Source organism: Dipodomys merriami, unplaced genomic scaffold, assembly GCF_024711535.1.
Source record: "Dipodomys merriami isolate MVZ:Mamm:240054 unplaced genomic scaffold, mDipMer1.0.p SCAF_101, whole genome shotgun sequence".
NCBI lineage: Eukaryota > Metazoa > Chordata > Mammalia > Rodentia > Heteromyidae > Dipodomys > Dipodomys merriami.
In genome coordinates, this window is record NW_027202283.1 from 4,798,697 (window position 1) to 4,942,875 (window position 144,179).

A 144,179-nucleotide genomic window follows, 5' to 3' on the forward strand; every position below is an offset into this window, starting at 1 on the left:
AAAAAATGTGTTCAGAGGGAGAGTGGGGGAGAAACTAGAGCTAAACAAGCTCTCACATAGCAGTTTTACTGTTCCAGTGAACAGTCCTAGGTTAGAGAATCACACCAAGTGTCCCATTACAGTACAGAGAGTTTGTCCAGAGAGGGAAAATCCAGGCAAGGAGATAGATCAGAGCACTTGCTGGTAGCCATGGCTGTGCCAGCTGTGGCAGCAGTGGCAGTGGCCATAGGCGCCATACCTATAACAAAGAGTCCAGGACAAAGATGCCAGACACAGCAGGACAGCAGATTCTACTCAACATCAGTAAGAACTGACAGAAAAGGAACCAAGATTCTGACGTGAGTGGAACACTGACATCCTCACTCCTTCTCAGCAAACAGAGTAGGTAAGGCCACCCCACCCTGCCACCACCACCAGAGATCTCCATCTTTGATACTGACAAAGGCCCATTTGAACAGCTATTTCTAACTCAGGCCTTGGAAGAAAGCAAGATCCATTTAGGAGATCACAGGAACCTGACCTGACTTGCCACGCTCAGTTCCACCCAAGAGAAGTCACCCAGCCCAGGCAAAGAAGCCCTGCCCTTGGAGGAGTGAATTTCTTCACTCTGTAAACAGAGCCAGAGGCTGCCCCTCCCTACAGCAACCTTGACAATCAATTGAAATTCAGTAAACATAAATGCTGAGAATGGATCCAGACTGGGCTGTGTATCTCAGGAGCTAGCGCCTCAGGGAAAAGCAACTGTTTGCTGAGAGGCCTCAACCCTACCCAGAACCTAGCCTCATCACAGTATCTCAAAACTAGAAGAAACAGCCATCTCCCTCTTTTGTGATACTCAAAGCAGATCTCCTTCCCACTGAACTAGCCTGGGAGGAGGATCACAAAATTATGGGTAATGCCGAACATTTTTCTGCCTGCTCAAACAAACTGACTTAAGCAACTAATCAAGCCACAGGAAAAACAAACACCACAAGCAGACCAGAGACGCCACCAAGAGACTGGTTATGGACACAGGGGAGATAGAATATCTTCACATTCTACCCCCACAAAAATAATCAAAGAAGTCTTTTTGTACCTTTCTTTAATTTTAATTTTTTTTTAAAATAATGTTTTCAATTAATCTTTTTCTTCTCATCATTATTATTTTAGGTGTAAATGTGTGTGTGTGTGTGCTTTTTTTATAAAATCTCTTCTGACCTTTTGGTCCTTATTATTTTATTCTTTTCTTTTTTTTCTCTTTCTTTTTTGTGAGACTTAATTGTTATTCGGATCATCCCCAGATATTTACCCATCGTCGAATATTAGACATTATGCCCCGTTGTGTACAACTTAATCCAGAAATTTATTACTCAGTTCACAAACTCTTACGCTAAAATTCTTTAAGAGCAGTATTATCTCTCTTTATACCTATATAATTTTCAAGTAACTAATTTAAAGAATTTTTAGTTTTTCATGTCTCCTTTTTTTCCCTCCCATCATCTCATCCTGTCCTTTTCGTCTCTCAATATCATCATTAAACACATAATTTTAAGTGTTTCACTTTTTAAATTTAAATTTTTGTATTTCCATTTTTTTTCTTAATCTTGCTTCTAGCATTCTGCCTAATCCATTTCCCTCTCTAAGATTAGGACTTGGTTAAATTCACTCTCCTTTTAACTCTCCACATCCCTCTAATCCTATTTTTGCCCACATTTCCACCTAAAATTAATAATTTGTGATTTGCCAAATTCTTCTTTGCTGTTCTTAGCCCATTAAGCCATAGTTGTTTGATGTTGAATAAATTGTATCTGTTGAAAAATATTGTATCTGCAGACTTTTGTCTGTGCAACTACAGAACTTTGATGATACTTGCCTTAAAATTTTGTTCTAACAAAAAATTGGTGTGACTTTCATACCAACTGGGCAGAACAAACCGGAAAAACACAAGGAAAATTGCAAGTCCAGTTATCTGAACTCCCACTCAGGAAAATCATTTGACAGCATAGTTAATGTATAATCCAAAAGAGAGTTCCCAAAAATCTCTACAAACACTACTGATAAACATGGTGAATGAAAAGATTGAAAACCTGCAAAGGATTCAATGTGAGCGTGATAGGGAGAGAGAGGCAAACCAAAGATTAATACTGGAATCTCATGAGAGTGAGGAAGCTCCTCAAAGATTGATATAGGAATTGCATGAGCAGGATCAGAACAGTCAAAGAGAAATACATGAATTGCATGAGCAGGCTGAAAACAGTCAAAGAGAACTACAGGAAATGCATGAACATGAGGAAGTTAATCAAAGAGTAATACAGGACTTGGGAGAGCGGTATGACAAGAGACAAATATCAATAGAGGCATTCATGGAATCCATAAACAGAAAGCTGAAAGAATTCAGGGAGACCACAAAGGGAATGCTGAATGGAGCCCAACAGAAGGAATGGGAGTACAAGGAAACCATAACCAATCAAGTACGTGATTTGAGAATAAACACAACACCAAATTAAGGAGGTAAAGAAGTTCTTACAAGATCTAAAACAAAGCTCCAACAAAGAATTTGAAGCCATCAAAGCTGACCAATTAGAAGGAAAAGAAATTTAAAAAAACAAAGTAGAAAGTCTCGACAGTAGCTTATACCATGCAGAGGAGCAAATTTGAGGGATTGAGGACAGCCAGCTTATTACAGAGAAAGAACATACAACTATCCAAGACAAATCCAAGAAATATGATAGATCTATTCAACATTTTGAAGACACTCACAGAAGACTTAATCTGAGGATAATGGGGGTAGAGCAGCACCTAGAGACAGAATTTAGTGGCCTAGGAAATTTAGTTAACATGATCCTAGCAGAGAACTTCCCAAACATGCAAAAAGATAGGCCTATTCAGATACAAGAAACTTTAGAACCCCAAATAGACCAGGCTAGAGAAGGATATCTCACCATTACATTATAATCCATACAGGATCAATTCCAAGGAAAAAATCCTTAAAGCTGTCAAGTAGAAAAGATCAACTATTTACAAAGGGAAACCAATTAGAATCAGCTCAGAATTCTCAATCGAGACAATTAAATCAAGAAGAGCCTGGAATGATGTAGGCCATGTCCTAAGGAAAAACAACTATTAATCAATCATACTGTGCCCAGCTAAGCTCTCCTTCATAACTGAAGGTAAAATAAAAACGTTCCATAGCAAAGAAAAACTGAAACAATGGATCTCCAACAAACTGGCCCAATAAAAAATAGTTAACGATGTGCTACACATAGAAAACCAACAAGACCACAATAAAGACCAAGAAACCGCACCCAAACTGAGAATCCAAGAACTATAGGAAGAATCCAATTGCTCCAGCCCCCAAGAAGTTGGATAGCATTGCAGGAACTCCCAAACACTTCTCAGTCCTAACTCTCAACATTAATGGACTTAACTCTTCAATTAAGTGACAGACTGTTTAGTTGGATTAAAAAGCAAGATCCTTCTATCTGCTGCCTTCAGGAGTCACACCTTGCTCATACAAACAAACACATTTTGAAAGTGAAAGTCTGGAACAAATTCTACCAAGCAAATGGTCCCCATAAAGAGGCTTGAATGGCAATCCTGATATCAGATAAAATAGACTTGAAATTACAATTAGTGAGAAGACATAAAGAAGATCTCAACATACTAATTAAGGGATCTCCCCTTCAGGACGATATTACAATTCTAAATCTCTATTTGGCAAAAAACGGATCACCCAGATTTATCCAAGAAACACTACTTTCCCTCAAATCTCACATAGATCCAAAGACATAAATTGTTGAAAGTGTTTAAGTCACCACTATACCCACGAGATAGATCAAATCGGCAAAAACTCAACAGAGAAACTGCAGATCTAAACAACTGCATGGATCAACTAGATATAACAGACATCTACCAAATATTTCATCCAGCAGCATCAGAATACACGTTTTTCTCAGCATCACACGGAACAGTTTCCAAAATAGACCCCATTTTAGGTCATGAAGCAAACTTGTCCAAATTCAGAAGCATTGAAGTTTTGCCATGCATTCTCTCACACCACAAGGGAATAAAATTAGAACTCAACACCAAAAGGCACCAATGAAAGTCCTGTAACACATGGAGGCAGAACAACATACTGTTGAATCACCAGTGTGTCATGGAAGAGATTAGTAAGTAAATTCAAATATTCATGATATTCAACAAAAATGAACACTCAAATTACCAGCTCTTCTGGGATAGAGCAAAGGCAGTACTCAGATGGAAGTTGATAGCTCTGAGTTCCTACATCAACAAATTGGAGAGACCTTAAACCAACAATTTTATGAGATATCTGAACCTCCTTGAGAAAGAACAACAAGATAAACCCCAACCCAGTAGATGGAAAGAAATACTTAAAATTAAGTAGGAATTAAATGAATTAGAATTTTTAAAAAATCCATAGAAAGAATCCACAAAACAAAGAGTTGGTTCTTCGAAAAATTAACTAAATTGAAAGACTGTTAGCAAATCTTATCAGAAAAAGAAAACACACCCAAATAAATGAATTCAGAGATGAGAATGGAAACATCACCACTGAAACAAGATTCAGAACATTATAAGGGAATGCTTCTCAAACCTTTATATTAATAAGTGTGAGAACGTGGCATAAATGGACCTTTTCCTAGCAAATATGGACATGCCAAAAATGAACCAAGATGAGATAAACCATCTTAACAGCCCATATCAAGGATTGAAATAAAATCAGCAATAAGAGACCTTCTAAGAAAATGCCAGCAACAGATGGATTTACAGCAGAATTCTACAAGTCCTTCAAAGCAGAGCTCAAACCAATAATCCTCCAACTCTTCAATGAAATTGAAAGGGAAAATTCACTACCGAACTCATTCTATGAAGCCATAATAACCCTTATTCCAAAAACAGGCAGGGACTCATCAAATAACAAGAACTATAGACTCATTTCTTTGATGAATATTAAGCAAAACTTCTCCACAAAATTTTGGCCAATTTACTTCAAAAATTCATTCAAAAAATTACGCATCACGATCTAACATGTTTCATTTCAGGGATGCAAATCTGGTTCAATATACACAAATCAATTAATATAACTCATCACATCAAAAAACAGCAAGGATAAGAACCACATAGTTATCTCAACAGATGCAGAAAAAGCATTTGACAAGATCCATCAAACCCTTTATGATGATGGCTCTGAAAAAATTAGGAATCTAGGAAACATTACTCAATACAATAAAGGCTGTATATGACAAACCTACAGCCAGCATTATACTTAATGGTGGAAAAATAAAGCCATTTCCTCTTAACTTAGGAATGAGACAAGGATGTCCACTCTCTACTTCTCATCAACTTAGTATTAGAATGCTTAGCTACCGCAATAAGACAAGATGCAAACATAAAGGGGTTCCAAATTGGGAAAGATGAAATGAAACCCTTTGCAGCTGACATGATTTTAAAGAATCACACGGACTCCACTTCCAAATTACTGAAGCTGATTCAAAACTTTGGCAAAGAAGCAGGGTATAAAATTCACCCTCAATAATCAATGGATTATCTGTATGAAAACAATGAGTAAAGCGTGGGTGAAATCAGGAAGGCAATTCATAATAGTGCACAAAAAATAAAATATGTAGAAATTTACATAATCGAAGAAGTTTAGGACCTTTATGATGAAAACTTTAAAAACCTGAAAAAGGAAATCAAAACATAACTTAGGAAATGGAAAAATCTCCCAAGCTCCTGGATTGGAAGGATCAACATCGTGAAAATGGCACTACCTGACAAGGCTATCTACAAATTCAATGCAATACCTATCAATATTCCAACCTCATTCTTCAACGAAATAGAAAAGGCAAACCAAAAATTCATATGGAACAATAAAAGAACCCGAATAGCTAAAACGATCCTCAACAGAAAGATCACTGCTGGAGGAATATCAATACCAAATTTCAAACACTACTACAAAGCTATAGTTATCAAAAGAGCTTGGTACTGACACAAGAACAGACCTCAGGACCAACGGAAGAGAATTGAAAACTCAGAAATGAACGAACAGACCTATAGCCACTTAATCCTCAATAAGGGAGCTAAAAAACTAGAATGGAAGAAAGACAGCCTCTTCAGTAAATGGTGCTGAAAAAATTGGTTAACTACTTGTAGAAAACTAAAGCTAGATCCTTATATATCACCCTGCAGCAGAATCAACTCCAAATGGATCAAAGACCTCGGGGTCAAAGCAGAAACTCTGAAAACATTACAGGAGAGAATATGAGCTACCCTAGGTCTCCTTGGCACAAGCCGAAATTTTCTTAATAGACACCGAGAAACACAACAATTCACATAAATGTTGGACAAATGGGATTGCATGAAATTGCAGAACTTCTGCATTGGCAAAGGACATAGATATCAAGATCAATTGAAATCTCACGGATTGGGAGAAATACTTCACTAGCCATACAATGGACAAGGGTCTCATATCTAAAATATACCGGAGACAAAAAATTGAATCCCCCAACAACAAATCTTCAAAGAAACAACTGCCCAATAAATAAGTGAGCAAAAGTCTTTTTTTAAAATTAAGTTTTTTATTGTAAAAATACTGTACAGAGGGGTTACAGTTACATGAACAAGGTAATGAGTACATTTCTTATTTTGTTATTATTTTCTTTCTTTTTTTAATTGTGAGAATACCATACAGAGGAGTTACAATTACATGGGCAAGATAATGGTACATTTCTTATCAAGCATTGTTGCCTCCTCTTTTTTTCCCTTCCCATCCATTCCCATAATCCTCCTACCTCCCCCAATCCGATTTTTACCTCCCCCACCCCGCCAAAGTTGTAAAGTTCGTTTTTCGACATAACCATTAATGCCTCTCCCCCACAGTATAACCCCTGCTTTCACTGTATTTGATGTTGGTATAATTTGTGGAGGGGAAGGACAAAAACAAATCGAGCTAAAGTCTTAAAGAGAAACTTCTCTGAAGAGGAAAGAAGGATTGCCAATAGACACATGAAGAAATACTCAACCTCCCTAGCCATAAAAGAAATGCAAACCAACACAACATTTAGATACCACCTCACCCAGTTAGAATGGCTATAATCAAGAACTCTAATTTAAAGAACAGATGTTCCAGGGGATGTGGAGAGAAGGGAACCATACTGCATTGTTGGTGGGAGTGTAAACTGATTCAACCACTTTGGAAAGTAGTATGGAGGTTCCTCAAAAGACTCCACATAGAGCTCCCCTATGACCCAACAATCCCACTTTTGGGCATTTATGCAAATGTTCACAAACAAAGCTATAAGCACAACCATGTTTATTGCAGATTTATTTACCAAAGGTAATATATAGAACCAACCCAGATGCCCCTCAGTAGATGAATGGATCAAGAAAATGTGGCATATTTACAAAATGGAATTCTATGCCTCCATGAGAAAGAATGAAATTGCCCCATTTGTTAAGAAGTGGAAAGACTTGGAAAAAATAAATTAAGTGAAGTAAGCCAGGCCCAAAGAAATGTAGCTCCCATGGTATCCCTTATTTGCAGTAACTAATTTATGTCTGAGACCAAGATAAGGATTCAATTTTTCTTTCTTGCGATTGTTCCTAACATACCTATAAGATGATTTCTTTATTGCTTTGTATGTCCATTCCCCCCTGTATATCCCCTGCTTTAACTGTATTTGATGTTGGTATAATTTGTGGAGGTGAGGGAAAAAAGAGATTGTTTAAATAGGGATACAGGTGGACCCATTGCAACAATGAGATATACAAGATTTTATTTCAAAAATACAATGTACAACTTTCGCTGGGGGGGATGAGGGGGAGATGGGAAGTGTTGGGAAGGGTAAACAAAGGAGTAGGTAACAATGTTTGATAAGAAATGTACTTATTACCTTGCCCATGTAATTGTAATCCCTATGTAATGTACTTTCCCAATTGATAAAAAAAAGGCAAAAGAATTTCCTGTATGGTTTCTTATGAAAAGAAAGAAGAATACAATCTGCTCCTCAAGGAAATTGACCCATAACTGGCAGTACTGTCACATTCATAAATGATGTAAGAAGACTGAAGAACAAATTTCAACTTAAGCTTCCTGATATAAAATTTACTTTGTCCCCTGTAAACAACCTTTCAATTCTATCTATGTCTTGCTCCCAAAATGATTCGTATTTTATTCTTATCATATTTTTTAATTAACTTTAAGTAGTTGAATGGAAATTGCAGTTTGACAAAGCAGTTTATGAACAGTATTTAGTGAGTTTTTTTTTTCTTTTTTTTCTCCTGAGGTTTGAACTCTGGGTCTGAGCGCTGTCCCTGAGCTCCTTTGGATGAACACTAGAACTCTATCATTTGAGGCACAGCAACAATTTCAGATTTTTCTGAGATTTAATTGGAGATAAGAATCTCACAGACTTTCCTGCCAGGGTTGGCTTCAAAGCTCAATCATCAGCCTCTTGACTATCTAGAAAAACAAGTGTGAGCCTCTAGTGCCTGGCTTAAAACAATGCATCTTTTATTTTTTGGTTTATCCTGGGGCTTGAACTCAAGGCCTTGCCAATGTCCTTGAGATTCTTTTCCTCATGCTAGCACTCTACGACTTGTGTCATAGTACCAATTCCAGCTTTTTTTGTTTATGTAGTACTGAGGAATCAAACTCAGGGCTTCATACTTGCAAGGCAAACCGTCTACCAGTAAGAAACATTTCATGGCCAATACAATGCAACTTGAGGTTCATTATCCCTCATCCCTCTCAATCCTATTTCATCCCTCAATTTACATAATTATGTAGAATATTTACTGGCTCTCAATGTCATACATAGTCACTCAGAGGCTATGTCACTGTGCCAATTTTAAAAAGCTCATATAATTAGTAGATTTCTTATCAAGCATTGTAGCCTCCTCCTTTGTTTCCCCTCTCCATCCCTTCCCATCTCCCCCCCGACCTCCCACTCAATCCTCCCCGCCCCCCTCGCACGAAAGTTGTAAAGTTTGTTTTCGACATAACGACTTGTACATCTCATTGTAAGTAGAAAATGTAGTATAGGGCTGCGGAGATGGCTCAGTGGTAGAGCGCTTGCCTTGCATGCAGGAGGCCCTGGGGTCGATTCCTCAGCACCACATAAGCAAAAAGAAAAAAGCCGTAAGTTGAGCTGTGGTTCAAGTGATAGAGCACTAGCCTTGAGCTGAAGAGCTGAGGGAGAGCGCCCAGGCCCGGAGTTCATGCCCCACTACGGGACCCCCCTGACCAAAAAAAAAGAAAATATAGTCTGTTTTATCCATTTTTCATATGCAATATTAATGTTTCCTAAGTAAGTCCATGTAAATTTATTTCATGTTGTTTTGCATACATGTGTATAATTGTATTACATCCTCAATGAGCATCTGAACAATTTATTATATTGTATCATAAAAGGTTTTGCAATATCTATTCTTGTACATGTGTCTCATTTGACATAAGTTGAAATATATTTTGTATATAAAATTATGATTGAAAATGCTGGATCATAGAGGCAACTCTATGTATAATATCTAAAAGATTGCCAGTATGTTTAACAAACTGACTATCTCACTTTAAGTGCCAAGCACCAATGTATAAGGATTCCAATTTCTATATAGTGGTTGTGCAGGGCTATCTTATTGATGTTTCTATTTCCACTAATCTCTATGTATGCAGTGTCTAGGCATGATATGACCTTTTCATGTTCTTTGGATGTTGGTATATTATAACAGACAGTTTTTTGATAACTTATTCAGGAAGGTTAAAGTTTTTCATTGGCATTAATATTTATAAGTTTTTGACACTTTCCAAAAACACCTGACCAGCACTCTTTGACTCATTGACAAAGGAATATAAACTTAAATATATTTCTCTGTCCAATATTAAAGCTGTTAGTGTAAAATTGTTAGGTTTGTAAAGGAAAGATTACACAGCTCAATGGGTTTATAAGGCACCAGATTGGATCCACATAATTATTGTCAAGGAATATTTAATAAGGAGTAAAACAAAATATTTGTGGAATGATATTCTCTTTAATAAGTGGTGATAGGTTAGCAAGTATTGGGGGAGAATTAAAAAATAAACATTGACTTAAACATAACAATTTATTCAAATATTAACTTCAAGCAGGATTAAAACATGGCATATAAAACAAAAAGAGTGATGTAAATGTAAATCAAAGAAAGATGTCTTGACAATTTTGGAGATGAAGTATTCTTAACTTAGGCATTAAACTTATAGGAAAGGAAACTTGATATAGTAGAACTCAATAAAAGTGTAAAATAAAATTTGGTCTGTGAAAGCTCATATACAAGTAGTGAATACAAATTGGGAGCAGAGGGCTTATGTATCTCATCCTAGCTACTTGGGAGGCTGTGATTTGAGTATTGCTATTCGAAGCCAGCCCACAAAATAAAGTCCCTGAGAATCTTATCTCTGATTAATTTACAAAAATCAGTAGTGAGGCATGACTCAAAGGGTAAATTGTTAACAAAATGCAACAATTCTCAGGGACCCTGAGTTCAAACCCCAGGACCATACATACATGTACAAAAGTGATAGTAGTAATACTAATAGTGATGATGATGATGATGATGATGATGATGATGATGATGATGATGATGATGATGATGATGATGATGATGGTAATGATGATGATGATGAAGGGTACCCAGACTCAAGGATAAAATATTTGCAAATCCTATACCTGAAAAATACCTCAAATCAAGACTCTACTTAGAACTCTCAAAACCTAATGTTAAAAAAAAATTGAAACCAGCAAAATACATCTTGTGAAAAATAAGCACAAGAAAATCATCATTAGTCATCAAATAATTGCACATTAAAAGTAAAATGACATCATAAAATATAGATGAGAATTACTTCATGTAATACAATAATGACCATACTAAATGCTATCAAGAAACAGAGAAACTATGGATCATGGCAGGAATGTCAAATGGGAAAGCCACTTCTGAAAACATTGTGACAGGTTCCTAGAATATGAAATATGTAACCCATAGCATAGCACAGGAATTGAGCTCTTCAGGCTTTGTCTCACAGAAATAAAATGTAACATTCACCCCAAAGCCAAAACACAGAGGATTATAGCAGCATTATTTCCTCTAAAAAATAGAAATCAATTCAGGCTTTCTTCAGGTGAATGGGAAAAGGATTGTGCTACATTCTCTAATAACAGAACCAAAAGGCAACTCTCATAAATGCAATACAATATTAAGGCATACAATAATTGGGAATAATCTATCATATATTTGAAGACAATCTTAAAAACTTATTTATTGCATGATCTAGAAGTCAGAGAAAAAATGTGTTACCAGGATGAAACAGGTTTGGGATGGGACAAAGAGAAGAAGTGGGTTTAATTATAAAAGAATAGCATGAGACAGACTCATTTTTGGTAAAGAAACGTATCTGTAAATATAGTATATTCATATAGAGTTGATAACATTGTATTGGACTTAATATGTGAACAAAATAATTAAAACAACTGAATGCTGCTTAAGGTACTTGTGAAATATTAATGTCTACTTGTGATGTCTTACAATAAATATTTAAAGAAACTGGGGAAAGTATTCAAGGGATATAACTGTGTTCTTATAACATCATAAAGATCCATACTAACCTCAATAGAATTTAATGATATCAAGAAAACAGAAGTCAATATTGAATGTTTACATTGGGAACTAGTCTGGGTCCAAGCTTGAGATGAAATATACCTTGCTAATTAGAAAGCAGAGACTTTGAAGATTGATATCAGGGCCAATTTTTACAAAAAAGTGAGAAATTACCAAACCAAAGTAAGCTAGATATAGTGTAATTTCCCTGTTACTCACGTTTGTGGAAGCCATAGGTAAGAGATGATTGCTCAAGGGAGGCTTGGCCTGAAAAATAATATAAAGTGGTTAGAGCTTTGGCAACTTCAAGCACCAGTATTATCAAAGGAAAAAAAAGAAAACAGAAAAAGGAAAGGACAGAAAAGGCAACTATTTGCTCTTCATTTTTGTAGTTTCATGTCATTGGTACAAGAATTGAGAATATTTTGTTTACTGTTTGAGGATTCAGGCCTCTCAAATATGAAAGCATTTATTTAAAATAATTATTGTATTACTATTATTTATTAACTTATTTTTAGGCCTTCTTGGAGATTGAACCCATAGCTTTGTATATATTAGTCTAGTTCTACAACTGAGCTGTACCCCAGCTCTCTTATATAGTTTTGGAAATTGTTTATGAGTTCTTCAGTAGTTAACTATTCTACTTTCCATCTTATCTTTTCTCTCCCTTTTCCTCTATGCATTTTAGTTTATGTGTTGAAAACTTTCCTCAATTTTATCTTCTAAACTTACAATGTTGCTGTTGAGTTTACAGGGAAGTCGGTTGTTATATGACATCTTTTAAAATTATATGCATATATATGTATTTCACATGTATGATTGATTCTTAGAGTTCATTTCAATAAGCATCACTTTATCTGGTCATATGCACATAGCTATTGAGCTATTGTGATCCTCTCCTAAGAATAGCTTCCATTGCTCTTGCCATGTGAATGTTTAGAGTGCTGTTAATCATATCCAAGTGCAATTATATGTCATTTATTATCTGTTGCATTACCTTGTAGATTTATGGATATATCTAGTTATTAGAAATGAGGAAAGCCATGCAGCATATACTTAATTGGATGTGGCTTATTTCACTTAATATTATTGTTTCCCAGTCTTTCCATTTCTTCAGGAATGGGGTAATGGCATTTTTTCCAATGGAAGCGCAGAATTCCATCAATACAACAGAATTGAAGATCCAGAAATTAATCCACACCTATAGGTACATAATCTTTGATAAGGAAGGCAGAAACACAGGATGGAAGAAAAACAGCCTCTTAAAAAAGATGTGCTTGTAGAATTGGCTGTACACAGGCAACTGAAGTTATATCCTTATATATCCCCCTATACCAGAATCGATTCCAAATGGATCAAAGACCTCAATGTATGTCCAGATACCTTGAAAATATTACAGGAAGAGTTAGGGGGAAACATGGGGGCTCCTTGGCACAGGTCGAAACTTCCAAAGTAAGTCTGGATAAATGGGATTACATCAAACCAAATCAATCATTTGTCAGACTCAAAAGCCATGAAAAACAAAGATAGTGTAGCACAGATTTATTAGGGAACAAACCTACAAATGAGTGTCTCAGCCAATGCCTTTCTTCCTTTTCTAACTAGGTTATTTATAGTGGGTTTACATGAATATAAGAGTTTTCTGGTGAGGATTATTAAGAAAATAACTAATGCTAAAAGAGTGATAATATGTGAACTGAGTTGTAGCTGGAGAAAGGGAGGGACTAAGGCGGGGGGGGGGTCTAGTTCAAAGCCTTGGCTTGGTGCCAGTTTAGTAAGGGATAGCTGCAACAGGGAAGAGGGGTAAAAGAGGAGTGGTTATTAAAAAAAGCACTGGTCTGAAACCTCAAAATAAGGACCCCAGTCTGTGTGGACCAAACAGTCTCTAACATGAGGTTCTTTTTAAATTAACAAGCACGATTTTAGATTTTTGCAGAGTGGGATGATACATAGTTACAGACGAAGTCTGATATCTCAGGTAATCCAGTCTGCTCTTTCACATGTTACCCAATAGCCAGGTTTCAACACAAATGACTACAATGAGATTGTCCAAATTATACTGTGACTTTTACCTGTCATGAATCAAAATTCTGTCTAATAATTTGTTTTCCAGATGTTTTCACAACATTTCTCATGATCTTTTCTACAATTTTGTCTTCATTATTGATGTTCATACTAAGTTTTTTTTGTTGTCTTGTGTGTATATGCCATTTTGGGGCTTGAACTCAATGTTTAATGATCTCCCTTGTGTTTTTGCTCATAGCTGAGGACAGGCTATTCCTTGAGCCACATCCACACCTTCTGCCTCCTGCTGGATAATTGGAGATAAGTTTTCACATTTTGTCTGTTTGGACTGATATTGAGCTAAAATTTTCAGGTGTTAGCTTCCTGAGCTTCTAGGATTCTACACATGAACAACTAACACCAAGCGTTGCTATACCATTATTTTTATTATGTCTTAGAAGAATGTGGAAGTATATTTGTGTTAAGTGTGCAATTTTAAAATACAAGTTTGAATCTACTTGATATAATGTAACTGTTATCAATTTTAACAGTTAAATCAATGAATACTACACATTCCCAAAGAAATAAAATTGAAAAAAATGCATAATTATTTTTTAAACAAGTAATGGAGCTATGAACTTCTTTCACTTTACAATTCATGTTTTAATTAGCAGACTTCCATGACTAAAAGTAACTATATTAATTTTATCCTACAAGAAGCAAAGTGATTATAGTTAAGAATAGATATTTCATCACAGCCAGAAGATAAGTTTTTGAGCATTCTCCCTATAAAGAAATGTTACATGCAGAAATTAATGGATATGGTGTGGCTTGATCATTAAACAATATATAAATGAATGGGATTATCACTCCATACTTCATAAATGTGTAAAAAATAATTATGTTGCAAGGCGCCAATGGCTCATGCTCGTAACCCTAGCTACTAAGGTGGCTGAGAGGTGAGAATCATTGTTCAAAGCCAGCCTAGGCAGGAAAGACCGTGAGACTCTTACTTCCAAATACTCACCAGAAAACTGGCTGTGGCTCAAGTGGAAGAGCACTAGTCTTGAGCTGAAGACCTGACGGATATCGTCCAGGTGAAGATTGCAAGCTCCATGACCGACAAAAATTAAAAATAAACAGTTACAAATAAACAAATATTTTGGCATAAATGTTAAAATATGTATAATAAAACTTTTAAATCCTCACTAGATATACTAGTTGTTATTGAATCAATTGTGTAAATCACATATTTCTCACTCAATTCATAACTGTATGTTTATATACTTATATGCCATAAGTATAATTAACTGATACGTGATAGGCAGTGTTGTTTTAGGAACCTCCCTTGGCTTTCTAACATTAATCCTTCTACCGTAAAATAAATATGCCCTCCAAACATGTAAGAGGTTTCATCTCATTGAAGCATAAATGTATAAACCATAATAATTTTTTGGAACAACTGTAATATTTTGCATGCATTTCACTTAGTTTAAGAACCAAAACATTAGCTGGGCGCTGGTTGCTCACGCCTGTAATCCTAGCTACTCAGGAGACTGAGATCTTAGGATCGTGGTTCAAAGCCAGCCCAGGCAGGAAAGACCGTGAGACTCCTATCTCCAATAAACCACTAGAAAACCGGAAGTGGCGCTGTAGCTCAAGTGGTAGAGTGTTTGCCTTGAGCTGAGCTCTGCTCCCAGGCCCAGAGTTCAAGCCCCACCACCGACAAAAAAAAAAAAAAAAGAACCAAAACATTCAAGTCATCTTAACCGTACAAGTTATAACAAAATGTCTTTTGATCTTTTCAGTCTCTTAAGAGATGAAAACTTTCAATTATATATCTATTTTTTTTCTGCCTAACATCCTATTCCTTAGGAAGATATTTTGTGTAACCTTGTGTTCCTGATTAGAAGACAGGAACAAAGGCAATAATGAAAATAGCCAAGAAAAATATTTGAAAACAATTATATAACAATCGCAGACACTCCTGTTTTCACTGGTTTCAATGAGAATATACGTTAAAGTATCACGTTTTTGTTATCATTTAAAGAGCAATAATTAAACTTTAATTAGCAGTGAAGAAGGGAACAGAAAACTGAAGGCAGCTTGACTTTGAACAATCCAAAATAAGCAAAAGGGATTTATCTTGTTATTCTATGTAGTTGCCAAAATAATAGCAACACCCAAAGTCAAGAAAACACCTAAGTCAAAGCAGTAAATGTTTGTCTATAAAATAATGGTGAGGGTCTGACTCTTTCAAAGTCAGGTTTGGAAAAAAGAAAAGTGTATTTGCTTTAGTGTGAACGAAAAAAAATTAAAAAATCCTTTATTAATGTTTTACATATCTAGACTAGGACTTCTAATGTTGCAGAAGAGGAAAGGTATGACTATGCCCCAAGATCATTCTTCTTTATCAGCTATAGCAATGCCTTGGTTACTCATAGTATCCTGCTTGTTTACATTTAGAAGCATTATTTGTTACTGGGTCATACGCTGCAAACCCTTGAGTATTAATAAAGTAATTTCCTAAGAGATGAAAGTAGCTGTGTAAACAAATCTAAAATGTCAAAGACTTAGCATAGTGGAAACTATTTTCTAGCTATATCACAATCTGTAGGTGTAGATTTTGTTTCCCATTGTTCCATGGGACCCATTTTTGTTAACTTCTTTTTCACGATCTGGTGATCCTATAACATCCTATACCATCCTGGGATTGCTTATCTTTACGGGATTCTCTAATTTCTGTTGGAAAGTTAAGAAGGAGAGAAGATTGAGTTACTGTTTCGGTTTTACCTTATTTTTTTTATTACCTTAGAAACTGTAAATCAAAATGACATAAATTATCTTTATAATAATAGGAGACAGATTTCGTTTCTATATTCTTACCCTAGCCTTCTACATAAATTTGGTACTTAGTGATCTCCAAATGTGAAAATGAAGATAGGGAGCTTCTTGTTTAAATATTATTTAGGAATTCAAGACTTCATTAATGCAAGGCCCTTAGTAGTATGTATATCATACATGTGTACAAAGCTGGTGGCAACTTTTTCTTATTCTCAGAAACTAGGACGTGTGGTATCCTTGTAGTTGCATCAGGAAAAGGTTGTAGTTGAGTTAGCTTACCACAACAAATCTGATGTAAAATATTTCTATAAGATAATTGGCTTGAATAATCCATATTTATCATTTACATTTCTAAAGGACAGAAATCTAAAATAAGTCTCACTGGATTAAAATTGAGCCCCCTACAGAGCTAAAATATTTTTCAAGTGATTCTAGTGGAAAAAGCATTTATTTCCTGTTCTGCTTTCCAGAAACTTCAGAATCTGTGTTCTTGTCTTTTCCTTTATCTTGTAATGTAGCATCTTTACATCATTCTGATGATTCTTACCTAATGATGTCCCTTTCGAACTACAGCTTGGACTTTTGAGTATACTTTGCCCATCTGATAATTATTCAAATTTGTGTTCCTTGGGTAATGAAAGGTGATTATTTTACAACCTTATATATAAAATGTAAATCAACATTTTATGGATTAGATATTTCGGGACTATAGATATTTTGGGAAGGTATTTTACTGCCTACCACAATGAGTGTGTAAGCATTCTTTCTACAGGTTATAACCTGTTACCCTTTCATTAATTTTGAACAACATATTTCTTTAGTAAAATATAACTAGAAAAAATTGGGTTCCTGAAAGCATTTAATCCTTATTGTCATGTACTAGCAATCTTAAATGTCAGACAGCAGCTCCTGAAGCAGTTCTAGCACTATCACTTTTTGAATATTCTGCTTACAATCTTCTCTTTTCAAGAGCATTTGATTGTTGTTATTTTGGAATTATGGTTAATAGTTATGTGACTGCTATTTTTAAAGAATGCACTACCAATACTGGTTCTCGTCTTTTAACTTGTTCATGTGTAATCTATTTCTGAAAGAAACACAGCTATTTGAATTACATGAACTGCTTATTGAAATGTGGAGAGGAAAAGAAGAAAAAAGATGTCCCTGTGTATATGTCATATTGAAAATGTACCTAAAAGCTATTTATCTTAACATCATATATTTTTCATTTTGTTTGGATTCTTATAAAATTTAGCCTCTCAACTCACACAATGTTAATGCAGTCTTATTTTATGCCTACCAAAAGCAAACAACAAATTACTATATATTTAAAATTTTTTAATTGTTAAAATTATTATTTATTAAAAAACAATATTTTAAAAAAATTAGCCAAGGCAAATTGTTTATTAGATGTTTAGAGTCGTGTTCAGACTCTATTGTTGAAGCCAGAAAGGGGAAAAATCATGCTTTGCTTCTTCCTTGAGCCACTCTGATTTATTTCATCTATTTCTGAAAGAATGAAATTCTGGCTTTGAAGCCTTTTGCTTGATATCCACATGTGTCATTCTTTCTTTATTAAAAGGAGAATTTGGAGAAAGGATAAAAATTCTCAGTAGAAAAAGGAGAAGAGGAAAAGAGAAGTGAGAACTCTAGATATTTTGTTCTTCCTCATCTCAATCACAAGTTCTTGATAATGATTGTGGATGTTATATACAGTGCTCTAGAGTGATTAAATACATTTATAGAAAAAGTTAACCCCTCAAGTGATCACATAGAGAATGCTTATTTGTTTAAAAAATGTAATAGTATCAAACAGGAAGTGTTATCTTTTTTTAGTACTTGTTTAGTATTTCTTAAATTCTGATGTGCTGTAGTCATACAAGAATGGTAAGAAATTAACATTAGTATCACATTCTAATATTCGCTTAATTCTTTCTGTGTTTGAGTTTTGCCTCATTTTACATGCTATATTCTTCCAGTATATAAGTTGAAAAAAGATTCCCTCTGGAAATATGCTATTTTTATAGCTAAGGGAAAAAAAGTTAGCTCTTAGACACAAACAATGGGATAGAAATCTTCCCCTAGAAATAGCCTTTCACCACTTCTGGTTCATTTTTGTAAGCCGAAGTAAGTCACATGACCAATCTTGACATTGCAGAGTAGAGGTAAATCTCACCTACAGGAAGCTGATGCAGGACAGTCTAATATGCCAAGATATGCAACACTTGAGATAAAGAGGAAAAAGAAGAGAACTATAATACAATCAGTCATACTTGCCATCACATGTCTCTGCAGGAAGGAAAGTATTAAGTACCTTTGTTCCTAAAATTACTGAGATCTTCAAATCATGTCTTTTATGCTCCATGTTACTGGAATTAGAGAACATCTTAGTACTGAAGCAGCATAAAATCTCAAAGAATTCAATACTACATTTTGTTCTGCTAGGAGATGAAACCATTTTATAGACAATAATTTATACTGGTAACTTTTTCGAGAACTGGATTTCGTTAATATATGTGACTATCCACCAGAATAAATGTATTCATTTATCTGCATTTGTGCAGACAGCATATTCAAGTAGATGTGAGAGTTCGTCAGTAGCACGTTTTAAAATTGCAAAAAATGTGGACTGGGAGCCAATATACATATTTTTCCAACATCATCTTCCACATCCTCCTTCTTCCTTCCTAGGAAATACACCCAATCAATTAAAAAGGCTTCGATTTTTGACTCTTGAACTTGAAAGTGGAAGCAGAATGTTATGGATGTCGGGGATGACTTTTTATGTTTTTTTTATATAATAATATAACATGCAACATCCCTATGAGTCCTGCAGGTCTTCACACTGTACTTCTGTAGGGATGTGATAGGAATGTCAGCCTTACTGGACTTAGTATTGTTTTCCACTTCCTTTTCTACCACCAAGCCTAAATTATAGTACATAGTAATTGAATGAAAAAGTAATGCCATATTAATAAATTCATTTAGAGCTCTGGGAATGTGGCTTCATGGTACAGTGATTGCTTAGAATGCATGAAACCCTGGCTTCAATTCCTCAGTACCACAAAAACAGAAAAGGAAGTGGTGCTGTGCTTCAAGTGGTAGAGTGCAAGCGTTAAGCAAAATAAAAAGAGAAAAATCTCAGGAAGAGTTCCCTGGCCCTGAGTTCAAGCCCCAGGACTGGCAAAAAATGCATTTACCTAGTAAATGCCAAATAAAGAACCTATATTTGAATATATAATTGCTCCTTCCAATTATGACTTAACAATCGTTCTTAATTCATGTATTTTACCTATATTAGAAGGCTGTGTTGATTTAAAAAAAAGGTTTTGTTAGTAAGTCACAGCAATTAATGTCAGGAATGTGCTTAGATATCAGGTGAATATTAATCCTGGAAATTCAAAGATTCCAGGCTTTTGAGTGCTCACTGCTAATCACAATGTGTAGGGTAGTCTAAGTGAGAATTATAAATCTTTTTGGTCAGTTATTGCACCAAAAAGGCTCCAGCTAATTAATAGTTGTGATAGAAGTGAAGGAATAATCCAGATCAAAGAAATAAATGACAATTGTTACATTTTTTTTAAAAAGAGGTAGCTGAGTAAGAACAGCACCATGAACATGGTATTCAGGTAAGGAGTAAGTTTATTCTTCGTTCTGGCTGGCACCAGGCTATCTTGGTCTTCCACGCGGTGGGGAAAGGCCTGGGAAAGAGAGCTGGGAGATCTGGGAAAGAGAAAGAGCTGGGAAAGAGAGAGAGCTGGGAAAGAAAAAAGAGCTACAAAAGAGAAAAAAAGAGCTAGAAAAGAGAGCATCTCGGAAAGAGATGGGAAAGAGAGAGCTAGGAAAGAGAAGAGAAGGAAAGAGCTGAGAAAGAGCTACAAAAGAGCAGAGAGAGGACGTCTGGGCCTGTGGTAGGCCTTATCTAGCATATGGGCGCAGAAAGGTGTGGCCACATCAAATTCAGGTATGACCTCAGCGGATGCAGATGTGACCACTTCCAGGTGTCCCAGTTGCCTAGGTAACGCAGGTACTGGGTGGAGATTTTGCTGAGAGAAGGGTGGAGTCTGTTAGCCATCCAGGAGTGGACCTTACAATAATAATAACTAAATTATACCAGAAACTGTTCTAGGGAACCATAATTTGTTATTGAAGAACTAGTTATCAACCAAGCTTATTCTTCATTACCTTTAGCATTCTATATCACTTAGGCTAATTCTTAATCTCTGTGTGATAAATTATATGTCATTCTATGTTGTTCTTTCCTATCTGATCTCCATTGCTTTCTAAAAATATCAGGCTTTCTATATTTCTTTACTAACAATTATTTATACTAAGTCCACCATCGCAGACATCAGAGGATGCTAAAGTAAGAGTCCAATAGCTCATGACTCATTAATTTAACAGCATGGGAAAGGAAGACATATTAATTGCTACCTCAAATTTTCTGAAAAGCTGAAATGTCATCATTTGATTCAAATTTTCATTTTTTGTCCACAGTGTCATTAAGTGCACATAAATGCAAATATGAGCCGGGTGCTGGTAGCTTACGCCTGTCATCCTAGCTACTCAAGAGGTTGAGACCAGAGGATTGTGGTTCAAAGCTAACCTGGTCAGGAAAGTACATGAGACACTTATCTCCAATTAGCCACCAGAAACCAGGAAGTGGTGCTATATCTAAAGTGGTAGAGCACACAATTTAAGCTCAAGAGCTGAGGAACAGTGCCCAGGATCAGAGTTCAAGCCCCACGACCAACAAAAAAAGTCAAATATAATTTTAGTTTCCCCAAAAGGAACTACGAAGTCAATAGTAATCTTCCCAAGCTGAAGAAAAGTTTCCAATATGATTCACCTACTTTTGCTGAATTATTTAAGTTATGGCTTCTTTGCTGGATGTATTCTCTTCTTTTAAAAATTGTCAAATATTACCTTTATAATAAACTTCATCTAATATTTCTTTGTTCAAAAGAGAAGTCCATACAGTTGGTGTCACTTAGCTTTCTTACTATCTCAGTTCAAAGCCAACCCAGGCAGGAGAATCTGTCAAATTCTTATCTCTAATTAAACCCCCAAAATCTGGAAGTGGACTTTTGTCTCAAGCAGTTGTGTACTAGCTTTGGGGGCAGGTGGGCAGGAAAGACAAATGTTCAGGGACAGGGTCTAGCCTCTGAGTTCAAGCCCCAGAAGCAGCTCAAACGAAACAAACAAACATGAAACAAAAAAAGCCAAATATTTTTTTGGACCATCCTTAAAGCACTGGTTTGAAAAGAGGCTCCTTTTGCTGATCATACTCACTGGATCCTTATTGGAATCCTTATTGATATGGTGAACTGAGGACCAGAATAATGGAATAGATATCTGACTTTTAAAAGAGAATCATCTCAAGAGTTAAATATCCATGCATAAGACATTTTTAAAACCTCCGTGTCTTTATTTCTTTGCAGAAGATTGTACAACAATGTTATTTCCATTTTTTCTATGCTTGCCTTCAAATGGCATATTGTTTCCTTTTGTAATACTCTCAACTAGAAGTTTACAGAAAGTTTTATGAGTAAAGAACACACTCGAAAAAGTCAGGGACAGTGATTCCTTCAAGCCTTGGATTATTTTCTTGTACAGTAAAAGGATCACACAAATTAAGTTGAACTTTGTCAATTCTCTATGTTCAATTTCTTTCCTGGATTCAGTTTCTACTTCCTGTAACAGTTCCTTCCAATTAGTTCCAGTAACAATCTACGGTGCTGCTCCAGGAAAAATGAATGTTTTCTGGCTTAATTGAAATAGCACAAAGACATCTTTGGGCATGAGGTAACACGTGTGTCAGAGACAACTTAGTAACGAGAAAATATGGAATTTAAATGATTTATAAAACATTATCCAGCCGGGCGCTGGTGGCTCACGCCTGTAATCCTAGCTACTCAGGAGGCTGAGATCTGAGGATCGCGGTTCAAAGCCAGCCCGGGCAGGAGAGACCGTGAGACTCCTATCTCCAATAAACCACCAGAAAACCGGAAGTGGCGCTGTAGCTCAAGTGGTAGAGTGCTCGCCTTGAGCTGACGAGCTGAGGGACAGCGCCCAGGCCCAGAGTTCAAGCCCCACGACCGACAAAAAAAAAAAAAAAAAAAAAAAAAAAAAAAAACATTATCCATGTTCATATGGCCATATAAGACTATGTTAAGTGAAATGAGCCCCAAAATAGGGACACAACTTGTTTTTTTTTTCTTTTTTACTATTGTTTTTAACTGTATTTATTTTATTTTATTTGAGAACATACTGTACAGAGGGGTTAAATTACATGGGCAGGATAATGCATACATTTCTTACCAAGCATTGCAGCCTCCTCCTTTGCTTAACCTTCACCTCCCTTCCCAGCCTCCCCCTTCCCCCCCACCCAATCATACCACCCTCCCCCCACACACCGACATTGTAAAGCTGGTTTTGACATGACATTTTGTACTTCTCATTGTTGCAACAGGTCCACCTGAATCCTTAAACGACTTGTTTGTCCCCATCTCCTCCACATGTTATACTGACATCAAATATACTGAAAGCGGGGGTTACACTGTGGGGGAGGGACATACAAAGCAACAAAGAAATAATCTTATAAATGCGTTAGAAACACATGCATGAAAGAAACGAAAACATTAAAATACATATTTAAGGGTTCATTTTCCTAACATTACATTATCTGACCTTTATGGCAATACTTCCCAAGGCTATCTACAAATTCAACGCGATACCTATCAAAATTCCACCCTCATTCTTCAAGGAAATAGCAGAGGCAATCCAAAAATTCATATGGAACAATAAAAGACCCCGAATAGCAAAAACGCTCCTCAACGGAAAGAACACTGCTGGAGGAATATCAATACCAAATTTCAAACTCTATTATAAAGCCATAGTAATCAAAACAGCTTGGTATTGGCATGAGAACAGACCTCAGGACAAATGGAATAGAATTGAAAACCCAGAAATGAACCTACAGACCTATAGCCATCTAATCTTCGATAAGGAAGCTAAAACAATAGAATGGAAGAAAGACAGCCTCTTCAGTAAATGGTGCTGGCAAAATTGGTTAACTACATATAGAAAACTAAAGCTAGATCCTTATATATCACCCTACACCAGAATCAACTCCAAATGGATCAAAGACCTTGAACTCAAAGCAGACACTCTAAAAACATTACAGGATGGAATAGGAGAAACCCTAGGTCTCCTTGTTTCAGGCTGAAATTTTCTGAATAGAGACCCGGAAACACAACAAATCAAAGAAAGGTTGGACAAATGGGATTGCATAAGGTTGCAGAGCTTCTGCAGGGCAAATGACATAGCTAGCAAGATCAATAGAAAGCCCAAGGATTGGGAGAAGATCTTTACTAGCCATACAACGGACAAGGGTCTCATATCTAAAATATACTTGGAACTCAAAAAATTAAACCACCCAACAACAAATCGGCAAAGAAACAACTGCCCAATAAATAAGTGGGTGAAAGACGTAAAGAGAAGCTTCTTTGAAGAAGAAAGAAGGATGGCCAATAGACACATGAAGAAATGTTCAACATCCCTAGCCATAAAAGAAATGCAAATCAAAACAACATTGAGATATCACCTCACTCCAGTTAGAACAGCAAAAATCAAGAACTCTAACAACAACAGATGCTGGAGGGGATGTGGACAGAAAGGAACCTTACTTCATTGTTGGTGGGAATGTAAACTTGTTCAACCACTTTGGAAAGCAGTATGGAGGTTCCTCAAAAGACTTCACATAGATCTCCCCTATGATCCAGCAATCCCACTTTTGGGCATTTACCCAAATGTTTACAAACAAGACCACACTAAAGCTACCAGCACAACTATGTTTATTGCAGCATTATTTACCATAGCTAAAATATGGAACCAACCCAGATTCCCCTCAGTAGATGAATGGATCAAGAAAATGTGGTATATATACACAATGGAATTCTATGCCTCCATCAGAAAGAATGACATTTCCCCGTTTGTTAGGAAATGGAAAGGTTTGGAAAAAATTATATTAAGTGAAGTACGCCAGGCCCAAAGAAACATAGGTCCCATGGTTAACTGTATTTTTTTTTTGTCTTTTCTTTTTTGGTACTGGGGATCGAACCCAGGACGTTGCACTTGCTAGGCAAGCGCTTTGCCACTGAGCTACATCCCAGCCCTTTTACTTTTGTTTTTAATGTATCTAACATGTATTATGTGATTTTTTTGTTTCTCTTCTATTTTCTTCCTCCATGGTATAACCCGTTTCCACTGTTTGATATCGGTTAACTGCATCGTGCATACGCATTTTTCTAATGTGGGGAGGGGAAGGGAAATAAAATGGTAAATCAAGGATACAGTATGACCTGTTGTAACAATGAGATGAACAAGACACTATGTTGAAAGGAACTTTACAACTTGGGGATAGGAGGGGAGAGTTGGTGTGGTGGGGAGAAAAGGGATGGCAGGGGAAAGACAAAAGAGGCGGTTACAATGCTCCTTAGATAATGTAGTCATTAACTTATGTAACTCTAACCCCTTTGTCCACCCTTTTCACAATAAAAAAACATGAAAAAAAACATTATCCTGGAGCACATTAAGTTCAAATTTCCTAAGTGCTCTGTAAATTAAGACAAATTTTAAGTGGGAAGAAGGTTCTCGGAAACGTTTTTTTTGGTCAGTGTTTGTGTTGTGCATTATTACCCAAGTGTACATAAGTTAACAGAAGGAGAAACAATAGGTATAGGAGGAAGAGAAGTTCTGTATTTAAGTATAATGGTTCAATACTCGATAGAAGACTCTGAAAATAAGACAACGTTGAAATAATAAAGCCAAGGCCAGTATGTAGATCTATGGGAGTGACATAGAGAAAGCATTACTACTAAGTGGAACATGAAGGGTGAGACCACTCTCTTTCTTCTACTAGCTCTAAATCATGATAGCTAATCATGCAGATTTGTAAAAAGTAGAATGGAAGAATAATTCTGGTTCCAATCAAGTCAGAGATAAGACCATGGACTTAACTGGAAAAAAGTCCATGTCGAGAAAGCAGGAATTATACTAGCAATAAACTAGTGGCTAAGATCACATTTCTTTTTTTCTTCTCTTTCTTTCTTTTTTTTTGATGGTAGTGGGGCCTGAACTCCGGGCCTGGGCACTATCCCTCTATTCTTCAGCTCAAAACTTTTTCTATACCTTTGAGACTCACACCACTTCCAGTTTTCTTGTGGTTAATTAGAGATAAATGCCTCAGAAACTTTCCTACTCATGCTGGATTTGAACTGCAATCCTCAGATCTCAGCCTGCTAATTAGCTAGGATTACAGGTGTGAGCCACTTGAACCCTTCTTAGGATCACATAGAAATGTGAAAACAGTGTACACTCAGCATACGTAATGTGTATGTTCATTTATCTTTATATGAACTTGAGTTAAAAATCTGGGCTACAGCTGAGATTTTACACTCACAAAAATGGTTGTAGTTCAAAAGTTGATACCCCTGGAGAAATAAAACTTAAGAATGCAAAGGAGTCTGGGAAGTTCATTTTGCATCCAGCTTGGGCAAAACAGTCTTTGAGACACTATAATTAACCAGCCAAAAGATGCATTAGAAGAATGGCTCAAGTGATGGAGTACTAGTTATGAGCAAGATTGCTGAAGAAGAGCATGAGGTTTTTGCATACATACATACATACAAATACGCACATATACACAGAGGCACTTATATGATAAAACACACATTTGGAACAACTCTCAGATTCTGTAGAAAAGTTAGAAAATATGTCCTAAGTAAGACTAAAATCAAGTGATAATTTTTAATACTAGACAGTCTTCAAGTGAAATTTCCCCAAAAAGCTTGAGAATATTACGTAGGTGGGAACAAAAATAGTAAGAAAATCAAGTCATCATTAATAAAGGGATCGGATCCAGGAAGAAATGAATCACAGACCCCTTCAGGTGTATCTGAAAATGTTCATATCCTGTGTCAAATGTTAGAACATCTTTGAAAATAGTACATGAACAGTCTGAGCCATCAGTCTAGCGGAAAATATTATTGGAGCAGTTCAGAATTTCTAGTCTGTATCTAGATTAAATAAACCAACAAACTATGGTAAGACAATGTGATACAAGCCAGGAATTCTATCACTCAGACTTAAACAGGTAATTAGAGAATGGAATGACATAGTGATACTTTCACTGGACTAGGTAGTATAATTTTATCTCAATAAAACAAACCAAGAAAGGAATAAAAATTAAGTCAGAAAGAAACACACAGTTGGAAGTTTGGGCTAATTTTGTCATTACGTTTTGAGAAGTCAAGTTTCCTATTGAACTGCAACTCATATATTTAAACTCAGTTGTGTTTAAATATCGTTTTCATTACAGAACATTACTAGATGCAAAAGAGCACATGATTCCCAACCAAGAATTTGAAAGAGCAATAATCATTCTGTTAGATTCCAAAGAAATGATGAAGGATTACAGAAGTTTAAGCCTAGAGAAACAGGAAAGTTCATTTAATGTAGGACTTTGTAGACCTGACTAAATAAGAATTGAGATTTGAAATAAATATTTTTGTTTGTAATTTAATATTCTATTAGATACTATAAAATTGTTTTTAAGTAGAAGGTTTAATTTACAAATTCACAAATGATTCTGGCATTCTATTTGCCTAAAATATTCGTCAAGTGAGGTATAATTAGAATTTAGTTAATAGTTAATTTCAACAGTTCATAAGTAACATGATAATGTGAATAATCTAGATAAAGTTGCCAACAATTTGATGCTATTAATTTATGAATTTAGCAAAAGAGCAATTTTTTGAGACTTTGCTGTAACATGATATGAAGAGAGTAATTGTGTGACATCTTTTTTTTCTACATCTTTTTTTTCTATACATAACACAGGAAGAAATTTCCTTAATTATGTACCTCTGTATACAATGAGAAAAATGTTAGGGTTAGGGTTTGTTTTTGTTTTGTTGTTTGCTTTGTCCTAGGGCTTAACTTCTAGGCCTGGGCACTGTCTCTGAGCCTGCTTTTGCTCAAGGCTACTGCTCTACCACTTGAACCTCAGTGCCACTTTTCGTGAGCAGTTTATTGGAGGTAAGAATCTAAGGAACCTTCCTTCCTGGGTGGAATTTGAACCAGGGTCTTCATATCTTAATATTCAGACATTCAGATCTCCTGAATGTCTATGATAGATAAAATATATAACTGTAAATAATATTTGCAAGTGTTCTGATCTCAAGAATAACACTGGAGCCGGGCGCTTGTGGCTCATGCCTGTAATCCTAGCTGATCAGGAGGCTAAGATCTGAGGATCGTGGTTCAAAGCCAGCCTGAGCAGGAGTGACCATAAGACTCCTATCTCCAGTAAACCACCAGAAAACCGGAAGTGGCGCTGTGGCTCAAGTGATAGAGCGCTCGCCTTGAGCTGAAGAGCTGAGGGACAGTGCCCAGGCCCAGAGTTCAAGCCCCAAGACCGAAAAAAAAAAAAAGAATAACACTGGTGGAAAATGATGCAGCAAAGTTTAGTGTAGTGTTCTTTCTACAATACGAAGGGCATCATATTAGCAGAAGTGTAGTATTTTTTCACAATAATTATATGCTTGTCCTGTTGTGAAATTAAGGAATTTTAAGGTGCACATTACAAGTTGGAAATTGTTGAGCTAGGATGACTTTATGGCAGAAAACTTGGGATTGATGGTCATAGAAATAATGGCTTACTTTGATGAACAAATGTTTACTCTAGAGGAATTAATATAGATACTTCTTAGTTTTACCTTCTACCAGACTGTGGCTATTTTTTCTGTTGAATTTAAATATGTAATGCCACATTGAAAACTGCACCTATTGCAGAATTAAATAAAATGCAAACAGGTACTCTTTTGAATGTCTCTAGTATGGCATGTTCAGAATTTGAAAATGAGTAGTTAGTAATAATAGGAATCTTGAAGAACACATATACTCTGCCCTCTTAACAATTATTCAGTTTGAAAAGTTAAGAGTTTCCATAGAATGGAACTATTTCTGTTTTAGTATGAGACAATACTAAAATAATGTTTTTTTCAAAATAATGGCAAGTAAATTCTGAAAATATTGTATAGTTTCATAATATTTAAGATGATGACCCTCTGATAAAGGGGTAATTAATTCAAATTGTTCATTTCTTAAAAAGGTAATACACATGGAATAATATTTACTATACCAATACAGTGAAATTATATTTTATGCAGCTCATTTTTAATATAATTTTATTATCAAGGTGTTATATAGAAGGGGTTGCAGTAATTGTAAGGTTTGAATACATAACATGTTGAACTTTTTACCTGCTCCCTCATTTTTCTCACAGTTTTCCTTCACCCCTATACAGCTCATAAGTTGTAATGTAAATTTCCAACATGTTGTTTTTGAGTATTGCTATTGCATTGGTTTGGCCTTTGTTCTTTGTCTCGCCATTTCATTGTGCGTCCTCCCTTGCCAAATTAAGATAAATGTATCTACAATACACAGGATACTGAAATCAAATATAACAGGGGATAAACCAAAGAGAAAACACAAAAGAAAAAAGAAATCACATAGTACATTAAAAACAACAACCACAAACAGAAAATTCTGTTCCCATATCCAGGAGGTCATTTTGCTCATCATCATCTTATATGGTCATAAAAACATAGTTATTGAGCAATTTTGCTCAACTGCTAAGACTATCCTAGACATTTCTAACTTATTACAAATGAGGAAACCACGGAATCTGTTTCTTTGTGTCTTGTTTATTTTACTTCATAGGATTTTTCCAAGTCTTTCCAGTGCATACATAAACCACATTTTGTCAATTCGTTCATCTACTGAGTGGCATATTGGTTTAAAACATGACTGCATATAACTATCACTTAGTGTCATTCAAAAATGAGAGAAGCCACTTCCCCAGACATTCTAAAAGCATGATTTCTAATTAAGATAGGATTTTCATGGTGGTACGAGTTTTGAGATATCTGGATGAGTCTCGTGTATATCTTGCACTGAATTAGGCAGGAAGATATCCAATATCATAGAGAATAAAAATGGTAGTGACAAAAATATTTCCCTTGAGAAAGATATAGAAGGCTTCCAGAAGTATAAAGTAGTTCAGATAATTTTGAAGAATTTAGAAATGCAAGCTTAAGTATGTCTCTTTAAATAACAATTATGTAAGTGGAAGGGCAAAAGAAGGGGAAGAGAAGAAAATGACTGACCGCATATCATTGTCCCATGATAGAGTATAAAAAGACATAATGTATAACTTTCAAGTTAGAGACCAATAGAATACATCCTACTTAATTTAGGTTCATGCAAAATAATTACTTGGCTTTTTCCTATTTTAATGCTCCAAAACAATTGAAGAATTATAGAAAAGTTATGTGATTGCCATTGCTTTAACCTGAACACTAACTGTGATGAGCCCTTTTTTTCTCACTTTGCAGTTGGAAAATAGTCCCTGGTTGATGATGTTGTGGCTGATTAAAGTCAGAGTTAAGGGCTTGTACTTGTACAATTATCCCAGAATAGGTTAAAGCAGGTTTTTCCCCAAGATATCCAAGTACATTGTCTGAATTTGTACTTTGAACACACCCTCACACCTGAGCACATTATTTGAAATTATACTTCAGCATTTCTTGGCACATTCTATTTTGTGCCCTTGTCTTCTTTGCACATTCCTTTTGAGCTCATATTTGCTCTATTTCCATTTCATCTGTAAAAACTGATAAGAAAATTGTTCAACTACCACTTCTTCTTTGCACATGCCCTGTCTATGTATGAAGGTACAATGTACATGTTAAGCAATAGTGTAGTACTAACTCTCTGAGGAGAAAAGTTCCACAATATGACCCTATGTCCACATTAGAGTGTGTAGAATTTAAAGCATTGTAAGACAAACCGTGATATTGGAATTAGAAGGCTCCTTATGGACATTTTCTTGGAGCTCATTAGTTTTCCCAAGAGAAATATAAATACCCACAAAATCTGGATTGATATTTTTAATGTTACCACTGTGCACGCATGCATATTAAAAATTTGCACAAATAAAGAAACAAAAATACTAAACCATAACAGGTAGATTGACTACATGCTTATATCAAATTATGGAATAGATTTTGGAAGCATTGCAAATTCCTAACCAGTATGAAATAACTTCCTCTCTCCCCATCACTACACACAAAGATTTAAGAGTGTGAACAGAATTATTTCAAGTAATATAGTATAAATGTTACTGCAATATCATGTGTATATCTAAAATTACCTTGAAAGTAATAGATTCTACATTCTATTGAAATATTAATTATTCTATTCTAGGAAACTTTTGGAACAATAGACTGTATGTCTTTGAAATGAAAACGGTAAAAAAATAGCATAAAAGTTTTAGAGTAAGTCTGTATTCAGCAACATATATATATATATATATATATATTATGTAGAAAGACATACATTTTTAGAGATTATTTGTCATCAGAAATATATACATATATATGAATTTATGTGTAGAACGATGTATATTATAGTGAAACAAAAATCTTAAAACATAATTAAAATTTAAAAAATACATCCAACCAAGCGCCAGGGACTCGTGCCTATAATTTAAGCTGTTCTGGGTAATGAGATCTTAGAATTGTGTTCGAAACTAGTTCAGACAGGAAAGTACTTGTTAGGGGGCTGGGAAGGTGGCTTAGTGGTAGAGCCCTTGCCTTGCATGCATGAAGCCCTGGGTAAGATTCCTCAGCACCACATAAGCAAAAAGAAAAAAAGCTGGAAGTGGCTCTGTATCTCAAGTGGTCGAGCACTAGCCTTGAACTGAAGAGCTGAGGGACAGCCCCCAGGCCCCACTACTGGATCCCCCCACTAAAGAAGTACTTGTTAGATTCTGATCTCCAATTAACCACTAAAAACCGGAATTACCTCTGTGCCTCAAGTTGTAGAATGCTGGCTTTGAGCATAAAAAGGCTTAGGAATAATGCCCAGGCCTTGCAAACAACAACAACAAAATATATCACATTAATTTCACAAAAGCACCATTTAACTGCTGTGAACATTTCTTAGAAACATGAATACATGCCCCTGGAAAATGTTAGGTAAAAAGTATAGAATATTTATGTTTATGTTAAAGACATGACTATTTAGTTTGTTTAAGATATTAAGGTAATAATTAAGAATTAAGAATAATGATAATTTATTGGGACTGGTCTTTTATTCTATTTTACTATAGTAATAAAATGATATTTGTAATGATTGTATAAAAATACTCTTGTTTGGTATTTGAGTTATAATAAGTAATAAACACTTTTAATTGATTTCCAAAAAAATCATTTTCTTAATGGTATCAATCCTTTTGTAATTTCAAAACAATTAAAAAAATTAGTCCAGTGCTGGTTGGCTCCAAGGCTATATTTGTTTTCTTGTTCTAGTTTTAATATGTTGGTAGAAATTAAAATTCCAAAAATTCATTGGATATTGATATTCAGGAACATCTTCATAGGTACTAATATTGGAGTCGCTTAAGTGGAATTGTTTTATTTCATTTGTTATTTTCACAAATAAATAAAGATGATTATGTATTTTGTTTCTTTTCATTGCTATTGGCTCTTACCTTGAGAATAATTTTTTTCCTAGCAAAGTAGAGAAAAGCAATTGAATTGAGTAAGTAACATATGACTTTCATAGAATGCAGATGCATAGATTTGGGTCTTCTGTCATTTGCTAAAAGTTTCTTGCGGAAAAGGTTATCAATTACTTATATGTGATGCATAACTCCTAGATATTACAGTTATCACATACACTTTTTGATTGAGTTATCTCTGTATGAACTCAAAAAAAAAAACGGACCAAAAACACTCAAAATACACAAAATCACATATTTGTTTTAAATGCTGTAGTTTACAAAGAATTTTTAGTCAATATTGAAAACATCTTTTAGGTATTCTGCAATTTATGTGAAGTATTTTAACAATTGTTTTGTTTTTGTTGCCATGAAATTTACATGCAATATTTAATCTCCTTTTATTGTATAGATTTAGTGCTTTGGAAGTAAATTATACAATAATAGGTTTTCCAAGCCTAATTTTCACAAACTTGCATTTCTTCAAATAGAAATGCTGTAAATTTTAGAACAGACATTAAAATAGATATAAAATTCACTTACAGGAATTTATCCAGCATACATCCTCTATAGTGTGTCTTTTCAAATTTGTTTTTGGGGATTATTTCCAGGGTCTCACACATATTACTCAAGTACACTGTCAATGAACTACATTCCCTGTCCAAACAAGATTTTTACTTCTCTTTAATACATACATAGAAGTGTAATGGCTGGATCATATACAATTCTCTTTGACCTTTTGAAGAATTGAAATCTTGCTTGCTAAAATGATCGAACTATTATACAAATCATTCTCCTATGTAGAGCTTATCATTTTCTCCACAAATGCATTACTATATTTTGTGTCATCTTTTTATATTAGGTTCAGACTAGTGAGTTTTCTTTGTCTTTTTTCTTAGATACTAAAGAGGAACTTATTTTATATGCTCCTTCTATTGACTATTAATTTGCATATGTTCTTCAAAGAAATATCTTATTCAGGAAAAAATTTATATAGAATTAGAAGATATAAAAATACTTAAGATTCAGAATCATTGTAGCATTAACATTGGAGCATTAACACATATGTTCCCTGTATCTGTTGGATATGTTTTCACTTCGGTTATAGGGTCCTTTGAATTATGAAATGCTATCAATTGATATAATCCAGTTTATTCTTGCTTATCTTTAGCCACTAATGCTTTCCATGTCCAAGTTTTAGAAACGTTTACTGATGTAATGTCATGAATTTTTATATTTATATTTTATAGGTTTTCACATCTCACATTTAGTTTGATAATCATTTTTTATTTTAAATTTTTGTGTAAGGATGGAGGTAGGACGTGTGCCTGAGGCTCATATCTGTTACCCTAACTACTGAGGAGTCTGAGATCTGAGGATCACAGTTTAAAGCCAGCCGTGGCAGGAACGTCCATGAGACTCTTATATCCAATAAACCACTAGAAAACCAGATCTGGTGCTGTGACTCAAGCGGTAGGGCACGCGCGTTGAGCAGAAGAGCACACAGACAGCGCCTAAGCCCAGAGTTGAAGCCTCATGAATGACAAAAAACAAAACAAAACAAAAAAGTATTGAGGTAGTAGTCTAAGATCATTCTTTAAATCTCAAGAGACAATAGTGCCAATACACCATTTAAGATTTTATTTTTATTTCATAAAGTTATAGGATAGTTTTCAAAATTTATTGACCATAAAACTAAGAATTTATTTTTGACAAATCTGTTACAATCTTCTATGTATCTGCTCTTATAGTAGAACTATTTTGTCTTCACTAGTAAACATGGTAATAAGTTTCAAAGCTAGAATGAAGGCTGAAGCTACATCATTTTACATGATTGTTCTGACTGACCTGTATTCCTTGAATTTACATACAAGTTTATTGAGCAGGTGGACCAATATTCTACAGAGATATCTAGATGTTTGATAGTCACTCATATTTTGTACCTTGTAAAAACACAAGACCCCAGATATTATATATAGAGAAATGTCTTTAGAGAATACTTGAAATAACTAAAATTAATTTAGGAATGAGTTAAGATTTAGATAATGCTGTAGCATAATAAATCTGAATGATAACAACTTGAGCTATACAACAGAGGAGAGTGAGAGGGGAAAGAATGATGGACCATGTAGGAGCTATATGACATTGCTATTGTGTTTCAAAAAACAGAAAGATTTCAGAGAAGAGAAGGAGAAGAGTAATTGTCCTAAGTCAAGTTTCTTTTTAATCCATCTAATAGTTTGGACCAAAAGTCAGTGAAAATGGAAAAATAAAATAAAAAATAGAGGATTGTATATACCTGTAACAATGTAAGGATATTGTAATAAGAATATGATAATTAATTCTCAAAGAAATAAGAGAAAGAGTAGCTAAACTCTAAAGGAAAAAAAATGAAGAGAGAAAAGAAGCAAAGTAAAACCTTTATCAATAACAAACACAAGAGTTTGGAAGTGGAAAGGCAGTGGGAATATTCTAAGTAACTAAATATTGCTAGCGTGGATAGAATATGGATCACGTTTTATCATATATTATTTTGAAAAAACATACTAGGAATGAAAGTTTCAAAGTCATGATTTAAAACACTATTTTGATTATAACTAGGCAGTATAGCTCAGTGGTAAAACATTGGCCTAGCATGTGTAAAGCAATGGTGTGACCTCCCAAACATTACAAAGTACACAGAAAGTGCACACACACAAAAACCATATAAACACACACATACACACCACATACACATATTTGGAATATAGATTTTATCATATTAAACAGAGGAAATTATAATAAATAGTAAAAGTATGTTATATGATATCATAATATTGCTTGTACTATTTAAAAGTTTAGTAGAAATAAAATAATCACAGTATGCTTGGATTTTAATAGCTTAAGTAAATTGAAAATTAATACAAGAAATGAGAACCTTTGCAAATAAGTTTTAAATAATAAACATTTTGAAACGTGTCCTTTTATTTTGAAAAAAGATTGATGTTACTTGTATTTTAACTCAAGATTTAGAATATGATAGCGAGGTGCTGTATATAACACTAGCGATGGCTATATCTCTAATCAGTTCACTATGAATAGTTTTATAATAAGGTCACAGAGTTTCTCAGTATCTCCCGAATTACAAACTCTATTTACACTTCCCACCATAGCTAGAAAATGGATTCCACAAATCAACATGCCGAGCTCAAACATTTTTTTTAATTCAAGTAAAAATATTTCCAAAAAGTGACCAAGTAATGAAGCCTTTCTTAATAAAGTATGTGCTTCTTGAAAATACAGTAAGTATTTGTTACCTGGACAAATATGTTCATAAGTATAAGAAAATAAATTTATTTAACATCATTAACATTATAAAAATTAAGAAAACAATTTTTAAATAGTCACATGTTAAATATTATAAAAGCAAAATACATGTCTGAATAATTTACATGTGTAAAAATCATGCAAAAATAAATAAACTAATTCTACAACTCTGAAAAAAATGAATTATCCTAAAGAAACAAATGAAAACATTTAAGCACAAAATATGAAATTTAGAAAATAAAATGAAGTGTACTCTTTAGTTGACTTAATTAAGTGTAAACCCTCTGTATATCAACCCATTGATCAATAGCAACAGCAAAAGTATCAGTGGTTCTTGTTTTGAGTGTACAAAAATATCGATGGAAGATATAACAATGTTCCTTCCCTAAGAAATGTATTCATTACCTCATTTATGTAACTTTAACTCCTTTGTACATTACCATTACAATAAAATTAATTGAAATTTAAAATAAACCTATATATAGGTATATATATATATATATATATATATATATATATATATATATATATATACCAATTAAGAATTCTTAGAAGCCATTGGTTAAAAACTTTCTAAAAATCTTCCCTAAATATGCAAGGAATATACTTTGATGATACTATTTAAATACTTCAACTTTAGCAGAAAAGCAAAAAGTTTAAAAACTATTACAAAGTAAAGTAATAAATCAGAATATATTACTATTAATAATAATCATAAGACGAATTTATAGTGGTAGTCAAATATGTAAGAAATGAGGCAATTTGCCATTCATTTGCACTTAATAAGTGTGAAAGAATTTTCTAGGATTTTTAAATTATCATAAGTTTAATGAAGAAACTATTCTGTCACATCATATGATAATCAGATAAAGCTGATATTAAAGAACAGATTGTACTAAGTTTTTGATTGTTCATGTATATACTTAATTTGGTTGTGGGAAATTGTGGGTATTTCAAGCTGGAGTATATTTTTCTTTCTAGGCCAGCGTCATATCAGTGGTTAATTTTAGGATAGGGATTTTCTTTCCACAAGAACATGCACCTGATCTGTCCTTTTAGCCTTCCCATCATCAATGGAATCTGACATGAACACCAACTTGTCTAGCCTGCTACCTTGACTGGCCTGGATCCGCAGTCCTTCCAATGTTAGTAACTAGATAGTTAAGGATGTTGGAAATGATCCAATGCACCCAGCTGTAGATTGAGAAGGAATTCCACTAAACTTTTGGCCTGGGTTCTATTCTCAAGCCTCCTAAGTAGGTAAGAGTATAGATGGGAACCCCTGGTACCAAGCAGTAACTATTTTTAAAGCAATTAGACATATATATATATAACTTAGGCTTGTGATTACCTCAGGAAATGAATAAAAGAGCAGTGAAGCATAGAGGACACCCAGAATTTTAACTAGGTACTCAGAGGCTGAATAAGCTTAGCTAGCAACTAGGGAGTCTGAGATCTGATGACCACTGTTCAAAGCCAGTCCAATCATGAAAATACAAGCGATTATCTAAAAATAAAAACAGAAGTGGCTGAAGTGGTAGACCACTATCCTTGGGCACAGAAGCTGAGGAATATATCCCAGCCACTATCAAGCCTCAAGAATGATGAATGCATGCATGAGCACATGCACATATGAGTTTGCATACTCACAATCGCATGAACACACACACACAAATGAGTATTTCAATGTGAAGTTCTTTAATTTTTACCTTGCTGTACTTTATTTCCCTGTATTAGGTCACAAATTAACAAAATCAGCTAAGGACCTATTTACATAAAATTCATCATGTTTCTCTAAAATCTACTCTCATTTTGGAAGCCTGCTTTTATTTGACCCAAAAGTAAATTATTCAGGTAGTCAAGTCATCACTCTCAAGTCTACAGTATTAGATGATTGTTTAGGTTCCTCCTAGCAATATGATTTTGTGAACTCCTGCATCAAGTAATATATTTCTTTCACTAGAAGGGAAGCTTCTGTCAAACAATTAATAATAGGGTTTTCTCCTCTTGGCATGCATCTGTAGTTATATTATCTTCATATATTTCATGATCTGTGTATGACAAAGACTACCGTGAAAGTAAAAACACCCTTCTCAGCATTTAGCATTTGTATACCATTCATAGATATGAAGGTGTTTAAATGTTACTGAAATTGCTTTGGAATAAATAATGTTCACCCTATTTTGAGAAAGAAGAATTGGTTTCACAGCACTTTAGGTAAGAACTTGAGGGAAATAAACAAAAGGAAAAGTAAGGAACAAATCAATACATACATTCAAATGAAACAAAACAACACAAGAAAACACAAATTAATTCAGTACTCAAGAACCTGCAGGAAATGAAAAGATTTAAAAAAAATCAGCTATGACAAACTTTTGAAAATCCTGACTACATGGGAGTGCACTGTTGTGAGAACAGTGGCTAAAGCCCAGACTAGACAGAAAGATCTGTACATAATACCATGCACTTATTATTCTAAATTGCAGGAAGAATAACATAAAGTGGACTGTGGCCAAGATCATACACAAGTAGGAAGCCAGTTTCTATCTGAAAAATAATCTTGATAATTTAGGGCTGGGCACATGACAAAGTGGTAAGAACACCTATTTAGGGAGCACAAGACACTGAATTCAAACTGTAATATTAGGGGTATTAAAGATAAAAGCCATGATTTTAAATAATTGGAATAATTGTAACACTTGAGTATTTGAGTCGAGAAAAATCCATGAGAGAGACAGAATGAACCTATGTTCCAATGCTTTCTACTTAAGTGATAATAATTATTGGTACTTCAGACAAAACAGAGTTACCTTGCAAATGAGCATGGATGTACATTTGGGTGATGGAAATACTCTACTTACACAGGTGTAAATTAAATAATTTTTTTGGGTAGATTGTAGTTCTTGAACTAAGAGCTTGGGTGATGTCCCTGAGCTTTTTCTCTCAAGGCTACCACTTTATTACTTTGAGCCACAGTTCCAATTCTGATTTTCTGTTGGTTGTTTGGAGATAAGAGGCTCATGTACTTTCCTGCCCAGGATGGTTTTAAACCATGTTCATCAGATCTCAGCCTCCCGAGTAACCAGGATTCCAGGCATGAGCCATCGATGTTTTTAATAATTTAGTAAATTGTATAGTTACAGAAGTTATAATTATCATTGTAACCTGTGTAATATATGTATGTGTGTATTTATCAATACATAAGGATAGAAATAGTTTAACATATTTTTGTATCTACAGTACATATATGAAATCATCCTTCATTATAAAATAAAATGGAAACAAAAGTTAATGAGGAGGAAAACAAAGGGAATTGTTACATGTTTCTTTTTGTTGAATGAAATATGAATCAGTTTGGGAAAACCATCTCTACTTTAACAAAATGGATAATTGCTATTAATTCCAATCCATCTATTTACCCATATTGTACATCCGCGTACATGCGTGTCAAAATCAAACCACACTTTTTGTTTTTATTTAACTCACCTGTTATAATTTAGGGGCTAGATGAAGTAATCAAATAAAGATTAAAAGAATATTAAGTGAGGCTATGAGTTAGAGCTGAAAAAGATTTTAAATATGATAATAGCTAATTAAAATGCATATTTCTTACTTTTACACTGTTTTTATGTCTCTCATTCCCACATTAGGAAAGTACATAGAACGTTCTCACTAAATTTATGTAATTATTAAAAATGTATTGAAATAATATGGGCACAGTGTGGTTTTAGCTTATTGAGACCTGTATGGGGTAGTTTGTTTTTGAGGATTTGCAATACGTTGTGATGGAGATGAAGGGAAGGATGTGCTTATTCTAGAAAACTGGCTATAGGATTGCTCCCAGAAAGATAATGATGAATTCTTCTAAAAGGTTACAGTAAAATCACTTTCACAATCATCTTCATTACTGCACTATTCACCATAGCCAAGATGCCCTTTGGCAGAAGGATGATTGGAGAAAGTGTGTCATATATACACAATTGTATTGCACCTATCCATTATGAGGACTGTTACATTATTTGCAAAGAAATGGATAGATCTAAAAATATGTTAAGTAAATGAAGTCAGATCCAGACACACAAAGGACCCATGTTCTGTCTCGTATTTGGAAGCCAGAATTATATGCAAATTAAACAACAATATTAACCAAAGCTTTCATTTTTCAGAGCAATATTTAAAAGGTGTAATTTCTTATAAAATTGAATTTTAATCCAAAAAATTGAATACCAAGAAACAATCACTTGGAAGATGTGAGGGGAAGTCAAATGGAAGGAATAAAAAGAGTTATGGAGTAACAGTGAAGACATTATATTCAATGGAAATAATATGAAACTAGAAAAAATTAAAGTGGGGTGAGGTTTGGAAGGGTAGGAAAAGTTATATAAAGATCCATTATACTTAAAAAACTCATTTATTGAATGGAAATTCCCGTGTACAACTAGTTAAGATAATAAAAACATGATTAAAAACAATGGATACATTTGATCTTAAACTGAATTCTCTTAAGCCATGAGTCATTATAATAGTTTCCTCCTCAGAAATTTTCTTTGCAGGTATTTTCCTCATAGTGACAGAAAAGTGATCAATGCAATGCATATCAATACATCACATTGCACATATAAAATCACAGTAAAAATGCTTGATTTCATCACATGATAAAATAACAGGTAGAATGTGCCAAATGCTAATTGATTGTTTTTCCAAGTACTTTACCTATGGTATATAATTTAATCCTCACAATAATTGCATGAAGTGGAGCTCCTTACATTTTTAATTCTCAGATGATTATATTGAAATCTTCAGAGTTGGAATTACTAGTACAACATTGCAGACATGGTGTTAGCCTGAGGTTCATCTCCCACTGTATCAATTATCCTCATTCTATTTTATGACTAAAATACCAGCACTTAGTCTACAAATTCTAGGAAAAATTTCCCAGAATTATTGTGTACACTCATAATATTTTACTTTATCTTAGAAAATAGGGAACTGTAATATGAATACTCAAAGTTCATAATCAATGCATACCTCCCTGGTGAAAAGAACTGCTAAAGTATAACATTCTTGATTTCTAGCTCAAAATAGTAGAAATCATATTTTAACCCTTCACTAAACACTGAACTGCCTGGGGACCCTATCTCTATTTAACACTGTCTTACTGAAAGAATGACCTCCATAATTCCTGATGGAAACAGACTGCAGGTCTTATGGACCAATCATTTCCACATTGTATCTCAACTAAGTTGTTTACCATTAGAAGTATTTTGATTGCTTTTTATACCTAACATTTTGAGAGAAAGGTACTACTTTAAAATGCTATTAAAGCAAGACTGATATAAAAATCACCTTTGACCCTAGATAAATATTTTATCTTTCCTATAACCAAAAATGCACTCTGACCTATCATTAATGTTAGGAATGAGAGGTTTAAAATCATAGACATCAAGGCCTAAGTATGAATTAAAGACTCTCCATTTTGTGAATACTATTGGTTTAAAAAGACATGAAGGGCTGGGAAGGTGGCTTAGTGGTAGAGCGCTTGCCTTTCATGAATGAGGCCCTGGGTTCGATTCCTCAGCACCACAAAAGCAAAAAGAAAAAAGCTGGAAATGACGCTGTGGCTCAAGTGGTAGAGCGCTAGAATTGACCTGAAGAGCTGAGGGATAATGCCCAGAGTTCAGGCCCCACTACCGAACGCCCCCGCAAAAAAGACATCAATACTACCAAATTTTTCAAAATTTCTTATGATGCTGAAGATTCAATTATAAACTATTAACACTTGATCATAACTCATTTTCATGGGAGTAGAATACAAAACACAAGATTAATCCTAATCATTTTAAAAGACCTTTATTTATACTACAAATTCATTCTTATAACTACAAATAATCTAAAAATAACAAGCACAGTGAGACAAAAAATAATTTAACTGCATCATCTACATTCAAAGGACTGTGCTAATAGAAAACAAAATTATACTAATAATTAGGTTACCCAATTCACTTACATTCTTTTATTCTATTTCTTTTAGTTTCATAAAAACTGGCTTTTCATGAAATGATGCATGAAAAGCCTATATACCCACTTACATTTTCAGATCTTAACAATATTTATTTCAGAAATGTCTTTAGCTGTATAGTCAATGAACTAAAATAATAGTAAAATATTTAAATGTTTTTCAGAAATTGCAAAACTCGCTCTGGGATGTTATTTATATTGGAAAAGATATTCGAAAAGCCTTATTTGTTAAAGTTGTGATAGTTACTCCCACAAAAGAACTATTAATGAAGAAACCTTTGTATGTACAAACTTCAAATGCATCCACAATCTGGAGGTGACACATGTTTTTGTTTTTGTTTTTGAAATATATATCTAACACGCATAGCCACAATACTGATTTTCAGTCAATATGATGGGATATTCAAACCTTAAAAATACGGATTTTATTATCTTAGTGTGAATAGATACGATCTTACAAAGAAAGTTATTTTTAACAGAAATCCGGAGTTTACCTACCTTGAGTTTCACAGAAATAACCAGAGAGTAATACTTATTTGTTCAAGTCGGTCAAAATCACTCCATGAGTATTTCTTAAAAATATAATCAATTTAAGAGGTCAAATACATATCTTGAACTGACAGTCATAACTTACTACCCAATTATATGTGTATCTTTTTACCTAACACATACTAAACGCTGAAAATGATCTCTTTTATCTAACTTAATGTTGTAATTGCTTTGATTATGATGATGTTATTAACAAATAAAATGTACAGAAGGGTGTTTCCACTGAAATGACAGGACAGAACACTGATAAATAAAAAAACATTTTAAAAAACATTTTAACACAGCTCTTTTCAGCCTCACCCTGTTCATATTTGCAAGCAACATTGCAACAGCACACACACACACACACACACACACACACACACACACACACACACACACTTAAACACATATTTGTGCACATGTACACATATACACGCATGCCAAATTCAGAGTTTATTGTACAAAAAAGTTCAAATAAAATATTAGTGATTAGGACAAATTATAATTTGTCTTATTACAAAATAATACATATTCCAGTCACCAGGGTTGTTACATTTTACTTGCCCCTCCACATGTGACCACTTATTTTATTTTAGGTAATTAATTAACTAATTCATTCCTTCATTAGTTAAATACTAATACTAGAGCTTGAACTCAAGGCCTAGCTCTGTCCCAGAATTTGTTATTTTTTTGTTTTAGTTTTCTCAAGGCTAGCATTTTACTGCTTGTAAGACAGCTCCATTTCTAGCTTTTGCTGGTTACTTTCAAACCAGAATCTAATGGACTATTTTTCTTGGTCTGGTTTCAAACCACAATCATCAGATTTCATCTTTCTGATTAGCTAGGAATAATGACATGAACCACCAGTGTGGCTCCTACTTTTTCCTATACTTATCTATTGCATATACTTCGATAGCAATTAAATATTGAGAGTATAGAAGCAAGATGTACACTGAGTATACTCTTCTCTCAGAAAATCAAGTTAGTAATGTAAATTTCTTCTTAAGATCATACACAAAAATACTTAAGAAGAAATCTGATGATGATGATGATGATGATGATGATGTGTGTGTGTGTGTGTGTGTGTGTGTGTGTGTGTGTGTGTGCTGCAATATGTTTCACATATAAGCACTGTGCAGGGGTGTCCAGCCATTCAGATTTATCGCATAAATATCTGCCTTGAGCTACTAACTCATGGACAATGTCTAAGTGTCCGCTCTAGGCTTCCTGATGAAGAGGGGTATACTCATCCTCATCCCTAGTATTCATGAGTGGCCTTTTTGGAAAGTAGTGTCCGCACTGTAGTAAGCTACAAGAAAAACACTCTACCACTTATCACCTTCCCAGCCCAAGGATTAAGATTCTTGTCTGTAATTTAGTCAAAGCTATGTCTCTTTATGTAGGTGACTAAAAATGTATGTGCTAATTTCAAGTAAATACATAAATTCTATTTCCATCTCTTTTAACAAATAAAACAATAAAACTGCTTTATAAATAGATCAGAAGCATTGATTTTGTGGATAGTTAGGTCATTGCACATCTGTATCTCTCTTCCTCTCTCTCATGATTTTCATAGACAATATGGTTGCTCCATAATTGTCCTAATTTATTTTGCTTTTATATTTTTGGTTGCATCATTTCACTTTCTGCTCTATCATTTCCCATATCAGCACCACATAAACAGAACCACAGAAGTGATTCTGTGGTTCAACTAGTAGAGTGCTTGCTTTGATTTGAAGAGCTCAAGGACAGTGCCAAAGCCCAGAGTTCAGGCCCCACAAGTAATGTTTTTTTTTTAAAAAAGAATCTAAATCCTTGATAACTCTAGGAACAAATATGACTGAAATCAGTTGAATCACACTTTTCCTGCACAATGAAAGAAAAGGTCCAGGCTAGGAAAGCTGCTAGAGAAGGCAGGCAGATTGTATCTGTGAAAAAAAACTTTCAGGAAAATGGTATCGAGGATTACTTACTGGTGATCCACTTGCATTGGAAACATGATGCTGAACTATTACTTGCTGATTCTGAAATATTGCTTCGATCATTATATTCTCCAAGAAGAAAAAATGAAATTTAATTGATATCAAAGGAATACTAATACATTTTGACTTCTCATTAAGCATCTTCAATCATCAAAATCACTTGAAAACAGTAGATAGGCCAACTTTTTTAGATGAAAACAAGTGTCTTTAAAAAAACAAGGAATTTAAATAGTCATGCAAAGGACTTCTATTTTACTACTGTATTATACATTTTTTTTCTAATGTTGGGTACCAATAAATAATGGATCTATTAGAAAGCTCTTAAAGCTCATATATTGAAAAGTAAGTTCTCTTACACTATATCATAGTATTTCCCAAGTCATATACATAGAAGGCATTGTTTCCTATTTTCTCCTTCCTAGAATAAGCTGCACATGTAGACACCACTGGTCCTCATTTTCAGTCTGTGCATTTGAATACGGAGGAAATCTTTCCTCTGCTCTTTATCAATTCACTACTATCCAGTTAGAATAATTTAGAATAGTAAAAATGGAAAAAGAGAAAATAAATCATGGTGAAAAAACATATGCAGAAAATTCACCGGATTTTCTGACCATGTCAACCAACGTGAGCTACTGGGGAAATACATGGACACCTCATTCCCACTATTACTCAAAGTCTCTGGTTAGGCAATTCTGATGAAGACAAGGAACAAGATGAAAACGTGAAGAATGGTATCAATTGCAAGAAAATAATGGAGAAGAATCCATGCAAATTTCTTCTTTGGGATGCCGAAATTAATCGACTTACTAGAGTTCCGAGACTACTTTCCCAAAAGGCCACTCATATGTATACTAGGGATGAGGTAAGTATACCCCTTTTCATCGGGAAGCCTAGAGTGGACATTTAGACATTGTCCATGAGTTGGTACCTCAAGGCAGATATTCATGCAATAACTCTGAATGGCTTGGCACCCCTGCACAGTGCTTATACGTGGAATAACACCAGAATGGATTCTTTCTTACTTCATTATGATGAAGATACCAATCCCCAAACTAAAGGTCTCTTGACACCCTTGCATTTTGCTGCTGGGAATAGAAATAGCAAAGATATGCTGTATCTCCTTCTGTTGAAACATTATATCAAACCGGGTCTGAAGAACAACTTGGAAGAAACTTCATTTGATATTGCCAAAAGGATAAGTATGTATCACTACCTCTTTGAAATTGTGGATGGCTCTACAAATTGTTCTCCTACGTAGGAGTTTGGTTAAGTTTCTTAAATTTCAAAAGTGCCAGTCCATCCTTTGTGTCCCTACAACATATTTTCATATACAAAGCAACAGCAATATCTTAATTTAAAAATTCATGGATTCCATTGTATTCTTCCACGTGAATTGCCAGATTTGATATCAAAATGTATTCAAGAGTTGTTTGTATGCATCTATAATGATTGCTGCAGAGGTTGAGATTTTTTTAAATTTTAACTTATGGTTGAAATGAATAGTATAGAAACTAAAGATATTCCTGGTGCTTGTCTAAAAAAAGTATCTATGTTTGTATAAAGTCCATAATATATTTCATTGTCTTCTATATATAATACGTTGAAGTCTACATTGATTTACAATATATAGGTTCATTCATAAATGTGTCCTTTCAGATTACATTCCATAAAGTAAAACTTTAAGATTCCTTTTTCCTAGGTCCTTATATTATTTGTTTTTTATTTTTTTATTTTATTTATTTTTTAACAATTACGATTTTTTTATTGTGAAAATACCATACAAAGGAGTTACAGTTACTTGGGCAAGATAATGAGTACATTTTTTAGCAAGAATTGTTGCCTCCTCTTTGTTTCCTTCCCATCTCTTCCCATCTCGCACCGCCAACCCCTCACCTCCGCCTACTCTCCCCCTACTCCTTACCCCGGCCTCCCCTCCACCAGGCCAAAGTTGTAAAGTTCATGTTTCAACATAATGACTTGTACATATCGTTGTTGCAAGGGTCCACCTGTATCCCTATTTAAATTATTTGTTTTTTTCCCTTCCCCTCCACAACTTATCCCAACATCAAATACAGTGAAACCAGGGGTTATACTCTGGGGAAGGGACATAGAAAGCAACAAACAAATCATGATATAAATGTGTTAGAAACAACAACATGAAAAAAAACACTTTTATTCCACCTTCCCATCCCTTCCCATCCTTCCCCCTCCTTCCCATCCAGCCCTCCCTGCCCCCCTACCAAAGTTGTAAAGTTCATTTTCGACATAACAACTTGTACTTGTCATTGTTGCAACGGGTCCACCTGTATTCTTATTTAAAGGACTTGTTTTTCCCCTTCCCCTCTACAAATTATACCGACATCAAATACAGTGAAAGCAGGGGTTATACTGTGGGGGAGGGACATACAAAGCAACAAAGAAATAATCTTATAAATGCATTAGAAACAATCACATGAAAGAAAAAGAACATTTGAATACATATCTTAGGGTTCATTTCCCTAACATCACCTTATTTGACCTTTTCTGCTTGACTCAGACATATACTAGATATGGCAAGTAAGGAACACCATGGGACCTATGTTTCTTTGGGCTTGGCTTACTTAATATAATTTTTTCCAAGTCTTTCCATTTCCTAACAAATGGGGCAATGTCATTCTTTCTGATGGAGACAGAGAATTCTATTGTGTATATATACCACATTTTCTTGATCCATTCTTCTAGTGAGGGGCATCTGGGTTGGTTCCATAAGGTAGTTATAGTAAATAATGCTTCAATAAACATAGTTGTGCTGGCAGCTTTAGTGTGGTCTTGTTTGTAAACATTTGGGTAAATGCCCAAAAGTGGGATTGCTCGGTAAGAGGGGAGCTCTATGTGGAGTCTTTTCAGGAACTTCCATACTACTTTCCAAAGTGGGTGAACAAGTTTACACTCCCATCAACATCCCCTCCAGCATCTGTTGTTGTTAGAGTTCTTGATTTTTGCCATTCTAACTGGGATGATGTGGTATCTCAATGTTGTTTTGATTTGCATTTCTTTTATGGCTCGGGAGGTTGTGCATTCCCTCATGTGTCTATTGGCCATCCTTCTTTCTTCTTCAGAGAAGTTTCTCTTTAAGTCTTTAGCCCACTTATTTATTGGGCAGTTGTTTCTTTGAGGATTTGTTGTTGGGGGGTTTGATTTTTTGAGCTCCAAGTATATTTTAGATATGAGACCCTTGTCCATTGTATGGTTAGTGAAGATCTTCCCCCAATCTGTGGGATTTCTATTGATCTTGCTAGCTATGTCCTTTGCCATAGAGAAGCTCTGCAGCTTCATGCAATCCCATTTGTCCAAACCTTCTTTGATTTGTTGTGTTTCTGGATCTCTATTAAGAAAATTTTGGCCTGCGCCAAGGAGACCTAGGGTTTCTCCTATTCCATCCTGTAATGTTTTCAGAGTGTCTGCTTTGACTCCAAGGTCTTTGATCCATTTGGAGTTGCTTCTGGTGCACGGTGATATATAAGAATCTAGCTTTGGTTTTATACAAGTAGTTAACCAATTTTGCAAGCACCATTTACTGAAAAGACTATCTTGCATTCTATCTTTTTAGCTCCCTTATCATTAGATGGCTATAGGTCCTGAGGTCTGTTCTTGTGCTACTATCATGCTGTTTTGATTACTATGGCTTTATAATAGAGTTTGAAATTTGGTATTGATATTCACTAGCAGTGTTCTTTCCGTTGAGGAGCGTTTTTGCTATTTGGGGTCTTTTATTGTTCCATATGAATTTTTGGATTGCCTCTTCTATTTCCTTGAAGAATGAGGTTGGATTTTGATTGGCATCGCTTTGAATTTGTAGATAGCCTTGGGAAGTATTGCCATTTTCACGATGTTAATCTTGCCAATCCAGGATCATGGGCATTTTCGCCATTTTCTTAGTTCTGTTTTTATATCCTTTTTCAAGTTTTTACAGTTTTGATCATAAATGACCTTCACTTCTTTGGTTAAGTTAATTCCTAGGTATTTTATTTTTTGTGGGGCTATTACAAATGGAGTTGCTTTCCTAATTTCAGCAACACTTTACTCATTATTGCCATACAGAAAAGCCATTGATTTGGGGGTTTAATTTTATACCCCAGTACTTTGCCAAAGTTTGGAATCAACTTCAGTAATTTGGGAGTCGAGTCTATCGTATTCTTTAAATACAAGATCATGTCATCTGCAAAGAGGGAGAGTTTTATTTCTTTTTTCCCTATTTGGATCACTTTTATGTTTGCATCTTGTCTTAGTGCTGTAGATAGGAATTCTATTACTAGATTGAAGAGAAGTGGTGATAGTGGACATCCTTGTCTTGTTCCAGAGTTAAGAGGAATGACTTTAGATTTTCACCATTAAGTATAATGGTGCCTGTAGTTTTGTCATATATAGACTTTATTCTATTGAGGAATGTTCCATGGATTCCTAATTTTTCCAGAACCTTCATCAGAAAGGGGTTTTGGATCTAGTCGAATGCTCTTTCTGCATCTATTGAGATAACCATGTGGTTCTTATCCATGCTCCTGTTGATGTGATGAATTATATTAATTGATTTGCGAATATTGACCCAGCTTTGCATCCCTGAAATGAATCCTGTTAGATTGTGGTGTAGGATTTTCTGAAGACGATTGGCCAAAATTTTGAGAAGTTTTGCATCAATGTTCATGAAAGAAATGGGCCTATAGTTCTCTTTCTTTGATGAGTCCTTTCCTGATTTTGGGATGAGAGTTATGATGGCTTCATAGAATGTGTTGGGTAGTGAACTTTCTCTTTCAATTTCATTGAAGAGTTGGAGTAGTATTTGTGTGAGTTCTTCTTTTAAAGGCCTTGTAGAACTCTGCTCTAAACCAACTGGACCTGGACTTTTCTTAGCTGAGAGGTCTCTATTGCAGTTTCTATTTCAATGCTTGAAATGGGCCTCTCAAGATGGTTTAACTAATCTTGGTTTAGTTTTGGCATGTCAATATTTGCTAGGAAAAGGTCCATTTCTGCCACGTTCTCAAACTTATTAGCATAACGTTTTGCGAAATATTCCCTTATAATGTTCTGAATCTTGGTTGTTTCTGTGGTGATGTTTCTATTCTCATCTCTGAGTTTTATTTGGGTGTGTTCTCTTCATTTTCTGATAAGATTTGCGAAGGGCCTGTCAATTTTGTTAATTTTTTCGAACAACCAAGTCTTTCTTTTGTTGATGTTTTCTATAGATTTTTTGTATTCTAATTCATTTATTTCTGATTTAATTTTAATTAAAATGAATTAATTGAAATAATTATTTCTTTCCATCTATTACATTGGGGTATATCTTGCTGCTCTTTTTCAAGGAGGTTCAGATGTCTCATTAAATTGTTACTTTCAGATCTCTCCAATTTGTTGATGTAAGATCTCAGAGCTATAAACTTGCCTCTAAGTACTGCCTTTGCTTTGTCCCAGAGGAGCTGGTAATTTGTGTGCTCATTTTTGTTGGATAGCATGAACATTTGAATTTCCTGTCTAATCTCTTCCATGACCCACTCATGATTCAGCAGTGTGTTGTTCAGCCTCCATGTGTTACAGGACTTTCTTTGGTGGCTTTTGGTGTTGAGTTCTAATTTTAATCCCTTGTGGTCAGAGAGAATGCACGGTATCACTTCAATGTTTCTGAATTTGGACAAGTTTGCATTGTGGCCTAAAACGTGGTCTATTTTAGAAACTGTTCATGTGTTGCTGAGAAAAATGTGTATTCTGATGCTGATGGGTGAAATATTCGGTAGATATCTGTTAAATCTAGTTGATCTATGAAGTTGTTTAGATCTGGGTTTCTCTGTTGAGTTTTTGCCGAGTTGATCTATCTAGTGGGGAGAATAGTGTGTTAAATCCACAACAATTAATGTCTTTGGACTCTATGGGATTTGAGGGAAACTAGTGTTTCTTGGATAAATTTGGATGCTCCCTTGTTTGGCGAGTAGATATTTAAAATTGTAATATCCTCCTGAAGGAGAGATTCCTTAATTAGTATGTAGCAACCTTCTTTATGTCTTCTCATGAATTTTCATTGGAAGTCTATTTTATCTGATATTAGGATTGCAACTCCCGCCTGTTTATGGGGGCCGTTTGCTTGGTAGATTTTTTTTCCAACCTTTAACATTGAAAATGTGTTTGTTTTTACTGGCAGGATGTGACTCCTGAAGGCAGCATATAGAAGGATCTTGCTTTTTAGTCCTTCTAGACAGTCTATGTCGCTTAATTGGAGAATTAAGACCGTTAATGTTGAGAGATAGGACTGAGAGGTATTTGGGAGTTCCTGCCGTGTTATCCACCTTGTTGGGGTCTACAAAAACTGGGTTCTTCCTAAGGTTCTTGGATTCTCAGTTTGGGTGCAGTTTCTAGGCCTTTATTGTGGTCTTGTTGGTTTTCTATGTGTAGGACATCTTTAAGAATCTTTTGTAGGGCTGTTTTGGTAGAGATGTACTGTTTCAATTTTTCTTTGCTATGGAAGGATTTTTTTTGGCCTTCAGTTATGAAGGAGAGTTTAGGTGGATACAGTATTCTTGGGTGGTAGTTGTTTGTCTTTAGGGCATGGCATACATCATTCCAGTCTCTTCTTGCTTTGATTGTCTCTGCTGAGAAATCTGAGGTGATTCTAATTTGTTTCCTTTTATAGGTGATTGATCTTTTCTCCTTGACATGTTTAAGGACCTTTCCCTTGTTCTCAATTCATCCTATGTGGATTATAATGTGACGGTGGGATGTCCTATTCTTGTCTGGTCTATTTGTAGTTCTAAAAGCTTCTTGTATCTGAATAGGCCTATCCTTTTGCATGTTGGGAAGTTCTCTTGTAGGAGCCTGTTAAACAAATTTCCTATACCATTAACTTCTGTTTCTAGGTGTTCCGCTACACCCATAATCCTCAGATTAGGCCTTCTGATTGTGTCTTCCAAGTGTTGGATAGATCTATCATATTTCTTGGACTTGACTTGGATGGCTGTATGTTCTTTCTCTATAATATCTAGGCTGTCTTCAATCCCCGAGTTTCGATCTTCTGCATGGTCTAAACTGCTGTCAAGACTTTCTATTTTAAAATTTCTTTTCCTTCTAATTGGTCAGCTTTGATGGCTTCAAATTCTTTGTTGAAGCTTTGTTTTTGATGTTGTATGAACTTTTTTACTTCCTTAATTTGGTGTTCAGTGTTCATTTTCAAATCACTTAGTTGAATGTTCATGGTTTGCTTAAATTCCCTTTTCTTCGGTTGGGTTCCATTCAGTATTCCCTTTGTGGTCTCCCTGACTTTCTTCAGCTGTTTATTAATGGATTCCATGTATACCTTTAGTGATCATTGTGTATACTCTCAATTCCTGTATTACTCTTTGCTTAGCTTCCTCATGTTCACGCCATTCCTGTAGTTCTCTTTGAGTGTTCTCAGCCTGCTCATGCCATTCCTGCCTTTTTCTTTAAGTATTCTCAAGCTCTACACCCAAATCCTGTATCAGTTTTTGAGTAGCTTCCTAAGCTCAGAATATTCCTGTATAAACCTTTGGTTTGCCTCCTCTCTCTCCCTATCACACTCATACAGAGTCCTTTGTAGGTTTTCAATCTTTTCCTGTATTGACCTTTTGTTTGCCTCCATTGAACTTTTGTTTGTATCCTCTCTCTCTCTCTCTCTCTCTCTCTCTCTCTCTCTCTCTCTCTCTCTCTCTCTCTCTCTCTCTCTCTCTCTCTCTCTCTCTCTCTATCATGCTCATACAGACTCCTTTGTATATTTTCAATCTTTTCATTTATCATGTTTGCCAGCACTGTTTGTAGAGCTAATTGGGAACTCTCCTCTGGATTATTCATTATCTGTTCTGTCCCCTGATTATCATGAGTGGGAGTTGAGATACCCAGGACTTGCCATTTTTCTTGTCTTTTTCTGGCTTACTCGGCCCATTTGGGATGAAAATAACACCAGTTTAGTGCTAGAACACTAACTTAAGACAAGCATCAACCAAAGTCTGTATTTGCACAGTCAATAGTCTGCAGATACAATTTCGTTCAATAGGTACATCTATTCAACGTCAAATGGGCTAACAACCACAAATATGAATTTGACAAACCAGAAATTATTAGGGTTAGGGAGAGATATGGGTAAAAAATAGGAAGGCACAGGGAGAGTTAACTTAACTAAGTCCTAATCTCAAAGCAGGAAATAGGTGGGATAGGTTGAAAGTAGAGATAAAAGAAGAAGAAGAAAGAGCAAGGGGAAAAATAAGAGACCAGAAAAAATAGAAAAGTAAAAATTAAAAATATTATGCAGATTCAAAACGAAATATTCAGAGAAGCACATGCATATAATGCAGAAGGGGAGGGATATAAAGGAGATGTGAAAAATTGCTTACTGCTAATTACTGCAAGGAATTGGAGCCCTGAAATATTATAGGAAATGAGAAATTGAGATGGGACTTCAATTACTTTCTGTTAGCATGTTGCATGGGCCAAGGTGAGAAGACTTGCCATTGTTATCTGATGATGCAGATAACTGGGATCTGGTATCCTCAGACCCGTGGGTACTGCAGAAGAATAATAGCTACACTTCCGGCTTTTTTCTTTTTGCTTATGTGGATCTGAGGTATCTAACCCCCATTCTGTGAGTATTCTTTGTCTGAACTGTTTACTCCAGTCCTGAGCTGTGGCTTTATAGCTTATGAAGATAGAATGGAAGAATCAAGATCAAGAACCCATTACACCACTGGAGAGAAAACAGTACCCTATGGTTTCTCTCATCTGTCTTCACTAATCTTTTCTCATACTTTTAATAAAGTCAAGTGATTTTGAATTATATTTCCTTCTTTTTCAGAGAATTATTGTTTGGTAATTAAATGTCAATTCACAAATTTTGATGACTTTTTTTTTAAAGAACTTTGAATTTAAATGCCACTACAACTTTGTTTCACACAGTGAGAGTATATTTCCTGGGTAAGGACAATTCTCAAGGGAACCTACAGGATTTACAGCAAGGTTTGTGAGGTTTGTTTGTTTAGTGTGAAAATGAGCCATATTCACCCACATTGTTCCCTCTCAGCTAAGTCTCCATGGATTTCTTTGCATTAAAGCCTATTTTCTCAGACAATTTTAAATTTTCTTAATAGGCTAAGTTGTTAAAATGTTTGAACAATTAAAATTTACCTGTCAAAAATTTTTAACTCTTTTTAAATTCCTTTATCAGAATCATGAATTCACCAATCTTAATCCCACCTTTACCATCAAAAACAGTTAACATGTTGTTTTAATGATATAGTGTCCATGAAACTACTATTTTCCAGTGGGTTTGTATTGCGTATATTTGACCACATAAGCTGATGCTGAACAAAATGAATTCCAAGATATGGAAACAGATATTTATTTGCAGTTGTTTTTTTATGTACTATGTGATTTCTAGTTTCTTTGAGATTTTCCCCTATGGTTTATCCCCTGCTGTGTTTGATTTTGGTACCCTGTATATTGTGTATACATTTACCTTAATAAGGAAGGGAACAGGAACAAAAACAATGGCGAGTCAAAGGACAAACAGCAAACCAATGCAATAGCAATTCTCACAAGACAATAAGTTGCAAATGTACATTACAACTTGGGAGGGTTATTAGGGTGAAAGAAAAACTTAGAAAATTGAGTGAAGGGATAACAAATTTGAAAAGTTATGTACTCACTACCTTACAATGGCTGTAACCACAGTGCACATCATTTTCACATTAAAATAAAAAAAAATAAGCTGATGAAATAAAATTTCACTGTTTTGGTATAGTAAATATTATGCTTTATGTAGTAACTTTTAAAAAATCAGTCTTATTGGCATCTAATTTGAATTAATTACCTCTTCTTTATCAAAGGGTCATCAACTTGAACGATATCCAACTACAAAATTTTTTCACGGAGTTCCGGGAAGATGGCGGAGGAGAAGCTGGAATCTGAACAAGCTCTAGCATAGAAAGGAGTTTTAGAGTTCCAGTGAACAATCCTAAGCCAGAGAATCACACCAAGTGTGTCATCACAGGACAGAGAGTTAGACAAGAGAGGGGAAGCCAAGGAAACGCAGCAGCTGCTGCTCCGGTGGCAGGGCCGCGGCGGCGGCGACCACCGCCGCGGAGACATACCTGAGACACAGAGAGTCGGGGATGAAGGAGCCAGACGCAGCGGACGAGCGGATTCTACTCAACACCAACAAGAACCGACAAGGAGCGAACATCTTCATCCTGCTGTTTGCAGACCAGAGACGACCCAGGATCCAAGACTCGGCCTGAGTACAAGCCCGACATCCTCACTCCTTTTCAGGGAGCAGAGGAGGGAAGGCCACCCCTCCCCCACCAGCACCGGTGATCTCCATCTTGGATACCGACAAAGTTCGGAGGAGCTGCTAGCTCCAGCTCAGGCCTTGGAATAAAATGAGTCATTTAGCAGGTCACAAGAACTTAACGGCGAAGTGACCTGCCAGACTCAGCTCCATCCAGGGAAAAGCCACCCAAGCTCAGGCGCCAGCCATCGGAGTGCCTTACTTCACTGGGTAAGCAGAGCCAGAGGCTGCCCCTCCCTCTAGCAGCCTCGACAATCAATTGAAAAACAGAAAGCCTGAGAATGGCTCCAGGCTGGGCACTGTGAGCTTTATCACAAAATAGCCCCAGGGAAAAGCTACTGTTTGCTGAAAGGCCTCAACTCTACCCAGAACCTAGCCTCATCACCACATCCCCCTCTTTTGTGACTCTCAAAGCAGACCACCCTCCCAGAAAACTAACCTGGGAGGGGGATCTCAAAATCTTGGGTAAAGCAGAGCATTTTTCTGCCTCTTCCAACCAACTGACTTAAGAAACCAATCAAGCCATAGGACATCAAGCTGACCAGAGACTCCAACAAGAGACTGGTTGCAGACAAAAGGGAGATACAGGATTCTTCCTACTCCTCCCCCCCCCAAAAAAAAAAATCAAAAGACTTTTTTTTCTTTTTTTCTTTTTTTTTCTTTTTCTTTTTTTTCTTTTTTTCTTCTTCTTCTTCTTTTCTTTTTTTTTGCTTGTTTTTTGTTTTTTGTTACCTTATATATATATATATATATAAATTTTTTCCCTTCTAAAACTTTTATTAATCTTTAATTTTTGCCTCTTCTGAAAAAATAATTGTTTTCCAGTAACCTTTTTTTTTTTCTCATCTTATAATTTTTATTTTAGGAATATGTGAATAAGAGTTTTCCTTTCTTTTCTTGTCTTCTTTCTCTTTTTCTTTCTTTCTTAATTATCTTTTTGTTTTTTATCTAGCTCTACTGAACTTCTGATCATTTCTTCTCCCGTTCCCATCCTTAAAGCTTTTCACATCTCCTCTATGTCCCTCCCCTTCTCTGAACACATTCACATTCCACTCTAAATAGACGGTCTTTTAACCTCTATAATAACATTAATTTTTACGTTTCTATTCTTTTTCTGGTCTCTCTTTATTCCCCTTTCCGTCTCTTCTTTCTCTCTCTCTCTCTACTTGCATCCTACCCAACTCATTTCCTGCACTGTGATTAGGACATAGTTAACTCTCCCTGTGCCTCCCCACACCAATCTACTCCTATTTTTTACCCACATCTCTCCCTAATCCTAATAATTTCTGGTTTTCCAAATTCTTTTCTGCGGTTCGAAGTCCTTTAACATATAGTCGTTTGATGTTGAATAGATGTATCTGTTGAACTAGATTGTATCTGTAGACTATTGACTGTACAAATGCAAACTTTGGTTGATGGTTGCCTTAAGATAGTGTTCTAGCACAAAACTGGTGCAATCTTTATCTCAAATGGGCCGAGTAAGCCGGAAAAACACAAGAAAAATGGCAAATTCGGGTATCTCAATTCCCAACCTTGATAATCAGGGATTAGAACAGATAAAGAATAATCCAAAGGAGATTTCCCAAATAGCTCTACAAACACTAATAGCAAACATGATAAATGAGAAGTTTGACAATGTACAAAGGACTCTGTATGAGCGTGATAGGGAGAGAGAGGAGGCATCCCAGAAGTTTATACAGGAATATCATAAGCGTGAGGAAGCTTCTCAAAAACTGATACAGGATTTGCGTGAACAACTTGAGAATACTCAAAGAGAAAGGGAGGAATGGCGTGAGCAGGCAGAGAACACTCAAAGAGAACTGCAGGAATCCCACAGAAGGGAGGAAACTAATCAAAGAGTAATTCACGAATTAAGAGACCAGGTAGAGAATACACAAAGATCACTAAAGACATTCATGGAATCCATTAACAAAGAGCTGAAGGAAGTCAGGGAGACCACAAAGGGAATGCTGAATGGAACCCAACAGAAGGAATGGGAGTCCAAAGAAACCATAACCAATCACCTAAGTGATTTGAGAACAAACACTGAACACCAAATTAAGGAAGTAAAGAAAATCATACAAGACCTAAAACAGAGCTTCAACAAAGAACTTGAAACCATCAAAGCTGACCAATTAGAAGGAAAAGAGATAAAAAACAAAGTAGAGAGTCTCGACAGCAGGTTAGACCATGCAGAAGATCGAATCTCAGGGATTGAAGACAGCATAGATATTACAGAGAAAGAACATACAACCATCCAAGACAAGTCCAAGAAATATGATAAGTCTATCCAACACCTGGAAGACACCATCAGAAGGCCCAATCTAAGGATAATGGGTGTAGAGGAGCACCTAGAAACAGAAGTTAATGGTCTAGGAAATTTGTTTAACAGGATCCTAGCAGAGAACTTCCCAAACATACAAAAAGATAGGCCTATTCAGATACAAGAAGCTTTTAGAACCCCAAATAGAACAGACCAGAATAGGACATCCCACCGTCACATTATAATCCAGACAGGATCAACCCACACCAAAGAAAAGATCCTTAAAGCTGTCAAGGAGAAAAGGGTAATCACCTATAAAGGGAAACCAATTAGAATTACCTCAGATTTCTCAGCAGAGACAATCAAAGCACGAAGAGCCTGGAATGACGTATGCCATGCCCTAAAAACAAACAACTATCAAACAAAAATACTGTACCCAGCTAAACTCTCCTTCATAACTGAAGGCCAAATAAAAACCTTCCATAGCAAAGAAAAATTAAAACAATACATCTCCACCAAACCAGCCCTGCAAAAGATTCTTAAAGATGTCCTACACATAGAAAACCAACAAAGGCCAAGAAACTGCACCCAAACTGAGAATCCAAGAACCTTAGGAAGAACCCAGTTTTAACAGCCCCCAAGAAGGTGGATAACATGGCAGGAACCCCCAAATACCTCTCAGTCCTATCTCTTAACGTTAACGGATTGAACTCTCCAATTAAGCGACATAGACTGTCTAATTGGATTAAAAAACAAGACCCTTCTATCTGCTGCCTGCAGGAGTCACATCTTGCCTGTAAAAACAAACATATTTTCAAAGTTAAAGGCTGGAACAAAATCTACCAAGCAAACGGCCCTCATAAACAGGCGGGAGTTGCAATCCTAATATCAGATAAAATAGACTTCAAACTAAAATTCGTGAGAAGAGATAAAGAAGGTCGCTACATACTAATTAAAGGATCTCTCCTTCAGGAGGATATTACAATTCTAAATATCTATTCGCCAAACAATGGAGCACCCAAATTTATCAAAGAAACACTACTTTCCCTCAAATCCCATATAGATCCAAAGACATTAATTTTTGGGGATTTTAACACACCACTCTCCCCACTAGATAGATCAACTCGGCAAAACTCAACAGAGAAACTGCAGATCTAAACAGCTGCATAGATCAACTAGACTTAACAGATATTTACCGAACATTTCACCCAGCAGCAACAGAATACACGTTCTTCTCAGCAGCACATGGAACGTTTTCTAAAATAGACCACATTTTAGGCCACAAAGCAAACTTGTCTAAATTCAGAAACATTGAAGTTATACCTTGCATTCTCTCTGACCACAAGGGAATAAAATTAGATCTCAACACCAAAAGCCACCAAAGAAAGTCCGGTATCACATGGAGGCTGAACAACACACTGCTGAATCATGAGTGGGTCATGGAAGAGATTAGAAAGGAAATTCAAATGTTCATGCTATTCAACAAAAATGAACACACAAATTACCAGCTCCTCTGGGACACAGCAAAGGCAGTACTCAGAGGCAAGTTTATAGCTCTGAGCTCCTACATCAACAAATTGGAGAGATCTGAAACTAACAATTTAATGACACATCTATACCTCCTTGAAAAAGAGCAGCAAGATAAACCACAATCCAGTCGACGGAAAGAAATAGTCAAAATTAAATCAGAATTAAATGAATTAGAATCCAAAAAAACTATAGAAAGAATCAACAAAACAAAGAGTTGGTTCTTCGAAAAACTTAACAAAATTGACAAACCCTTAGCAAACCTTATCAGAAAAAGGAGAGAACACACCCAAATTAATAAACTCAGAGATGAGAATGGAAACATTACCACAGAAACAACCAAGATTCAGAACATTATTAGGGGATACTTCTCAAAACTTTATGCTAATAAGTTTGAGAACTTGACAGAAATGGACCTTTTCCTAGCAAATATTGACATGCGAAAACTAAACCAAGATGAGTTAAACCAGCTTAACAGGCCCATATCAAGCATTGAAATAGAAACAGCAATAAGAGACCTCCCAGCTAAGAAAAGTCCAGGACCAGATGGTTTTACAGCGGAATTTTACAAGGCCTTCAAAGCAGAGCTCACACCAATACTCCTCCAACTCTTCAATGCAATTGAAAGAGAAAGCTCACTACCGAACACATTCTATGAAGCCATCATAACCCTCATCCCAAAACCAGGCAGGGACTCATCAAAGAAAGAGAACTATAGACCCATTTCTTTGATGAACATTGATGCAAAACTTCTCAACAAAATTTTGGCCAATCGACTTCAACAATTCATCCAAAAAATCATACACCATGATCAAACAGGATTCATTTCAGGGATGCAAAGCTGGTTCAATATATGCAAATCAATTAATATTATTCATCACATCAACAGGAGCAAGAATAAGAACCACATGGTTATCTCAATAGATGCAGAAAAAGCATTTGACAAGATCCAACACCCCTTTATGATGAAGGTTCTGGAAAAATTAGGAATCCATGGAACATTCCTCAATACAATAAAGGCTGTATATGACAAACCTACAGCCAGCATTATACTCAATGGTTAAAAACTAAAGCCATTTCCTCTTAACTCAGGAACAAGACAAGGATGCCCACTCTCTCCACTTCTCTTCAATCTAGTATTAGAATGCCTAGCTACAGCAATAAGACAAGATGCAGACATAAAGGGGATCCAAATAGGGAAAGAAGAAATAAAACTCTCCCTCTTTGCAATTGACATGATCTTGTATTTAAAGAATCCCATAGACTCCACTCCCAAATTACTCAAGCTGATTCAAAACTTTGGCAAAGTAGCAGGTTATAAAATTAACCCCCAAAAACCAATGGCTTTTCTATATGCCAACAATGAGAAAAGTGTGGCTGAAATTAGGAAAGCAACCCCATTTGTAATAGCCCCACAAAAAATAAAATACCTAGGAATTAAATTAACCAAAGAAGTGAAGGACCTCTATGATGAAAACTTTAAAATCTTGAAAAAGGAAATCAACACAGAACTTAAAAAATGGCAAAACCTCCCATGCTCCTGGATTGGCAAGATTAACATCGTGAAAATGGCAATACTTCCCAAGGCTATCTACAAATTCAACGCGATACCTATCAAAATTCCACCCTCATTCTTCAAGGAAATAGAGGAGGCAATCCAAAAATTCATATGGAACAATAAAAGACCCCGAATAACAAAAATGCTCCTCAACGGAAAGAACACTGCTGGAGGAATATCAATACCAAATTTCAAACTCTACTATAAAGCCATAGTAATCAAAACAGCTTGGTATTGGCATAAGAACAGACCTCAGGACCAATGGAATAGAATTGAAAACCCAGAAATGAACCTACAGACCTATAGCCATCTAATCTTCGATAAGGAAGCTAACACAATAGAATGGAAGAAAGACAGCCTCTTCAGTAAATGGTGCTGGCAAAATTGGTTAACTACATGTAGAAAACTGTACCAGAATCAACTCCAAATGGATCAAAGACCTTGAACTCAAAGCAGACACTCTGAAAACATTACAGGATGGAATAGGAGAAACCCTAGGTCTCCTTGGTTCAGGTCGAAATTTTCTGAATAGAGACCCGGAAGCACAACAAATCAAAGAAAGGTTGGACAAATGGGATTGCATAAGATTGCAGAGCTTCTGCAGGGCAAATGACATAGCTGGCAAGATCAATAGAAAGCCCACCGATTGGGAGAAGATCTTTACTAGCCATACAACGGACAAGGGTCTCATATCTAAAATTAAACCACCCAACAACAAATCCTCAAAGAATCAACTGCCCAATAAATAAGTGGGCGAAAGACTTAAAAATAAGCTTCTCTGAAGAAGAAACAAGGATGGCCAATAGACACATGAAGAAATGTTCAACATCCCCAGCCATAAAAGAAATGCAAATCAAAACAACATTGAGATATCACCTCACTCCAGTTAGAACAGCAAAAATCAAGAACTCTAACAACAACAGATGCTGGAGGGGATGTGGACAGTAAGGAACCTTACTTCATTGTTGGTGGGAATGTAAACTTGTTCAACCACTTTGGAAAGCAGTATGGAGGTTCCTCAGAAGACTTCACATAGATCTCCCCTATGATCCAGCAATCCCACTTTTGGGCATTTACCCAAATGTTTACAAACAAGACCACACTAAAGCTACCAGCACAACTATGTTTATTGCAGCATTATTTACCATAGCTAAGATATGGAACCAACCCAGATGCCCCTCAGTAGATGAATGGATCAAGAAAATGTGGTATATATACACAATGGAATTCTATGCCTCCATCAGAAAGAATGACATTTCCCCATTTGTTAGGAAATGGAAAGGTTTGGAAAAAATTATATTAAATGAAGTAAGCCAAGCCCAAAGAAGCATAGGTCCCATGGTTTCCCTTATTTGCAATATCTAGTATAGGTATGAGTCAAGCGGAAAAGGTCAGATAATGTGATGTTAGGAAAATGAACCCTTAAATATGTATTTTAATGTTTTCGTTTCTTTCATGAATGTGTTTCTAACGCATTTATAAGATTCTTTCTTTGTTGCTTTGTATGTCCCTCCCCCACAGTGTAACCCCCGCTTTCACTATATTTGATGTCAGTATAACATGTCTAGGAGATCGGGACAAAAAGTCGTTTAAGGATTCAGGTGGACCTGTTGCAACAATGAGAAGTACAAAATGTCATGTCAAAACCAGCTTTACAATGTCGGTGTGGGGTGGGAGGGGGGTATAATTGGGTGGGGGGAGGGGGGTAAAATTGGGTGGGGGGAGGGGGGAGGAGGGGAAGGGAAGTGAAGGGTAAACAAAGGAGGAGGCTGCAATGCTTGGTAAGAAATGTATGCATTATCCTGCCCATGTAATTGTAGCCCCCCTGTACAGTATGTTCTCAAATAAAATAAAATACAATTAAAAAAATTTTTTTTTTCACAATATTTTGAAAATAAAATAAATATAGTACTTTGTAATACTAAAACAGAAAACAGTTTAATTCTATGAAATCCCATAACTTTTAAAAGTAAATAAGTTGTTAAGAAGACAGAATGTATGTGTTCTTCAAAATTCTTATGACTAATAAATACTCATTTTGAAATTCTGAACCTGTTTGCATGTTATTTAATTCTGCAGTAGATGCAGTTTCCAATGGGGTGTTACAGACTGAAATGTGAACAGGAAAAGAGCCACATTCTGATATGGGATAAAACTATGAAGCATCTTATAATTAATTCTTCAAGATTAAGCAGTTGTTTATCAGATTAAGCTATTATTTCTATGACCATCAATCACAAAATTTATGCCATAAAGTGATCCTAGCGCACCAGTTTCCAACTTGTAGGGTGCACCTCAAAATTCCCTTAATTTACATCAAAAATAGCTTATGTCCATTGTGAAAATACACTGTACCTCTGCTAATGTGATGCCCAATATATTCTGAAAAGAACACCACTATAAATAGGGTTGTATCATTTTTCCTTCACTGGTATTCTTACAAATATTATTTATATTTATACTTTTTTAACTATCATAGATAATCAGGATGCAAAGATTGGAAGATTGCAGTTCAAAGACTGTGAAGACTCAGCGTCTATGTTGAAGGGGCAGAATGATGCAGGCTCTGGCCTCAGGATTATCTGAGAACTGTGTTTGAGTATTAGGAAAGCTCTTGGCATTGCGGGCTAGAGAGGGAAAATGTTCTCTCTCCCTACCTCAAAACACATGTCACAGACTCCTGGGAGCTGAGGAAGTGGCTCTTCTGCTTGCTTAAGGATAGATGAACACCTGGTTAAGCATTTTCCTGAGATTGGAGAAGTGGTTTGATCTTGCTCTAAAATAGTTTAGATAATAATATTCCAAGACATTATCTCAAAAGTCAAGTAAAAATGTATCTGTTGAAATATTTGTTTGAATGTCTTCTGACCACATCTTGGCAAAGATCATGCTTGCTTGTTACAATTGGCGCCCAAACAGGGACCCTGCATTGTTGAATTCAGGAAAGGATATTCAGGAAAGTACTTTTAATTACAGGGTGATGGGACAAGTTAAATCTACTCTGTACTTACATATGCTTAATCATTTACTTGCTGCTTATGCTGTAAATATGTCTTCTTATGACATAGAAATGTGTATTAATGTAGTTAGGGAATGGAATCCTTGGTTCTCCGAGTAAAGAATAATGTAGAAAGAGCTGTTCGAGAATGGGAAAAGATTGCTATTATATTTTTGTCCATTTGGGCTATTTTACATACCCTTTTTAAAGCTTTGAATGAGGAAAGATTAATAGCAGATGTAAAGAAAGAGTTCCCCCCTTCTTTTGTAGATTTACAATTGGACTCTGAGGTTAAAGATGCAATAGATAAGGATGCATTGCAATTAACAGAGAAAAAACAAGAGCTAAAGGCTGAAAAAAATAAACTGAAAGTATAAATAAAATGTCTGAGCAAATGGAATTGATTTTATCAAGATTACAACATATGGAGTTGGAAATTAGCAGAGTGAATGGAGAACCTGAGAAAGTGAAAGTAAAGCAGCCTTCGGCTCCTCAACTGGCTGATGCAATATTTAAAGCATCACTCCCTCCCAAAACAGAGGGCTCAGACAGTGAGTTTGATGATGAAATGCCTATTTTTTCTTATCCTGTAATTCAACCACCCCCTATGAATGGTATAGCTCAACCAGCCAGATATGAAAGTGTTGCTGTTTATGATATTGGTAAACTTAAGAAGGCAGTTGTATGGTCCTCAGTCTCATTATGTTAAGGAATTGCTTAATGGGCTTGCCCGACATTACAATAATTTTGCTCCCATGGATTGGAAGATGCTTTGTAGAGCCTTGCTTAAGAAACCTAAACACCTACAATGGCAAATGTGGTTTACTGAGTTATGTACAAAAAGGGCTAGACAAAATGCACAGAGCAGTAATCCACACCTTTCCCATGTTAGGTCGAACAGAACAATATGCGGATGCTCATATAAAAGTAAACTCTCCTGAAGAAATCCATGAGCAGTTAAGAGACATAGGTATTGAGGCATGGGAAAGGATTCCACCGGTAGGAGAGCATTATGTCTCTTGGACTAAAGTAATTCAAAAACCTAGTAAACCCTATGTTGAATTTTTATCACGATTGAAATTGACCTTGGAACGTACTGTTGTGGGAGAGGCTGCATGGCAACAACTGCTGCGCGTGTTGGCTTATGAGAATACTAATGAGGACTGTAGATGAGCCCTATTGCCTATTAAAGAATCTGGGGATGTGAATACATATTTAAGGGCCTGCAAAGACTTTACATCTGAATCCAGGCCTATGCAGGTGTTTGCTGAAACTATGGCCACTACCTGGCATGCTATGCAAACAAGCCCTCTAATCTAAAGTGTTTTGGATGTGGTCAAATGGGACATATAAAGAAAAATTTTAAAAAGGCTACTGATGTTAACAAGAGAAGACGTGGAATTTGCCCTAAGTGTGAAAAGGGGAAGCACTGAGAAAGGGAGTGTAGAGCAAAAAGAGACAATAAAGGAATTCCTATAAAATATGCTTACCCTATGCAGGGAAACTCTCCATCGGGCTAGCCCCGGAGTCCAGGATTAATAACCGAGGGCAGCCAACCAACTTTTCCCTCGTCCCTGCCACAGCCCACAGCACCGCAGTGGACATACCAGCCTTAAAAGATTTTATTTTGAAAGGTGGTGATAAGCCACAAAAAATTCCTACCAGAATTTATGGGCCTTTACCTGAAGCAACATTTGGCCTATTGACCGGTAGATCCAGTCTTAATACAAAAGGAGTTTTAGTACATTTAGGAATTATTGATGCTGACTATATTGGGGAAATAAAAATTTTAATGTCAGCTTCTGCAGATAATTCCTTTAAAAAGGGAGAACGAATTGCTCAAATTTTGTTATTACCATAGATATCTATTGGAAAGTCATTTAAACCCCACATTGGGGGATTTGGAAGTATTAACCAACAAAAATGTGTTTGGACTACTCATATTACTAAAATGCACCTAAGATTAAGATTAATATTCAGGAAAAGATATTGACAGGACTAATAGATACTGGCTCAGATATTACAATTATTAACACTCATGAATGGCCTAATCATTTATTATATAAAATAATCTCCTGTAATATTAAAGGAGTTAACAATACTCTTGTAAATTTTATAGGACAAGCAGTGTTGTATGTTACTATAACCTCAGAAGATAGACAGACAGCTGTCCTTAAACCTTATATTATGGAAGTTCCAGTTAACATAATTGGTAGAGATGTACTGGAACAATGGGGAGCTCATATTCAATTTTAACATTTTTAGATGGAGCCCATAATGATATTATGGAAATCTGAGGAACCTCTTTGGATTGAGTAATGGCCTTTATCGAAAGAAAAATTAGAAGCAGCTTATCAATTAGTTGAAGAACAGTTAACCAACGGACATATTGAGCCCTCTATGTCACCATGGAATTCTCCAATATTTGTTATTAAAAAGAAGTCAGGGAAATGGAGATTGCGGACTGATTTACGAGGAGTAAAGGCATCCATGTACCCTATGGGGGCTTTACAACCTGGTTTACCATCGCCTGCAATGCTTCCTAAAAATTGGCCAATAATAGTAATAGATTTACAAGATTGCTTTTTTACCATTCCTGTACATGTAAAAAATTGTAACAGGCCGGGCACTGGTGGCTCATGCCTGTAATCCTAGCTACTCAGGAGGCTGAGATCTGAGGATCGCGGTTCAAAGCCAGCCCGGGCAGGAGAGACCGTGAGACTCCTATCTCCAATAAACCACCAGAAATACAGAAGTGGCGCTGTAGCTCAAGTGGTAGAGTGCTCGCCTTGAGCTGAAGAGCTGAGGGACAGCGCCCAGGCCCAGAGTTCAAGCCCCACGACCGACAAAAAAAAAAAAATTGTAACAGACTTGCCTTTTCTTTACCACAAATAAATCATCAAGGCCCTTATCAGTGCTTCCAATGGAAGGTGTTGCCCCAAGGAATGGTGAATTTTCCAACTATGTGTTATATGTTGATAAGATATATGTTGATAAGGCCTTAAAATCTGTTAGACAAAAATGGCCTCACATTTATATTTTTCATTATATGAATGATATTTTAGTTGCAGGACCAAATATGACAGAATTAGAAATGGTGTTACAGTGCTTACCATCTATATTTAAAGAATTTGGATTAATAATAGCACCTGAAAAAATACAAAAAGACATGTTGGTAAAATATTTAGGATATGTTGTCTGTAGACAAACAGTCGCACCTCAAAAAATATCTTTATGACGTGATCAATTACATATGTTAAATGATTTTCAAAAGTTCCTATGAGATATTAATTGGATGGAACTGGCCTTAAGAATTCCTACTTATCTATCCTGCCCATGTAATTGTAGCCCCTCTGTACAGTATGTTCTCAAATAAAATAAAATAATATTAAAAAAAAAGAATTCCTACTTATCAATTACATAATTTGTTTTCATTGTTACAAGGGGAGCCTGATTTACATAGCAAAAGAACTTTAACTAAGGAAGCTGAAAGAGAAGTACAATTTGTAGAACAGAGAATAAAATAAATGGTTTTACATCCAGTAACGCTAAATCAACTCATAAATTTATATATTTTAGATACATGGAAACACCCAAAAGGAATTATAGGACAAAATGAGATACCATTAGAATGGATTTATACACTGCATAGATTTACAAAAAATATGCCTTATGAACAACAGTTGGCAATTATTATTCAACAGGCCAGGCAATGGGTATTCACCCTATCAGGGTATGATTTATTTGAAATTATCCTTCCTTTGCCAAAAGACCAAGTAAAATATTTGTTAAACATGTCTGAAATGCTATAAATTACATTAGTAAAATTTACTGGGCAATTTTCCTATCATTTTCCCAAAGGTAGATTGTGGAATTGCTTGCTTAAACAACAATTTGTATTTAATAATATAATTACCAAGGTCCCTATTTCCACTGCTCTTACTGTTTTTACAGATGGCTCCAAAACAAAAAGTGTTTATTGGACAACAAATACATATTGGGTTCAAACAACTACTTTAGCATCAGTTCAACAAAATGAACTTTTTGCTATTATTAAGGTGTTACAAGATTTTGTGGGAGATGTTAATATTGTTACTGATTCTGCCTATGCTGTAGGGGTTGTGACTAATATAGTCACTGCTGTTCCTTATTCATCTAAACCCCAGCTAAACCAATTATTTAAACAATTACAAGCATTACTGCAACAACATAAGGCCAAAGTGCTAACTCACATTAGGGCTCACTCTTCGTTACCTGGGTACCTTGTATATGGCGATAATCAGGTTGATAAATTAGTTTTGCTTCTGCTAAACAAGATCATGCTCATTTACATACAAATGCTTGCCATTTACATATGCATTATAAAATACCTTATTCTCAAGGTAAACAAATTATAAAAAGGTGCCCCATCTGCAGACCATTGCATTTGAGAGTTGTACCTGCTGGAGTAAATCCTCAGGATTACAACCTAAGGAGCTCTGGCAAATGGACATAATCCATGTACAAGCCTTTGGCCATTTTTCCTTTATACATGTTACAATAGATACTTATTCCAAATTTGGGCTTTTGCCCTTACGGGAGAAACTGTTAACCATGTAATAGAACACTTATTGGAAGTTTTTGCCATTATGGGAGTGCCTGCCAAATAAAGACTGATATTGGATCAGCCTATAAAAGTATCAAATTTAAAAGATTTTGTGAACTTTATGATGTGGTACATATTACCGGAATAGAATATAACTCCCAAGACAATCCATTATTGAATGAGTTCATTGCACACTAAAACAACAAATCAAAAAATTAAAAAGGAGGAAAAGGTTGGATTAAGGTATGGATATTTTGTGGGTTTCCATGCAAACTCCTAAAATAATTTTACATCAAGCTCTTTTTGTTCTTAACGTTTTTAACTTACCACAAGGAGATATTTTACCTAGAGCTGAGCGCCATTTTGAACAAATATCACAAAAACCTTATTTAAATGCTCCCACATAGATTAAGATTACATTGAAAGCAGAATGGCAACTAGGAACATTACATAAGGGATGAGGATAGAGTTTTGTGTCTACACAGGATGGCAAACAATACTGTCTTCCTGCACAATGGATACAGACGCGGCCCAGTGAGGACAGCCCCATATCCTGCAAGGAATCCCCCACCAGTTGAGGAAGAAGAAATCCCCACTGCCCACCTGGGGACAGGTAAAAAAGTTGACTGGAGAAGGACAAAAGATGTTACAATGCACTGGTAAACCTGTCGTGGCTGAGAACTTGTTCTGGCCATGTGTGCCCTGCTTGCTGTAAACCCTGTCCATGCTAATGCTAATGTAAGTTATTCGGGCTTTTGTTCCTAACCCTCCTTTATTGGAACCTGTTGTTTGGGGAGACATGGATATAACCATCTATAATGTTCCTGCTGTTTAATCTCTCCTTGGAATAATTTGACATTTTGCAATAAGGATGATGGTAGCTTTTTAAATTTTACTTACTATACTCATCCCTTGCCTGTTTGTCTGGGGCCTCCTCCATGTTTAGTTATGAATTGGCAACATTGGGTTTTACCTGGGAAATGCACTTCCAATTCTAGAACACAGCTGAAGCGATTAACTACTTGGTCCATAAATAGTAGCTGGGAAAGTGTCACCTTTGATGGCAAGTTATCCTTACCTATGTGTCCTGATTTTACTTATATTGATTTATGATATCAGCCTTTTGTGTGGCAAGAGTGTAGAGGGACATTTGGAAAAGTGTTCAATAATTTTATTAATTAGGGACCTTTTGGACAGTTTATTAACACATGTTCAGAATGGAATAGTACCAGATGTGATTTATCAAATGTTACTAGGATGCTGGAAGCCATTAATGGATCACTTACTGGAGATTGACTGATGGCCTAGGGAGATGGAGGCATTGCAGATGCATGCTGGGTTTCATGGCTGTACTCACTGTTTTCAGACTCAATTTGGAAGGTCAGAGCAGTGCTGAAACCCGTGATGCTATCAAATGGATAGTTTTCAGGGACGTCGAACTCTGCATCCACTTATAATTTTACTTTGTACAAATCTTATGATGTTACTGCTTGTGTACCTCTGCCTTATGTATTTTTAGTGGTAAATTTTACATTTTCTCCTACTATTTTTTGTTTTAATTGTCGCCTGTATTCTTTTTTTTATAATTTTATTTTATTTTATTTGTGAACATACTGTACAGAGGGGTTACAATTGCATGAGCAGGATAATGCATATATTTCTTACCAAGCATTGCAGCCTCCTCCTTTGTTTACCCTTCACATCACTTCCCAGCCTCCCCTCCCCCCCATCCTAATCCTTCTCTTTCCCCTCTCCCCCCCCCCCTGCACCGATGTTGTAAAGCTCATTTTGGACATGACAACTTGTACTTCTCATTGTTGCAACAGGTCCACCTGTATCCTTAAAAAACTGGGTTTTCCCCATCTCCTCCACAAGTTATACTGACATCAAATATAGTGAAAGCAGGGGTTATACTGTGGGGGAGGGACATACAAAGCAACAAAGAGATAATCTTCTAAATGCATTAGAAACACATGCATGAAAGAAAAAAAACATTAAAATACATATATAAGGGTTCATTTTCCTGACATCACATTATCTGCTTGACTCATAAATATACTAGATATTGCAAATAAGGGAAACCATCGGACCTATGTTTCTTTGGGCCTGGCTTACTTCACTTAATATAATTTTTTCCAAGTTTATCCATTTCATAACAAATGGGGCAATGTCATTCTTTCTGATGGAGGCATAGAATTCCATTGTGTATATATACCACATTTTCTTGATCCATTCATCTACTGAGGGGAATCTGGGTTGGTTCCATATCTTAGCTATGGTAAATAATGCTGCAACAAACATAGTTGTGCTGGTAGCTTTAGTGTGGTCTTGTTTGTAAACATTTGGGTAAATGCCCAAAAGTGGGATTGCTGGGTCATACGGGAGCTTTATGTGAAGTATTTTGAGGAACCTCCATACTGATTTCCAAAGTGGTTGAACAAGTTTACATTCCCACCAACAATGAAGTAAGGTTCCTTTCTGTCCACATCCCCTCCAGCATCTGTTGTTGTTAGAGTTCTTGATTTTTTGCCGTTCTAACTGGAGTGAGGTGATATCTCAATGTTGTTTTGATTTGCATTTCTTTTATGGCTAAGGATGTTGAACATTTCTTCATGTGTCTATTGGCCATCCTTCTTTCTTCTTCAGAGAAGTTTCTCTTTAAGTCTTTCGCCCACTTATTTATTGGGCAGTTGTTTCTTTGAGGATTTGTTTTTGGGTGGTTTAATTTTTTGAGTTCCAAGTATATTTTAGATATGAGACCCTTGTCCGTTCTATGGCTAGTAAAGATCTTCTCCCAATCCGTGGGCTTTCTATTGACCTTGCTAGCTATGTCATTTGCTCTGCAGAAGCTCCTCAACTTTATGCAATTCCATTTGTCCAAACTTTCTTTGATTTGTTGTGTTTCCAGGTCTTTATTAAGAAAATTTCAGCCTGAGCCAGGGAGACCTAGGGTTTCTCCTATTCCGTCCTGTAATGTTTTCAGAGTGTCTGCTTTGACTTCAAGTTCTTTGATCCATTTGGAGTTGATTCTGGTGCAGGGTGATATATAAGGATCTAGCTTTAGTTTTCTACATGTAGTTAACCAATTTTGCCAGCACCATTTACTGAAGGGCTGTCTTTCTTCCATTCTATTGTTTTAGCTCCCTTATCTAAGATTAGATGGCTATAGGTCTGTAGGTTCATTTCTGGGATTCCAATTCTATTCCATTGGTCCTGAGGTCTGTTCTTATGCCAATACCAAGCTGTTTTGATTACTATGGCTTTATAGTAGAGTTTGAAATTTGGTATTGATATTCCTCCAGAAGTGTTCTTTCCGTTGAGGAGCGTTTTTGCTATTCGGGGTCTTTTTTTGTTCCATATGAATTTTTGGATTGCCTCTTCTATTTCCTTGAAGAATGAGGGTGGAATTTTGATAGTTAGTGCATTGAATATGTAGATAGCCTTGGGAAGTATTGCCATTATCACGATGTTAATCTTTCCAATCCAGGAGCATGGGAGGTTTTGCCATTTTTTAAGTTCTGTGTTGATTTCCTTTTTCAAGATTTTAAAGTTTTCATCATAGAGGTCCTTCACTTCTTTGGTTAAGTTAATTCCTAGGTATTTTATTTTTTATGAGGCTATTACAAATGGAGTTGCTTTCCTAATTTCAGCCACACTTTTCTCATTGTTGGCATACAGAAAAGCCATTGATTTTGGGGGGTTAACTTTATAACCTGCTACTTTGCCAAAGTTTTGAATCAGCTTGTGTCATTTGGGACTGGAGTCTATGGGATTCTTTAAATACAAGATCATGTCATCTGCAAAGAGGGAGAGTTTTTTTACTTCTTTCCCTATTTGGATCCCCTTTCTTTCTGCATCTTGTCTTATTGCTGTAGCTTGTCGCCTGTATTCTTGCATTAATTCCTCTCTTAATTTTAATGACAGTAATAGTACTATGATATTACAACAAAGAACTCATATTTGGCTACCTGTTAAATTAGGAAGAGAATGGTCCCAAAATCATTTGGATAGTGTTGTTATTGAATTTTTTTACCAAACTACTAAAACGTACAAAGCGTATGATTGGAGCCATTATATGTGATCTTAAACTTAATTGCTATTACCACTGTTGCTGCAGTGTCTGGAATTGCCCTATACACTTCCTTACAAACTAAGCACTTTGTGGAAGAATGGCACTGGGATTCACATGAATTGTGGGTCTCACAGGTAGAAATTGATGCTCTAATATAAACACAGATTAATATTCTTTTTTTTTTTTTTTGGGTCCGGTCGTGCGGCCTGAACTCTGGGCCTGGGCACTGTCCCTCAGCTCTTCAGCTCAAGGCTAGCGCTCTACCACTTGAGCCACAGTGCCACTTCCGGCTTTTTTCATTTTGCTTATGTGGTGCTGAGGAATCGAACCCAGGGCCTCGAGCATGCAAGGCAAGCGCTCTACCACTGAGCCACCTTCCCAGCCCCAGATTAATATTCTTAAACAGACAGTGGGATGGTTAGGAAAAATGTTATTGGTTGTGGAAAAACAGTTATTATTAAAATGTGATTGGAATTTTACTACCTTTTGCATTACTAATATAAAATATAATAAATCTATACATGATTAGAATGTAATACAGTAGTATTTATCTGGAAATTCTACAGCTGCTCAATTGATTGCTCAGTTATAATTTAATGTACATGATATTTTTGGTAAACAATTTACAAATGATGATGCTTCTAATATTGCTGATGCATTTATTAAACAATCGGAAGGGTTGGATCCGAAAGAAATACAACATAGCATTTTAAATACTACTAGTAGTATGGGAATCATGATTGTTTTTATTTTGTTTGCACTTGTACTGTTATATTTGATTTTTATGAAACCAATGCAAGCGTCTATGATAACGCTGTGGAAAGCTATTCTTTAAAAAAAAAAAGAAAAAAGAATAAAGTTGTGAAGACTCAGGGTCTATGTTAAAGGGGCAGAATGATGCAGGCTCTGGCCTCAGGATTATCCGAGGGCTGTGTTTGAGTATTAAGAAACCTCTTGGATGCCGGGCTAGAGAGGGAAAATTTTCTCTCTCCCTGTCTCAAAACACATGTCACAGACTCCTGGGAGCTGAGGAAGTAGCTCTTCTGCTTGCTTAAGCATAGATAATCAGCTGGTCAAGCATTTTCCTGATATTGAAGAAGTGGTTTGAGCTTGCTCTAAAATAGGTTAGATAATAAAATACCAAGACATTGTCTCATAGGTCAAGTAAAAATGTATCTGTTGAAATTTTTGTGTGAATGTCTTCTGACCAAATCTTGGCAAAGATCATGCTTGCTTGTCTTTAAATACCACTGACAATAAAGCACAGCATTCAGTGGCAATTGCTGTTTGCACTCTGCATCCCTTATGTCTTGGTGATTTCGTTACCCTTACCCAGGGACCCCAACGCAATAGATGTTGACAAAAACCCACTCGGGCAGGAAGGTTCCCTAGATTCTTATCTCCAATAAACTTCTCAGCAAAAGACAGACACAAGTGAGCTGAGGTTGAAATAGTAGGGCACACGCCTTGAGAATAAACAGGCTCAGAGAGAGTGTCCAGTCCCAGAGTTCAAGCCCTAGGACAAACCAATAAAACAAAAACAAAAATAAAAACAAATCCCAAACCTAGCATTTTTCTCACTGTATACAGAGGAAGTAATTAAGGGAAATTTCTTCCTGTGTTACATACAGTTAGAAGAAAGAAGATGTCACACAATTATTCTCTTCATACCATGTTATACCAAAGCCTCAAAAAATTGCCCTTTTTCGGGCTGGGAAGGTGGCTCAGTGGCAGAGCGCTTGCCTTGCATGCCTGAGGCCCTGGGTTCAATTCCTCAGCACCACATAAGGGAAATGAAAAATACCGGAAGTGGTGCTGTGGCTCAAGTGGTAGAGGGCTAGCCTTGAGCTGAAGAGCTGAGGGATAGCACCCAGGCCCAGAGATCAGGCCCCACTACCGGACCAAAAAAAACATTGCCCTTTTTCTAAATTTATAAATTAATATCATCCATTTGTTGGCAACTCTCTCTACATTATTCACATTATCATTTTATACATGAAGTGTTGTAATTATCTATTAGCTGAGTTCTAATTATAACTCTTATGAAAGAATATTCTAGGCAAATAGAATGCAAGAAACATTTGTAAATTTGTCAATTAAACACTGTACTTAAAAAGAATTTTGTAAGTATCTTATAGAATATGAAATTACAAACAAAACCGAAGTATTTATTTTAAATCTAAACTCCAATTTAGCAAGATCTACATAGTCCTTCATTAGATTAACTTTGCTATTTCCCCAGGCTTAAGTTTTTGTAATCCTTCATCCTTTCCTTGGAATCAAACAGAGTGATGATTACTTACTTTTTCAAATTTTGGATGGGAATCATGATCCATTTTGCATCTAAGGTTCTGTAATGAAGAGTGCATTTAAAACACAACTGAGGATTATATATGAGTTGCACTTCAATAGGAAACTTGACTTCTCAAAACATAATGACAAAATTAGCCCAAACGTCCAACTTTGTATTCCTTTCTTGTTTGGTTTATTTTATTAAGACAAAAGTATACTACCTGGTCCAGGGAAGGTATCACTGTGTAATTCCACTATCTAATCTCCTATCTTAATCTCAGTGCTAGAATTCTAGCCTTGTATCACATTGCCCCTCCATAGATTCTTGGTTTATTTAATCTAGATACAGACTAGCAATTCTGAACTTCTCCAGTAATATTATCCACTGCACTGCTGAGAGTGTTCATGTACTCTTCAAAGATGTTCTAACATTTGACACAGGATATGAATATTTTCAGATGAACCTGCAGGAGTCTCTGATTCATTCCTCCATGGATCTGATCCCTTTAATAATGAATACTTGACTCTCTTACTATCTCTGGTCCCTATCTATGTAGTATTCTTAAACTTTTTTGAAGAAAGTTCACTTGAGGATTTTCTAACATTAAAAATTATCAATTGATTCTAGTCTTACTCAGGACATATTTTCTATTGTTTTCTAACTTTTCCACATATTCTGAGAGTTGCTTCATATGTGTATTTGTGCACATATAAGTGCCTCTGTATATATGTGTATGATTGCATGTATGTATGTAAAGCCTCAACATCTTATTCAGCAACCTTGCTCATGACTGGTATTCCAATAGTTGAGCCATTCTTCCAATCCAACTTTTGGCTGGTTAATTATATATAGTTTCTCAAAGACTGTTCTGCCCAGGCTGGATGCAAACTGAACTTCCCAGACTACTTTACATTCTTAGGTTGTATTGCTCCAGTAGTATCAAATTTTAAATTACAAATATTTTGTGAGTGTAAAGGCTAAGGTGTAACATAGATTTTTAACAAATGGAAAGGTTTGGAAAAAATTATATTAAGTGAAGTAAGCCAGGCCCAAAGAAGCATAGGTCCCATGGTTTCCCTTATTTGCAATATATAGTATAGGTATGAGTCAAGCGGAAAAGGTCAGATAATGTGATGTTAGGAAAATGAACCCTTAAATATGTATTTTAATGTTTTCGTTTCTTTCATGCATGTGTTTCTAACGCATTTATAAGATTCTTTCTTTGTTGCTTTGTATGTCCCTCCCCCACAGTGTAACCCCCGCTTTCACTGTATTTGATGTCAGTATAACATGTGGAGGAGATGGGGACAAACAAGTCGTTTAAGGATTCAGGTGGACCTGTTGCAACAATGAGAAGTACAAAATGTCATGTCAAAACCAGCTTTACAATGTCGGTGTGGGGGGGGAGGGAGGTATAATTGGGTGGGGGGAGGGGGGAGGCGGGGAAGGGAGGTGAAGGGTAAAAAAAGGAGGAGGCTGCAATGCTTGGTAAGAAATGTATGCATTATCCTGCCCATGTAATTGTAGCCCCTCTGTACAGTATGTTCTCAAATAAAATAAAATTAAATTAAAAAAAATTTATATAAAGATAGATGAACATGCACATTACATATGCTGAGTGTACACTGTTAGAAATGTGATCCTAAGCTTGGTGGTGGTGAGATCTTCGGATAGGGTTAAAAGCCAGCCTGGACAGGAAAGTCCCAGAGACTCTTTTTCCAATTAACTACAAGAAAATTAAAAGTGGCACTGTGGCTCAAGTATAGAGCATTAGGTTTGAGCTGAATAGCAGAGGGACAGATCCCAGCCCTGTGTTCAAGTGCCAAGACCACCACCAACAAAAAATATATAAGTAAAGGAAAGAAAATAAATGTGATCTTATCCACCAGTTGATGGCTAGTATAATCCCTGCTCTCTCAGGATGGACTTTTTTTCCAATTAAGTCCATGCTCTTATATCTGATTTGCATTGGAAACAGAATTATGCTTCCATTCTACTGTCTACAAAGTTGCGTGATTAGCAAGCATGATTTAGAAAGGGAGTGGCCTCATACTTCGTGTTCCACGTAGGAGTAATGCTAAGTGACATCAACTGTATAGACGTCTCTTCAAAGAAGAAATATTAGATGTTTATTGGAAAGCTAGTATTTGACTTTTTTTTATTGTGAGAATACCGTACACAGGAGTTACAATTACACAGGCAAGATAACGAGCACATTTCTTATCAAGCATTGTTGCCTCTTCTTTGTTTCCCCTTCCCTTCCATTCCCATACCCCCTCTCCCCTCACCCTATCTTCCCCCCCCCACCAAAGTTGTAAAGTTCGTTTTTCAACATAATGACTTATACATCTCATTGTTGCAATGGGTCCACCTGTATCCCTAAACGATTTGTTTTTAGAGAATATGTCCAGCAAAGATTCTATAACATAACTCAGCAAAAGTAGGTGCACTGAATCATTTTGGAATTAATTTTTTTGCTTGGGAAGATTATTGATCTTGTCGTTCCTTTTGGGAAAACTTAAAGTCATATTTCACTTTTTGTTGGTTGTGTGGCTTGAATTCTGATCCTGGGCAATGTCCCTCAGCTCTTCAGTTCAAGTTGAGCACACTACCACTTTAGCTACAGCACCACTTCCGGGTTTCTGGTGGTTAATTGAAGATAAGGGTCTCGTGGACTTTCCTGACAAGGCTTGCTTTGAACCACAATCCTCTGGTCTTAACCTCCTGAGTAGCTAGGATTACAGGTGTAAACCACCAACACCCAGCTCATATTTGCATATATGTGCACTGAATGACACTGTGTAGACAAAGAATGGAATTTTTAACCAAATGATAACATAGTAGATTTTCAGAAAAATTGAGGTAGCAGTAAATATGTCCTCCTTTTCCATTTTGTTACATTAATGACTCATGAGCTATGGGACCCTTACATTAGCATCCTGTGACATCTGTATAGGTGTATTTAGTATCAGGAAATGTTCATAGAGAAATGTAGAAAGAATGAGATTTTTAGAAAACAAAGGAGATAAGGTATGAAAGAACAGCATAGAAGGAGATACATTTATCATGCAGAGATTAAGAACTAGCCTAAGAGATTTAGAATGCTAAAGGCAATGAGGAAAAGCCTACTTGACAACTAGATCTTCAGTAACCAAAAATGGTTCTCTAGACCAGTTTCTGGTAAACTTAGTTACTATCATTTTTTCCTTCCAACTGGAGTTATTCCTTATTTTCTGTCACAACTATTAATTAACTTCTGCCTTTTTGGTGCCAAAACTGACCAGAAAGTTTTCAAAATCACACTTAGACTATTTTCACTTTGTGATTAGCAGTGATGACACAAAATCCTGGAATCGTTGAATTTCCAGAATTAATCTTCACCTAACATCTAAGCACATTCCTGGCATTAATTGCTGTGACTTAATGAACAAACCTTTTTTCAACACAGTATCCTAACATAAGTAAAATACATGAATTAGGGGCTATTGTCAGGTGTCAGTATGAAAGGAGCAATTATATATTTCAAGTATGGTTTCTTTATTTTCCAATTACTATTTTTTTGCCAGTTCAGGGGCTTAAACTCTGTGGTAGGGAATTATTCCTGAGCTTTTTTTTTTCTCAAGGCTAGCACTCTACCACTTGAGGCACAGCATTCCTTTCAGTGTTTTTCTTTTTTATGTGTTACAGAGGAATTGAACCCAGGGTTTCATTCATGCTAGGCAATCACCATACCATGAAGCCACATTCCCAAGCCCTAAGAGAATTTCTTAAGAAGGCATTACATTTTCATTCCGTAAGTATGTATCATAAGTTTGTCCAGGTGCTAGAAAATGATGCAGAAAGCAATACAATATAATAAGTCCAGTAAGGCTGGATGGACAATGAATTTCACAGTCTAGCCAGGGCCCAGTGGGTCTTAGCTCAGGGAGCTGTTTCAACAGGCTAAGCGAGACAGCTCGTGACCCAGAGCCCACCTCCAGAATGAGAGGGTCACCTTGGATTCCAGCCATATGGGAATGCTGGGCCCCTCCTCCAGAACCCATTCAACCAGTTTTTGTGAAAAGAGAGAGAAAAGTCAGAATTACAATTAAGTCGGGTGGCGGTGGCTCAGAACTCTAATCCTAACTACACAGAAGGCTGATATATGAGGATCATGGTTCATAGCCAGCCCCGGCCGGAACCTCTCTGAGACTCTTATTTCCAAAGAACCACCAGAAAACCAGAAGTGGTGCTGTGGGCTTAAGTGGTAGAGCACTAGCCTTTTGCTGAGGAGCTCAGGAACAGCGCCCATGCCTAGGGTTCAAGCCCCACAACTGACAAGAAGTGGACTTCCTACCACAAGAAGTGGATTGAATAGCACCCATTGTCCTTGGGAGGATGGTAATGAAGTCAGGACGAGTTTCCTGTGAAGTTAAAATGATAAGGAGATCACCTGACTTCTCTGTGCCTCGGTTTCCCCAGATGCAAAACTCAACACAGTGAAGCATCCCCTTACTCATGGGGATAGGGTAATGATGAAAGAGAGCCATGTTTTGTTTCAAAATCCCCACCTGTTGCATGATTAATAACTGACCCCACCTGAGCCCTTTTCAGGTATCTTCCTGTCATTTGCTAACAGAATAGCCGAGAACCTTCTCAAAAGGCCACTCCCTCCATGCCAAGTCATGCTCCAGAGATTCTCTCTGTATAAATCCCTTGTTTCCTCAAAACTGTCCTGTGAAGAGAATGAGGTCTGATGGTTGTGGCCCTACCCAGAGCTTCACCTGTGGTCAAGAATCGGCTGCTGTGGACTAAATGTTTGGGATAATCCATCTAAATCGATGACTGAGCATGGTGCTACATGTCTACCATCCCAACTACAGAGGACCAGGTCTGGTGGAGCGGTAGAGCATACCTGTCCCAGATAGGAGGACCTCAATCCAGTCCAACCAGAATCATATATTGAGTCTCTGTTTCAGAAATGCACAAGACAGAAAGGTGGCTCCTCAGAGCCAGCATGAGGAAACAAGCAGGGGGTCATGGTGCCCCCAGAGGGGTGTCTGACCTCGGGTAGTGGTGATTTGGGGGCAGCCACTCACCTGTGCTGCTGGGAAAAGCTGCTGGAGGCTGCTCCAGGTGGGGCAAGCATCAATGGCAGTGGCATAGCAAACAGATGGGCCATGAGCAAAGAACCAGGGCCAGGGACCAGGTCAGTGCTTTAGGAGGGCTGGTAGGCACCTTTACCTGAGGTTTGAAATCCTGCACCTTGGGAAGGGGGGAGGGAGCCAGGGTGTGGGCAGGCTTCTCAATTTCCTACTATAATCCAAAGTCGCTTGAGTCTCTTCCTCACCACTCAGCCACCTCTACCTTCCTCAACTGCTGGTAATGTTGTAAACTAACAGAGGGAATCCAGGTGCTACTGGGCATCACAGAATGTGGGCGTGGTCACCATTCTTGTATCCCATTGGTCAGAAAGAACCATGAAATAATGGGGGTGTGGCTGGATTTCTGTGATGCAAGCAGCATGGGTGGAGTCAAAAAGACAGCAGCTCCCGCAGCCCTTTTCCCAGGGACCAATTCAGTTGGAGACAAGAGGGTGACCTGCTTTAGCTGGATGGCTGCACAGATTGTTGTGTATGTCTGTTTGTTACCAGACCCGGACCTTGAACTCAGGATCTGGGAACAGTCTGTGAGCTGCTTTTGCTCAAGGCTCGCCTTCCACACTGGAGCCCTGGGCTTCTGGCTTTGTTGGAACTGAAGTTGGACAGAGGTCTCAAGGACTTTCCTTCCTAGGATGACTTTGACCATGATCCTCCCATTATAGCCTTGTAAGTATCAAGGAGGACTGTTGAGAGCCACTGGTGCCTGCCTAATCATTGGTCTTGCTGATATTCTTGGACAGACCGGTGCGTACCCTATCCCCAGGTTGAAGTGTTGGGAGCTGGAGCCCACAGTTGGAATCCTGGTCCTGCCACCTCCAAATGGCAGGAGATTCTAAGGAACTCATTCCTTTCCATATGAATACCAATGGAATGTGATGTATGTCCTGATTGAATGGGCAGTTCTTGAATGATTCTAGGATAAAATTATATACAATATATTATAGGACACTGATCGATTTTAGTTAATTCTTTATTAAGCATTTAAACAATCACATTCATAAAATTTAGACATAATAAAATACATAAGAATTGGGCCTCACATACTACAAAGGTGCCATTTTTCTGCCAGGTCTGGGTTTGAAATTCATGGTCTTAGTAACTCTGTTGCACTGTGTGGGAATGGGAAGCTGGCCTCCTTGAAATCAAGAAATTCCGGTCTGTTCCTTATGCCTAAAATAGATCCTCACCACTAGAAAATATCCTATTCATGTAGAATTTACATATATGATTTATATTTATATACATTGGTTGACTCCATATTGCATTCAGTATAGTTATTTTATTTTTTGTTTTATTCATGTATTGACCATTTATTTTATTGACTATTATGGAACATAAAACATTGATTACATTGATTACACAGGATATAGGTCTGCATATGTATTCCACTTCATACCTTACACCCAGAACTTTCAGAGAAAAGGAAAACATGTGTCACCATCATCTTCTTCCTCCACGATTCATTTTTGGTAGTGCTGGCATCTTAACTCAAGGCCTACAAGCCTACAAGGCCCAATTCATGAATGGGTGAGTGTTAGCATGCCATCCTGGGGCAAATTGAGCTGATAGGGTGTTCCCAGGACCTCAGATCAAGCCCCAGGGGTTACCAAAATAAGAAAAGATTGACATGCAGATGGCAGTACGCTAATAAATATATATCTTTATAGAGTGTCAAAGATGTTATATAAACTACATTCTTACCAATTCCTGGGTATTAATTGTGCCTCAATGTAGTTAATGTAATTAATGTAATGTAATTAATAAATTGTTTCCATTCTTAAACTATTAATGAAATCAATGTCCTGAATTTATTGCATTCCTTTAAGTAATAATATTCTTTCAATGCTTCATAAATATTAAATCAAATCAATCAGCCTCCTGAAATGATGCTGTCTAATTTTATAAAGCATCATCCATGATCAATTCATTCAACCCTGACATTGACAACATTCCATTGTTAATCCTGATAGTCTGGCAGCCTTCAGCAATGCAAGGTGAAGTACCCTTTGCAACAGTGTCATTCAGACCCATGATGGTCACCATGCAAAGGAAGAAAACGTAAAATGGCCATTTTTGTGCATTGATTTCCCTGCAAGGCCTGGGGGTCTAGGATCCCAGGAGGAGCTATAGATCTAGTGGCTGTACCCCAGCCTAGGGTTATCAAAGCTGAGGCAGAGTTGCCATAACCTGAGTCCAAGCGCCGTATTGAGAAAAGTAAAATAAAAAAATTAGCTCCCTGGCTTGCAATTCATGCTGTTTATTCTTCCAGGCTTTGGATTCGAACTCAGGATCTGGGTAAACCTGCAGCAATGGGGATGAAGATAAAAAAGTCAGGCCTGTTCACTAGTACTGAATTCAAGCCCCAGCCCTGGAAACATACTATTTATATACATTGTAAAGATAGGATATTTACTTACCTATAGATGTTCAACCATACATGTTTGGTGTGGTTGTTCTTGTATCTTTTGTTATATTCATTTATTTACCATTGATTGTACTATGATGAAACCCCTTCCATGTATTACATTGATGACATCCTTTCACAGAGCATATAGATTTATAGAAATGTTCTCCATCATACCAGGATTCTCAGGATCACCAAGGATATTCAGAGAAAAGGAAAACAAGTTTTACACTTCGCTTCTTACTCCACGATTCACTTGTTGGTAGTGCTGGGATCTTAACTCAGGGCCTAGTAGAACCAATTGGCCAATAGGTCAAGGTGAACACACTAACCTGTGAGCTACTAATGAGCTAGGCCATTCCCAGGATCTGACAGTGATCACCAGGGTGGTCCACTACAGTCATGAATTCATAATTTAAACATACGATCTATATTGACATAGTGTGTGTACAACATCTTGTGTTCGGTGAATTTCTCCTTATTTTGTTTCTACTTTATGGAGGTATTGTGTATTTTACTAAGTAAGGTGACAGGTTTAACTGTGCTGACATGGAGGACAACCTGTTCCCATGGTTATAGGGTTGCCTATGAATTCCCCTTCCTAGTTGAGACTCAGGACTTACACAGGAGATGAAAACATTTAAAACAACTGGCTTCTGACATCAGGATGAATATTTTTGTGAGTGACGGGATTTGAACTCAGGTTTCGATAGCTCTGTTGCACTGAGGGGGAAGGGGAAGCTCACCATCCTTGAAGACTATAATGTCAGGCCTGGTACAGGGCCTGATTTAAAGCCCCAGGACTGAACAAAATAGCAAACGCACCTTTTTATTTTTTTATTTTTATTTAAATTTTATTTATTTTATTTGTGAACATATTGTATGGAGGGGTTACAATTACATGGGCAGGATAATGCGTACATTTCATACCAAATATTGCAGCCTCCTCCTTTGTTTACCCTAGACATCCTTTCCCAGCCTCCCCCCTCCCTCCCCAATCCCAATCCTTCTTCTCCCCCAAAACCGACATTGTAAAGCTCGTTTTGGACATGATAACTTGTACTTCTCATTGTTACAACAGGTCCACCTGTATCCTTAAACGACTTGTTTTTCCCCATCTCCTCCACAAATTATACGGACATAAAATATAGTGAAAGCAGGGGTTATACTGTGGGGAAGGGCATACAAACCAACAAAGAAATAATCTTATAAATGCGTTAGAAACACATGCATGAGAGAAAAAAAAACATTAAAATACATATCTAAGGGTTCATTTTCCTAACATTACATTATCTGACCTTTTCCGCTTGACTCATACAAATACTAAATATTGCAAATAAGGGAAACCATGGAGCCTGTGTTTCTTTGGGCCTGGCTTACTTCACTTGATATAATTTTTTCCAAGTTTATCCATTTCCTAACAAATGGGGCAATGTCATTCTTTCTGATGGAGGCATAGAATTCCATTGTGTATATATACCACATTTTCAAGATCCATTCATTAATTGAGGGGCATCTGGGTTGGTTCCATATCTTAGCTATGGTAAATAATGCTGCAATAAGCATAGTTGAGCTGGAAGCTTTAGTGTGGTCTTCTTTGTAAGCATTTGGGTAAATGCTGAAAATTGGGATTGCTGGGTCATAGGGGAGCTTTATGTGAAGTATTTTGAGGAACCTCCATAATGCTTTCCAAAGTGGTTGAACAAGTTTACATTCCCACCAACAATGAAGTAAGGTTCCCTTCTGTCCACATCCCCTCCAGCATCTGTTGTTGATAGAGTTCTTGATTTTTGCCATCCTAACTGGAATGAGGTGGTATCTCAATGTTGTTTTGATTTGCATTTCTTTTATGGCTAAGGATGTTGAGCATTTCTTCATGGGTATATTGGCCATCCTTCTTTCTTCTTCAGAGAAGTTTCTCATTAAGTCTTTCTCCGACTTATTTATTGGGCAGTTTTTTCTTTGAGGATTTGTTGTTGGGGGTTTAATTTTTTGAGTTCCAAGTATATTTTAGATATGAGACTCTTGTCCTTTGTATGGCTATTAAAGATTTTCTCCCAATCCGTGGCTTTCTATTAATCTTGCTAGCTATGTCCTATGCCATGCAGAAGCTCTGCAACTTTATGCAATCCCATTTTTCAAACCTTTCTTTGATTTGTTGTGTTTCCGGGTCTCTATTCAGAAAATTTTGGCGTGAGACAAGGAGACCTAGGGTTTCTGCTAATCCATCCCATAATGTTTTCAGAGTGTCTGCTTTGACTTCGAGGTTTTTGATCCATTTGGAGTTGTTTCTGGTGCAGGGCTATATATAAGGATCTAGCTTTAGTTTTCTACAAGTAGATAACCAATTTTGCCATCACCATTTACTGAAGAGGTTGTCTTTGTTCCTTTCTATTTTTTTAGCACCCTTATCTAAGATTAGATGGCTATAGGTCTGTAGGTTCATTTCTGGGTTTTCAATTCTATTCCATTGGTCCTGAGGTCTGTTCTTGTGCCAATACCAAGCTGTTTTGATTACTAGGGCTTTATAGTAGAGTTTGAAATTTGGTATTGATATTCCTCCAGTAGTGTTCTTAGCGTTGAGGAGCGTTTTTGCTATTTGGGGTCTTTTATTGTTCCTTATGAATTTTTGGATTGCCTCTTCTATTTCCTTGAAGAATGAGGGTGGGATTTTGATAGGTGTCACGTTGAATTTGTAGATAGCTTTGGGAAATATGGCCATTTTCACTATGTTAATCTTCCAATCTAGAAGCATGGGAGGTTTTGCCATTTTTTAAGTTCTGTGTTGATTTTCTTTTTCAGGATTTTAAATTTTTCATCATAGAGGTCCTTCACTTCTTTGGTTAAGTTAATATCGAGGTATTTTATTTTTTGTGGGGCTATTACAAATGGAATTGCTTTCCTAATTTCAGCCACACGTTTCTCATTGTTGGCATACAGAAAAGCCATTGATATTGGAGGTTAATTTTATAACCTGCTACTTTGCCAAAGTTTTGAATCAGCTTGAGTCATTTGGGACTGGAGTCTATGGGATTCTTTAGATACAAGATCATGTCATCTGCAAAGAGGGATAGTTTTATTTCTTCTTTCCCTATTTGGATCCCCTTTATGTCTGGATCTTGTCATTGCTTTAGCTAGCCATTCTAATACTAGATTGAAGAGAAGTGGAGAGAGTGGACATCCTTGTCTTGTTCCTGAGTTGAGAGGAAATGGCTTTAATTTTTCACCATTAAGTATAATGCTGGCTGTAGGTTTGTCATATACAGCCTTCATTCTATTGAGGAATGTTCTATGGATTCCTAATTTTTCCAAAACCTTCATCCTAATGGGTGTTGGATCTTGTCGAATGCTTTTTCTGCATCTATTGAGATAACAATGTGGTTCTTATTCTTGCTCCTGGTGATGTGATGAATAATATTAATTGATTTGGGTATATTGAACCAGCTTTGCATTCCCGAAATGAATCCTGTTTGATCATGGTGTTTGACTTTTTGGATGAATTGTTGGAGTCGGTTGGCCAAAATTTTGTTGAGAAGTTTTGCATCAATGTTCATCAAAGAAATGGGTCTATAGTTCCCTTTCTTTGATGAGTGCCTGCCTGGTTTTGGGATCAGGGTGATGATGGCTTCATAGAATGTGTTCCGTTGTGAACTTTCTATTTCAATTTCATTGAAGAGTTGGAGGAGTATTGGTGTGAGCTCTGCTTCGAAGTCCTTGAAGATTTCCGCTGTAAAACCATCTGGTCCTTGACTTTACATAGTTGGAAGGTCTCTTATTGCTGTTTCTATTTCAATGCTTGATATGGGCCTGTTAAGCCTGTTTAACTCACCTTGGTTTAGTTTTGCCATGTCAATATTTGCTAGGAAAAGGTCCATTTCTGTCAAGTTCTCAAACTTATTAGCATAAAGTTTTGACAAGTATTCCCTTATAATATTTTGAATCTTGGTTGTTTCCGTGGTGAGGTTTCCATTCTCAAATCTGAGTTTATTTATTTGGGTGTGTTCTCATCTTTTTCTGATAAGATTTGCTAAGGGTCTGTCAATTCTGTTAATTTTTTCGAAGAACCAACTCTTTGTTTTGTTGATTCTTTCTATAGTTTTTTGGAATCTAAATCATTTAATTCTGATTTAATTTTAATTATTTCTTTCTGTCTACGGTATTGGGGTTTAACTTGCTGCTCTTTTTCATGGAGGTTGAGATGTCTCATTAAATTGTTGGTTCCAAATCTCTCCAATTTGTTGATGTCGGAGCTCAGAGGTATAAACTTGCCTCTGAATACTGGTTTTCTGTGTCCCAAGGAGCTGGTAATTTGTGTATTCATTTTTGTTGAATAGCATGAACATTTGAAATTCCTTTCTAATCTCGTCCATGACCCACTCGTGATTCAGCAGTGTGTTGTTCAGTCTCCATGTGATACCGGACTTTCTTTGGTGGCTTTTGGTGTTGAGTTCTAATTTTGTTCCCTTGTGGTCAGAGTAAATGCAAGGTATAACTTCAATGTTTCTGAATTTAGGCAAGTTTGCTTTGTGGCCTAAAATGTGATCTATTTTAGAAAATGTTCCATGTGCTGCTGAGAAAAACGTGTATTCTTATGCTGCTGGGTGAAATGTTCAGTAGATATCTGTTAAATCTAGTTGATCTATGCAGCTGTTTTGATCTGCGGTTTCTCTGTTGAGTTTTTGCCAAGTTGATCTATCTAGTGGGGAGAGTGGTATGTTAAAATCCCCAACAATTAATGTCTTTGGATTTATATGGGATTTGAGGCAAAATAGTGTTCCTTGGATAAATTTGGGTGCTCCATTGTTTGGCGAATAGATATTTAGAATTGTATTCTCCTTCTGAAAGAGAGATCCCTTAATTAGTATGTAGCGACCTTCTTTATCTCTTCTCACGAATTTTAATTTGAATTCCATTTTATTTGATGTTAGGATTGCAACTCCCGCCTGTTTATGGGGGCCGTTTGCTTGGTAGATTTTGTTCCAACCTTTAACATTGAAAATGTGTTTGTTTTTACGGGCAAGATGTGACTCCTGAAGACAGCAGATAGAAGGGTCTTGGTTTTCAATCCAAAAAGACAGTCTATGTCGCTTAATTGGAGAGTTCAGTCCGTTAACGTTAAGAGAAAGTACTGAGAGGTATTTGGGAATTCCTGCCATGTTATCCACCTTCTTGGGGTTTGCGAAAACTGGGTTCTTCCTATGGTTCTTGGATTCTCAGTTTGGGTGCAGTTTCTTGGCCATTATTGTGTTTTTGTTGGTTTTCTATGTGTAGGACATCTTTAAGAATCTTTTGTAGGGCTGGTTTGGTGGAGATGTATTGTTTCAATTTTTCTTTGCTATGGAATGTTTTTATTTGGCCTTCAATTGTGAAGGAGAGTTTAGCTGGGTACAGTATTCTTGGTTGATAGTTGCTTGTTTTTAGGACATGGCATGCATCCTTCCAGGCTCTTCTTTCTTTGATTGCCTCTGCTGAGAAATCTGAGGTGATTCTAATTGGTTTGCCTTTATAGGTGATTAATTTTTTCTCCTTGCAGTTTTAAGGATCTTTTCCTTGGTCTGAGTTGATCCTGTGTGGATTATAATGTGATGGTGGAATGTGCTATTCTTCTCTGTTTTATTTGGAGTTCTAAAAGCTTCTTGTATCTGAATAGGCCTATCATTTTGCATGTGTCGGAAGTTCTCTGCTAGAATCCGGTTAAACAAATTTCCTAGGCCATTAACTTCTGTTTCTAGGTGCTCCTCTACACCCATTATCCTTAGATTAGGCCTTCTGATGGTATCTTCCAAGTGTTGGATACATTTATCATGTTTCTTGGACTTGTCTTGGATGGTTGTATATTCTTTTCTATAATATCTAGGCTGTCTTCAGTCCCTTTGATTCGATCTTCTGCATGGTCTAACCTGCTTTCAAGTCATTCTACTTTGTTGTTTATCTCTTTTCCTTCTAATTAGTCAGCTTTGATGGCTTCAAATTCTTTGTTGAAGCTTTGTTTTAGATCTTGTATGACCTTCTTTACTTCCTTAATTTGATATTCCGTGTTTATTCTCAGATCACTTAGTTGAATGCTTATGGTTTCCTTGGACTCCCATTCCTTCTGTTGGGTTCCATTCAGCATTCCATTTGTGGTCTCCCTGACTTTCTTCAGCTCTTTGTTAATGGATTCCATGAATGCCTTTAGTGATCTTTGTGTATTCTCTTCCTGTTCTCTCAATTCCTGTATTACTCTTTGATTAGCTTCCTCCCATTCGTGGAATTCCTGTAGTTCTCTTTGAGTGTTCTCAGCCTGTTCACGCCATTCCTGCTTTTCTCTTTGAGTATTCTCAAGCTGTTCATGCAAATCCTTTGTCAGTTTTTGAGTAGCTAACTCAGGCTTATGATGTTCTTGTATAAACTTCTCTCTCCCCATCACGCTCATACAGAGACCTTTGTATGCTTTCAATCTATTGATTTATCATGTTTGTCAGCAGTGTTTGTAGAGCTATTTGGGAATTCTCCTCTGGATTATTCATTATCTGTTCTGTTCCCTGATTATCAAGATTGGGAATTGAGATACCCAGATTTGCCATTTTTTCTTGTGTTTTTCCTGCTTGCTCTGCCCTTTTCAAATGAAAATAGCACCAGTTTTGTGCTAGAACACTATCTTAAGGCAAGCATCAGCCCAAGTCTGAATTTGTACTCTCAATAGTCTACAGATACAATCTAGTTCAACAGATACATCTATTCAACATCAAACAACTATACGTTAATGGGCTATGAACCGCAAGAAAGAATTTGGAAGACCAGAAATTATTAGAGTTAGGGGGAGATGTGCATAAAAAATAGGAATAGATTGTTGTGGGGAGGCTCAGGGCAAGGTAACTAAGTCCTAATCTCAAAGCAGGAAATAGGTTAGGTAGGATGACAGTAGAGAGAGAGAAAAAAAAAAAAGAAGAAAGGGAACGGGAAAAGAAAAGAGACCAGAAAAAATAGAAAGGTAGAAATTAATCAAAATATGTAGATTCGATAACAATCTATTTAAATAAGAACGTGTATTTATTGAGAGAAGGGGAGGGATTTAATGAAGATGTGAAAAAATTAAAAATAAAAATATTTAAAATATTATATAGGTATAAAGAGGTAGTACTGCTATTAAGGAGTTTAAGTGTTAGAGGTTGTGACTTGAGTAATAAATTTGTGGATTAAGTGTGTTCACAATGGGGGATAGGGTATAATAGTCAACTACGGGTTTATCTGAGGATGTGCAGTACAACAATTAAGTCACATAGGGAGTTCCGGGAAGATGGCGGAGGAGAAGCTGGAATCTGAACAAGCTCTTGCATAGAAAGCAGTTGTAGAGTTCCAGTGAACAGACCTAAGCCAGAGAATCACACCAAGTGTGCCATCACAGGACAGAGAGTTAGACAAGAGAGGGGAAGCCAAGGAAACACATCAGCTGCCGCTGCGGCGGCAGGGTCGCAGCGGCGACCACCGCCGCGGAGTCATACCTGAGACACAGAGAGTGCGGGACGAAGGAGCCAGACGCAGCGGACGAGCGGATTCTACTCAACACCAACAAGAACCGAAGAGGAGCGGACATCTTCATCCTGCTCTTTGCAGACCAGAGACGACCCAGGATCCAAGACTCGGTGTGAGTACAAGCCCGACGTCCTCACTCCTTCTCAGGGAGCAGAGGAGGGAAGGCCACCCCTCCCCACCCAGCACCGGTGATCTCCATCTTGGATACCAACAATGCTCGGAGGAGCTGCTAGTTCCAGCTCAGGCCTTGGAATAAAACGAGTCATTTAGCAGGTCACAAGAACTTAACGGCGAAGTGACCTGCCAGACTCAGCTCCATCCAGGGAAAAGTCACCCAGCTCAGGCGCCAGCCATTGGAGTGCCTTGCCTCACTGGGAAACCAGAGCCAGAGGCTGCCCCTCCCTCTAGTAGCCACCACAATCAATTGAAAAACAGAAACCCTGAGAATGGCTCCAGGCTGGGCGCTGTGAGCTTTATCACAAAATAGCCCCAGGGCAAAGCTACTGTTTGCTGAAAGGCCTCAACTCTACCCAGAACCTAGCCTCATCAACACATCCCCCTCTTTTGTGATTCTCAAAGCAGATCACGCTGCCAGAAAAATAAACTGGGAGGGGGATCTCAAAATCTTGGGTAAAGCAGAGCATTTTTCTGCCTCTTCCAACCAACCGACTTAAGAAACCAATCAAGCCACAGGACCTCAAGCTGACCAGAGACTCCAACAAGAGACTGGTTACAGACAAAAGGGAGATACAGGATTCTTCCCACTCCTCCCCACCCCCCAAAAAAAAAAATCAAAAGACTTTTTTTTCTTTTTTTCTTCTTCTTTTCTTTTTTTTGCTTGTTTTTTGTTTTTTGTTACGATATATATATTTTTTTCCCTTCTAAAAGTTTTATTAATCTTTAATTTTTGCCTCTTCTGAAAAAATAATTGTTTTCCAGTAACTTTTTTTTTCTTATCTTGTAATTTTTATTTTAGGAATATGTGAATGAGCGTTTTCCTTTCTTTTCTTGTCTTCTTTCTCTTTTTCTTTCTTTCTTAATTATCTTTTTGTTTTTTGTCTAGCTCTACTGAACTTCTGAACTTTTCTTCTCCCTTTCCTATCCTTAAAGCTTTTCACATCTCCTCTAAGTCCCTCCCCTTTTCTGAACATATTCACATTCCTCTCTAAATAGACGGTCTTTTAACCTGTATAATAACATTAATTTTTACGTTTCTATTTTTTTTCTGGTCTCTCTTCATTCCCCTTTCCGTCTCTTCTTTTTTTCTCTCTCTCTACTTGCATCCTACCCAACCCATTTCCTGCATTGTGATTAGGACATAGTTAACTCTCCCTGTGCCTCCCCACACCAATCTATTCCTATTTTTTACCCACATCTCTCCCTAATCCTAATAATTTCTGGTTTTCCAAATTCTTTTCTGCGGTTCGAAGTCCTTTAACATATAGTTGTTTGATGTTGAATAGATGTATCTGTTGAACTAGATTGTATCTGTAGACTATTGACTGTAGAAACGCAAATTTAGGTTGATGGTTGCCTTAAGATAGTGTTCTAGCACAAAACTGGTGCAATCTTCATCTCAAATGGGCCGAGTAAGCCGGAAAAACACAAGGAAAATGGCAAATTCGGGTATCTCAATTCCCAATCTTGATAATCAGGGATTAGAACAGATAAAGAATAATCCAGAGGAGAGTTCCCAAATAGCTCTACAAACACTAATAGCAAACATGATAAATGAGAAGTTTGACAATGTACAAAGGACTCTGTATGAGCGTGATAGGGAGAGTGGAGGCATCCCAGAAGGTTATACAGGAATATCATAAGCGTGAGGAAGCTACTCAAAAACTGATACAGGATTTGCGTGAACAAATTTAGAATACTCAAAGAAAAAGAGAGGAATGGCGTGAGCAGGCAGAGAACACTCAAAGAGAACTGCAGGAATCCCACGAACGGGAAGAAAGAGAACTGCAGGAATCCCACAGACGGGAGGAAGCTAATCAAAGAGTAATTCAGGAATTGAGAGACCAGGTAGAGAATACACAAAGATCACTAAAGGCATTCATGGAATCCATTAACAAAGAGCTGAAGGAAGTCAGGGAGACCACAAAGGGAATGCTGAATGGAACCCAACAGAAGGAATGGGAGTCCAAAGAAACCATAACCAATCAACTAAGTGATTTGAGAACAAACACTGAACACCAAATTAAGGAAGTAAAGAAATTCACACAAGACCTAAAACAGAGCTTCAACAAACAACTTGAAGCCATCAAAGCTGACCAATTAGAAGGAAAAGAGGTAAAAAACAAAGTAGAGAGTCTTGACAGCAGGTTAGACCATGCAGAAGATCGAATCTCAGGGATTGAAGACAGCCTAGATATTATAGAGAAAGAACGTACAACCATCCAAGACAAGTCCAAGAAATATGATAGGTCTATCCAAAACCTGGAAGACACCATCAGAAGGCCCAATCTAAGGATAATGGGTGTAGAGGAGCACCTAGAAACAGAAGTTAATGGTCTAGGAAATTTGTTTAACAGGATCCTAGCAGAGAACTTCCCAAACATACAAAAAGATAGGCCTATTCAGATACAAGAAGCTTTTAGAACCCCAAATAGACCAGACCAGAATAGGACATCCCACCTTCACATTATAATCCACACAGGATCAACCCAGACCAAGGAAAAGATCCTTAAAGCTGATAAGGAGAAAAAGGTAATCACCTATAAAGGGAAACCAATTAGAATCACCTCAGATTTCTCAGCAGAGACAATCAAAGCAAGAAGAGCCTGGAATGAGGTATGCCATGACCTAAAAACAAACAACTATCAACCAAGAATAGTGTACTCAGCTAAACTCTCCTTCATAATTGAAGGCCAAATAAAAACCTTCCATAGCAAAGAAAAATTGAAACAATACATCTCCACCAAATCAGCCCTACAAAAGATTCTTAAAGATGTCCTACACATAGAAAACCAACAAGACTGCAACAAAGGCCAAGAAACTGCACCCAAACTGAGAATCCAAGAACCTTAGGAAGAACCCAGTTTTCACAGCCCCCAAGAAGGTGGATAACATGGCAGGAACTCCCAAATACCTCTCAGTCCTACCTCTTAGCGTTAACGGACTGAACTCTCCAATTAAGCGACATAGACTGTCTAGTTGGATTAAAAAACAAGACCCTTCTATCTGCTGCCTGCAGGAGTCACATCTTGCCCATAAAAACAAACACATTTTCAATGTTAAAGGCTGGAACAAAATCTACCAAGCAAACGGCCCTCATAAACAGGCGGGAGTTGCAATCCTAATATCAGATAAAATAGACTTCAAATTAAAATTCGTGAGAAGAGATAAAGAAGGTCGCTACATACTAATTAAAGGATCTCTCCTTCAGGCGGATATTACAATTCTAAATATCTATTCGCCAAACAATGGAGCACCCATATTTATCAAAGAAACACTACTTTCCCTCAAATCCCACATAGATCCAAAGACATTAATTGTTGGGGATTTTAACACACCACTCTCCCCACTAGATAGATCAACTCAGCAAAAAATCAACAGAGAAACCGCAGATCTAAACAGCTGCATAGATCAACTAGACTTAACAGACATTTACCGAACATTTCACCCAGCAGCATCAGAATACACGTTCTTCTCAGCAGCACATGGAACGTTTTCTAAAATAGACCACATTTTAGGCCACAAAGCAAACTTGTCTAAATTCAGAAACATTGAAGTTATACCTTACATTCTCTCTGACCACAAGGGAATAAAATTAGAACTCAACAAAAAAAGCCACCAAAGAAAGTCCGGTATCACATGGAGACTGAACAACACACTGCTGAATCATGAGTGGGTCATGGAAGAGATTAGAAAGGAAATTCAAATGTTCATGCTATTCAACAAAAATGAACACACAAATTACCAGCTCCTCTGGGACACAGCAAAGGCAGTACTCAGAGGCAAGTTTATAGCTCTGAGATCCTTCATCAACAAATTGGAGAGATCTGAAACTAACAATTTAATGACACATCTAAACCTCCTTGAAAAAGAGCAGCAAGATAAACCCCAATCCAGTAGACGGAAAGAAATAATCAAAATTAAATCAGAATTAAATGAATTAGAATCCAAAAAAACTATAGAAAGAATCAACAAAACAAAGAATTGGTTCCTCGAAAAACTTAACAAAATTGTGAGACCCTTAGCAAACCTTATCAGAAAAAGGAGAGAACACACCCAAATTAATAAACTCAGAGATGAGAATTGAAACATCACCACCGAAACAACCAAGATTCAGAACATTATAAGGGAATATTTCACAAAACTTTATGCTAATAAGTTTGAGAACTTGACAGAAATGGACCTTTTCCTAGCAAATATTGACATGCCAAAACTAAACCAAGATGAGTTAAACCAGCTTAACAGGCCCATATCAAGCATTGAAATAGAAACAGCAATAAGAGACCTACCTCCCAGGTAAGAAAAGTCCAGGACCAGATGGTTTTAGAGCGGAATTTTACAAGGCCTTCAAAGCAGAGTTCACACCAATATTCCTCCAACACTTCAGTGCAATTGAAAGAGAAAGCTCACTACCGAACACATTCTATGAAGCCATCATAACCCTCATCCCAAAACCAGGCAAGGACTCATCAAAGAAAGAGAATTATAGGCCCATTTCTTTGATGAACATTGATGCAAAACTTCTCAACAAAATTTTGGCCAATCGACTTCAACAATTCATCCAAAAAATTATACACCATGATCAAACAGGATTCATTTCAGGGATGCAAAGCTGGTTCAATATACGCAAATCAATTAATATTATTCATCACATCAACAGGAGCAAGAATAAGAACCACATGGTTATCTCAATAGATGCAGAAAAAGTATTTGACAAGATCCAACACCCCTTTATGATGAAGGTTCTGGAAAAATTAGGAATCCATGGATCATTCCTCAATACAATAAAGGATGTATATGACAAACCTACAGCCAGCATTATACTCAATGGTGAAAAACTAAAGCCATTTCCTCTTAACTCAGGAAAAAGACAAGGATGCCCACTCTCTCCACTTCTCTTCAATCTAGTATTAGAATGCCTAGCTACAGCAATAAGACAAGATGCAGACATAAAGGGGATGCAAATAGGGAAAGAAGAAATAAAACTCTCCCTCTTTGCAGATGACATGATCTTGTATTTAAAGAATCCCATAGACTCCACTCCCAAATTACTCAAGCTGATTCAAAACTTTGGCAAAGTAGCAGGTTATAAAATTAACCCCCAAAAATCAATGGCTTTTCTATATGCTAACAATGAGAAAAGTGTGGCTGAAATTAGGAAAGCAACTCCATTTGTAATAGCCCCACAAAAAATAAAATACCTAGATATTAACTTAACCAAAGAAGTGAAGGACCTCTATGATGAAAACTTTAAAATCCTGAAAAAAGGAAATCAACACAGAACTTAAAAAATGGCAAAACCTCCCATGCTGCTGGATTGGCAAGATTAACATCATGAAAATGGCAATACTTCCCAAGGCTATCTACAAATTCAACGCGATACCTATCAAAATTCCACCCTCATTCTTCAAGGATATAGAAGAGGCAATCCAAAAATTCATATAGAACAAAAAAAGACCCCGAATAGCAAAAACGCTCCTCAACGGAAAGAACACTGCTGGAGGAATATCAATACCAAATTTAAAACTCTACTATAAAGCCATAGTAATCAAAACAGCTTGGTATTGGCATAAGAACAGACCTCAGGACCAATGGAATAGAATTGAAAACCCAGAAATGAACCTACAGACCTATAGCCATCTAATCTTTGATAAGGAAGCTAAAACAATAGAATGGAAGAAAGACAGCCTCTTCAATAAATGGTGCTGGCAAAATTGGTTAACTACATGTAGAAAACTAAAGCTAGAACCTTATATATCACCCTGCACCAGAATCATCTCCAAATGAATCAAAGACCTTGAACTCAATGCAGACACTCTGAAAACATTACAGGATGGAATAGGAGAAACCCTAGGTCTCCTCGGCTCAGGCCGAAATTTTCTGAATAGAGACCCGGAAGCACAACAAATCAAAGAATGGTTGGACAAATGGGATTGCATAAGGTTGCAGAGCTTCTGCAGGGCAAATGACATAGCTAGCAAGATCAATAGAAAGCCCACGGATTGGGAGATGATCTTCCATAGCCATACAATGGACAAGGGTCTCATATCTAAAATATACTTGGAACTCAAAAAATTAAACCACCCAACAACAAATCCTCAAAGAAACAACAGCACAATAAATAAGTGGGCGAAAGACTTAAAGAGAAGCTTCTCTGAAGAAGAAAGAAGGATGGCCAATAGACACATGAAGAAATGTTCAACATCCCCAGCCATAAAAGAAATGCAAATCAAAACAACATTGAGATATCACCTCACTCCAGTTAGAACAGCAAAAATCAAGAACTCTAACAACAACAGATGCTGGAGGGGATGTGGACAGAAAGGAACCTTACTTCATTGTTGGTGGGAATGTAAACTTGTTCAACCACTTTGGAAAGCAGTATGGAGGTTCCTCAAAAGACTTCACATAGATCTCCCCTATGATCCAGCAATCCCACTTTTGGGCATTTACCCAAATGTTTACAAACAAGACCACACTAAAGCTACCAGCACAACTATGTTTATCCCAGCATTATTTACCATAGCTAAGATCTGGAACCAACCCAGATGCCCCTCAGTAGATGAATGGATCTTGAAAATGTGGTATATATACACAATGGAATTCTATGCCTCCATCAGAAAGAATGACATTGCCCCATTTGTTAGGAACTGGAAAAGTTTGGAAAAAATTGTATTAAGTGATGTAAGCCAGGCCCAAAGAAGCATAGGTCCCATGGTTTCCCTTATTTGCAATATCTATTATAGGTATGAGTCAAGCGGAAAAGGTCAGATAATGTGATGTTAGGAAAATGAACCCTTATATATGTATTTTAATGTTTTCGTTTCTTTCATGCATGTGTTTCTAACGCATTTATAAGATTCTTTCTTTGTTGCTTTGTATGTCCCTCCCCCACAGTGTAACCCCCGCTTTCACTATATTTGATGTCAGTATAACATGTGGAGGAGATGGGGACAAACAAGTCGTTTAAGGATTCAGGTGGACCTGTTGCAACAATGAGAAGTACAAAATGTCATGTCAAAACCAACTTTACAATGTCGGTGTGGGGGGGAGGGGAGTATAATTGGGTGGGGAGAGGGGGGAGGCTGGGAAGGGAGGTGAAGGGTAAACAAAGGAGGAAGCTGCAATGCTTGGTAAGAAATGTATGCATTTTCCTGCCCATGTAATTGTAGCCCCTCTGTAAAGTATGTTCTCAAATAAAAAAAAATAAAATTAAAAAAAAAAAAAGAATTAAGTCACATAAAGCAGAATGAAAGAGAGGAGAAGGTGAAAAGGATAAGAAAGGAAGAAGAAAAAGATGAGAAGTTAAGTAGAGCTAAACAAAGAACAAAAAGATAATTACAAAAGAAAAAAAAAGAGAAAGAAGACCAAAAAAGAAAGAGAAACGCACACTCACGTATCCCTAAAATAAAAGTATAAGAGGAAAAAAAATATTTCTGGAAAACAATTTTCTTTTCAAAAAAGACTAAGATTAAAGATTAAAAAAAGTTTTAGAAAAGAAAAAAAATTAATATAAGATACCAAAAATAAAAAATAAAAAAAAGAAGACGAAGAAGAAGAAGAGAAAAAAAAAAGTCCTTGATTTTTTTTGGGAGAAGTGGGAAAAATCCTGTATCTCCCTTGTGTCCTTAACCAGCTTCTTGTTGGAGTCTCTGGTCTGATTGTGGTCCTGTGGCTTGGTTGGTTACTTTTATTTTTTTTTTTTAAATTTTATTTTATTTTTGAACATTCTGCACAGAGTTGTTACAATGACGTGGGAAGGATAACGCGTACATTTCTTACCAAGCATTGCAGCCTCCTCCTTTGTTTACCCTTCACATCCCTTCCCAGCCTCCCCCCTCCCCCCAATCCCAATCCTTCTCCTTCCCCCCCCCCCCACCGACGTTGTAAAGCTAGTTTTGGACATGACAACTTGTACTTCTCATTGTTGCAACAGGTCTACCTGTATCCTTAAACAACTGGTTTTTCCCCATCTCCTCCACACTAAAGCTACCAGCACAACTATGTTTAGTGCAGCCTTATTTACCATAGCTAAGGTATGGAACCAACCCAGATGCCCCTCAGTAGATGAATGGATCAAGAAAATGTGGTATATATACACAATGGAATTCTATGCCTCCATCAGAAAGAATGACATTGCCCCATTTGTTAGGAAATGGAAAAACTTGGAAAAAATTATATTAAGTGAAGTAAGCCAGGCCCAAAGAAACATAGGTCCCATGGTTTCCCTTATTTGTAATATCTAGTATATGTATGAGTCAAGCGGAAAAGGTCAGATAATGTGATGTCAGGAAAATGAACCCTTAGATGTGTACTTTAATGTTTTTTTCTTTCATGCATGTTTTTCTAACACATTTATAAGATTATCGGTTGGTTGGTTTCTTAAGTCAGTTTGTTCCAACAGGCAGAAAAATGCTCTGCTTTACCCAGGACTTGGCGATCCTCCTCCCAGGCTAGTTCATTGGGAGGCAGATCTGCTTTGAGTATCACAAAAGAGGGGGATGCAGTGATGAGGCTAGGTTCTGGGTAGAGTTGAGGCCTTTCAACAGACAGTAGCTTTTCTGGGGCTACTTTGTGAAAACCTCAAGGAGCCCAGCCTGGAGCCATTCTCAGGGTTTCTGTTTACTGATTTTCAATTGAGTGTCGAGGCTGCTAGAGGGAGGAGCAGCCTCTGGCTCTGATTACCCAGTGAAGAAACCCACTCCTAGGGCTGGTGCCGAGCTGGGTGACTTTTCCCTGGGTGGAGCTGAGTCTGGCAGGTCACGCCGCCGTTAAGTTCTTGTGACCTGCTAAATGACTCATTTTATTCCAAGGCCTGAGTTGGAGCTAGCAGCTCCTTCGAGCTTTTTCGCTATCCAAGATGGAGAACACCTGTGCTGGGGGGGGGGAGGGGTGGCCTTCCCTCCTCTACTCCCTGAGAAGGAGTGAGGATGTCAGGCTTCTACTCATTCCAAGTCTTAGTTCCTGGGTCGTCTCTGGTCTGCGAACTGCAGGATGAAGATGTCTGGTCCTTGTCGGTTCTTGCTGATGTTGAGTATAATACGCTCCTCTGTGCGTCTGGCTCCTACGTCCCAGACTCTCTGTTGCTCAGGTATGGCTCCTGGGCTCGCCCACTGCCACAGCTGCCGCCGCCATGGCTGCTGCTGGCAAGAGCTCAGAAGTGTCTTCTTGCCCGGGTTTCTTTCTCTGGCCTAATTCTCTGTGCTGTGATGGCACACTTGGTGTAATTCTCTGGCTTAGGACTGTTCAGTGGAACTCTAAAACTGCTTTCTATGAGAGAACTTACTTAGACTCCAGCATCTCCTCCGCCATCTTCCCGGACTCCCCAAGCCCACCTTTTTAAATCATAGGATCTCTCTTTACCTACAGGTGTGGTATGCATCTTGCATTCAGTGTATTTATACTTTTTATTAATTTTTATTTATCTTATTCATGGATGTATTGTGCATTTTATTGAATATGTTGACAGATACAACTGTGCTTACATGGATGACAACCTATTCCCATGGCTATTGAGTTGTTTATATAGTATTTTCGATCCTCAAAGAGACCCAGGACATTCACCGAACAGGAAAACATGTGCAACCCTAGGCTTTTCACATCAGAATGAATCTTTGGCAATGCTGGAATTTGAACTCAAGGCCTAGCAGGCCCAATTGGTGAATGGGTCATGGTGAGCACACCAGCCTATGAGCCACTAAGGAGGTAGGCCATTTCTGGGACCAGAGATGGAGTCCTGGTGGGGGCCAATATAGTCATAAATTCATAATAAAAACAAAAGATCTATATTTCCAAATATGGCATGTTGCATTTGTTGTAGTCATTCTCTTTATTTTGTGTCTTATTCATTGATATATTGTGTATTTTCATTTTTTGCTTCTTTTTTTAATTTTAATTTTAATTTTCTGTGAACATACTGTACAGAGGGGTTACAATTACATGGGCAAGATAATGAGTACATTTCTTATCAAGCATTGCAGCCTCCTCCTTTGTTTACCCTTCATATCCCTTCCCAGCCTCCTCCCCCATCCTCCCCCCCCACCAAAGTTGTAAAGTTCGTTTTCGACATGACAACTTGTACTTCTCATTCTTGTAACGGGTCCACAGTTATCCTTAAACGACTTGTTTTTCCCCTTCTCCTCCACAAATTGTACCAACATCAAATATAGTGAAAGCAGGGGTTATACTGTGGGGGAGGGACATACAAAGCAAATAAGAAATAATCTAATAAATGTATTAGAAACAAATGCATGAAAGAAAAAACATTTACTTACATATCTAAGGGTTCATTTTCCTAGCATCACATTATCTGACCTTTTCTGCTTGACTCATACATATACTAGATATTACAAATAAGGGAAACCATGGGACCTATGCTTCTTTGATCTTGGCTTACTTCACTTAATATAATTTTTCCAAGCCTTTCCATTTCCTAACAAATGGGGCAATGTCATTCTTTCTGATGGAGGCATAGAATTCCATTGTGTATATATACCACATTTTCAAGATCCATTCATCTACTGAGGGGCATCTGGGTTGGTTCCAGATCTTAGCTATGGTAAATAATGCTGGAATAAACATAGTCATGCTGGTAGCTTTAGTGTGGTCTTGTTTGTAAGCATTTGGGTAAATGCCCAAAAGTGGGATTGCTGGGTCATAGGGGAGCTTTATGTGAAGTCTTTTGAGGAACCTCCATACTGCTTTCCAAAGTGGTTGAACAAGTTTACACTCCCACCAACAATGAAGTAAGGTTCCCTTCTGTCCACATCCCCTCCAGCATCGGTTGTTATTAGAATTCTTGATTATGGCTAGAATCAAGATATATAATTCTAACTGGGCTGAGGTGGTATCTCAATGTTGGGTTGATTTGCATTTCTTTTATAGCTAGAGAGGTTGAGCATTTCTTCATATGTCTATCGGCCATCCTACTTTCTTCTTCAAAGAAGTTTCCCTTTAAGCATTTAGCCCACTTATTTATTGGGCAGTTGTTTCTCTGAGGTTTTGTTGTTGGGGGATTTTTTTTTTTTGAGTTCCAGGTATATTTTAGATATGAGACCCTGGTCCATTTTATGGCTATGGAAGATCATCTCCCAATCCGTGGGCTTTCTATTGATCTTGCTTGCTATGTCCTTTACCTTGCAGAAGCTCTGCAATTTCATGCAATCCCATTTGTCCAACTTTTGTTTGATTTGTTGTGTTTCTCTTGTGCCAAGGAGACCTAGGGTTTTTCCTGTTGCATCCTGTAATGTTTTCAGAGTGTCTGCTTTTACTCTGAAGTCTTTGATCCATTTGGAGTTGATTCTTGTTCAGGGTGATATATAAGGATCTAGCTTCAATTTTCTACAAGTGATTAACCAATTTTGCCAGCACCATTTACTGAAGAGGCTGTCTTTCTTCCATTCTAATTATTTAGCTTCCTTATCGAAGATTAGATGGCTATATATCTTTAGGTTCAATTCTATTCCATTGGTCCTGAGATCTGTTCTTGTGCCATTACCAAGTTTTTTTGATTACTATTGTGTTGTATTAGAGTTTGAAATTTAGTCTTGATATTCCTCCAGCCCTTTTCTCTCTGTTAATGATCTTTGATGCTATCCAGGGTTTTTTATTGTTCTATATGAATTTTTGGATTGTCTCTTGTATTCCTTGAAGAATGAATCTGGGATATTGATAGATATTGCATTGAATTCGTAGATAGCCTTGGGAAATATTGCCATTTTCATGATGTTGATCCTTCCAATCCAGGAGCATGGGAGTTTTTGCCACTTTCTATGTTCTGTTTTGATTACTTTTTTCAGGCTTTTAAAATTTTCATCATAGACGTCCTTCACTTCTTTGGTTAAGTTAATTCCTAGGTATTTTCTTTTTTTGTGGCTCTATTATGAATGGAGTTGCTTTCCTGATTTGAGCCACACTTTTCTCATTCTTGGCATACAGAAAAGCCATTGATTTTTGAGGGTTAAATTTATACCCTGTTACTTTGCCCAAGTTTTGAATAAGTTTGAATAATTTGGGAGTGGAGTCAGTGGAATTCTTTAAATACAAGATCATGACATCTGAAAAGAGGGAGTGTTTTACATCATCTTTCCCTATTTAGATCCATTTTATGTTTGCATCTTGTCTTATTGCTGTAGCTACGCATTCTAATACTAGATTGAAGAGGAGTGGCAAGAATGGACATCCTTGCCTCGTTCCTGATTTAAGAGGAAATGGCTTTAGTTTTTCACTATTAAGTATAATGCTGGCTGTAGGTTTGTCATATACAGCCTTCATTGTATTGAGGAATGTTCACCGGATTCCTAGTTTTTCTAGTCTTCATTATCAATGGGTATGAATCTTTTCAAATGCCTTTTCTGCATCTATTGAGATCACTATGTGGTTTTTATCCTTGCTCTTGCCGATGTGAGGAATTATATTAATTGATGTGCGTATATTGGCCCAGCTTTGCATTCCTGAAATGAATCCTGTTTGATCATGGTTTATGATTTTTTGGATGAATTGCTGAAGTCGATTGGCCAAAATTTTGTTCAGAATTTTGCATCAATGTTCATCAAAGAAATGTGTCTATAAGTTCTCTTTTTTTATGAGTCCCTGACTGGTTTTGGGATGAGGGTTATGATGTCTTCACAGAGTGAGTTCGGTAGTGCACTTTCTCTTTCAATTTCATTGAGGGGCTATTGGTGTGAGCTCTTCTTTGAAAGCCTTATAAAATTCTGCTGCACATCTTTTTGGTCCTGGGCTCTCTTTAAATGGGACTGCTCTTATTGAAGTTTCTATCTCAATGTTTCATATGGGCATGTTAAAATGTTTTAACTCATCTTGGTTTAGTTTCGGCATGTCAATATTTGCAATGAAAAGGTCCATTTCTGCCAAGTTCTCAAACTTATTAGCATAGTTTTGAGAAGTATTCCCTTATAATGTTCTGAATCTTGGTTGTTTCTGTGGTGATGTTTCCATTCTGATCTCTGAGTTTATATATTTGGGTGAGTTTTCTTCTTTTTCTGATAAGATTTGCTAAGGGCCTGTCAATTTTGTTAATTTTTTCGAAGAACCAACTCATTCTTTTGTTAATACTTTCTATGGCCTTCTTGGATCCTAATTCATTTAATTCTGATTTAATTTTAATTATTTCTTTCCATCTCCTGGATTAGGGTTTATCTTGCTGCTCTTTTTCATGGAGGTTCAGATGTCTCATTAAATTATTGGTTTTAGATCTCTCCAATTAGTTGATATAGGAACTCAAAGCTATAAACTCGCCTCTCTGTACTGCCTTTGCTCTGTCCCAGAAGAGCTGTTCATTTGTGTGCTCATTTTTGTTGAATAGCATGAACATTTGAATTTCCTTTTTAATCTCTTCCCTGACCCACTGGTGATTCAACAGTGTGTTGTTCAGCATCCATGTGTTAGAGGACTTTCTTTGGTTGTTTTTGGTGTTGAGTTCTAATTTTATTTCCTTGTTGTGTGAGCGAATGCAAGGTATAACTTCAATGTTTCTGAATTTGGACAAGATTGCTTTGTGACCTAAAATGTGGTCTATTTTGGAAAATGTTGTATGTGCTGCAGAGAAAAACGTGTGTTCTGTTGCTGCTGGGTGAATTATTCGGTAGATGTCAGTTAAATCTACTTGATCTATGCAGTTGTTTTAGACTTGAGCTGAAGAGCTGAGGGACAATGCCCAGTCCCAGAGTTCAGGCCCCACAACCGACCAAAAAAATCCCTCTGCCACATCTGGCTTGCTTGCTTTGACTCCCCTTATGTTGGCATACTAGGAGGTCAGCATAAGATGAAGCTCCAGAAACCTTTTTGGATAGACAATGAAACCACTGAATGGGGAGTGAAGGGTGTTTTAGAAGAGATTGCGAGCTTAACACAATCAGGAGGGCTCATGGCTTCAGCCTCAGCTGTCTTCTGAATCATTGCCCAGTTACCAGCTGTAATTTTTTGCTCCAAAATCAATGTGGCAAAGTCTACAATTCTTATTGACTCATCCACATACACAGACCTAGTTAGTCATCCAGAATGACTTAAAATGTAGATTTCCTAAATCAAAGAAATCTGTACCAGAGTAAATGGGCAGAAAGAACTTCATTTAATCAGTTTCAATTCATTTTTACTTGCTTATAATTCAACTGAGAGAACAATATCAAACTAACCAAGCTTTCACAAAATCAAAATATCCAAGCAACTACATTTTACAGGAAGTAAATATTCACAGTACAAATCAGAATTTCTGAAGAGGTGGTGCTCTCAGAAAATAAGGAATTAGGATTCAGGACACATTTCACAACAGCATCAAAATTAAATTCATTACCACAGGTGGCAAAAGTTGCTTACTCTCAGCATGTAAGCACATATCATTTTTTTCTAGTCCTTAGTAAAAAAGATGGGATAGTTTGATTTCCCTTCACAATTTCAATCTCCAAATTGACATTTTCTTCTAAAGAAGTCATTTATCTCATACACCTGACAATACAGAATATGTCTTCAAACCAGGGTCTTCTGGGCGTCTGGGAGCAAAATAGGAAGAGTGAAATAGGCTACAGAAAGCTTGGTTGTTCAGGAATAAATCATGTTTGTACTTCTGCTTTTTCTTTTTAATTGTGAAAGTACCATACAGAGAGGTTACAATTACCTGAGCAAAGTAATGAGTACATTTCTTATCAAGCATTGTTGCCCTGGAAAGACTCGATGGCACAGCTAAGCTAGTTTGGGAGTGCTTGTCCTTTCCAGCACCCAGGTGGGAAGATGGTTAGTTGGGAGGGGAAAAATATCTTAGAGTTTCAGAAAAAGGCAAAAGAATTGTGCATGGTTTTTCTTGTCAGAAAAGAACCTTTAAATAAGGTACGTTTTTCTCTTCACAAAACAATTATACAGTAGTCACCTTCACTGTAATTCCCCCTTCTGTAGTTAGTTACTGCAGAGCACAAAGATGGTGCTGAGAGGGAGGTGAGTGGGTAGAGCCCAATTTACCTTACATTCAGTGTGTAATCAGCCCGTGAAAGCTTAGGTGCATGATAGGGTGTGACTTTGACAGTGATTGTTTCCTCTTCCTCCCCTGCCATACCACCAGCATTTTTGGCTTTAAAAAGGGCTGCTCTCTGTTAATAAACGAGTTCTCTTCCTTCTTGACTTGGCTCCCCGCTGTGTCTGGTTGTCCCCCAGGCTGAGGGAGTGTGGAGAATGGGCAAGCAACGCACTTACCTTTCCTCAGACCCAGTCTGTCTTTCGTGGGACGGACAAAGACCCAACAAGTTACCTGTTCTCAACTGTGCTCTGAAAAGATTAATGGAAAAACATCTCATAATTTAAAAGAGACCACATTCACTTAATACCTTCATTTTGTTTTTTGGGTTCTTTTGGAGCTAAAGTTTCACTGTATATTTCTTTGATTATTTTCCTGCCTAGTCTTGTTTCCTGGAATTACAGGTATGCATTTACATATCCATTTCACATTACTTTTTTTTTTTACAGTATACTGTTACAATTTTTCTATTTTTATTAGCTACTGTTATAATTGTCTTACTGTACCTAATTTATACCTGAAGCTTCATTGTAGCTATATTTGTTTGGGTAAAATCATAAAATGGTCATCTAGGTATTTACAGTGTTGCTTCCAGAACTGATTGAGTATACTAAAATCAGCATAGGCTCCAGTCCCATATAGAAAATAGCATAGTATGTCATACAAAGTAAGTTACACTTTAAATCACGTCAAGGTTATATCTATTACCAACATACATGTAACAGTATATAAATAGTTGCTATATTGAATGTTTGGGGAACATTTTTTCCTGAATATTTTAAATTTCTGGTTGATTGATCACCTAGATCTGGAAATTCTGGATAATGAGGGTTAACTCTCTAAAGTACTTCATTGATTTCAGGTATCCACTTGAAATGTATATCCAGAGGCTAAACAGGAACTACTGTAAAGATCAAAATGAAACTTGAACCTCTTATTTTGCCATAAATATTCATCAAATAAAATGTGGATAAATTTGATTCTGTACTTCTTCCTCCTCCTCCTCCTTTTCTTTTTCTTCCATCTCCTTGCTCCTCTTTTTCCTCTCTTCCTTCTCCTCTTCATCTTCTTCATCTTCTTCGTCTTCTTCGTCTTCCTCTTCTCCCTCTTCTTCTTCTTCTTCTTCTTCTTCTTCTTCTTCTTCTTCTTCTTCTTCTTCTTCTTCTTCTTCTTCTTCTTCTTCTCCTCCTCCTCCTCCTCCTCCTCCTCCTCCTCCTCCTCCTCCTCCTCCTCCTCCTCCTCCTCCTCCTCGTCCTCCTCTTCTTCTTCCTCCTCATCCTCCTCTTTTTCCTCCTCCTCCTCCCGCTCCTCCTCCTCCTCTTCCTCCTCCTTCTTCTTCTTGGCCAACACAGTTCTACATCCCAACCCTCTAGAGCTTCTAAAAAGCTAGTTTGAGAAATTCACAATCTTTAATAATCAACACAAATTTTCCTTTTCCTTTCTAGGCTCCAGAACAGGGAAAGGTGGGGTGGGGGAATAAATGGGACAGTCACCTAGAGAAAATTTTGCTGATTATCATATTTTTTGTTCATATGGCATTTAAAATATATTACCATATAATTTAAATCCTATTTTTAAAATTTCTTCATAGAAACAAAGACCAATTTTTTTTTCATTTTTATGTATAAAGTTCACAATTCTGTCTCTATAAGAATCTTTTAAACCATTATTTTGACATGACTTCTACAATCTCCATAGAGGCAAAACTGAAGTCTATATATTAAATATTCTAATCATCAAATGAAATAATTAGGAAGGGCAAATCAATAGAAACAATGAAAACTATGTCAAATACAATGAACAGGACAATCACCCATCAAACAGATACTTATCTTCTTTGAGAACAACAGTCTGAGAATGTGCAGAATTACTGACAGGACAATGTTTGAATTCAAAGGAAAGAGGAAAACCCTTAAAAATTGAAACACAAACATGCACCAATATGTCATGCCTGTAATCCTCGATGCTCAGGATGCTCATTAGTGGCTAAAAAAAGCAAGAATAAACCAGATAACATCAAATGATCACCTTTCATAATTCAAAGACATTGTAACAGAAGTGAAAATATATCCAACAGATACAGGGTACATATTTTTTTAATGCTACAATGTTAATGCTACAATGATCCTGAATCTTAAGTATGTTTATATCTTATAATTCTCTCTATATATATTTCTTTGGGGTACGGTCATGGGGCTTGAACCCTGGGCCTGGGCGCTGTCCCTCAGCTCTTCAGCTCAAAGCTAGTGCTCTACCTCTTGAGCCACAGCGCCACTTGCTGATTTTTTATTTTGGCTTATGTGGTGCTGAGAAATGAAACCCAGGGCCTCAAGCATGCAAGGCAAGCGCTCTACAACTGAAACACGTTCCCAGCCCCTAATTCTATATATGATTTTCTGAATAGTATATTTCTTTTTCTTATTTGTGAAAATACTGTACAGTGGGGTTACAATTACATGAACAAAGTAATGAGTACATTTCTTATTAAGCATTGTTGCCTCCTCCTCTGTTTCCCATTCACATCCATTCTCATCCCCCCACCACGTGTCCCCCTACCTCCCCCCAGGCCAAAGTGGTAAAGTTCATTTTTCAACATAACGACTTTTATACCTCATTGTTGCAATGGGTCCATCTGTATCCCTATTTAAACTGTTTGTTTTTTCCCTTCCCCTCCACAAATTATACCAACATCAAATACAGTGAAAACAGGGGTTATACTGTTGGGGAGGGACATACAAAGCAACAAAGAAATCATCTTATGAATGTTAGACACAACCACAAGAAAGAAAAAAAAACATTTGAATACTTATATTGGGGTTCATTTCACCTAACATCAACTTATCTGACCGTTTCTGCTTGTCTCAAAAATATACGTTATTGCAAATACGGGAAACCATGGGACCTATGTTTCATTGGGCCTGGCTTACTTCACTTAATTTTTTCCAAGTCTTTCCATTTCCTATGAAATATGGCATTCTTTCTTTCTGATAGAGTAATAGAATTCCATTGTGTATATATACCATATTTTCTTAATCCATTCATCTACTAAGGGGCATCTGGGTTGGTTCCATATCTTACCTATGGTAAATAATGCTGCAATAAACACACTCGTGCTGGTAGCTTTAAAATAATCATGTTTGTATCATTTGGGTAAATGCTCAAAAGTGGGATTGCAGGGAAATAGGGGAGCTCTATGTGGAGTCTTTTGAGGAATATCCATACTACTTTCCAAAGAGGTTGAACAAGTTTACACGCCTACCAACAATGCAGTAGGGCTCCTTTCTGTCCACAGACCAACCTGCTGTTAGAATTCTTAATTAGAGCCATACTAACTGGGGTGAGGTGGAATCTGAATGTTTTGATTTGCCTTTATTTTATAGCTAGGGAGGTTGAGCATTCCTTCATGTGTCTACTGGCCATCCTTCTTTCCTCTTCAGAGAAGTTTCTCTTTAAGTCTTTAGCCCAATTATTTATTGTGAGGATTTGTTGTTGGGACATTTATTTTTTGAGTTCCAGGTATATTTTAGATATGAGACCCTGGTCCATTGTATGGCTACTGAAGATCTTCTCCCAATCTTTGGGCTTTCTATTGATCTTGCTAGCTTCATCCTTTGCCATGCAGAAACTCTGAAATTTCATGCAATCCCATTTGTCCGACCTTTCTTTGATTTGCTGTGTTTCTGGGTGTCTTTTAAGAAAATTTCGGCCTGTACCAAGGAGACTTAGAGTTTCTCCAATTCCATCCTGTAATGTTTTCAGTGTCTGCTTTGACTCCAGGTCTTTGATCCATTTGGAGTTTATTCTTTTGCAGGGTGATATATAAGGATCTAGCTTTAGTTTTCTACAAGTAGTTAACCAATTTTGCCAGCACCATTTACTGAAGAGGCTGTCTTTCTTCCATTCTAATTTTTAGCTCACTTATCGAAGATTAGATGGCTATAGGTCTCTAGGTTCATTTCTGGATTTTCAATTATATTCCATTGTTCCTGAAGTCTGTTCTTGTGTCAGTATCATGCTGTTTTGATTAAAATGATGTTGTAGTAGTGTTTGTAATTTGGTATTGATATTTTTCCAGCACTTTTCTTTCTGTTTTTGATCATTTTTGCTATTTGGGGTCTTTTATTGCTCCCTATGATTTTTTGGATTGCTTCTTCTACTTCCTTGAAGAATGAGGTTGGAATATTGATAGGTATCGCTTTGAATTTGTAGATAGCCTTGGCAACTACTGCCATTTTCACGATGTGGATCCTTCCAATTCAGGAGCATGGGAGGTTTTTCCACTTCTTAAGAACTGTTTTGATTTTGTTTTTCAGGTTTTGAAAGTTTTCATCAGCTTGGCACTGGTGGCTCATGCCTGTAATCCTAGCTATTCAGGAGGCTGAGATCTGAGGATCATGGTTCAAAGCTAACCAGGGAAGTATACTCAAATGGGTAGTTAAAAGTCCCAGGTATAGGGGCTGGGAAGGTGGCTCAGTGGTGGAGCGCTTGCCTTGCATGCGTGAGGCCCTGGGTTCGATTCCCCAGCACCACATAAGCAAAAAGAAAGTAGCCGGAGGGGGCGCTATGACTCAAGTGGTAGAGCACTAGCCTTGAGCTGAAGAGCTGAGGGACAGCGCCCAGGCCCAGAGTTCAGGCCCCACGACTGGACCCCAAAAAAAAAGAAAAAAAGAAAAAAAGAAAAAGTCCCAGGTATAGTTCAAAAGGGACATGATTAGGTAAGAACTACCAGAAAGATGTAAAGATGCTACATTAGAATATAAATGAAAAAATAACAACCCAGATTCTGAATTTCTGGGAAGCAGAACAGGAGATAAATGCCTTTTCCACTAGAATCATTTGAAAAATATTTTAGCTCGGTGGGTGTCTCTATTTTAATCTAATGAGACTTCTTTTAGATTTCTGTCCTTTAGAACTGTAAAATGGTAAATACGGATTATTTAAGCCAAATAACTTGTAGAAATACTTTACAGCAGATTTGGTTTAGTAAATTAATTCAACTACAGCCTTTTCGTAATGTAACTACAGGGACACCACATTTCCTAATTTCTGAGAATAAGAAAAAATTGCCACCAGCTTTGTACACCTGTATGATGTACATACTACTAAGGGCCTTGCATTAATGAAGTCTTGAAATACTAAATAATATCTAAATAAGAAGCTCCCTATCTTAATTTTCACATTTGGGGATCACTAAGTACCAAAGTTATGTAGAAGGCTAGGGTAAGATTATGGAAATTAAATCTGTTTGCTAATATTATAAAGATAATTTATGTCAGGTTGAGTTAGAGTTTCTAAAGTAATTAAAAAAGGTAAAACAGAAACAGAGAAATTAGAGAATCCAGTAAAGTCATAGTCATCCCAGGATGGTATAGAATATTATTGCAACACTAGATGGTGAAAAAGAAGATAACAAAAATGAGTCCCCTGGAACAATGCGAAACAAATTTACACCACATATTGTCATATAGCTAGAAAATAGTTCCCACGATGCTGTCTTTGATATTTTAGGTTTGTTTTCACAGCAACTTTCACCTCTTAGGAAATGACCCTTTATTAACAGTCAAGGCTTTGCAGCTTATAACCCAGAAACAAATAATGCTTCTAAATTTAAACAAGCATGATACTAAGTGTAACCCAGGCTATAGCTGATAAATAAGAATGATCTTCAGGAATAATCAAACAATCTTGAAATTTTTCATACCTTTCCTCTTCTCCAACATGAGAGGTCCTAGTCAAGATATGTAAAATATTAATAAAGGATTTTTATATTTTTTATTATTCACTCCAAAGCAAATACATTTTCCTCTTTTCAAGCCAGACTTTGGAAGAGTCAAACCCTCACGATTATTTTATAGACAAAAGATTACTGCTTTGGCTTAGGTGTTTTCCTGCCTTAGGGTATTGCTCTCTATTATTTTGGCAACTCCATAGAAAAACAAGATAAATCCATTACGCTTATATTGAATTGTTCAAAGTCAAGATGTCTTCACAGTTTTCTGTTACCTCCTTCACTGCTAATTAAAGTTTATTGCTCTTTAAATGCAACAAAAACGTGTTACTTTAATGTATATTCTCATTGAAACTGGTGATTACAGGAGTGTCTGTGATGGCTTTTTTAATTGTTTTCAAGTATTTTCCTTATTGCCTTTGTTGCAGTCTTCTAGTCAGGAACTGAGGGTTACCCAAAAAGAACTTCCTAAGATATAAGATGTTAGGCAGAAAAAAGTAGATGTATAATTAAAGATTTTCATCTCTGAAGAGACTGCAAAGCCCAGAAGATATTTTGCTATTACTGGCATGGTTAAGATGACTTGAATGTTTTGGATCTTAAACTAAGTGAAATTCATGTAAAATGTTACAGTTGTTCCAAACAATGATTATAGCTTATACTTCTCTGCTCCAACGAGATGAAAACTCTGATAAGGTTGGAGGGTATATCGATTTTATGGTAGAAGGGTTAATGTTAAAAAGCCAAGGGAAATTCCTAAAACAGCACTGCCTAAAACATATCATTTAATTATTCTTATGGTATATAAGTATATAAACATACAAATATGAATTGAGTGACAAATATGTGATTTACAAAATTCAATGACAACTAAGTCCAGAAAAACCTTCTCTATATTTATATAAACTAGTATATCTAGTGAGGATTTAAAATTTTTACAATACATAGTTTAACATTTATGTCAAAATATTTATTTTAACTGTTTATTTTTAGTCGGTTGTGGTGCTTGAAATCTGGGCCTGGACACTGTCCCTCAGCTCTTTAGCTCAAGACTAGTGCTGTACCCCTTGAACAACTGTCAGTTTTTTTGGTGGCTCATTGGAGATAAGAGAGTCGTCGACTTGACTGCTTAGGCTGGCTTTGAACCATGATTCTAAGCCCTCAGCCTCCTTACTAGGTAGGGTTACAAGCATGAGCTACTGGCTCCTAGATATATAATCATTTTTTACATATTTATAAATAATTGAGTGGTAATCCCATTTATTTATATTGTGTAATGATAAGCTCCATCATATCCATTAATTTCTGCATGTAACATTTCTTTTTAGTGAGAATGCACTAAAACGTATCTTCTGGGTATGATGAAATATCTATTCTTAACTATAATAACTTTGTTTCTTGTGGTATATAATTAATATATTTACTTTTATTCAAAGAAGTCTGCTAATTTAAGTTAAATAAAACATGATTTGTAAAGTGAAAGTAATTTTTGGCTTCATTGATTGTTTAAGAAAACAATTATGCCTTTTGTTTTCAATTATATTTCTGTGGGAATGTTTGATACTCATTGATTTAACTGTTAAAATTAATAACAGTTATATCAAGTTGATTCAAACTTGTATTTGAAAATTGCACACTTAACACAAATATACTTCCACTTTCCTCTACCACATAATTAAAATAACAGTAAAGCAAAGATTGGTGTTAGCCATTCATGTGTACAATCCTAGAACTCAGAGGGCTGAGACCTGAATATTTTAGTTCAATGTCAGTCCAAATAGACAAAAATGTGAAAACTTATCTCCAATTATCCAGCAAGAAACAGAAGGTGAGCATGTGACTCAAGGATAGAGTATCATCAGCCATGAGCAAAAAGTACAAGGGAGACCATTAAACATCGAGTTCAAGCCCTACAAATGACATATACACACAAGACAACAACAAAATGTACTATGATTATCAATAATGAAGACAAAGTAGTAAAAAAGATCCTGAGAAAGACAGAAGATCATTCTGGAAGACAGAAATCATTTGACAGAATTTTGATTCATGAGAGGGAAAAGTCACAGCCACATTTGTACAATATCATTGTAGTCATTTGCATTGAAACCTGGCTACTGGGTAACATGTGAAATAATAGCTTGGACATACCTGACACAGGAGAAATTGCCTTTGACTATGAACCATCCCACTCTGCAAAAATTTAAAATCGTGTTTGTTAATTTAAATAAAACATTGTTAGAGACTGTTTGGTCCACACAGACTGAGATCCTTATTTTGAGGCTTCAGATCAATGCTTTTGTTTATAACCACTTCGGTTTTACCCCCCTTCCCTTGTGCAGCTATACCTTACTTAGCTGGCACCAAGCCAAGTCTTTGAACTAGACACCCGTGCCTTAATCCCTCCCTTTCTCCAGCTACAACTCATTTCACATACTATCTCTGTCTTAGCACTAGTTGTTTTCTGACTAATCCCCATCAGAAATCACTTATATTCATGTAAACCCACTATAAATAACCTAGTTAGAAAAGGGAGAAAGGGTTTACCATTGGCTGAGGCTCTCATCTGTAGGTTTGTTACCTAATAAATCTGTGCTAGACTATCTCTTTTTTTCAAGGCTTTTGAGTCTGACAAATGATTGATTTGGTTTGATGTAATCCCATTTATCCAGACTTCCTTTGGAAATTTTGACCTATGCTATGGAGCCCTCATTTTTCCCCTAACTCTTCCTGTAAGATTCCTAAGGCATCTGGACTTACACTGAGCGCTTCAATCCATTTGGAATTGATTCTGGTGCAGGAGGATATAAAATGATCTAATTTCACTTTTCTGTGTACAGCCAGTTAAACCAATTTTTTGAAGAGGCTGTTTTTCTTCCATCCTGTGTTTCTGGCTTCCTAATCAAAGACTATGTGCCTATAGGAGTGGATTCATTTCTGGAACTTCAATTCTGTTGTATTGATGGAATTGTGTGCTTCCATGGGAAAGAATGGCATTACCCCATTCTGAAGAAATGGAAAGACTGGGGGGAAAATGCTATTAAGTGAAATAAGCCAGATCCAATTAAATATATGCTATATGGTTTTCCTCTTTTCTAATAACTGGATATGCCCATAAATCTACATGTAAATCCGATAGATAGTAAAACACAAATAATTACACTTGGATATGATTAACAGCACTCTAAGCATTCACATGGCAAGAACAAGGGACACTATTCTTAGGAGAGGATCACAATGGCTCAATAGCTATATGCATATTACCAGACAAAGGTTGCTTATTGCAATGAACTCTAAGAATTAATCATATATATGAAATACATATATCTGTATATAATTTTAAAAGATGTCACAAATAACTGACTTCTCTGTAAACTCAAAAGCAAAATTCTAAGTTCAGAAGATAAAATTGAGGAGTTTTCAACACAAATCAAAATACATAGGAGAAAACGTGGGAGAAAATATAAGATGAAAAGTATAATAGCTAACTATTGAAGAATTCATAAACAATTTTCAAAACTATACAAAAGAGCTTGGGTACAGCTAAGTTGTAGAACTAGACTGATATATACAAAGCCATGATTTCAATCTCCAAACCTAAAGGTCTAATAATAAGTTAATAAATAGTAATAATACAATATTTACTTGAAATAAATGCTTTTATATTAGAGAGGCCTGAATCGTAAAACAGTAAACAAAATACTCTCAATTCTTGTATCCAATGAAATGAAACCAAAAATGAAGAGCAAATAGTTTCTTTTTATCCATTCCTTTCATTTTCTGTTTTCTACTTTTCTTTTTCCTTTGGCACTACTGGTGCTTGAAATTGCTACGGCTCTAACCACTTTAGATTATTTTTCAGGCCAAGCCTCCCTTGAGCAATGATCTCTTACCTATGGCTTCCACATCGTGAGATAACAGGAAAATTACACAATATCTAGCTTTCTTTGTTTTTGTAGTTTTTTTACGATTTTTTTGTCAAAACTGTCCATGATATCAGTCTTCTAAATCTCTGCCTCCTAATTAGCAAGGTATATTTCATCTTAAGTTTGGGAGCAGACTAGATTTTAATGTAAACATTCAATATTTACTTCTGTTTTCTAGATATCATTAAATTATATTGCGGTTAGTATGGATCTTTATGATGTTGTAAGAACACACATAATTCCCTTGAAACCTTTTTCCAATTTATTTAAATATTTCTATTATACATCACAAATATGACATTAATATTTCACAAGTATCGTATGGAGACTTCAGTTACTTTATTTTGTGACATATTAACCCCAATATAATTTTATCAAGTCTATATGAATATACAATATTTGCAGATACATTATTTAGAGAATTAATTCATATTATTTACTTTTAATATTTTTGGGTAAGTACTTGGGTTCAAATTCAGAGCCTTGCATTTGCCAGGCAGTCACCTTACCACTTGAATCATGCCATATCAAGCAATTTTTGCTTTGTTTTTGATATAGAATCTTGCATTGTTTATTCCTAAGCTACCTATATACTGAACTTCCTAGTTGCATGTCCAGTAATAGGTAGGATGATATCCACACGTTGGCACACCGAGATTTTATTGATTGAGATGGAGGTGTCTTGTATGTTTTCCAGTTTGACCTTGAACTGCGACTATCCACGTTTCTATTTTCAGAGTAGCTAGGATTATAGGTATAAACCACCTCATTTGGCTTTTATTATTTATGTTTACGAAAAGTCTGAAAGTATGAGAAAATCATCTAGAGTTTACTGCTATACCCAGATTCTAGGTTATACATTTGGTTGTTCTTTCACAAACTGTTTTGTGACAAACTGTTTTATATAGCGGTATGGCACATCAATAATGCAAATATATATTGCTAATGCCATTTCAAACAGCTGTGATGATCTAATTTCTACGTGTGGATTTGTTTCCTGGGAAAACATCTTGAGTACATAGGCCAAAAATTTGATAGTCCTAACAAGCAAAAATTTGCTTCCATTATGATCAGCAGTTTGCAAAGAGTGGTTCCATGACTGTAGAGGACACTGATCACAGGGGAATTCCCTGCTGTGACCCTAAAATAAATCTGCTCTTTTCAAACTAGCAGAATGGTAAAAATTTGTCAAAATTATTATATGGGAACTTTCTTGATCTGATAAAGAGTATTGCATTAGAATGAAAGTATTCCCAGTTGCTCCGAAATCAGGCAAAGATGTGATCCATTTCTATTCAAACACATAGCAGGCATTTTTGCTAATATAATGAAGCAAAATACAAAATTCTTGTTAAATAGCTTTTATTCATATTATATAAAGAACTCTTAAATACATGAATCATACAATAAATAACCCAATTAAGCAGATACATAGAAAAGGCAAATAAGCACATCAAAAACCCATACATTACAATACTGTTGTAGAAATTCTTCCAAATGGGTTCAGATAATGCTTTTTGCAATGTAACGAATGTTAGTAATTTCACTATCTTGAGACTTAAAAATAAAATTTAAAGGGAAATACATAAAGAACTTCAGAATTCATAGAATTCTTGTTTCATGTTCTGTACATAATACTTCACAAAAGGTATATTTTTGGGGGGGATCCTTTCTTGGGGCCTGAACTCTGGGATTGGATGTTGTCCCTCAGCTCTTTAGCTCAAGGCTAGCGCTCTACCACTTGAACCACATGCTACTTCCAGCTTTTTTTTTCTTTTTGCTTATGTGGTGCTGAGGAATAGAACCCAGGGCCTCAGGCATGCAAGGCAAGTGCTCTAACACTGAGCCACCTTCCCAAGGTATATTCTTTAATTCTAGAAAACACTAATATTTTTATCTGTTTACAGGAAAAACAACAACACATGACAACTCTAAGAAACATGTCCAATGTCACCCAGCTAGCACAAGAGTTTTAGATATTAGTATAGTCACGGGGTTTCCAAATCATGAATTGAATCTGAGCCATGGATTCTGGTTCTGCTCAGTCTCAATTGTCATTTACACATCACCCTTCAGAAACACACCAATTCTCCTCGTGCCTCCATTTCTGCATTTTTAAAATGAAGATAACATTCTTCCAACCCTAGATGATGAGATAGGTAACACCATCAGATGACACAGAACACATATTTGCATTATTGTGATTTATCTAACAATTGTTGAATAGTTTCGATAAAAATCTATGAAAAAATTATCTTACAGCTTTTATAAAAATCTCAACCACTCACAATAAAAAATATTTAAAAAATCTCAACCATAATTTTATTGGCTTAACACCTTGCTTGAAAGTGTATCCCAAATACCAACAGAATTTACCGTAATTTTTCAAGTTGATAAATCAACTCAATCCTCCTCTTTTCTTGAGAAATAAATTCTCTTTATGAGCTCCTCACATTCTGACACATAGCTATGAAGTGCAATTTCTTGAGCCCATTATCTCTCATTTTCACCTCATTGAAATCTGCTTGACAAAATTGTCCTGTTACAAAGCTGGTTGCAAAGACTTTCCTGTGATTTCCCCAAATGATGGTAGTCATTTCTGTAAGTGACTTTGTAAACATTTTAAGGCAATTGAGGAAGGAAATTATAGCAGAAAGTTCCACAGGAAATATCTTGAAATTTGTATTAAAATCTTTCTTCCTTTTTCTTGTCTCTTTTTCTCAGGAGAAGGGATTGAACTCAAGGCCTCAAACTTGCTGGATAATTGCTATTGAATCATATACCTAGCACTTTGTTTAGCTTTAGATTGATTTTCAGATAGTTTCTTATTAACTGCCGAGGCTAGCCTCAAATCATGACCCTCCTACTACTGCCTCTCTTATAACCATGTGGCACCATGGTGTTTTAAGTATTGAAGTCCCAGTATTATACTTTTACCATACCAACTGCAAACCTCCTATACATTCCAGATTCTAGCTTATAAGTAGTTAGAATTATTGACATGTACCTCTATACCAAGCTGAATTTTCTTAAAAAGTAATCTTCAGTAGCTCTGCTAACAAAGAACTATTCATTCACTTCTCTTTAGTCTCCACTTCTCTGCCTCTGTAACTTCTTTCTCATTTTTCTCCTCACTGAATCAGGCAAGTTTGTGATAACTTCAGTTTTGTTAATGTTTTCAAAATATTCCTTGTTAGTCTAAATTCTTCATTCCTCATGTTCTATATCATAGTGATTTTCCATACCAAAAATATTTGTCTCAGCTAGGAGAGGTGACTGATGCCTGCAATCCTAGTTACTCTGGAGGCTGAGATGTAAAGATTTTGGTTGGAAGCCAGATAATATTTTCTATCTAAAAGGAACCTGGGTGCCTCCTAGAAACATAAAAAAAATTTCATATTTGTTATAATAACAGCTTACAAATTTAAAGTTATTCACTTGAGAAGCTTAATAGAAACAAGGAAGCAAACATGAATTTCTCTCAGGAAATCCAAGTCATTCATTACAACCCTTACTTGATTTGTGAAAGAGATGAAATCTCATTCAGAAAACATAACTAGGTTCCATTGTTACATTCTCATTTCTGTCTTTATCAAGATGATTCAGAGGAAACAGTCCTAAACAGATATGAGCCTGGAACATATTGTAAATGCCAGCATTGAATGATCTCTCCATGGTTAGAAAGAAAATCTTCACAAATTTTCATGCACCTGAACAACTCATACTATTGCTTCACTCTGAGCCTGGATGAGTTTTCCCATTTGTCCTTCTGTGGCACTGCTTCTATGTCAGGTGTGTGTCTTTCATTTTATTCGGCCGAAGTGGACTCTTATTTCTGCTTGCAAACATTCTGAGAAGCTTTTGCCAGGCCACAAGTACTACAGATAAAATTTTAATCCCATATTCTCCTCTCACAGTTCTCCTGTCATGAAAAGCTGTTTACTGAACAAAATGGAGCAATGATTGCACAGTGATATAAACCTGAGCAAGCATTATCACACTAGTCATAACACCAGAAAAGAACAAGTAGAGGAATCATTATCTGAGTATCACCAGTATCAAATTACCTATTGCTCCACATGTTTAATTGGGACAACTAATAGATGTTTTGCTAGCTGCCAGTGGCTCACACCAGCAATCATAGTTACTCAGGAGACTGAGGTCTAAAGACTGTGGTTTAAAATGAGCCCAAGATAGAAAGTCCATGAGATTCTTACCTCCAATTAACTACCATAAAGCTGGAAGTGATACTGTGGCTCAAGTGGAAGAGTGCTAACCTTTAGCAAAGCAGCTCAGGGACAGCACTCAGGTCCCAAAACCAGCACACACACAAAGATAGATGCTTCTAGTTCCTGGCCATGTTCTTGTTTATAATGCTTGTTTTGGTGAAGATTTTGTAACTCAAATAATCTTGATGCAAAGTAATAGCTATGCTGTCTTGGGCTTGTAGTCCTCAGCTTCATCTTCCTTGCCTGTACAATGAACAAATTTCTTTGCCAAACTTGTGCAGTGGGAGAATCCAGTCATAATATTCAATGTACAGGCGTGAAAATGTGAACACGTAAACGGAGGGGTTGGGGTTGGGTGAGATAGAGAATAATGATCAAATTGATGACATCGATCAAGATGTACTCACAAACCGACATATTAAATTAAAACTCCTTTGTACACTACTTATGTATGATTTTGTAAGTAGAAAAAAATAAAACCAGTGCTTTTGTGCAATCCACACATCTTAGGTATAGATTGCTCAAAGCTGTTTCTTTTAAAGTATACAAGACAGAGAAGAGTGGAACAAATCATTTCCAGAATACAACTGATCAATTCTACCCCAACGTTGACATCAATAGTGATGTTGTTCATACACCCTTGATTTCATGCACTGAGAATACATATCCTTCCATCCCCCAATCCTGGGTTTAAATTCAGGGCCAAGATTCTGTCCCCCCGCCCCCCACTCATAGCTAATGCTCTAACATTTGACCCACAGATCCAATTCAGGCCTTTTGTTTAATTGGAGATGAGACTCATGGATTTTCCTGCCCAGACTGACTTCAAATCATAATCCTCAGATCTCAGGCTCGGTATATAGGTGTCAGCCGTCAGTACCCAGCTTGAGAACTCACTTTTCCACTGTAATTCTCCTTCCCAAAACTTCATAGCCCCAATCTTGGGAGAAAAGATTCAGACAGCCCCCAATTGAAGAATATTCTATAGAATCTCCTGTCCCATACACCTAAAATGGGAGAAACGCTATCTCTCTCCCTTTGATGAAAAAATAGATGTTAGATTATTATATGATAATAATAGTAGGTTTTATTATAATGCTCTCAATATCTATTCCCTTCCCCATTGATACCAGGCTTGGTTGTAGAACTTACTTTGACAAATGACATGTGAGAAGTGATGGCATGTGTCTTTTCTGAGCTTTAACCCTGTGGTTTTCACTCTTTGCATCCCCTGGGAACCTCCAGCAGTCAGTCTGGATCACAGAATGGACACCATGCTGAGTGGAAGTGGATATTGAATAGGCTTTGTAGCATGAGAGAGAGTAATCAAAATTGTAAGGTAATGCGTCCTTGGGGTTGGTTTCCCCAGTAAAATTAAGCTCACATTGAGGTCCCAGCTCTAGGTAGTCTAGGTCTCTTTCTCTCTATTCCCTCCCACTTCCTTCTCATTCTTCCTGAATATTTCCTCTTTCTCCTCAGGTGACACCAATTCTTGAGCCTCCTTATCCTAGAAACTGGTTTTAGGGTAAAACATTGTGGCTTTCTGTTTTACATTTTCTCTTAAGTGTTTCTTCACTTTTGTATTTCTGGAGTTTTCAGCCAGAAGCTCCCAAGTGTGATGGATCTTCAGATAAAAACCCTCTGCCAGGCCTGAGAAGGTGGCAGAGTGGTAGAGTGTTTGCTTTGCATGCATGAGGCCCTAGGTTCGATTCCTCAGCCCCACATAAGCAGTAAACCTGGAAGTGACACTGTGGCTCAAGTGGGATAGTGCTAGCCTTGAGCTGAAGAGTTCAGGGACAGTGCCCAGGCCCAGAGTTCAAGCCCCAAAACCGACCAAAAAAATTTTTACACGAAGTAAGCCTGGCCCAAAGAAGCATAGGTCCCATGGTTTCTCTTATTATCAATAATTAGTACATGTCTGAGACAAGCAGAAACTGTCAGATAACTTGATGTTAGGTGAAATGAGCCCCAAGATAAGAATTCAATTTTTTTCTTTCTTTTCATATTTATAAATGATTTCTTTGTTGCTTTGCATGTCCCTCCCCCACAGTATGCCCCCTGTGTTCACTGCACTTGATGTTGGCATACTTTGTGCAGGGGAAGTGAAAAAAACAAATTATTTAAATTGGGATACAGGTGGATCCATTGGAACAATGAGATGTGCAAGACGTTATGTTGAAAAACGAACTTTACAACTTTGGTAGGAGGGGGGTCTGAGGAGGAACCATGGGGTGGGGTCGGGGAGTTGGGAAGGGATAGGAAGGGGAATCAAAGGAGGCCGCCACAATACTTGATAAGGTATGTACTCATTACCTTGCCCATGTACTTGTAACCCTTCTGTATGGTATTTACACAATTTTAAAAAATAAATTCCTCTGCCACATCTGCCTTGTTTGCTTTCACTCCCCTCATGTTGGCATACTAGGAGGCAAGAATAACATGAAGCTCCAGAAACATTTTGGATAGAAAAAGAAACCACCGCATGGGAAGTGAGGGGTGTATTACAAGAGATTGGAGCTGAACACAGGTAGAAGGTATCACAGCTTCATCTTCAGCTGTCTTCTGAATCATTGCCCTGTTACCAGCTGTAAGCCTTTGCTCCAAAATCTATGTGGCGAATTCTGCAATTCTTACTGAATCATCCACACACAGAGACTTAGTTAGGCATTCAGTATGACATAAAATATACATTTCTTAAATCAGAGAAATCTGTACCAGAGAAGATGTGAAGAAAAAACTTCATTTAATCAGGTTCACTTCATTTTTACATGCTTATAATTTGACTGAGAGAACAATATCAAATTCTCTTAGCCTTCACAAAATCAAAATATCCAAGCAATGCACCACTGTAATGAAAAAAAAAACGTTTTACTAAAGTGAGTATTTGGAATGGGAAAATTCAAATATTATAAAACTTAAAAATTGATCAAATACCAAAAGAAAAAAATACATTGATCAATAATGAAATACAAATTTGTTTAGTAAATAAATAAAATGTTTGAGATTCTTATGCACATAGGAAATACATAGGAAAGTAAATAGGAAAGTCACTGGGATCCCATCTTACACACCAGAATAGCTATCACCAGGCAAATAAACAAACTCCTGGAGAGATTGAAATAAATCAGGAACTGTGTTTGGTGGTGTGGCATTATAAACTAGTGCAACCCATATGAGGATCATGATGGAAATTTACAAAAAAGACACATATCTTGAAGACCATTATTGCAAATTAGATCCATACTGAAAGAATATAAATCAATATGAACATACATGTTCATGGCAGCAATATTCATAGCCACTAAGCTGTGTAATCAACGTGGATGTTCCATAAGGAAAAAATAAAGAAAATGCACCTTTCATAGCTATAAACATGTTTTGGTATATAAGAGAAGTGGATGTTCCTATTATACCATTGATAAATATTTTTCGATAGATACCTAATCCTAATTTCACTGGGTTTTGTGGTATTGTGTTTTTTCTTTAATGAAGGACTTCCGTATTGATTTCAGAGCAGTTACAATAGGATGAAAATATTATATAAAATGTGCATATTAGATAAAAATTTAAATACATCAGTGACCACATACAGATCATCATATAGAGTTTATAATTTTAAGCAATTTTAAGAAGGCAACAGTAGGGGGAAAAGACAATGTTAGAAGCTTAATAACAAATATACAGATATGGAAAAATACAAAAAAAATGGTGGAACTAATTAGTGTTAACAGTAACACAACATTTTCCTCAAGTTTTAAAAATGAAACTATTAAAATAATACTTAATAACATCAAATAACTATGGCATGGAAGCAAATATAGCATAGACATATTTTCCCCAATATTTGTTTTATTTTTTAACAAATGGATTAAAACAAAATGTAATTACATGTCTGAAGTTGATAACACTTTCAAGTGTCATTGATTGAATCCAGCAAAGGAAAGTAACCGACAAGTACAGGGTAAGAACAACCTCGGTTATGGAAGAAGATACTTAGTAGAACTTGGTGAGGAAAGAATGTTCTCCTTTTTCCTCATCAAAATAGGACAGCTACTTTTTGAGAGAACACTTGTAATGTAGTCAGAGCAGTGGAGTTACTAATTTAGGTAGTAATTTACTACTTTTATTCCCTAATCTTGTGATATGATTCCCAAATTATGTGAGTGATCCTAGATTTTCTGAGCCCTTTTTCACCCAGAGTTTCTAATTGCTCCCCATGCCAATGATTCTTCTGCTACTCTCATTTCTTTTTGTTTCTCAACTCAAATCCTGAGACCTTTAGTTTCATGAGAAAGAGCTGAAGAATTATGAGGATGGCCTGGTGTCTGAGGTAACATCCACTCCTGTTCGGAGGATCTGGGAAAGGACCACCACGTGGGCCTCATAATCAGATATTAATTGACCTCTTTGGAAATGGAGAAACTCACTCCCTCAGGCAGAATCTGTCATTCCTTGACTTTCTCTGAAGGGATTTGGTAATAGGGAACAATTCAGAAAATGAGCTTTCCCATCACCCACCACAGCCTTGTTAGAATGAACAGGATCAAAAAGTGCCCTCAGTTCCCATAGGGCTAATCAAAAGCCAAGAGATCATACATTCCTCCTCATCAGGGATCTTCTGGTAGGAATAGAATCTGGGCAAAGTTTAAGATGGAGATAAAATGAGACTGGGCCTAAGAAGGACACAAAAAAATGACCCTCTGTTTGACCACAAGTGAGTTGTGTAGTGAGACATGACAACTTCCTTCATATATGAAATTCACTAGGTGAGTTATCTCACTGCCACTTTGCAGGAGATCAGTGTCCCCAAAGGAGAAGTTGTTAAATGTTGTGACTGCCAGCTTGCTCTCTAGGCTGTTGTCTCTCCCACCCCTTCCCATGCCAGGAATGCATTGCTTCTTTTAGGCACTCAACTACTTGTCCTGACTCTTAAGCAGGAATACTGTAGGCCATTCTTTTGCCAACCTCTTGCATTTGAGGTAGAATAGGCCCATGCACTGCTCATGCCAAAGAGTAAATTCAAGAAGGTGAGTATAAGCTCATATTTGCATCAAAAAATAATCATATAGAAAGAATTAAATGAAAATAATAATTGAGAGATTTAGGGTTTATAGCAGCTAAATTTAAGTAATTATTACTAACACATCTAGAATCATGGATTAGGAAGGGAACAGTGAAGTAGTTTCAATATAATTTGCAAAAAGATACACCATAGCCATAACAGGAGATGAGAGTGTGAAGGAACTATTGGCATAGTTCCAGTAACTATCTTAGGAGTGACATTGCATAGGATGCTTTTAGAATAATATCTAAAACAGAGGAACTTGCTTGGCACTGGTGCCTCACCCCTGTGATCCTAGCTAACCTGGAGGCTGAGATCTGAGTATTATGATTCAAAGCATGTCCAGACAGAAAAAGCCAGAAGTGGTATATGGCTCAAGTTGTAGAGCACTAGCATTGAGCTCAGGGACACTGCCTAGGCCATGAGTTCAAGCTTCTGGATCAGAAATACAACAACAACAATACAATAATGATAAAAAGCAATAAAAGAATGACTTAAAGATATGTGATGGAATAAGGCTGATGTGTAACTGTTTATGAAACCTACAAGAAGACAAAATTTGGAGGCAAATGATATCTATTCATGACTAATCAAGGATGCAAAGCAAATGTCAAATTACTCTTCTCAAAAACTTCAAACTTGGGCTGGGTTGGTGGCTCAGTGGTAGAATGCTTGCCTGGCATGCATGAGGCCTTGGGTTCTATTTCTCAGCGCCACATAAGTTGAAAAACCAGAAGTGGAGCTATGGCGCAAGTGGTAGAGCACGAACCTTGAGCTGAAGAGGTGAGGGACAGCACCCAAGCCCAGAGTTCAGGCCCCATGACTGGCCAAAAAAAACAAAAGAAAACAAAACAATAAAACTAAACTAAATTTCCAAACATAACTTTTCTCATAATTGAGGAGAGGCTTCTTTTAGAGGAATTCTCCTTATCTAACTTAAGGTGATCAGAACTTCAGTAGAATTTTCCTGTTGAGATGTAATGTGCCTAACTGTACTGAAGCTAATCATGGCTAGGAAAGTATGGACTGATATGTTTGTTGTATTTTTCCTCATAAATATATAATATTCTCAGGTATTATATGAAATATATTTTATAATAAACAATATATTATACATGATATATAATATATTACATATATTATAATATAACATATATATTAACAGACTTCCTAATTTTAGTTAGGAACAAGCAACATATTAAAAGAAAAATGCTTGAATCTCTGAGTAATTTCTCTACAAAAGGACAATTCCACGTTTCATTCTTATTTCCCAAAGACCAACATAGGAAAGCGATGCCCATGGAGGTGGTTCCCTGGATTTTGGAAACTGTTATTGCATATATATATATATATATATATATATATATATATACATATATATATATATATATGAAATATTGTTTTATACTAGTGAATATATCTAAAACTATAATAACAGATAAATAAGTGAACACCTATGTGCACACACACTAAATCACTTTCAAATATAAGAATTTCTTTTCTGTGCTGCCTATTCACCTACAGAGAGAGTACATGAGTTGCCATTGAATTGTCCTGGAAGTTCTTTATCTAGCTACTCTAGCTTCACATCCTTTGTTCTGTAAGTAGTCAGATGTTATGTGTTCAACATACTTGTTACAGGCAAAAGTATCCACCCTGACATACAGAGAAACATGGATTTCAGAAATGCCACAAATAAGTGTGAGGTACACAGTACTTTTCATAATTGAATAGATTACATATTTATTAGAAAGCTCATAAGAAAAAATATTCAGTGTAGGATGAAACACTTCAGAAAACTACAGTTTAAATTACGTATAACTGGGTGGAGGTAGCTCATGCCTGTAATATTTGCTAATCTGGAGGCTGGAATATGAGGATCACAGTTCAATGCCAGGTTGAGAAAAGTCCCCGCGGGACACTTATCACCAATTAATCATTGAAAACTAAAATTGATTCTGTGGCTCGAAGTTGTAGAAAGCTAACCTTGAGCAAAAGACATCAGGATTAGTGCCCAGGCTCTGAGTTCAAATTCTGAAATAGATAAGAAATAAAATAAAAAATAAATTGCATATAATTTTTTACCAACTCTGTAAAAGGAAAATAGGATATGACACATGGCAACATAAGACTTCAAATTACAAAGTTCCAGGGCATTTCCTCACTCTTGAAAACTAGGAGTAATCCATATCAAGAAAAAAGATAAACAATTTATACCAAATTTCAAAATATATTATACAAAGTAAATGCAACAAACATGCATTCCACAGTCTAGTAACATCATATTGTATAAAGAATCTGATTAACTGATTCATGAAAACCAATACTATGCAGTTAAAACATCCAATATCTCAGGTGTCAACTTTGCACAATACTTTCAATCTATGAAGTCTGTTTTGTATATTTTCCAGCCCTATCCATCCCACAATGGCAGAAAGCTCTTCCTGAGAAAGTCCAGAGACCTGTCTACTGTGAGTGCTCAATGTAGACCAGTTTCCATTCTCTATTATTTGGGCATGTTATAGACTGAATATCTGATAACTTGGAAAAGGCACAATTTGGGACTGGCTTCCATCTATGTTTGGGCCAAGGGATAATTAACCTTACCAATTTCTTAAATTTTAGGTCATCACATACTCACTTCATAGCCCTTAAACATTAAAAATACCTATCCATATAAGTCCGCATTACATACTTATTACTGTTTTTCTTCATTTGTCATGTTTTACATATTTGTGTATCCCAGTGTTTGTTCTGTAATATTCATTCTCATGGTTGTTATCACTGAATACGTGTAATTATTTCTGTTTTTTCTCTCCAGCTCTGTTTTTTCTTTAATTCAAGTCCTTAATAGCATCCTGTCTACTGACAACTAGCTACTGATTTTAACAAACTAAAAAGAACCCAAAGTGAGCTTTGATCTTTATATACATACCTATTCCTCATTACTATTTAATTAAGTGATAACTCTTCTAGTTGTCTTGTCAAAATACCTGGCAGTCATTTCAGACTTACATACTTTTCACACGTCATATTTAATCTATGACCAGGTTTCAACAAATTAACTCACAGAATATTTTAGGAACCATACGTACATAAAATATGTGTGCTAGTACTATGAATTAAATTCAGAGCCTAGGTTCTTTTACTTTTCTTTTTTGCTCAGGCTGGCAGGCTTCCATTTGAACCACAGCTCAACTTTTAGCTTTTTGGTTCTTAGTTGAAGATAAGTGTGTCGTGGTCTATTTAACTAGTCTAGCTTGAAACTCTGATCCTCTGTTTTCAGCCTTCTAAATAGCTAGATTTAAAGGCATGCACCACTAAAACCACCCCTATTATATTTGAATGAAAAATAAATTTAAAGAATGAATATTTCATGGGACCTATGTTTCTTTGGGCTTGGCTAACTTCACTTAATACAATTTTTTCCGTCTTTCCATTTCCTAACAAATGAGCCAATGTCATTCTTTCTGATAGAGGCATAGAATTCCATTGTGTATATATACCACATTTTCTTGATCCATTCATCTACTGAGAGGCATCCCATGGTTTCCCTTATTTGCAATATCTAGTATATTTATCAGTCAAGCAGAAAAGGTCAGATAAGGTGATGTTAGGAAAATGAACCCTAACATATGTATTCAAATGTTTTTTTTTTCTTTCATGCATTTGTTTCTAACGCATTTATATGATTATTTCTTTGTTGCTTTTTATGTCCCTCCCCCACAGTATAACCTCTGCTTTCACTGTATTTGATATCAGTATAATTTGTGGAGGGGAAAGGGAAAAACAAGTCGTTTAAATAAGGATAAAGGTGGACCCGTTGCAACAATGAGAAGTACAAGTTGTCATGTCGAAAACGAACTTTACATCTTTTAAGGGGGGGAGGATTAGATAGGGGTGGGGAGAGGCTGGGAAGGGATGGGAAGGGGAAACAAAGGAGGAGGCTACAATGCTTGATAAAAAATGTACTCATTATCTTGCCCATCTAATTGTAACCCCTCTGTACAGTATTTTCACAATAAAAAAGAATGAATATTTCTAATATTTTCAAATCAGTATGTTTTCATTTACACCAAAACACATTGCCTTAAATGTTTTTGTTATTCCAGCTCTCTTACCAAGAAAGGAAAGGAATAATTCACAACCAAAGATGCTCTGAATGTATAAATGTTCAAGCCTGCAAGCCAAAATTTCTTTGCTGGGAAATAACAAAGGATGATATCGTCTAAGGCAAAGCAGGAGAAAATGCACTTCACTGAAATTACTAGAAGTTGATGAAGATGAGGAGGAGCAACTTTATCCAGAAAGTATAACAGTGGTTGTTGTCGTAGGATGACTCTAGTGGATAAGTGTAGCCAATCTTAGAGGTTGTTTATAGCGATAGGGAGAATATTTGAAGGTGCATATGTGATTACAAAGGAGAGCTTTCTTGAAGATATATGTTTGTAGCATAGTTTGTATACTGTTGAGAAAGAGGCAAGATAGGGATGTTGACATAGCAATATTCATATCAATGGAAAAACAATCTAGAGAATATAGATTCTACAAAGAACCAAAGGAATCCAGAGATACATCTATTTTCCATACAATTGTTCCAACGGAATAAAGACCAACATGGTTTATTTAAAGTAAGAATTAGTCTAATGTCTGCACACTCACACTTAACAAATATTTATTGTAAACTTACTGATTGTATTCTTGGTAGACTTTCTTATTGTTAACAGACAAAAATTGCTTGAGTGAGACACAGGAATCTTAAGAAAGACTTATAGATAAAGGACATAGTGTGATAGAAGAGGAAACCATGGTAGGAAAATGAAACTTACTTTTTGTTGGTCACAGGGCATGAAGTCAGGGCCTGAGTACTGTCTCTCAGCTCTTTGGTTCAAGGCTAGCCCTTTACCTCTTTGGGGCAGAATATCACTTCGGGTTTTTCGTTGATTAGCTACAGACAAATCTCATAGGCTTTCTTCCCAAGCATGTTTAGAACCATAATTCTCAGATCTCAGCCTCATGACTAACTAGGATTTTAGACGTGAATCACTAGTATCCACCACCCCACAAACTGAAACTTTTGAGCTTCTAGTGATTTCAATCAATTTTCAGTGAAAACCTCAAAAAGTGTGGTCAGGAAAGACCTCATAGAATGGTTCTTTCAATATGATTGATCTTCAGTTCAAATCATATCTTCTTGTCACCTCTTGGCATCAGCAGAGCCTGGGTGTATTCTATCACAAATGTAAAAGACTAGCAAAAGGATAGCCTATGGTATTTCTGCTTAGGAGTCAGGACAAGTAGTTGAATGCAGGAATGAAGCAATATGTTCCTGGCATAGGAAAGCGTGGGAGAGACAATAGACTAGAGAGAAAACTGGTGGACACAACATTTAACCCCTTCTCCTTCGAGGAAAATGACCTCCTACAAAGTGGCAGTAACACAATTAACCTACTGCATTTTCTGATATGAAGGAAGGTGTCATGTCTCACTAAACAACTCACTTATAGTCGAAGAAAGGGAAATTCTTTAGTGTCCATCTTAGGCCCAGTCTCAGTTAATCTCCATCTTAGACTTTGTCCAGTTTCTATTCCCACCAGAAGGTCCCTGACGAGGTCCTGTGGGAACTGAAACCACTATCAGTTTTGGATCTGTTCCTTCTGTCAAGGCTGTGGTGGGTGGTGGGAAAGCTCATCCTCTGAATTGTGCCCTAGTTCCAAATCTCTTCAGAGAAAGTCAAGGAATAACAGATTCTGCCTGAGGGAGTGAGTTTCTCCATTTCAAAAGAGATCAATTAATATCTGATTCTGAGACCTAGGTGGAAGTCCTTCACTAGATCCTGTAAGCTGGAGTGAAAGTTAGCACAGACTCCAGGCCACCCTCACATTTCTCCATCTCTTATGAACAAAAATATTTACAGGAGTTGAGTTCATAAACAAGGAAAAATGATAGTAGTAGAAAAATCATGCCCAGTGGGAGGAATTAGAAATTCTGGGTAAAAATGAGGTCACAAAATCTCCTAGGATCACTCACGTAATTCGGGAATCACATCATAAGATTAGAGAGTAAACATAATAAATAACTGTCTAAATTAGTCACACTATTGTTCGGACTACAAGTGTTCTTTTAAAAGCTAGGTGTCCTAGATCTAAGTTGATAAGGAAAAGAAAGCACATTCTTTCCTCACAAACTTCTACTGAGTATCTTCATCCATAGCACAGGTTGTTCTTACTCTCTACTTTTTTGTTACTTTTCTTTTTGGATTCTATCAATGATATCTGACAGTGTTAACATCTTCAGATATAACTATATTTTATTTTAATCCATTTGTTATGAAATTAAACAAATTATGAGGAAAATCTTTCTATGGTAAATTTTCTTCCATGACCTACTTTTTTGATATTATTAAGTATTATTTTTATAGTTTCATTTTTTAAAATTTGAGCAAAATGTTTTGTTAAATTAACACAAATCAGTTGCACATTTTTCGTATTTTTCCGTGTCTGTATATGTGAAAATATATCTTGATCAGCACCCCATATGTTTTCTTCATCTTCTTTCCTCCCTTCCCACACAAACACAGATATCTTCAATCACATCAACATTTTTGGCCATATTCTCTCTCCTTCACAGTTCTGATCCTTCTGTGAATTCCTGCTATTACATATACAAAATACAGATCCTGTTTTATCTTTTCATAAACATTTTAAGTGTATTTTATGTTTTGGAATGAGTTTCATCAGTGTACACCAAATATGCATATACTTCATTCAACTTGACCATGCAGATGAATGTTTTTCTAACATTCATCCATCTTCTACCATTCAACAGTTTCTGATGTATCTTATTTTATACTTTCTTCATTTACCTTTTCAAGATAATTTCTTATTAAGCTTCTAGCATTATCTTTTTCCCAATTGTTGCCTTCTTAACATTGCTTCAAATTATAAACTATATATGATCATCCTGTATGTGTTCACTAATATATTTAAATTTTGGTCTAATATTCATCTATTATAGGATATCCTTAACCTGTTGTAACTGCTCTGAAAATCAATAGGGATGTTCCTCAAAAAAGCAAAAGCATAATGCCATAAAAGCCCATGAAATTAGTATTAGGTGTATATCCAAAAATACGTTGCAATGAAACAGTAGAAGAATTCACTTCTCTTATATCTGAGAATATGTTTATAGCTATGAACAGCACATTTTCTTTATTCCCTTTACTGGTACACCTAGGCTGATTGCAGATCTTGGTTGTTATGAATACTGCTGCCATAAACACGGATGTTCATGTTGAATCATATTCCTTCAATATGTATCCAAGTTATTTGTAAAGGTCAATAAAATATGTGGGGTTTTTTTTGGTATTTTGTAAATCTCCATTCTGAGCTCCATATGGCTTGCACTAGTTTACAATTGCCACACAACTAACCACAGTTCCTGATTTATTTCAACCTCTCCAGGATTTGTGTTTATTTGTTTGAGTGGTTATAAATATTCTGATGTGTAAGATTGGAGCTCAGTAATTTTTTGATATGTGGATAAGAATTTCAAATATTTCATTTATTTATTAAACATTTACATTTGTACTTCATTCCTGATCAGTGTCCTTTTTGGTATTTGACAAATTTTAAGTTTTATAATTTGTGATTTTTTCCCATTCCAACTATTAACATTAGTTAAAAAATTATTACAGTGGTGCACAATTTACTAAAATCAAGTGATTGTACATTTATAACACTGTTTTTTTGTTTGTTTGTTTGTTTACACCCAGGCAATTATTTCAATAAAGATGTTGAACTTCTTTCACTAGAAAAGTAGATTGAAAGGATAGTATCTCATATTTGTGCTAAGATAATCTCAAATAACAGTCACTGCGTAGGCCCTAACAATTGGGCAAAGTAAAATACATTAACACAGCACAAATTGCATTTAAAGAGATCAAAAGACTTCATAAAAGATGTTTTAAAAAGGCACCAACTTCATCAAGCAAATGGTGAAGTTCACAAGCAGACCATAGGAATCTGATCATCAAGAAGATGAAGGGATAAAAGTATACAGAAGGACAACTTTAGAACGTTGACTAAGAATTTGTGGAGGGGGGAAAACCACTAGATACAAAATTTCAATGCTGAAGGGAAGAAGTGTTTTACCCTAAAACTCAGGTGTGTCTGTTTCTTTCACACCACACACACACACACACACACACACACACACACACACACACACACACAAACACACACACACACACACACACACACACACACACACACACACACACACACACACACACACCTCGTGTACACATAGAAATCCAGGAGCAGCTGTATCTGGGACAACGAAGCTTTTTTCCTCTTGCTATCAGATAATCAAACATGATAGTGCAGTTGGCTCCACAGCCACCATACACTTGAGCAGGAGGAGGGAAAGGATGCCTTAGACTGCAGCACAGCCTTGTGTATCCCTGGCTTTCTGTGTAAGAATGAAGTTCGTGGTCCCATAGGCATGGGTGGCCAAGGTGAAATAGGTGTACACTTTGTCTGGAGGATGGCACACCATGAGCCTTGCATGCATGGCGAACCAGTTGTGGGAAGCCCTGTGAGCATCTCCATAATGACCTCTCAATGGCATGGAGTTGACACTGTACTTGGATGTGGCAGGAGGCAGGAGGACAGCTGGAATCCAGAAGGTGGAAGAGGAACAGGAGTGAATGGGCCTTTCTATGGAGAATCCTAAGGCAAGCTAAGGAAGTTCCCAGCTCACACATGACAGCCACCATGCTGGTCCCCAGAGGACACACCTAGTCTTGTCAATGGCAGAAGTCCAGATCTAGAGGTGGAACGTCCCCAGTGGCCCTTGTCCTGGCTGGGTTGGAACAGCACCAGCTAAGAATGTTTCCTCCACACCGCTGTGCATGGCCTCCCAGACACTGCTCTGTGGGGCAGGCCGAGGCTGTGCTGGCCATTCCTGGTGCCAGGTCCGAGACCAGTCATAGACTGAGCCCACAGCATTGGAGCTGCCCCTCACAAACTTCCAGCAGGCGTCAAAAGAGGGACACTGCAGCTTGAATCCTGTGGCGTCCACCCTCCACACCCCCAGAGTTTGCCTCCAAGTTCCTGCCTTTGTTGTTGAAATTTTTCATCCACTGGTTGTCTCCTTTCTCATTGTCTGCTTTGCCAGCACTTGAGACTCCTTCCTCTCCTCACTAGACTGCCAGACTGCAGGGGATCTGCCCCAAACATCCCACCTCAAAGACACTCGCCAGACCTAGCTATCATAGGGGTGGCTGCTGCCTGAGCCACTGACCTGCCCCTCCTTCCTCCCCTCACCAGCCTCTGTGGGGGTCTACCTTCCCCTCCCCACCACCCCCAGCACCAACCCCAGTGCAGCCTCCCCCGTGTCCTACCCTCCTCTCCTCACCCCCACCCCTAGCTCCAACCCCAGCATGGCCACTGCTCTGGGAAAGCCAACTGCGTGCCCCAGGTAGCATCAAGGGTGCCACAATGTGTGGCTGGCTGAGAGCTGAAGGCAGCATAGGTCTCTCTGATCAGTGTCTTTCACTTTACTTACTCATGTATTCATTATTAATTTAGTATTTAATTTTTGGGTCTTATAAGTATCATTTCATTAATCCTTTGCAGAATAGCTGGAAGAAATATGGTCCCAAAATGCAGATTGTCTGTTTAATTCTTTCCAGATTCAGAGATGTTTTAGGTAGTCATAATAATAATGATTTCTCATTTCCATAGCAGAGTGCTATTCAGAAATTATTGCTTGTGCATCTGTTATTAATTATTTACAATACTTAAAACTTTTAAATTTCAAATATTACAGGAAGATCTTTGATTCATGTTGAGTGGATTTTTGTGAGTAGGTGGAGCTGTTGTATACATTCCTGTGTGTGTATGTATGTGTGTGTGTAGGGGAGTGTACATGTATTATTGAAATCACAGATACAGATGATGAGCGTTGTTCTGAACTTGTGTCCTTTTTCTGAGATATATATTGTGGTGTTTCTTTGTTGATGGTAGGCTCCGACTGCTTGCCTTTGCCTGATGTGCACTTTCCAGCTCAATTTTTCAATAAAAGCTTCTTATTGAGCATATACGGCTCTAGTATTACTTTGTCTTTAGTCTGCCATCAGTGATCATATTTTCCTCTTTAAAAATTAACAATTAATATAAATTTTATTTCCTACTTGATTTCCCCTTTAATTTGCATTCAGAAATATGTATTATAAGACCTTTGAGCTCTGTATTCATGATGAAAAACCATTTTGAAATTTCTCTTTAATTCTCTTGTTAGCATCAAGATCTTGAATTTTTTGTAGTTTTAGTTTAAAATACCCTCCTTTGTGATTTTGGCAGGAGGAGAAAAACAATTACTGGTAACAATGACAGCAGTTTTATTTGTTAAAATAGCAGATAATTCATAATTTTGAATATGTCTAGTGGCAAAGGAATATATTTGCTCAATAGATTTGCTTGATAAATCCATGCACAAAAATACCACTTGTAGGGACTGGGAAGGTGCCTCAGTAATAGACTGCTTACCTTGCATGCATGAGGCCCTGGGTTGGATTCTTAAGCACCATGTAAAGCAGAAAAGGCCAGAAGGGGTGCTGTGGCTCAAGTAGTAGAGCACTAGCCTTTGGCTGAAAAGCTGAGGGACAGCAACTAGGCCCAGAGTTCACCACCAGCAACAAAAAATAAATAAATAAAACTCAAATCAAAAACATTAATTTCAAATGTTGATTATCATGTTACTTAGGGGCAGGGTGTCAAGACATAATATACCTCTGTCCCAAAGCTTTCAGAAGGATTTCAACACCTGACAATTACTGAAAAAAAGTAAAAAAAGAGCTCTGCCAACAACATAGAGAATCTGCACTGAAACATAAACAGTTACTAAGAATGGAGTACTTTTTATAATATTTCTTAAGAGATTCTGGCTCTATATTAATTATCATATAAATTAACCTTTAAAAACTCCACAGATGGGTCTGAGTCTTAAGGGCCTCTAACAAAAACCAGAGGAGAGAATCATCAACCCTAATTTTTAAAATTGTTATTGTTAAGATAGTGTATACATGGGTCACTATTTTGTAAGTCACGTAATGAGTTAATTTCTTATTGGACAGTCTCATCACTTCCTTTGCTCTCTCTCTCTTCTTTTCCCTCCTGTCCCTGTTCACAAATGGTATAGTTCATTGTAAAAATAATATATACAGAGAACCATCGCTGCATTTGTTTCCCTGTTCTCCATGAACTTCTGTGACTTCCTCACTGCCCATAAATGGATAAAAAAGAACAAAAAAATCCCTCTTGTTTCCAATTCCTGGAATTCATTTCAATATAAACATCAGTAGTTTTATGAGAGTGTCAAGGTCTGTCCACACATCCCGAACACTTATACTTCAAGCAACAATTCATAATTCCCACCAGATTCTAAGGTCCAGAAAGTATTTCTTTTCTATTTCCACACAGGAAGAAGCTGAGATTCAGAAAGGGTAAGTAACTGACTGGAAATACTGGGTTGAGCATTGAAGCTCACTCTTATAGCGTACCTAATCCAGAAAGTGAGATCTTAAAACCACAGTTTGAAACCAACCTAGATTGGCATATCCATTACATGTTGATCTCCAGATAACCAGCAGACTTGTGTGTTTCAAGTGATAGAGTTAGAATGCCACTAGTCTTGAATGAGGAACATAAAGGACACTGCCAATACGTTGTTTTTTTAACAACCAATGCTATCCCATACAAAATCTGACACCACACACACACACACACACACACACACACACACACACACACACACACACACACAAACACACACACACTTTAGAAAAGATGTTAGTAATTAAATCCAAATAGTTTATTTTTTTATTTTCATATGTTTTAGAATTAGTTTTAGTGAGATTTGCCTTGGTAGTCTCTGCTGATGAGCCACAATTTGAAAACTGTTGAAATGACTACCCATATCCGGGGTCAGAGAAACATTCTCCTATTTAAGTGTTCCTCCTTTCTAGCAATGATAAATTGTCTTTCCTTGGCCCAGTTTCCACTTTGGGACTCAATATCTTAGACTTTCCTGTCTTAATAAGCAGGATTATAGGTGGCAACTATTGTACTGGACTGTATGTGACTTGGGAAAAGTGTTCAAAGTTCACTATTCAGTTGAGGTTGTTAGCACTCACCCATGATCATTCTGTGCTCAGAATTGGGAATTTTTAGGGCCAGGAATTCAGGGGAAGCACTGTGTGCTACTTCACATTTTTGATTTACTAACAGATTTCCATCCATGGTTTACTTTAAGCATTGTGTGAAGAGAATGATTGCCTCTAGGAGACAGAAGCACTGCACTAACTGTTGCTCTCAGAACACAGGAGGAAGGAAAAGAATTTCTGAATGAGCCATATAGCCTAGACACTGAGTTCTTAGAAACTCAGTCTGCCTGTTACATTCCTTTCAACCTAGAAAGTCAGAGCCTGAAGGGGCTTGTAAGTTCCATTTATATTCCAGATCATGGGACTCCCTTCCCCTCAGTCCTTCTGACCCTTTGCTTTAGGGTTTGACAGTGTGTCTTTCTTTCTTGTTACTTCATTGCATATTAAGAACACCCAACCGCAGGTTTCCATTGTCCTAGTAGATGTTTTGCATTCCAGGACCTTCCTTCCAGGGAACTCTCTTCTTGAGACCTCATGTGCATATATCCACAGAAGTGAGTGAGTCACAGACTGTGGAACATAGTTGCTTTATGGTGATCAACTCAGAGACTCATACAGGTTGAATTTGGAGCCTTTCTTAGAGGCCTCAGCCTAGGCACTGTGGGCAACATTGACAGCAATTCCTCAGAGCAATACCACTGACAACAAGTGAGCCCTGACTAGTCCTTAGTCCTTGACAGTTCTACTTAGGGGTGTGAACAAATGAGTAGGCATGTTTAGCCTATTGCACAGTACACCAAGCACTGAAGTCATTTTAAGCTTAGGAGAAAAATCTCCCTGTGTAAAGCAGTACACATAAGAAGCAGATGATGTGCCACACTCAAACGCTCCAGGAGAAAAGAGTGTATTGATGTCTACACAGATGGGAAATAATATTCTGAGGGGGGAAGGGAAGAATTCAGATATTAATCTATGAATTATTTATATAAGTTTTTGAATTCCTAAACCAACTTCCTTGCTTCCTCTTAAATCTAGTTTCAAGAAGTGGTGGAGTTTTTATGATCACAAAATGGAGGTTTTAAACCCAGGCCCAAACTCTAGGTGAGCTTCTTAGATCTTCCCACCTGCTACTAATACCAAATAAAGAGATGTGGTGAAGATCAGGAAAGGACATTGATTAGACTGCAGCCATAACATGACAACAATTTAGCGCAACTTCAGAACACTAAGCAATACTCACCAATATTTCTATTCACCCATGTCATTAGGTCTGAGTTGTATCTAGGGGTACTCAGTGCCTTCAGAACAGGAAGATCTAGGGCAGAGCCCAAGACTGGTCTGGAATTTTGTAAATAAACTAAATTGTTTGATGGAAACTCTTTGCACTGTCGTAATGGAAATGTAGAGACTGATCACAGCACATTTGCACGTTTGTCAATGAGCAGTGATTGGGAGGGGAGTATTTAAGATGCTACCCATGTTCTTAGTTGCCTAGTACTACCTTGGATTCCAGAGTTAATCTTGATAAATAGATATAGAAGTTACATGTAGCTTGCTATGCCCAATTCACACCTAGAGAGGCAGATGAGAAATTGGAAGGGTTTGGTGTGAAAGCCACAGGTTGATCCAAAGCAGAAATCAAAGGATGTGGAGATGAAGCAACTACCTGGGAGGAAAAGGAGAGACAGTTGAAGGTGATGATCACCTAGAGGAGACAGAGAAAGTTTGAAGCCACATTTGGTCCTGTAGATCAAAGTAACCCATCTGAGGTAGAACAGTCTGGCTTTCCAGAGCCACAGAGATGTTGGAAGAGCAGCTGCAAGTGCTCTTGCCCATTTCAAGGGAGCTCCCAAAATACCAGGGTAAGAACTGGTACCTTCCCAGAGCACTGCTGCTGAGCAGTCCTCAGATCCCTTGCTACCATGATAATTGACGTTGGAGAGAAGCAGTGAGATTTGTAAAAGTTGATTGAAGCTCACTATGTGGAGCCTGTTCTGCAGGATTGTGGAGTGTCCTCTCTCAGGATGCTTAGGGAAAAGACCCCAAAGTCACTGTCAAACATTGCAATCTATTTGGAGTAGACATTTATGGATGGAACATGCCTGAACCCAACATACTGATAATGAGTTGCTAGCAGTAGTTACCTAAAGATCTGACAGCCAAAACTGGAGAGGGAAACACTGAGCTCTGCACCACATCAGTATACCATGCAAATTGCTTCTATCCTAGTACTGGCTAAACAGTTTGCACACCCATGACATTGTTACCCTGATTGTGCCACCTTAATCCCTCACAACTTTTACTCTTTCACTTTCTCTTTTCCTCCTTATCCCTGCTAAACTGTCTGGATACCTGTGTTAACTACTCCAATCCCTGCAATGTTGTTGCTGCTACACAATTTCTTGGCAGTGCAACTTAGCGAATACAGTCACAATTCCCCTTTCCCAGGTATCCTATTCTCTGCTACTCTGTTCTGCTACCTATAATTCATAACACCATTGTTCCAGCCACATGATCCCTGACACCCCTGTGGCTGATACCACTTTCCCTAACATAGAATGGTCGGAGCTAGTTGACTTGGGTACTGCTGTCTTTTTTTTTTAATTTAATTTTATTTTATTTGTGAACATACTGTACAGAGGAGTTACAATTACATGGGCAGGATAATGCGTATATTTCTTACCAAGCATTGCAGCCTCCTCCTTTGTTTACCCTTCACATCCTTTCCCAGCCTCCCCCCTCCCCCCCAATCCCAATCCTTCTCCTTCCCCCCCTGCCCCCCCCCGCACCGACGTTGTAAAGCTCGTTTTGGACATGACAACTTGTACTTCTCATTGTTGCAACAGGTCCACCTGTATCCTTAAAGAACTGTTTTTTCCCCATCTCCTCCACAAGTTATACTGACATCAAATATAGTGAAAGCAGGGGTTATTCCTCAATACAATAAAGGCTGTATATGACAAACCTACAGCCAGCATTATACTCAATGGTTAAAAACTAAAGCCATTTCCTCTTAACTCAGGAACAAGACAAGGATGCCCACTCTCTCCACTTCTCTTCAATCTAGTATTATAATGCCTAGCTACAGCAATAAGACAAGATGCAGACATAAAGGGGATCCAAATAGGGAAAGAAGAAATAAAACTCTCCCTCTTTGCAGATGACATGATCTTGTATTTAAAGAATCCCATAGGCTCCACTCCCAAATTACTCAAGCTGATTCAAAACTTTGGCAAAGTAGCAGGTTATAAAATTAACCCCCAAAAATCAATGGCTTTTCTGTATGCCAACAATGAGAAAAGTGTGGCTGAAATTAGGAAAGCATCTCCATTTGTAATAGCCCCACAAAAAATAAAATACCTAGGAATTAACTTAACTAAAGAAGTGAAGGAGGAAGTGGTGCTGTAGCTCAAGTGGTAGAGCACTCGCCTTAAGCTGAAGAGCTAAGGGACAATGCCCAGGCCCAGAGTTCAAGCCCCATGACCTACCGAAAAAATAATCAATATAATTTTGAAAATTCACATATATGAATTATCAGATTATCATTATCCTCAAAGCTGTCTTTAGAGGCAAGAATATTGTATTCCTTTTCTAATGAATTAATGGAGTAATCTTACTTTGGAATGGACAGACATCCATGACACTTGTTCCAAAACAAGAAAGATACTGGAGAAAAAAAGAGGAAGTAGACCTAAGGCTGATGAAATGAGCATATTTCCTGTTTGGACTTAAAAAGGATTTTTGTACAAACAATAAGAATTTCATCTTAATATTATAATTACAAAATCTAGGTGCTACAGGACATCTTTTAAATATAATATTTAATGCTGTTGGATTACTTGAAGAAAAAGTTTCACAGAAAACCTTAAATTCCAGAAAAACTGCAATGCTCCAATAAACACTAAGAAGAAATATAATTTAAATATCCAAACGGGTTGTGGGAAAATGGTCAGGTTCTCACAGGCAGCCCACTAAGTATCTCTGACCAAAAGAAGATCTAGTGCCACAGCCACCCATTACCTCAAGAGATCCACTCCAATCAAACTTTAAATACCTAAAGTCTTTTTCTACTACAAAAGGACTATCCTAGCAGGCAAACAAGAAAAGGCAAAAGAGAAAAAGTGAATGGGACTCTTCTGGAGCACCTGTACCACATAGGTCTATGCAATGCTGCACTAGGACTTCCTGCAGAGTTTTAGCAGAGGAGCACCCAAAAGCTGAAGAAAGTGCTCAATACTATACCTGTGAAATGTTAGAAGAGAATCTGGTGAAGATCTCCGAGTTGGTGAATGCCTCCCCCATTCCCCCCCCGCCCGCCCAGCCTATGGGGAAGGAGCAAACTTAGTATTACCGCCACCATTACAATTGCCAGAAATTGGCACCACCGGGTAAGCCCCCAAAATCAGCCCATACCTGCAGCACTGGCAGGATCCCAGAGGGCTCCTGTCAACCCTGCACAAGATCTCCAGGAAACCAGAGCTGCAGCCAATCGCTCTATGCTCTATGGGCCAATTGCGCAGCCGATTGAGCTTTCTGATGGGACTGCTCCCTCCTGCTGCCCTGCACAGACCCCTGGCCACTCCAACCTCTACCCAGTCCTCCCAGTGCCAGGACTCCTCACACCACCACATAGGAGAGAGACCCTTCAGCATCAGCAAAGCCATCCCCCCACCTAGATCTGCTAGCACAGAGACCCTCTGATTTAGAACCTGCCAACTCCATCTTAGCCACCATAGCACAGGCTCTGTGGTCCAGGGCACCACCAACTACAGACTTGTGAGTAACAAAACTGGGTCCACGCCCTGGGGGTGGTAATTCTCTGAGGGATCCCAAAGCCCCCTGACACAAGCCCCCTTCCAAAAGGGATGGATCACATCAAAACCGAACACAGACATAAGCTCTGTTCCTAAGGCTCCTGTGGCTACCTGGGAAACCCTGGGAACCAAACTCCAGGCCGATGATAGCAGTCTACAAACCTGAAACCCCCAAAACTGCCTGCCACCAGGCGTGAGAATGGAACTCTTGATAGCAGGCACCCTCCCCAATCAAAAAAGCCATCTGCTCCCAACCAAGCCACAAGGAAAGTGGACTACAGCAAGGCACACAAGGTTCCATCAGGAATCTGCTCTGAGGACTACAGGGAGAATAAACTCCCCAAAGAACCCGAAAAAACCATTCTTTAGTATTTTCTTCTTGTTTTTGTTTTGTGTTGTTAGTTGAAATGTCTGATCATTTGTTGTTCATTTGTATTTCTATGTGTTACTTAGGTGTATTGTGATTTAGGATTTGCTATACCACTTAAAACTTCTGTTTTTCATTATTATTTGGTATCTGCTTCTACTTTACAATTTGCGAATATGTAAGTTTTTTCTTCTTTCTTTTCTTCTCACTCCCCCTTCACCTCTCTCTCTCTCTCTCTCTCTACCTTACACTATTACTCCATCAGGGCTCCCCTTTCTAGTTCTATGCACAAATAAGGCCTCCTTCTATGTGAGTAAACAATAATTACAGGAGTTAACTTAGAGTAAGCAACTTTTCAATAATATCTGACTGATATTTTTCTAATCTCAGCAAGTCTCCCCAATACACTTTCTTATTTTCATCTTGATCTCTAAGCTACTCCCTACATAATATTTCTTCAAATTCTTTTCAACCTGTTACATTCAGTAACAAGGTATTTATTCTCTTCCTACTACATATACCTCTCTCCTAAGCTGTCCTTACCCCTCTACTATCATTATACCCAAGTTCACTTCTGAAATTAAATTTATATCTCTCTAATCTTAACCCTTCATTTCTCTATCTAATCCAGCCCACTGATACTTAATGATTTATAAGTGACCCAACTTACAGTTGGTTCTATATTTGACTACAAAATTGGTTCCATTTGACAACTTTGAGTACAGGGGGCCCATCTTGTTAACTCTAAAGAGCAGACTGCTTATTAATCAAACCTAGATTGCCTCAAAAGTTACAACTATATGCAATCTCGACCCCAAAGCCAAAATATCCCTCTGCAAGCAAAGAAAAAGAGAGCTAAACAGGAAAACACCTAACCTTACCACTGAAACCCTAAGATCTACCCATTTACATGACATCGGGTTGGCTCCGGTCCTAAAAGACTGTCCTACTCTTGTAGCAATGTGGTTCTTGTCTCTAAATGGGCAGAACTAACTGCAGAAACACAAGAAAAATAGCAAATAAACAAATCCCACCATCATCTCCACATAAAAAAGCTACATAGCAGTCCCAGTATGACATAGAAGATAATGATCAAGATAGATTAAAAACATGGCTGGTAAACCTGCTGAATGAAAAATTGGAAACCCTACATGGGGTTATCAGAGAGTGCAAAGAGGTCAACCAGAAGTTAGTAGATGACTTCAAGGCCTCCACAAATAAAAAGGTAGAGGAACTCCAGCAGAGGGAGAAAGAATCTAATGAAAAGATAGGAACCTAGATTATGGAGTGGAAAGAAAAGTCTGATAACCAACTCCAGGAGGTAAGGCAATCTATTCAAGACTTGAAAGAGAACCTTAATAAAGAGCTGGGCACCATTAAGAAAGACCAGCAAGAAGGAAAGGAGTTAAACACCAAAGTACAAAGTCTTCAACCTACAAGGGAAGAAGCCGAAGAAAGAATATAAGTAGCTGCAGACAGTTTAGACTCCATAGAGAAAGAGCACACCATTTTTCATAACAAAATTAAGCATGACAGATCAATGCAGGAAATACAGGAAACGTTCAGAAAGCTTAATTTGAGAATAATAGGAATACAAGAGGGGCTGGAGAGGGAAGCCAATTGATTAGAAATGCATTCAGCAAAATCCTAGCAGAGAACTTCCCAAATATACAAAAGGACAGTCCCATACACATGCAAAAAGTTTTAGAAACCCAAATAGACCAGAATAGGACATCCCACCTCTACATTACAATCCACACCGCTCAATAGCCACTAAAGAAAGAATTCTTAAAGCTGCCAGGGAGAAGAGATCAATCACATATAAAGGTAACCCAATCAGAATTACCTCAGATTTCACAGAAGACACTATAAAAGCAAGAATGTCCTGGAAAGAGGTATGCCATGTCTTAAAGTCAAATAACTACCAACCAAGAATAATCTACCCAGCTAACCTCTCATTCACAGCAGAAGGACAAATAAAAACCTTCCACAGCACGTTAAATCTGATGCAATATACCGCTACCAAACCAGCTCTTCAAAAATTCCTCAAAGAGCTTCTACATATAGAAAACCAACTAGAAAAGAATATAGTCAATGAAGCGGTCCACAAACACAGAAATATGTAAACACAAGAACAGCCAAGGAACAGCTTCCCCCCCAAAAATTGGATAAAATGGTCGGGACAGACAAACACCTCTGTGTCTTAAACCTCAATATTAATGGACTTAACTCTCCAATTAAGCGACATATATTGTCCAGTTGGATCATAAAGCAAGATTCTTCTATCTGCTGTCTTCAAGAGACACACCTTGCCCACAAAAATAAACATTCTGAAAGTGAAAGGCTGATATAAAATATATCAAGCAAATGGAGCCCATAAACAGCCAGGATTTGCAATCCTAATATCAGATAAATAGACTTCAAATTAAAATCAATGAGAACTGATAAAGAAGGTCACTACATACTAATTAAGGGATCTCTTCTTCAGGAGGATATTATGATCCTAAATATCAACTCACCGAATAATAAAGCACCAAAATTTATCTAATAAACACTACTTTCACTCCAGTCTCACATAGATTCAAAGACATTAATTGTTGGGGACTTTAACACACCATTCCTTTCAATAGAGAGAACAATCTGGCATAAACTCAAGAGAGAAACCTCGGATCTTAAAATATGCATAGATCAACTAGACTTAACAGACATTTAACGAATATGCCACCTAGCAGCATCAGATTACACCTTCTGCTCAGCTGCACATGGGACATTCTCCAAAATAGACATCATTCTAGGCCATTTAGCAAATCTGTCCAAATTTAAAAACATTGAAATTATGCCCTGTAATCTCTCAGACCACAAGGGAATAAAATTAGAATTCAACATCAAAAGCCACCAGAGGAATACTGTAACACATGAAGGCTGAACAACACACTCTTGAATCATCAGTGGAAGGAAGAGATTAGAAAGTAAACACAACTGTTCATGACATTCAACAAAAATGAACACACAAATTACCAGCTTCTCTGGGACACAGAAAGGCAGTACACAGAGACAAGTTTATAGCTCTGAGTTCCTCCATTAACAAATTGGAGAGATCTGAAAATAAAAATTTAATGAGTCACTGAAAGCTCCTTGAAAAAGAACAAGCTAAACCCAAATTCAGTAGATGGGAACAAATAATTAAAATTAAATCCAAATTAAATAAATTACATTTAAAGAAAAACTATAGAAAGAACTGACAAAACAAAGAGTTGATTCTTCGAAAAAATTAATAGAATTGACAGACCCCTACCAAATCTAATCAGAAAAAATAGTACACACCCAAATAAACAAACTCAGAGATTAGAATGGAAACATCACTGTAGAAATAGCCAAGATTCAGGGGCTGAGAAGGTGGCTCAGTGGTAGAGCACCTGCCTTGCATATTTGAGGCCCTGGGTTAGATTCCTCAGCATCACATAAGCAAAAAGAAAAAAGCCGGAAGTGGCACTGTGGCTCAAGTGTTAGAGAACTAGCCTTGAGCTGAAGATCTGAGGGACAGCGCCCAGGCCCAGAGTTCAGGCCCCACGACCAGACCCCCCCCCAAAAAAAAAAAAAAAACAAAAAAAGAAATAACCAAGATTCAAGATATACTAAGCGGATAATTCTCAAAACTTTATGCTAGTAAGTTTGAGAATCTTAAAGGTATGGACAAATTTCTAGCAAATATTGACATGCCCAAACTAAACCAAGATGATTTAAACCAACTTAACAAAGCCATATCAAGCATCAAAATAGAAGCAGCAATAAAAGACCTCCAACTTTTCCCAGGTGCCGGTGGCTCACACCTGTAATCCTAGCTACTCAGGAGGCTGAGATCTAAGGATCACAGTTCAAAACCAGCCTGGGCAGAAAAGTCCGTGAATCTCCAATAAATCACTAGAAAAAAAACAGAAGTGGTGCTGTGACTCAAGCGGTACAGTGCTCACCTTGATCTGAAATGTGTAGGGACAGCACCCAGGCCCAGAGTTTAAGTCCCATGACCGCAAAACAAGAAAAAAGACCCCCCACCAAAGAAAAGTCCA

At 36.9% G+C, this 144,179-nt stretch overlaps 1 long non-coding RNA gene across 1 annotated transcript; it reads right to left on the reverse strand.

The window, feature by feature from the left end:
• Positions 1-41,945: 41,945 nt before the first annotated feature.
• LOC138807366 (uncharacterized) lies at positions 41,946-73,620 on the reverse strand. The gene is made up of 3 exons (XR_011366129.1): positions 73,569-73,620; positions 43,936-44,013; positions 41,946-42,003 (listed from the first exon to the last, which is right to left on the reverse strand). It is a non-coding gene; the product is annotated as an uncharacterized lncRNA (long non-coding RNA).
• Between the last annotated feature and the right edge of the window lie 70,559 nt (positions 73,621-144,179).